Below are 144,179 nucleotides of genomic sequence, written 5' to 3'. Positions count from 1 at the left end.
AACACACTGTATCACAAGGTATAAACCCAAAGTGTGATCAGTTCTGTCAACTCATGTTGTATCACTGTTGCATCTGAGTCTGCAACATCCTTTTATCTCGTCACGACTTATAAAGCAGTGTGTGCATGACAAAAAAGCCAAGCCAAAACTGCCTGAATGTCAGTCATGATGGGCATTCAAATACCAGAGTAGCCTTTGAAGTCAAAAAAGAAAGAAGTGCTGAGGAGAAAGGATGGAAAAAACTGTCTGCCCTCACTTTCCCTCTCTCTCCCAGTCTCTTTGTGTCTTTGTGAACTTGCTCTCCTTGGATGAAACACAAAGGCCCCTAAAGGAGAAAGGCCCCAGAATCGCACCGACCGCCACACACAGATCTTTTCACTGGAGCCAGCCGTTGGAGCCACATATCCAATGCCTATTCTCCCGTAATGCGTTTGTGTGTATGTGAGTACACCCCCATCTCATGTAATCTATGGCTTCTTCCCACATTAAAACCAAAAAGGAATGTGACAACCAATCGAGGCAGAGTCCAATTAATCTGAGAGACGAAAAGTTTGATCATGATAAAGTCATTTCAAAATGTTTCAAAAGAAAATGTTCATCTCAGATGCAAATGTTGCATACAGACTTTGTTTTTACCTAAACATATTTAACATTTATGTCTCCAAAGATGTTACTAACCACTAAACCCAAAAATATGTAAATTATAAAATGTGACTGAGATGAGATAGAGCTTTTTAACATTACCAGCAATAGTAATAACACCTCAGTGTCTTAAGTTATAGGAAGGTGTGCCACGTCTCAGGTTCATGAATTGTGAACAAATGAGCACAAGCATTTCTTTGTACCTCTAACGATGTGCTAGAAAACTGCAATTTTAGATATTGTTTTCTGTATTTATTCAAAGCCTGGGGACAGGGAAGAGGAGGACTGCAATGAATGAGTTTCTACAGAGTCTGGGTTGCATGTAGAAGAAGTTGAACCCTTGTGAAAACTTCCTAGTTCACTTCCTTGGCTGTGACCCTCGCTCTTTCAATCCCACCCACTGTGACCCAGCATGGGAATGCCAGAGGAGGAGGTGGGATGAGGCTGCCAGCAGCATTCCACGGCTTGGGCTGTGATAGATCTGAGAAACAAAAGCATTGCAAAGACAAGAGGAGGTGTAGGCATGAAAGAGGAGAAGGGGAGATTATGGGTTAGACTGGGAGAAGGAGGTAGGACAAAGCTGGAGAAAGCAAGGAGCAAGGATTTAGTTAAAAAAAAATTGGGGGGAGATAGGGAAGAGGAGATATGCAATCCTGTATGTGTATGTGAGAAAGAGAGGGCTTGTAGGCTGGACCCCATTCCTCTTCCCATGATCTGTATAGACACAGGACCACGCCAGGTCCTGTTCTCACACAGCACTGCCCTCAAACATCCGTTACATCCCATTACTGCTGACGCAGGGCTCCCAAAGAAAGTTGGAAGGGCATGATGAAATTGGGGTCAAAGTGAATTTGAAGGCATGTGATGAGGACCATTAGGTTATGAGGTGTCTTATAGCGCACAGACTTTTGTCTCTCCATCAGAGTGGCATCTCAGATTTAAGGCTGCAAGGATGAGAGGCCATTACAATAATCTTTCCACCAGTGCGTTAATCTTCTTGAGATGATGTGAAGCTGCCTATATAGGAAATTGGAAATAACGTAAGAAGACTTGCTGAAATGTTAAGTAATGTTACTGAGTGTTTAGTTTTTGATGTGGCTTGAACACTGGGTCATAGCAGGAAGTGTCATAACAAAGATTGTCCATGTACCTTTGGAAATATGTTGATGTTGCAACTACTCACAGGGCTGGTTGGTAATCTGTTATACCTGGCAAGATAACTGCTGTTATGCTATCCAGCCAAACACATACTAGTACTAGTTAGTGGTTTCAAACTGTATTATCTTTGTGCTGGTGTGTTTACTTTGCCATAGCAAAGAACTGAAGAGGAAAAAAGCTCCACCGACGATGGCTGGTTTACTGACAGCTCTCTACTGTGCAGCAGTTTGTACTTCAATAGAAAAGGGAAGAAAATAAAAGGTGATGGTGCAACACAGCTATGACAGCTCCATTTCCTCTGGACGCTCTGGTTCTCCATTCTCTCAATGGCCAATATTACATGAGGTTTAATGTATTTGTCCTCATAGGAAAATTAGGTTTGGACTCCATACTGCAGTATCTCATAATCACACAAAGTATTTACACCAAACGATGTAAGAACTACTACACAAGAAGCTGCTGTCAATAGCATCTTTAAGTGAGGTGTGATACAGGCTTCAGTGAGTGTTTGTAACCAATGAAGTCTGTCCTTTCTACTCACTTGGTCATTGTGTGTTCATGCATGAACTGAATAGACAGACAATTTTTAACACCAGTGACTTTAATGATTTGGTTTAATCAACTGACAAATTTGAGATTTAAGTTAAAATGATACTGTAGGTTACTGTATGAAGCAGTAAACCCATGACATATGACACCAACACACACCACCAACCCATAACACCTACATCTCCTCAGAAAATACAACCTTTGTTGCATTTTAGAGCACAGTAATATGTACCTGTGTATTGTCAGCGTGAACTCCTAACTCCTATATGAGGTAACACGTGCAATACACTGACGTAAAGTAATAATTGTCTTGTACCCCACAGATCTGGGATCAAACACAATCTCCTCACATTTCACTTAAAGGTAGTTAGCATTATACTAGTACATACATTTCTTTAGCTCGCAATGATACGCTAAATCATAAGCATTATTTTTGTTGATGCTTTAGAAGACGCGTCAAATGCTTCAGGTACACATATAGCCTCTCACCACCTAGTACATATACACATAACCATACATTAAATTAGAGAACATACAAGTATTTGTTGCTAAGCTGAAGCCACTCTGAGACCTCAGTTCTCTGTGGAAGCCAACATATGTGTAAAGTGTGGGCCTCATTATGCATGTGTTTGACCTTCTGGCCCTCATTATCTCAAATTCTTCTCGTCCACTCCTTCTAATACAAACCCCCTCCACACAGAGAATGACCATGGGAGGTGAATTTCAAGAAGGTCAGAAAGACAAAGAATTTCCCTTAAAAAAATCAATTTTCCAAAAAGCCACCAAAACCTCGCAATATTTGTAGCCACACTGAGAACCAATTCATTTGGGAGACACAGGGAGACGTTTTTCAGTTGTCTTCATGTAGTTAGTGAGATGGCTGTTTTTATAAAATGGAGCAAATGGCTGCATGTTGCTATAGAATCACCTTGAGGCTGTTTTAAATGTTTTAGATCAGTTAGTGCAATGAGGGTCGCAGTTTTTTAAGACCAGGTATATTGTAGTACTTACACAAACAGATTCTTTCTTAAAGTTGTATATTTAGGGCAGCACGGTGGCTGAGTGGTTAGCACCGCTGCCTCACAGAAAGAAGGGCCTGGGTTCGCAACCCATCAGGGACCTTTCTTTATGGAGATTGCATGTTCCCCCCATGTTTGCTTGGGTTTACTCTGGTTTCCTCCCACAGTCCAAAAACATGTATGTCAGGTTGATTGGTGACTCTAAATTGCCCATAGGAGTGAGTGTGAGTGTGTGAGGTTGTTTGTTTCTATGTGGCCCTGTGATGGACTGGTGACCTGTACAGGGTGGACCCCTGCCTTTCACCCAAAGAGAGCTGGGATAGGCTCCAGCAAATCCCTGTGACCCTGGTTAAGGAATAAGCAGGTATAGATTATGGATGGATGAAAGTTGTATATTTACATATGAGTTAGTCAGCAAACTGTCCCAGTACTGTTATGTATTTAATTAGGGAACCTCTAGCAAATACAGTAGTTATATCAGTTAAAAACTCCCAGTTGGTGATGTGGTGTAAAGAGAATATCATCTGCATAGTAAGTTTTTTGTGCCTAAACAGTAGTTTTTGTGACAAAGGTGCAGCACATCATAGTGTCCTACTGAGACACTAGGAGGTGTATAACAGCCGTATTATTCAATGGTCCTGTGACAAGCTGAATATGGCCTTTATACGCCTCATAGTGTATAATGGCCATATTATTCTATGGTCCTGATGAAAGGCTGAATATAGCCATTTGATGGGATGATATCATTTCAAAGTGCCATGTAATATAGACATTGCATGTAATGTTCTCTCATCCATGTCCATGACTTCCATGTCCCCCTGACCCACATCAAACAGACGCCCCCTCCCTTTTTTTTAGCATCCAATACCAAGTCATATAATTTCTTCATCACAAAACTGTGAAAAATGATAACACAAATACCAAATCTTTTTGTGTCCTTTGTGGATGTATAGTAACTGCTCTATTAGTACACACGCTGAGAATATTCAGTTCTAGGTTACTTTCAGATTGTACCATATTGTACCAGATATTAATTAAAGGTTACATACAGAAAAGACAGAACTCTGTGACATATGCCTTTAATTTTCACTGTGAGGTTGGAGAAGACTTGGCATCATACTATGCATATATATTTTAGGCAGGCTTCCAGAGTAATGCTGGATGTATTATGATAAGAGTTCTGTGGAAATGGAGCCGCAGCAGATTAATCAGGACATTATGACGTCAAGCTTTATAACCCACACTGGCCTAGTGGCATACTAACTCCTGTTTTCACAGGCACCTCCAAACCGCTTACACTTTTACCTGTTTTGCAGATGCAATTGTCATTAGTAAAGCTGACACATGCACACAGACAGACCTGCATACACAGGAACCTACACACATTATTTCTCCCTCTCATGACACACAGTGCTGTTGCTCTACTACAGTGTATTCGCTCAATACTGATGAGATAAGTAGGCTAACGAAGCACCTCTCATAACATGAGTGTCACCACCCAGAGATGCTGTAGAGGTTAGCATCAGGGTATATATAGATATATGGATGGTAGAGAAATCAGCAGAGAAAAAAAGACAGGTTTCTTCCCAGGCATGTCTACATGTGCTTATATACTATATACGTGTGTGTGTGTGTGTGTGTTTTCTGTACCACATGTGCACCAGTTGTGACTAAATGACGATACGTCAGCATGCCTGTGAATTTCTGTAGAGTACAAGGGTCTCCGCAGTCCAGTGAGTCTGTGAGAGAAATAGAGAAATGGGTGTATATTTAGGCTGGCATCAATGTGGTGGGAGTCCACACTGCAGGGTCTGGCCGCCAGCCAAACTCCTCTGTTACCAAGGAAACGTGCTGCAGCCTGGCATCAGAGGGCAGCAGCCTAATTTAACCATTTTTGGCCTTTTTTCTATTACTGGGCCAAGCTTTTTGTGTAACCTTTAGCATTGTTAATGAATCTGTTCACCATTATCTCAGAGATGAATCCTGGCTGCTGTCATTGTAAATCTAGATTCATGCATATAATGGATTTCCCTTTTTAGGTGCTTTATCCAAGAAATCTGTCCTATAGAACTGGTTGTATTTTGAAAATATAGTCATCAGATACAATTAAAATTAAGGTTATAATCCACAAAATGTAACAGTTTTAATGAAACGTAGTCCAGTTTCTGCTCTGTGCAGTTATCAGCTGTTCCAACAATTAAATAAGAAATTGGGGGAAAAAACAGAACATTTGCAACTCTCTGCTAAGTCAAGTCAAATTTTCTTTCTTAAATCCTCATTATTAAATCCTTATGTTTTGACTAAAGAACATTTGACACAAGTGACTGAAAGACTGACAGGGTGAATAATGAGTCAAAGCTCTGCTGTTCTCTCATTTGTCTGAAGCACCAGCAGCTTTTCAGACAAAGTGAAAAACAAGCAATCTTCAAATGCATCAGAAGTGTGTGTCGGAAGCTACCATGTCGTGGCAAGATATTTCAGAATGAATTCTTAGAAACCAAACAGTTCAGCCAGTGAAAAGAGGAAGGTAGAAGCCACATGACAAGAATGAACTCTGAGACTCAGTGACCATGGAACAGTCTGGATTGAGGAGATAAGGACATCTGCTTTTTGCTCTTCACCAGTTTCCTTCTTTTCAGTTTATTTACATATTTTGAAACTGAAAGCTTTGGAGCTTCTTCATTGTATTGTCTTCGTTTGCATCTAGTGGGGCTATTGTTAATATATGCTTTTCATCATGTTCTAGTTTTTAGTGTGGGGGCATATGTAATAAGAATGCATATTAATGCCACCGAAGACCACAGTGCAGCATTTCACTACCTATTATCAGAGTGCCATCTGCTGGCCTAAGTATTAACAATGAATTACTGTTTGACCTTACACACACACTTTAGGACTTTGTCTTCAATTTTCACTATGTTAATTATAAATTCCATTTCAATACCTTTATTATACTGCAGACTCTTGTAGGTGATAAACAAAAAAGAGCCACCAGGCACTAAGATATGTGTTTGATGAAAGATATGTGTTTAGTGTATTACCATATTTGTAATCCTGGTGGTAAATACAATACAGACTATTTCACGTTTTAGAGAAGCATGGTGGGTGAGTGGTTAGCATTGTTGCCTCACAGCAATAAGGTCCTGGGTTTGCAACATGGCCTTTCTGTGTGGAGTTTGTATGTTCTTCCTGTGCTTGTGGGTTTTCTGAAGGTTCTCTGGTTTCCTCCCACAGTCCAAAAACATGTATGTCAGGTTGATTGGTGACTCTAAATTGCCCATAGGAGTGAGTGTGATTGTGTGAGGTTGTTTGTCTCTATGTGGCCCTGTGAAGGACTGGTGACCTGTACAGGGTGTACCCCTGCCTTTCACCCAAAGAGAGCTGGGATAGGCTCCAGCAGATCCCTGTGACCCTGGTTAAGGAATAAGCGGATATAGATAATGGATGGATGGATTGATGGATGGACTTCAATGGTAAGGTTTTATTGGGTGACTGATTTTTTTTTTTGTTGTTTTTAAGTTCTATCTTAAAGTTAAATTATGCCAATGCTGCCCTGCATCTGCAAACAGTCATTCCTCATGAGCTAAACCAAAATGTTTTGTGATAATGCATTTCTCATAACACGAAGCGTCCATGTATGAATTATCTGCACAGTCTAAAGTAAACAGACTATGTTATACTGTCTACACATTTACATACCCACCTGCATACATGCATATATATACTGTACATTCACATATACTAAATATGTACAGCATACACAAAACACTATTTTATATCATTGTATGTATTGTTCCATAGATTAACTGCTTTTACTGCAATGAATTAAGATCTTATTTGCCTTTGCAAAAAGTTATTGATTGTGCATAGTGGGATATGCGTAGTGTCCATACACAATATAGACACAGTGCCCTTCTGTCATTACACAGAAGCTGAAATTGGTAATGACATTAAAAAACAGGAAGATATATGTGGGAAAGAGGCTGTACCTTTCCAGTTACTCCACACAGTTCCTCTTTCTGAAGAAGTCTGCCATATTTCACTTTCAAAACATTACTCTTCCTGTTTTTTATGGTATCCATTGTGCCTGCAAATGAATGCAAACTACATGAACACATAGACATAAACCTGCCCTCCAGTGTCAGGATGGCCACTCACACTGACCTCCCTGTACATGCTACTGCAAGACATCAAGCCCTGGTAGTAGTGGAGACCTGACATGTGGTGAAGATGGCAGGGCTTGCTCTGTTTATTTCTGTAGAGCTGTCACTCACAGCTTCACCACCTCCTGTGCGTGTTAACAAAGCTGACATGTCTCTAGTAAACAGAGAACACTAGTACTACATATGTGCACAGTAGTTTATGTTAATAACACCCTTGTTGTGCAACAATAGGAAAATGTAGTTTTAAAATTCAATGTTGTTTATTGTTAATTTATATTTGGTTGTTTTTCCATTGCCTTTGCCTTAAAAATGTAAAATAAAATTAATAATAATAATAACGTTTTTCATATAGTATCACTGTTTCTAACAGTGTGAAACTGTCTGGTCTGAACCTTTTCATGTCTAAAGGTTCTGTTTCTTCTCTCTGGTTGAAATCATTCTAAGTTAACTGTTTGCATAAAGGTTTATCCATTTTACATGCGTTAGAATAAACCTTTTGACATGTGCAGACAGGTTTCACCCAGTGTGAAGTTTTTAATCTGCCCAAAATATAACAGAGGAAGCCATGTCGCAATTTGGTTGAGGATTTTGGCTTTGTTCAATTCATAATTTAGTTCATCAAGGCAATAAAGAATACTTATATCAGCCACAGAATTTTTTTTGAGGGAGAGAAATGATTGTATAAAATTTTTGGATAGCTAAAATTCTTTCTGATTGGGCCAGTCTGCTCTAGTGGAGGCAGTTACATGATGCATATTATTTTGATTGAGTTGTTATTCTGGTAATTAGTGGTCTATTAGGGTTCATGTAAATGCAGCTAGTGACAGAATCACAAGGATATTTAATTAACAATTCATTTGATGGGGCTGAGTGGAAACATAGCAAACAAATGAATGAGGTGGCTGTCAAAGAGCCAAACATCTAGAGGTGTGTGTGTGTGTGTGTGTGTGTGTGTGTGTGTGTGTGTGTGCGCGTGTGTGAGGGTGTGTGTGTGTGTGTGTGTGTGTGTGTGCGTGCGTGCGTGTGTGAGGGTGTGTGTGTGTGTGTGTGTGTGTGTGTGTGTGTGTGTGTGAGAGAGAGAGAGAGAGAGACAGAGAGAGCCTAAATGGGGGCAGGCCCCAGCTCCCCCTGCTGAGTTTTACCAAGCATGAGTCCAGACCCAGCAAACAGAGAATCTTTCATGGGTGGCTGCAGGTGAGCACAGCCCCCAAGTCTAAAATGATGATTACATATTCAATCACATGTAAGCCTTCTCATAGAATTTCAGATTGTGAGCTTGATATAACTGTATATTGTAACCATGTCTTTGCATTTACACTCTCTGGTTATAGCAATGAAAACTGAAAAAAGTTCTCAGAGTAATGTCAGTGCTCCAGTTACATTAAGACAGATTTCTGAGACTGAGATGTCCGGTTTGCTATCCAGCTTCTCCTCGCATAGCGTTCAGCACATTACACATTGAGCCAGAATATCATGGCTGCTTGCTCTATGAGGACGCTGTGTATTTGTAATAAAGAAATGAAGACATGTAGGAGCCATATTTTACAAACAGGCCTTGAGGTATTTGAAAGTTTCTTTTAGCAGAAGGCAGGAAATCTGTTTGCCATTAATGTCACTAGATGGCAGTATTTTACTTGCTTTTGCTTAACTGTAGGGATAAACAACATTATGAAGGGCAATTGATTTTTGAATATAGCATAAATCAGCAGGATATTTGACTGATGGAGACCTAGAATATAGGATCATGTAGCCACGGGTGTCTGATTTTATGAGTGTGTCCTTATCTTAAGATATCACCAGTGTCATGCAGCAACATTAAGCAAAGAGAAGATAAACAGAGGAATCTGTTGTAGATGAAACACAATAAATTCCAGTGTCGGCAATGTGTCATCATGTCATAGGTCAGTGCTTTTTACACTTCGTTACCAGAGCTCATAAATCACATGGGTCTTACTACAGTTTAAATATTCAGTGAAGCTACTCACACCTCATGTGAAGTTATAAAACAAACTCGCTTTACAGTGTTAAAAATATCCTGAGTATTTGAGCAGCTTGTGAATTTAAGAGAAATGTAAATGTTATTAATATTAAAAATGAATTCACCTAATTTTATCCTTTGGAATCTCAAAGCCAATCTCCAGGTTTATTTGTGTGTTTTGTGGCGCTTCATCAGTGGGTTGCCATGTAGGGATGGAGCTGTAGGTGTTTAAATTGTCCACTGAAAACTATGTGACATAGTCGAAAGCTGGACCTTGACAACCTGCTCTAATAACACACTATAACAAAGAATGGTCTACAATTCCTTTGGAAGGTATAATGGGTGTGTTTGTTAGTAGTTAAAGCACATTGTGTTTGAGAAAATCCAGCAATTTCATGTTTCACTTATTTTTTCCATGGGACACAGGAAGATGCCTTCACTGAGACTTTTGCTCATATTTCCACCTTCCGCTAAGCTACCATCAAACTATTCTTAGTGCTCCACCACAACAGACAAGACACAACTCTACCAACAGTAGCTGTTGACAAACACAACAGACTGTGTCCAGCAACTTGGAAGTCCTGTGGGGATTATGGCCTCAGTGCTGTGCAGGGATATGTTTCCTGTTTCGCTCCCTGAAAAAAATCTATGGAATTTGTGTGCCACCCTGTTACCCTACGAGAGGAATAACTGGACAGGCATAACGGTGGCTCAGCCTCATACCATACAATTATCTAAATTAACACCAGCCTCAAGGCCTGCTCTCGGCCTTAGAGGACAAGCATTGTATGGGTGCTGTTTTGGCTTGATCAGATGGAAAAAGTTGGAGGGAGGAAGGAGAGAGCGTCACATTGTAACATGACTCTGGTGACTCCCTTGGTCACTCATACCATTGTTTGATATTTGCCTTGGCAAGAACATGAAGCACCATAAAGCGTGCGTCCTGAACATAACTCCTGTACAGCCAGCAGGACTTATCCTACCAGTCATCATAGCTTTCTCTCCAGCCACCTGTGCTGCCCTCACAGCTCGATTTGTCATTTGGCGCAGTCAGGTTTTTGGAGCGGTTTTGCCCTAGAAGATTAGCAGAGGGACACACCACTGTAGAGCAGTAGCCATTAAAGCACTGAGACCACTCACTGACTCAGTGTAACAGGACTACATGTAGCTACACTGGTGTGAAAAAGTGTTGGCCCCCTTGCTGATTTCTTATTTTTTTGCATGTTTGTCACTGGTTGGGCCACCCTTAGCAGCAACAACTGCAATCAAGCGTTTGTGATAGCCTGCAATGAGTCTGTTACAGCGCTGTGGATGCATGTACCAAACTGCTGCGATACGTCATTCATGAACACAGTTCTCAACCGCAGGGTGATACTGGAGGAAGGTTGCACTTGCCATAGTCAAATTGATCTGCTGGGAACTGAGAGTGTCTGCACATTATGCTAGATGATAAGATATTTCACTGTATGCCATGGTTATTAGCATTAGGATTCATTCTTTGGGTACCATGAGTCCACGTACCCAATTCTATGGTAATCTATCCCATAGATGTTGACATGGTAACACTGGAGATGCTAAAATACTTAAGCTGATGAAAATTTGTACCTGCTGCTGGATGAAAACTCAGATTCAGATTCTTCTGAGGACCATGATTGTCTGTTTCAAATTTCAGTCCATTCCACCCAATAACGTGAGGTATTTCATGGAAATAGTGGTGCACTGACCATCTCACAGGCCACCACTGTCATTCCTACAGCCATTCTGCCACTCAGTTTCTATATAAATCAAAAGAATTTGAGTTGATTATCTGGTTTTGCATAATTATTTCATGCCAACTACCTCTTCCAGTACCACCTCTGAGTTTTGTAGCAGTGCTGTTAGAGAAACATACATGTACATTTTCTGCAGTTACCAATTCAGTTTTGCCTATTTCTGGATTTAGAGATATGTTCTACAGGTCAGACGTCAGAAGACAGGTCCCACTGGTCCCACAGGGAGTCAAGTACAATATAGCAAAGTGAGCTATAAGAAGCAAGAGCAGGATGGTCTGTGAGGCATTTATTCCATTATTACCTGTTGTTGTTCCCCAAGATGCCCAAATAAAGTCTTTAAACAGCTTCATCACTTTAAAAACATAAAGGCAATTTGTTTTGCTTCCTATTTAATGTCAGTAACTAGAATTCATTCATTTTTTGCCAATCAACAAAAAATCCAGTATCATTAAAGACTACATTTACAAATTAGAGGTTAGCCATAAAATACAGAGCTGATCTAAAACTGAATTCAAAGATAGAGCTTTATTAGGCAGAAGGCATAAAATGGTATGTCAACCTGAAACCATATCACACCTCTCTTCACACACTCTGTCACCACTAGCACTGCTGTAAGCTTCATTCCCTCCCTCCATCCACTTACTAACTTTTCTATATTAAGCCCCCTCACCCTCCCATCCCCTTGTTAGACCATCAGAGGACTGTACACACACGTTTCATAAACACTATTCTGTAGTGCATTACATATACAGTACTTGTACAGTCATTATGACATAGATTTTGTATGCACTTAGAATGAATCTATGGTTTATCTAAGTCAGACCAGATTTCATTATGTGTTATTGTTAGTTGGAAATGTTCCTTAATAGTCACTTCAACTGTCCTTATATAATGATAGAAACCACTGCTAATGTTGCTAATAAAGATTAACATTTTAAGAATAGTGGATACTAATTTACTGATCAGAGATTATCAGAACAAAATAACAATAATTTACCAGTAGTGACATGGATGGTCATAGTGCTGGTCCATCATAATCAAACTATCAGAGCCTAAAAGCAGTAAGGGAAGAATGTAGCTGGGAATGTTAAAGATGTGTGTATGATGCATGTCTGGGTGATGAGCATGCCTTGTGCACATTTCTGTGTGTGTGGGGAGGGAGTGAGACTATGCTGGTACAAAATGAACCATCTGTCACCAAGAGTTGGACTGTAAAGATGCAGTTTCTCACGCCCAAGAAATCTATACCCAGAATCATTAATGGCGATCAATAAATCTTTTCTTCCATGGCAGGTGCTTACAGCGAGTGTCTGAACATGTCTACATTTTAATGTGTGTTGAATGGATGAAACCACTCTCACATACACACATGGTAAGCCCCACAAAAAGGAAAGTGTCTGTACACAAGCCAAATGACTGAAACACCGTGTAGAGGCAATTTGTGCATGTAGAAAGAGTGAAGTCACAACCTCACATTAATGAGCTGGCCAGCGTTTGTGACAGCTGTCAGACATGGTCTGTGATAAGAGCAGCACTTTTGGATCTGATGACATGTTAATGTCATTTCACACAGGGCTAAATTTCTCAATCTTAATGTTCAAGTCTTGCAGAAAATATGTCATTCAGCTTCCTGAACTGAACAGCCGTGTGACCTGTGCACTTTGTGAGCAATTCTCCATTCAAAACAATCGCTCTCTGTTCTACAGAGTAACAATATCTTATGGTCATTTACAGAAAATACTTTTGCATTAAACATGTAAACATTTACATATAATCGATGCAGTATTGTCATCATACATGTGACATTGTGTGTACAGGTTGTCGCCCACTGTACCCATACTGTTTAAATAAAAGCCATAGTGCCTTAAGAAAATATCAACCAACTTACATCTAAAATTCCTCTGTTTCGGTCAGTCCATTTTAGAGCATAGGATATGAGAACGAGCACAGTGGTTGCACATGCTATGGTACAGCTGTGTTTTGACTATTCTATGACTTACATGTCCTCTCTGTCAAAGAAGAGAGTAGTGCTGTATAATGTCCTCCGAAGGTACAGCGTCAATTTTGGTTTAACTTCGGTTTCTTATTATGCCAGATCTATGACTGTGGTAAGAATCACGTATGTTGGTGTATTGTTCAGAAGCAATTCTGGTATAGAACTATCTCAGCCATGGTTGATATGGCTGCTATGTCACTAGCCTTGTGTTTGTGTATCTTCATGCTGAGAGTGAAAGCAGGATGTAAGCTGTGTAAGTTTCCTGCAAACCACCATGTCTTATCTGTTTAAGCTCCTGTTAAAAACATAAGATCAACCATGGAGCATATAGTTGCTGTGAGCTGTGTTTTTTCACTCTTCATGTAGCTTTGAGGTAAATAAAGTTTGTCAGCCATCCAGACCTGAAACTGATACTGATCTACTGGTCTGATTCTGTTTAATATGACAAACAAACACGGTTTCCCAAATGTCAAAATGTGTTTCACTGATTTCCTCAGAGAACTCTGACCACTATGAACTTGAGAACGGATTAATTAGGCACAAAGTCTCCTCAGATATGCCTGCATGAGATAATGTTTTGGCCTTGCTCCTGATGGACTTTCCATGCTGTGGAGATCGGAACAATCATCAGTCAGTATCAGTTAAATAATCCCCCCACTTTGAGTTTGTTTTGGAATGGATAGTCATGGCTTCACTTTCACTGCATGTCAAGAAAAGGGCATTTTTAAATGCCTCTGCAATATTAATCATGGAAAATACCCATACTCTTCTTACTGATATCAGCGACCTGACAGCTGAAACCACACTGCATGGTGCACTTCTTTAAATTGATTTCAAAATGTTTGCCAAAGGAACAGTGAGAACTCTGCTTACACTGAGCTGATTTGTCAGTATACACAACTCTGTAATTCCATCCACTCTACAGACAGCAGTGGATGGGACGGGAGGTTGGATTATGGACCCTGCCTGGCGCCTCAAAGACCAATCTACACCATCAGTAGATGTAAAAGATCCCAAATATGACATGACACCATGTCGGTGCTGACAGTGTAACGTGATGATCACAAAAACATTCTTCACAACTTTAATCACCGATTGCATCCTGACTGAGCACTCAACAGGATTAATAAAATGTCAGTGAGCTGATATTAATTTCAGAACAATAAGATGTTTTTAGAATCTATGTGGTAGAAAAATAGATGCATTATATGTTGTGTATAATACAGCTGCAACTGGACTTAAAAGCATATAAACTTTATAGCACTGATTTCCAAAAGAATGTTTGTGAGATCCCATTAAGTCCCATTAAACTATTGTATTAAAACAAGAACTTTAGTATGGTACAGCTGTGTAGTAGTCGCCTCACAGCAATAAGATTCCAGGTTTGAATCCTGTATGCTCGTGGAGTCTTTCTATCTGGGGTTTGCATGCTCTCTCTTGGTTTATGTGGTTTTTCTCTGGGTAGACCTGCAGTTTGGGGTTAGGTTAATTGGTCTCTCTAAATTGCCTGTAGGTGTGAATGTGACTGTTCTCTGTCTCTCTGTGTCAACCCTGTGATAGACTGGTGATCTGTGCAGGGTGAACCCCACCTCTCACACAATGTCAGTTGGGATTGGCTCCAGCCCCAGATGTTGCAGGATTAGCGGTACAGAAGATGGATGGATGGATGGAGGACAAACAGACTCAAACAGTCCTCTTGTTTTCCTTATGGCTGCGCCCTTAAGGGGTCGCCACAGCGAATCAGTAATATATGTAAATGTGCCATTGTTTGTTTAATGCATTGATTTATTTATCGCATTAGCGTTCCACACAGACTGGTTTTCACCTCTTCAGGTGCACTTTGTACATTATGATTAATTTGTTAAAGCTTTTGCTTTTGCTTTTTTGCCCATGTCCTTTTGTTTTGCTTGTTTCCAAAAATCAGCCTTTCAAAGTTTTTATGATATTTTGAGATAATTTTTACTCAGATATTATGCATGATTTGAAAATGCATATGAAAACAGAGGGTGGAAACCCAATATCTTTACTGGTGTTATTAGTCCTACTTGTGTGGACGTATGTTGCAACCACAAAAAACTACTAGGGGTCACAAGCGTTGAGTGAGTGCACAGAAAATGAACGACAGGTCAACCCAAACATACACAAACACACTCTCACACTCAATTACTTGCCCACAGGTGCAGACACCCCATTAGTCCTGCCCAAGTTGCAGGCAACTCTTGAGGGATTTGTTTGTATGAGTTACAGAGCTTGAGTGCATTCATGGCTTCTAGTTCAGGGTCATGACAGTAAGACTTCCCCTGGGCCTCCCATAGTGAAGTGGCATGTTCTTACCAGCATACATTTAGACCCGAGTCTTATCCTAACATTTATCAAATCCTGCAAAATGTTAGAGAATAAGTTACATTTGCCAAGTCGCCTTTTATGGAAACAGTGTGCATTATGAATGTGAGCAGAGATTGGGCTCAGCAGCATCTGAACATTATATCAGCAGACTTTGAAGAAACCTTGCTAACACACTGATGTTAGAATGTTTACCTGCTTAGCTTAGCATGCTACTATATGCTAATTAGCGCTTATGAGTAATACAGCAAAGGTTAAAGGGAATGAAGTCCTTATAGAAGTCTTTATAAAGTTTGCCTCTCATCTGCATGACTGACAAGGGATATTTAGAGTCTGTCACTTCATGACTGGTGTGACAATTTCATTCAAGACTGTTTACAACTGCATAAAAAGTAGTGAGATTCCTGGGGATAAATCTATTGTAGCTCTGCACATTATGTGTGTGTGTGTGTGTGTGTGTGTGTGTGTGTGTGTGTGTGTGTGTGTGTGTGTGTGTGTGTGTGTCTGTGCATATGAACATTACCAGGGACAGATTCAAGGACCTCTCAAATACCACTATATAAGTTAGGCTATATATAAATTGCCATATGAAAGAGTATGTGAGTCATAGGGCAACATCTGCCTTACATATACTTGTAGTTCAAATTCATGCATGTAGTTTATTATGCTGTACTGAATGTAGGTCTGTGTGTGTGTGTGTGTGTGTGTGTGTGGGTGTGTGTGTGTGTGTGTGTGTGTGTGCGTGTGTGCGTGCGTGCGTACGTGCGTGCGTGTGCATGTGTGTGTGTGCCCTCTACAGAGCCATTGGTAATCAGCTGTCAAACTGGGCTCTGTCCTCAAAGCAGCAGTTGGGCACACAGCTATGTGCTGGGCAGTGACGAGCTCTAAGGTCCACTCAGCACGTTGATCTATGTAACAGCAGCAGCAAAAGAGTCGGAGGACGCACAGAGCAGACACTGAGCCTGCACTTTTACAGCGTACTGATTTTATTAGCCCTAGTGTAGTGGTGCAAGTGTGTGAGTCACTTTTCTCTGTGTGTGGCTCTCTGTTTTCAGAGTTCAGTGGCTTTTTTGGGAACAGACAAGAAAAGAGGTGAGACCTGAAAGTGATCAGCATCTAATTATGTTTAATGTGAAGAAATGTCCAGTACTGCTGCTTCTGTTGTTAACACACTCTCAATATTCTCTCTTAATATTAGAATAACAAAATATTTTGGTGTAATTTTTATCAGTTATGTATAATACTTAATACTTTATACTTAAACATATTCAGTCATGTTTTTATCTTTCTGCAGTTTATACACATTATTTTTTCTTCAATATAATTTAATGATACATGGTTTTATTTGGCATGTAAAAACATGTCTAGTGCAACATGATGTGACTTGATAATTAATGCTCATTTGAAAAGAAGAATAAATGTTAAAAATTTATGCTGAATACAAAATTGAGAACTATGTAATGTCGTGTATATGCTGTAGAAAAACTAAAAGTAAATTAAAATAGTAGGGGACAATGTGTGGCTGAGGATCTCCCATAGGATCAGAGCACAGAGTTAATTATCCTGATGCCCTGTGGAAAGACTGTTGGACTCATAGCTGCAGCATTTGCAGTGAAGAAATAGACTCATTGTTTGTAGTTAACTGCCTGCAGGCATAGTAAAATGAAGACAATGAGAATTCGTCAGCATGTGCTTATATATTCTACAGTTGACTATACTTTTTTTCATATCTATTCATTTTTTATTAGATGGTAACAGTGATACAGACAGGAGACGGGATAATATGCAAGAAAGCAAACCAGGAAATATTAAATCAAGTTGCTTATCTTTCATATGCATTCTATAGTTTTTTACGTGGAATTAGATCTGTTAATAATGACCTGTTTATTTTTTAATATATAATGATTCTTTGGGTTATGCTCAAACAGAGCTAGTTTTGAGGGTGCATTATATAATCACATCCAAAATCAGGCGTGTTTACAGCTGTTGTGAATGGCGAGACTGTAAGGTGGAGTAAAAAGTGGACCCCGTCATAAAAAAAGAGACGTGTGTGTTTTTTAAAATGTGAAACACACATTTTCACACAGGCTCAGCTGGACGACATCCATAGGGCTGCACTTATAGTATAAATGAAAATGTGACCATCAGGTTTGGAAAGTTGGAGAGACAGTACTTTCTATAAAACACATCTGATACATAAATCATGTTTTTTCTGGTAACATATATTCCAGTGCACCAACTATGCGCCTTATGCTATAGGTAAATAACTCTTGTGTTTATGCCTTTAAAGTTTGTAAAAACATTTGTTGTGTCCTGCCTGTGTGTGGGTAGAAATGATCGAGCTGGGCCTTGCTGATGGCAGCCTGATCGACGAACTGATGGAGCTGACAGCTCAGAGCCTCAGTCACCTGGAGATCCAGGAACACTTCAACATCATCAAGGAGATCGGGCGAGGGAAATACGGCAAAGTGCTGCTGGTGACACATCGCTTCAGGGGTCTGTCTGCACTTTGAGTTCTACTCTTACAATAAAGAAAAATGAGATGGATTGATATTTTTTGATTAATTTTCTTTCATCAGTTAAAGTAATTTGCTGGTTAAATGTTTTACATTTGCTCATTTGAAGCATGTTTTTTTCCTTGTGAAAATGTATGGCTGTGATGTTTTATTGATATGGCATTAAAAGCAGGTTATCTTTGATAAAATGTAAAAAATAAATGCGAAAAAATGTTAGATAATCACATATTTTGGCCATTTTTTAAGTAGTTAGCAAAAATATTTGTTAATTTATCCCCTTTAAGACATTTTGCTATGTCGGATCTATTATTTTATATCAAAGCAGTTACTGGAAATTTAGCATAGAGGTGCTGAAATTAAGAAAATGAGGGGGTAACAGAATCCAGAAGAGAGATGGGGAAAGTACTACTTGAAAGATATAAAATAACACTGGTAACTCCATTCTTCCGACTGAATGGGTAACTAGCAGCCCATAGAGGCAGATAGTCGAGCCAAAGCAGTGGTGGAGTTGGTGCACACAGAAGAGAGAGCAGTATTCACAGCATGAACTGGCTGGCTCAAGGTGTGGAGGCTTTGAATTTGAAACCAGTAGAGTGATAATTACTATACTATAAGTAAAGTGTTACCTAAGTGGTCATAGACATTTTTAGTTCTTCTTTTCTTTAGGGCAAAGATGATGTGCATTAACAATTATAATAATATCCAAAGTAACATGTGGATGGCCTGCAGGGACTCCCATGGCCTTGAAAGTGATGCCCAAAGCCTCGACTAAGCTGCAGGGCTTTCTGCGAGAGTACTGCATCTCTTTACACCTGTCCTGTCACCCCTGCATCGTGGGCCTCTTTGGCATTGCCTTCCAGTCCACTGAGCACTACTGCTTTGCACAGGAGCTTGTCATTGGGAGGGACCTGTTTGCTGTCATCCAGCCAAAGGTGAGTGAAATGTTGGCAAAACAAAACTAAGAGACCAAGGTTACACCCACGCAGAGAGTCTGTGAGATTCTATTTAGGGACAGAATAACCTGTATGTGACCTTGGCACCATGTATAATCCATAATTCTGACACTCTGTCACACCAGCTGCTCAACATTAATTTATTTTACCTGTTATGGCTGGGGGTTTACATCATGTTTCTTAATCTTAGAATGAGCCTTTTAAACCAACATAATAAGCTGATCTTCTTTCATGGGGGCAGCCTTGTTTCACCACTATGTTTCCACGAGTGTGTTCAGAAGGTTGCATCCAGCAATCTCACCACTAGATTCTGCTAAATCTTTCACGTTTTACACATTGCATCTTTAAATCCATTATTTCCATAAATGATGTCCAGCTTCTCTGAAGCGAAACAACAAACATGGCGCTATTTGGACCTCATTAGCCGTACACAACAGTGGAAGGATACAGTAATAGTCCTGAACTGTTGCATATTAATGTGGTAAAAGTATACTGTACATAAAAATTTAAATATTCTAGTAAAGAAACATGCATCTCAGAACTGAAACCCAACATAATACTTCACTAAATGTATGTGATTACTCACTGATTGCCATGCTGCTTGGCACAGTCCTTGTAGTGGATGACAAGCTATTTCACTGAACAACTGCCATAGAAAATGTTACATCAGTCCATCTTATAGCCAACAACTGACCGATAAATCGACATGGCTGCCGCTAAAGCACTAACAAAGGCAGTCACAGAAATACAAAACTGTCTAAATTCCAACATACAGACCTCACAAACTGAGACTACTGCAGGTGGTCCCAGGTGTGCTTGTGTGCCTACATTTGTCCCACACGAAATTCATGAATCCAGAGGTCATGGACAGGATTCAGTGAGACCACATCCCAATAGAGTTGGAACAATTTCTGTAAACCACAGACTGAACTACCAAACTGCACAAACTACCAATGGTATAAAACATATAAATGTATAAAGTATCACATTTCACAGCCTCAAAACTCAAAATGATGATTGGGTTAAATCACAGAACAAAAGCCCAAAGACTCTGAGGATGCATTCGGAAAGTTCTGTGTACACATTCTGTGCTGTGAGATGAGTACTACATGTCCTCACGGTTTTTTCTGGCACAAAAAGCTCCACTCTCTATCTTTAATTGTTCCAGGTGGGTATCCCAGAATCTTCTGTAAAACGTTGTGCCCTACAGATCGCCAGTGCTTTGGAGTTCATCCATAGCCACGGCCTGGTCCACCGGGATGTCAAGCCTGAAAATATCCTCTTGCTGGACAGTCATTGCAGCCAGGTCAAACTAGCAGACTTTGGTCTGGCCCAGAAGAGAGGCACCCTGATTCGATTCATCACAGGTACCCTGCCCTATATGGCCCCAGAGCTTTGTACCATGGTCCTGCTGGATGGCCAGAAAGAAGCGACTGCTCCTCCGCTTAGCGTAGAGCCTAGTCTGGACACCTGGGCCTTCGGGGTGGTTATCTTCTGCATCCTCACAGGCTACTTCCCCTGGGAACGCTGCATGGACTCAGATGACTTCTACCAAGAGTTTGCTGACTGGTACAGAGCGAAGGTGAAACATAGCAGTGAGGAGGATATTCCTCCTCTGTGGAAGAGGTTCACTCCAGAAGTCATGGAGATGTTTGCTAAGCTCCTAGCTGTGGATGCAGAGAAGAGGTGTGGCGTGGGGGAGGTGAGAGCGTATGTAGAGAAGGACTGGCTTAAGAAGGCACATGTGAATGAGCAGCAGCAGACCACTGAAGACGAAAAATCCAAATCCTCCAGGAATAATCCAGGGGATAGAGAGGTGCAGGAACAGCCTAATACTTAATGTTTTGCAGACTGCATCTATACTTTGTATAATTTATAGCTTCTTTATGCATTAACAGCATCTAAAAGTAAATCTTATTGGCCTTAAACTGCCTCATTGTCATGCATGTGATTTGCAGTGATGAAACATATGATGTCATTTAATAGACAGCCTTGGAGCCAAGTTTTTAGGACTTCCACCACACAAACACGACATCCCTGACGTGAATTTAGCTGTCCGCATCTGATGCATGTCACACTTGTCTCTCCTTGTTTTCTGTCTTGTCTATATTCCGTTAGCTTCACAATAAATGGAAAATGCCTTAAAAAAGGACACAACAAACACAGAGACCCCACAGTGTATTCTGATGTGACTGAAGACATGACCCATAAAGTGGTACTAAACTTTATCTAATACATTTTTTAAAAATGTGGTTTTTAATTTGTGGCTGGTTTGTGCTTTATAGTTGTTCTTCAGTATAAAGTTGTGGTTCAGTCTCTGCAGCTGAACTTTATTTTCAGTTCCTGCTCAGCTCAGTACATTAGTGTGAAATGTCCATTCAAATGTCTGTCACATTTTGCATTGTGTAATTTTAAAGCTACGTATGTTGATATTTTCATAGTAAAACATGAAATTCTTCTACTGGTGATGTAGTTAATGTCAGTACTATTCAACAAAGCATTTGACTAAACACAGGAGTACTGAACAGTACAACAGCATGAGTACATCATTGTGCAGTGAAATAACTACAGGCTTTTATAAACAGCAGTTATAAAAATTATTTAGTTACTATTCAGCAGGTGTTTCTAAATATCAGTCCAGTCTGCTAACACCAGGCATCACAAGCTTGTTTATTGCCTGACACCTTCTGGACTGCAGCAGGCTGCTGTTGCACATTATGACCTTTCCGTGATCTCCTGACCCCCCCTACCAGCCAGAGTGCAACCTGAGATCCTCTGCAATGATGTTCATGGCCAATTCTAGAGCAAAACAACAAAGTAAAAGTGATATGGCCTTTTCTGTTCAGGATATTAGAATTTCTTTCTCATATTCTAACATAAAGCACTTTGTCACTTATTTTGAAAAGGGCTACATAAGTAAAGGTATTATAGTTCATGCTGTGGTGTTATCACATGGAGCTTTCTGCATTTCCCAGGATCCATGTATATTAGTTTTGATCAACATTATTTTAATCCAAGATTTCCCATTTAAGAGTTTCTGAGGAGTAAATCATTGCATTGTGATATTTGTGTTGTTTGTGTGTTTTGTTATTTGTATTCCCACCTTCAGTGTTTCAGCCAGTCCCTTGGACAGATACTGTGTTACCCTCTTTGAAGTCAGAGCCATAACATAAGTCAAATCTCTCCTGTCTTGATCCCTCTCACCTACTTCGCTGACCTTCTTCAGCCTTTGTACGTTGAGTAATCTCTTGGCAGTCTGCTGCAGCTGGTTCATTACTGATGGATGTGCTGTTTGTGCCGGGGTGTACATGATGCCATGGGTGCTTTCAGGATGCAGCGTTTCAGTCTCCAGCCTCCAAATTTGGCACAGGGCCTGAATCTCCTTACACCTGCTGTGATTTACAGCTTTTTTAGGACATTACACTCACCAGGGTCATCTTTCAGCTGGCCCCTGTGGCTGAATTCACTAATGCAACTGAGGTAAATCCAACTGCATTGTGCATGTTGTCATTTGACTCACCAACTATCCTTGCTGGCGTTCACATACTTAATAGACCCAGTAATAAAACAATTACAATCATGTTCTTCATGCCTGTTCTGTGTAACAAGGCATGAAAAGCAATAGGTTAATCTTGTAGACTAGATTCTTGGCTTACATAAACACAAAAGTAGTTAAAAGTATAAGCTGTATGAGACATGAAGCTTCTCTGTTAAATCTAGCTGTGCAAAGTCTTAATGGTAAACAGATAAGTGCAGTTTCCAGGAAAGGAAATACACAGTAGAATCATTAGTCTTATCATCACGAGATTTCCTTCCGCTGCCAAATAAAGATCATTTTGTGCTGTTATGAAAGACACTGTGGTCATGTACTTTCCCCTTTAGCTTATCTACATGCCTGTCATGTTTCTGATACTAGAGCACTTGAGTATTACATTTGTAAATGATCATGTACTATGATAGATAGATGCACATGTTCTTCTGTACAGGGCTGTTGATCCGATTATGGCCTTTTCGCTTCCTTCGGCTCCTTGCACTACTTTTGCAGTCACCAGGACAGGACTGTAGAGTAGCTGTATTTATTTTAAAACAGATTCAAGTCACTATTAGGTGTGACTGTTCTTTGCCTTGACAACAGCACCTAGGTACAGTTTTGAAAGTACTTGGCAGGTAGATTGTTTCAGCATCTTGCAGCACCTGCCACAGTGCTCTGTGGACTGAGGCTTCCTTGATGTCCTCTCACTTGTTGACATCAGAGCTCTTTGGATGCCACACCATGTGTTGCAGGACTCCTCATCCTTCTGGTCTGACTCCGTCTAGATTGCCTTTAGATGAACTGGGAGGTTTCCACATACAATGAGAACATGGTTTTTCATCACAGAGTTGTGTGTCTGGAGGTCGTGAGAAATCTTAGCATGATTTATCACTGTTATACATGGAGCACATGCTGAAACTAAAGATCAGCAACAAAGATCTTCATATTATAACTACTTAAATCATACTTGCTTTCCTAATACTTCATTGTATTTTAGCGGTTTTGTAGGAAGATATAAACGTGTACTAAAAATACACATGCAGTTTAATTTTTATTTGCATTTGCATTTAATTTTTAACTAAAAGTAAGCAGGAAAGGTGCAGTACTCTTTTTGGTCCTAGGTAGCGTCTTTAGCTCAGTCTTTCAGGCTGTATGACTTCGACAACACCTACATATCAGAGCAGTCTCTACAGTTTGCAGCCTGTGAGGCAAAACCCAGGGCTCTATTGTGGTGGTAGGACAGTAAGTGAACAACATCTGCAGAATTAGAAGTGTGCTAGGAAGCCTAGTGTGATAAAATCAGTAGTATCCCTTGAAAAATAATATATGTGCAATTAATTGGCTAAGAATGATCCTTTAATTCCAGGTGGAGGAGAGTCAGAGTCCGCTTTGACGAGGGCACCTCAGGGCACTTACAGATCACTAACTAGAGTTTGCTGCCAGCTGCCATGTTCTCAACAGAGCTCATTTCTGTTGTCAACTGAGAGTATTTCTTATTCCAATCATACAAATTCAAGTAAACAACATAACGCTTAAGCTGCTTGAGTCCCCTGTGGGGCCTGCTGTGGCACCTGAGAAAGAATGAAAACCTCTCAGCTGTATCTATTTCAGCTTCAGCCACACAGTAGACCTAATCCTAGCTCATGATCCCAGTCTGTAAGGCCTCTAACAGGGAAGCTGGGGGTTATGTTTACATATCATACAACGAGTGCTGCTCACAAATTAGTCCCTTTGGGTGTATCACCGCTTCTGTGATCTTGGTGGCTAACTCCTGACTAAATACGTGAGACACTAGAGAATCTGTCAGTGTCTTAAAAGCAGCACCAGCATGTCTGTCACTTCCTTACGGATGGACTTAATCATGTTAACATTTTCAGTGAACAGCTGCTGTCATATGTTGAGCATTGGTGAGCGTTGGATGTTTTGAGTGAGTATAGTGAATGATAAAGTTCATGGAGACAAGTCTGCATCTAACATGTTTTAGGTAGAATTGTTATATGTTATAATTTGGGATTTTTTTTGGCTTGGTTTTGTGTGCAGCTGCAGGGCAAAATGAAAAGGATTATTAATCAATGAATGAATTCAAAGAAATAATAGTGAAAATAAAAATGATGTAAAATGATATTGCATCGTTAAAGATAGTGAACTACATTCGGTTGTTCACTATATAAACGATGACATGAGGAAATGGCTTATTGTGCTGTGTATCAAACTATAAATGATATATATAACATACAGTTTGATACTCAACATCTGAGCCATGTCCAAAACCTGGCAGTCTCAGTGGCATCTGTAGAGATGAAGAAGTTAAACTCTAAACACAGAGGAAACTCTAAGTCTCAGTAAAGAATTTAATGTTTCTGCAGACAACATTCATTAACATACTGCACAGAAGCTAAACAGATGGCTACTTCAGGGCAGCAGAAGCTGATGAGTTTAAGAAGCGTAACATGAAGTAGCAGGAAACACATTTGCAATAATCAAAAATACCTGAATGCACATAATATAGCACAGAAATATCATATAAAGAGTGAGTTTGTTTCGTTTTTTTTTACCAGTTTTATAAATTTTAATACTTTACTTGCCAGTTTGATACGCCTGCATTATTTTCTGTTTGTGTGCTTAATGAAACAAATGTTAACCACGCTATATCTTGTATATACACAATACTATATGTCTTTTTACGGACTGTAAGTAGATAAAATAAAATACAATTTTACAGAAAAGAGATTATATGTGTGAAATAAAACGTCATAAAATTCAGAGCATATTTACCTAAAAACATAAAATTAACAAAATTTACATAAGAGAATAAAAAAGTTTTGAATTGTTCTTATCAGTTAGTCAGTTTACACTAATGCACACTTAAAACCAACGAAAACTGGAAGCATAAAATGAACAAAATTAGAGAGATAAGTGAAAGAAAAAGACTTTCAAGACTTATATTCTTATCAATAACAAAATTTTACATTAAGAAACACGAGATAAAGCTTATTGAAGGCACACAGATGAGTGGTAATACAGGACATCTGAAACCCTATTTATCATTTTCAAATTATCATTATTTTAGATCATAGATAATTCAGATATATGTTTCTACTGCAGTGCATTTGGATTTTGGGTTTTTTTTTTGCATTATTTGAAAATGTATTTTAATCACTGCAGCAAATGTTAAAGATAGCTGGGTATGAGGGTGATCTACTTCGCCAGAGTAGATGTAATTTTTTAAAACCCAGTTATGGCTCACCCATCTTGCCCTGGCACCAGGTAGTCCTCCTCCCTTCGCACCATGTCAGCAGGTGCGACTGCATCATTTTCACGTGTGGTTTTGGGACTGTTGTGGACTTCAGCTTTAATCTGTGTGATTTCAGGGTTGGCAATATCATCGTAGCTTTCTGGCTCTTCCACCTCGTAGGCCACCCCATCTGTTAAGATCAAAAACATTGACTTTGTCAGTTTAGGGGATGTCTAAGAATGTTGTAAGATTGTTGATATTTCAATGTGAAAAAGATGCAAAACTTTCCATTGCTGTGATCATCATCATCATCATGGATGTGTGTAGCAGTGGCAGCCAAAGAGGTCAGGGGTTGAGCCTCAGTCGCTTTATCAATGTCATCATAAGGAAAAGAGGTGTTGCTCTGTGAATCGTTCTCCGCCATCATTTCAGACTCTGATCTGAACCCTGCATGAATAAACACAAGAAAACACTTTCACAAATACTGCTACACTACACAGTGTCCTGTGTTATAAAATCACATAACATTAAAATAAACTCACTTATTCAACATTTTCATTTAATTCTAAGTCTTATTTTTGCTTTGAAATCACCTTTAAATACCAACATAAAGCTTTTCTATGAACTATTCCAGAGGGCAAACTGACAGGATACAGCAGCATAGCCACAGACTGAGGTAGGGAAACAAATAAAAAACAGTTTGAATTAAATAAATAAATTACAGATTACAAAATGTTAGAGATGACATTTAAAATATACATGCAATATCTACATTACGATTTATTTGATAACTGAGATGTGCAAATATTTTGTGGATGCTGTCATATAATATATGACATGATACTCAAATATTATTATATAGTGATACAATTAATATAATGCAATTAAAAATTGTGGTAAATATTGTTTTTTTTCTACTTTTTATATTACTACTCCCATAGTAGTAATAACACGTGATTAGGATAAATGTTTCTCTGGATGTAATACATATATACTGTTCCTTGGGAAATAAAAGTTAAAAGTAAAAATAATTATTTTAATAATACATTGTTTGAAATTACAAATTAAACAAACAACAAACAATTAACATGTTTTCTGACTCACTGCCATGACTGAAGTCTTCCATTTCATTTACTTTGATGTTGATATCATCATAGTTGCCACTTTCAAACTCCACATCTTTTTTCAACATCGATGATGCTACATTACAAAAAAATAGTGAGCAAGACATTTACTCAAGCATGACAAACAGCTGCTTTATACTAATATAGCAGAGGAGACAAAAATAAACACAACATAGGAATTCCTATGCTACAAATCTAATTAGGTCTGGTCTTTTTAAACATTTGTGATTGCAGTTAAATGTACTGTAATCCAATGTACTGGAATCAAATATAAATCTTAGTGTTGCCTGAAAAAAGCATCAGTAATAATGCTATTTTAAATAATTATGCACTGCAGTATACAGTAGTCAGAACTCAGTAAGCATGCAGAAAGACTGGCCTCTTGTGGCAAAATGACTTCAGTACATTTGATCACACTGATGATGATCAGGTCCATATTTAGATGCATTGATTTTGTTTTCAGTCTATTAGACGGGTGTGTTTCTTTGTTTTAACAACCAGCTGTCAATCATTGTAAAGAAAGGTCTGATAGAAGAATATACTCACACTGAAATTTGAAGGCATTCTTGGCTCTCCTAGAAATGTAGCTTCGTACAAATATAATTATCACCATCAGCACAACCAAAATGATGATCAAACCCAGGATGATAGGCACTATGGGGATCGGGGGTTTGTTTGGGTCTATAGGAATATCCCTCACGTACCCTGAGATTAAACAGCCACATGTCCATTGAGTCTGGATTTACTCACAAATTGAGGTGTGTTACACATGTTTAAATATACAGAATACAAAAAGCTGATTCCTGTGCAAAACAACATTAACAGTAATCATTTTAGGAACCAGCCTGCTGTGAACAGTTACCATTACAGTAGATCTCAGCTGGTTGGTCATTACATGTCTTTTGGCGGACACAGTGCCTTAGGTCCATGATATCATCGCTGCATTCCACTGATGTATCCAACTTGACCTTGAATGAAATTAAGACTTAAGAGTGATGTCTTTTCATGGATCCACACAAAACATGAGAGAGATCAGCTAAAACTGGGAGATGAATCAATCGTAAAGATATATTGAAACTTAAATTCCTCATTAATAACAAGACCTATGAGACTACTGAGTGATAACTCGCCAAAAACAAACAAAAAATTGATGTGAGATGAATATTTTTACCTTATCCTTGATGTTTGATATTGCTATGGTGTCATTGTAACTACCACAATTAAGCTGAAGACACAGCTTTTCCTTAAATGCTGAGGAAAGTTTCAGGGGACACACGGATTCCCATTTATTTCGATAATTGACTAAAAGTTGACCTCCACATTTCTTTGTGGTGTTGAACATGACATTGGCTGAAAAAAAATAAAAAAATCTGCTCAGGAATAGATTACCATTATGGAGAATAAATGACAGTATGTGTAATGCTCCCAAAGCAAATCCAGGACATAAAAATTAAAGTTTTTTTTAAAAGTTTTAAACTTAAACACAATATAAGACGTTCATTAGCAAATCATGACAAACTGGACCCCTGGGAACAGACATGTAAAAGGCCCCTATATCTCCTACACGTGTAGGAGCAACTTGTGTAATGTGTAGTCAGATGTGGTCTTACATTACAAACTGGATTTGACTCATTTTGACAGTTTTCATTTAAAATAAAAACATTTGTTCAGGCAGGAGGGTTGGACAGATACTCTACATCTGTGATGGTACAGAAAGCACATGTGTGCACACTTACCAACGCAGTAAGCAGACACCAGATTTCCTGAACACTTTCCCAGGACTGTCTTGCACTGTCCAAGATTATAATGGTAGTCCTCACAGCTGACATGGTAGTACTTTTTATCTTGATTGGGGGTAGTCAAGTGATTGACACCGATCGCGTTGCTACAGTTTTGTTCTTGGCAAATCAAGTCCGAGTATTTCCAGTTAGTGTTGCACACTTCAACGTTATTTATACTCACTTCTCCACCACAGTTCCCTGACAGTTTTACCTTGGGCTCATCTAGGAAGGCAAGATATGGAATACGATCAAAATTAAAGGAGTGGTAAACTTCAAATGAATCAGATTTTCTTTATCTCTGACCCCAGTGATTAAATATGAAACGTATATCAAGTACTGCAGAGTTGCATTAAAGCTTATATTGACTGTGAGTTTACAACAAACAGCAGGTAATAAAATGTCACTGACTTATTACGTGCATTACATTAAGTGGTGCTGTAATATGTTGTTTCAGGGAGAATTTATCAACCTTTAATTGAATCTATAAGTTAAGAGCTTATTTACTAGTTCTGTATTATTAGACATATAGCAGCTGGCTTTTTGTGAGAAAGCCTGAGAGCTGCAACAACCTGCCATTTAAAATTTATAGTTTTACCAGCAGTTTTCCCAACAGTCAGACTACACATGATAAATACCACAAACTAAATAGGATAACTGGCATTAACTTAGCACAAACACTGGAGGCAGATAGACAGAGGCTCTTTCCAAAAATAAAACAAAATGTAATGACACTATTTCTTGGCCAAGAAACAGTCCAGCTGGATTTTTTTTACACATTAATGAACAACTAAGTGTTAATTTCTGAGCTTTAGCGTTGCTTTTCACCTTTGACAGAGCCAAGCTAACTATTTTCCACTGCTGCCAGTGTCTCCTGTGTGTTCCTGCTAAGCAAGGCTGCTGGCTTCATATTCAGTATCTTCACATCTAACTTCCTTTAATGGTCAGTCAATCAGCCTAAACCTATCTGTAAAAATGAAATAGCTTATAGTTTTTTTTTGATCATCTTACCTTTACATTCAATATAGAGCTGCTCCGTCAGTGTGGGTGAGGTTTGGTTTTCACAGTCCCAGATGTTTCTTGGACTCTTATTTGCACAGTTGAACATTCTGTTCCAGAAAGAAGCTGTCACTGATGTTCTGTGAGGTTTTTTTGATTTGTACTCGCCACATTTCAGATCTTTGCAGAGCCTCGTCCCTTCAGTGTCTGTCCAGCCCTCAATGGAAACCGGACTCATTTTTCCCGCTGAGAGAACAAACACAGGTCCACTACAGATCCCGCTGACCTTTATCTTTTTCCACTCTAAAAAAACAACAGCAGAAACAGTACATGTGTTTCTGTTATAAGGATAGTTCAGAATTTTGGCAAATATGCTTAATTGTTTTCTTGCTAAGATGTAGATATGAAAAACAATCATACTTCAATTTATTTACATTAAATTTGAAGCTATAGTCAATCAGCTACAGTTCTCGTGTCTCATGATATGGTTGAACACAAAAAAACTGCCCATCTACTAATCTAACATTGAAATCCAACTTTTCCAACATCCGATTTCTCTGCCAAATTACAACCTGTCTTTCCAATTGCATTTGTGTAATTCTTTGATTTTTAAACACCATACTTGAATTAGATGTAGTAGTGACAAAATACAGTGACATATTTAAGATAACATTGTTACACCTACTGGAGCATTGAAGGCCACCAAGCTCACAACGGTTGGTTTCAGGTGTGATAGAACATGCTTTTATTGACTTTTTGTCCTTCGCAGTGCACTTTATTTGTGAAATGACATGGCTCTCTGTGGGCTGAGGTCCGAAGTAGTCAGTGGTGTCGGCAGCCCGGCCACATTTCAGCTCCTCACAGATGGTGTTTTGTGTTCCCACATCTCCGAGCGCGCTCTTGCACACTGGGAGCCACTTCCCTTGATAGGACACTTCCACATTTCCAGAACATTTGTCTCTGGACCTACTAAATCTGACCTTGACACTACCTGCAATGAAATGTCCAGAGTTGAAACCTCAAGTTATTTATGTCAGGATCAGTTTTGTGCAAAAATAAAATATGTTTTAGAAAGTCAGTTTCATGATCACTGACTTTAAATTCATTGTATAGCTGTGTGCGTTCAACAGAAAAAAAGGTATATGAAAGCTTTCATTTAGTTTTGTCAAAATCTAATTCATTTGTAAAATTATGTATCATTGTCTTGCCAATTTATCAGAAAGCTGATTAGTGATTTTTTTTTTTTTTTTATGGTTTATGTCTTAACTTCTCTCTCAGTTTCTCAGGAATCTGGACCAGCAAAAGCTGAAAGCATCATTTCTTTGCAGTGTAGTACAAAATCAAATAAAATATGGAAAAAGTCAGTTTAAGATGGTAAGAATTTATGAATATTTTAAAAACAATTCATTACCTGGGCAAACAACATAGGCTGCGTTTTGGTTACAGGTGTTGTCATTTTTGGCATATTTAACGATGTTGCTCTGTGTCAGGTTGGTGCTGTCCTTTGTAGTGTGCAAACTCTTGATGATCACCTTGTTTTCCTGTGTCTGGCTGATGGCAGCTAGGGTTGTGTTCCCGCAACCGAGGTTCTTACATATCATCAAACTCTGCATGTCTGTCCAGGTGTCTGCACACACACCTCCACACATCCCATCTACACAAATGTTGACATTCCCCCAGCACTCACTGGTCAGGTTTACTTGGATTTTTCCTGTTGTGACAACCAAAAAAGCAAATAGCAAAAGACATGGGGAAGTTGTTAGTAGACCTGCCTCAGCAGATTATTTCACAACTCAGCTTAGATTAGATTAGATTAGATTAGATTAGTCTAAAACAAATGTATGAATGTAGTGGAATAGAAGTTTGATTTTATTATCTCAATCGGGCACTTTCACCTCACATTACCTGAGCATTTCACCGTGGCAATACTGCTATTGTGGTAAGATGATGCTGTCGTAGTTTCACAATCAAAGAGAGATTTATCGTTGGATGAGCAGTTGTAAGATTGATCCCAAACAGCGTTTTGCCCTTTATCTGCAGATTCAAAGGTAAAGGAGACAAGCTTCCCACAGTGCAGCTGCTGACACACTACGTTTGCTGACTCTTTGTTCCATGTCTCATTAGACCCGGAGAGCCAGTAGGATTGAGTGCCATGCTCTATCCCCACCATGCCAGAACAGGAATCATTTCCAGTCAGAAATACCACCTTGTGCGCTGACATGGAAAAAACAGAAAAACAGATTTTCAGTAAGAATTAGGATTTTGATCTCATTTCTTCACAATGCATGTTGGCATTGGCTGAAGCCAACCACTTCCTGCTGAATAGGATTAGAAAGCAGAGGAAGTAATTCTTTTGTTTTAAAACTTTCCTGAAAATAGTGACATGTACATTTTATTGTATTTCAAACCCTGGGTCATAATTCTTTTCTAGGAGCCATGCCCAAAATCCAAAGATGTCTATATGTCTAATTTCTTTTAACTAATTTCTAATATGTTTTCTCCCTAACTCTTTAATGGTCTGCTCAAGCTTTCGTTTGAGAGCAGTGGTGTTTTGTTTGAAGTTTGTTGTTCTTGGTTTATGTGCCTGCATAAAACCCTACTGAGGTTTTCAAAAACCAGAGCCTTTTTTAGTCTTCTTTGTGGTGGAATTTTCAAAGGTGGAGATATTTTGTTGATACTGTGTAGTTTCACATGAACTACACAGTGTGTAACTACATATAAAAAATTAAATTTAATAACTAAATATAAAAGCGAATGATGACTCTGCTGAAATGACACTTAGTAAAGTAAAAATAAGTATAATATAAGGGTATTTGGTAGGCCCACTTTAAAGCAGCACTGCTAAGCATATTTTCGTAATAATCAGATAATCTGTAATTTAAAAGGTGTCGGAGGTAAAGCATCATCGCCTTACTCTGCAGCTTAGAGCATAGAACCTCCTACCTCACTGTTTTGGTTGTTTAACCTGTAACTGTATCCTGTTCAGCACGACAACTATTCACAGAGGTCCAAAGACAAAAATAAAAAACAAAAATACTCACCCTCACAGGTTATTCCCACTGTCTCCCTCACTGTGTTGGTGGGGATGGAGCTGTCTTTGAAACACTCAGATATGTCTACGACGTTTGGATCGCAGTTTAAGTGTTTTGAGAGAAATTCCTGCGGATGTGACCCCTGACTGAACCTTTCATTTGAGTTTTTTCTTTGCTTCCCACAGTTCAGTTGTTCGCAGACAATGTCTGCATTAGTGTCTGCCCATCCTTTTACATCGACTTGTTTCCATTTGCCCTCATGCTTGATCTCCACTCTCCCGGCACATTTTCCAGGACTGTCCATCAATCTTACCTGTATACTGTCTGTAGCAGGACAAGACAACTGTCAAACATGGGACACATGGAAAATATTGACTCTACAGCAACAGCATCAGCATCCATCTGTCCAGAAATTAAATTCAATTGTACAAACACTACAAATGATAACATGATGCCACACAGCTGCCACATGTTAACTTCCACCATAATGTCAAATTACTGTTATTCTTTTTAAACACCTGAAATTGTTATTGTTACTATAAGATCGCTGCCATAGCTCACCTGCACAGGTTACGTAAGCATTGGATGAACATGGGAAAAGTTTTTTGTCACGCTTGGCTCGACAGTGCCACAGTGAAGACTCGTTGCCTTCGCAGGTCACAAGGTCCATGATGCCCCGATGTTGTGATCTTATGTCCTTCTGTCCTTGAAAACTAATAACCTTGAAGAAAGCATTTAGAATATTTTGGAAATGATGTCAATCATTAGTGCCAGACAGAAATTTTGGATTAACACAATAAGTTGCAGACAAATTAGCAATAACAATAAATAATGATAGCTTTAGAAGTGATGGGGAGATGTTTTTATCCTTTAGACAGATCCAGGTTAGTGTATCCTCCCTGTTTCCACTCCTTATTCTAAGCCAAAGCTAAGCTGTCCCTCGCCTGGCTTCATATTAAAGTGGAGAATGTGAATACATTTATTTTTCAAAATGTCAAACTATTCCTTCATTTAAAGAGCTATGAGTCTTAAACTGTCACTTGTGGCCAGAAGTCACTTATTCTCATATAAAATCAAACATTTTTAATCAGACAGCCTGCACTGAAAACTCACATTCCCACAGTTTAGCTCCTTGCAAACTGTTTCAGCTTCTTTATGGTTCCACTGAGAGCCACACACGGGGTAATAGGAGTCATTCAGTTTAATATGAACTGCCCCATAGCACTGGCTGAGTTTGTCATTATCCATCAGAACCACATTAACATTGTCTGCAGAGAACAGAAATGTAGAAGTAGAAATGTCATGATTTAGATTGTTCAAGTGGCTCAAGATAGAAAAGTGACTATTGCTTTCAGTGTAGTTAAATGTAAACCAGCCAAAATACCTGTGCATGTGAGCTGTGTGCCGTTGCTGTCCTGCCTGTGACTGATACTGGTACCGCAGTCCATTTGCTGGCACCACTGGTCAGGTGTGGCTTCTGTATCATTAACTTCGGTCCATAAGCCATTTTTGTCTGTCTCCAACCGTCCAGAACACACATTTGATACGTTTCCTTTGAGTTGCAGTTTCTTATGACCTGTTTAAATTAACCATATTCATTATTCATTAATATGTTGCTTAAAAGCCAAAGTTACCGAATGTGTTTGAGTGTGTTACCTTCACATATGACAGTAGCAGGATATTGGCATGTAGATGACTCTTGAGTAACACACTGCCACAGGTTATTTACAGTGTTTATAATGTCTAAGCACTTTATGATTGTCTTATTTGAGGTCTGAAATTCTTCCAAGTTCTCCCATTGTTTCACACCGATCTTCTTGGCTTGACCGCACTGAAGGCTGTTACACACAAGATTTGCTTCTTCTAGTCCTTTACGTGAGAAGAATCATACACACTTTAGTCAACAACAGCATAACACTACTGAAGTCATATATATATAAATGAGTTTAAATTCATTACTATAAACCCTGGAAGTCTGGAATCTGATTGAAGGTTGTGGGCACCTGATGAAAAATGAGTATAAATACTCAGCAAAGAAAAAAGACATTTGGTGTTTTTCTGTCCTGTGAACCCGATGAGAAAAATCAGTAGATTTGTTTTTGTGATATCTCATTTTATATTTGTTTATACTTATGTTTCTGTCTGAATATAACTAAAAAATACAAAAAAAAATGTCCACTTTATAATCTCCCATTCCATTTCTGTACTTGTACTGTACTACTTTTTTCAAATTGAAAAATTGAAATTTGAAACAAGTGGATTTCAGATGTAGAATTTACATTAAACCATTTTATCAAAGACTACAAATTATTGATTAATTTAATTAGATTAGACCAGTGGTTCCAAACAGTTTTGAACTACCTTGTTGGGGCCTGGTGACACACCAAGGAGTGATTTCACCTCTAAATTTCTCAGGTCTAACATTTTATTATTAAAGACAAAACTAATTTTTAAAGCAGAACTTCATTTCTTCTTCTTTTCTCTCCAAGTAATTGTCTCTCAACACCAAGATTAATCTTGCGAGCCCTTGGAGGGACCCTGGGTTGGGAACTACTTAATTGAACATTATGCAACGTAAACTACTGGTCCTCGACTTCGACCTGCTGCAATGTGTTAAAGCATCAGTATTAATACAATAAATGATGCGAGAGCATTTACAGGAAGACCTTTTCCCTTCTGATTCATGCACTGCTGAAACCTGTTGAAGCGTCCTGCAGACATGATGTTGAATCTTACCCCAGTTTTTGTCACAAAAGTAACCTGAATGTGTTCCCCCATCTTTGGAGTACTGGACAACTCCTGCACATTGAGATCTATCCAAACTTATTTTCACATTATCTGAAGAGCAAAAGCATATCATCATCATAATTATTACCATTATTGTCATGCAATTGTGTATATGTGTGTGTATATATAATAATAATATTGTGAAGAACTAAAAGTCAATCCTCACCCGAACATTTGATCTTTTTCACAGTGTCCTTCCGGTAAACGCTGATGTTCCACCCAGGGAAGAGACACTTTTCCAGGTGAGGCTCGTTTCCACTGCAGTTCACTTCATTGAGCCAGATCGGGCTGTTAACGGGGATGTATACATCTTCTGTTGAGTCCTTTAATGGATCCCCACAGTGAGTGGTCCTGCACACCACTTCTTCAGTGCTTCTTTTCCAGCCTTTATCACCAACATAGCCCCATTTGTTTTCACGGTAAAGTTTAATGTGGCCTTCACATGGGTTGTTTTCACCTGCTAGAATCAGTCTCGTCTTACCTGGTTACATGGCAAAAAAGTGTGTAAATAGAGGAGGTTATTTGCAGCCTACATTCAGTTATTTTATTTTGTGCATTTTGAAATCGATGCCACATTTACTTTTACCCATGAGTCAAATTTGAAAAAAAAAAAAAAAAGCTCTGCTGTTCTGAAGGCTTTTCATGAAATATGTCTTTTCGAAAGGATTCGTCTTGTATGTGTTTCTGTTATTGACGTAAGTTCAAAATCTTTATGTAAGTTCTCTTCCAATGTAAAGAAATGATTCATTCCACGTTTCTTTTCGAAACACTTGCATTTTTGCTATTCTGCATTTTAATATATGTCATTTGGTGCAAATGGAAAAAGTAGGAATTTCCTAGAGACTATTATCCAACTACTGCAAATATTAATTTAGTATTATTATTCCCATATACCAAACTATTTACAAACTTATTTCCAGAAAGTAAAAAAAAAAAAAAAGTGTTGTAAAACAAGTCAAACATGTAACCAATATCAATATTAATACCCAGTTTCACCAAAATATTTCAATATTTTTTGTATTTCTTTGTTCTGATATTACATGTCATGATGTTTTGTGTAGCAGTCGGATCCTTCATAGACCATGATGACTTTTTTTTGTTGTGACTCTTTATTTGGTTCATTAAACATGTCTGTAAGTGTTACAGATTATTACAGATTATGTTGTCCAAAACTATGAAATTATATAACAATACTTGCTCTTCAGATATAATGCAAATTACTATATATGAAGAATAGTGTGTGTGTATATATATATATATATATATATATATATATATGTGTATAGTGTATAGATAGATAGATAGATAGATAGATAGATAGATATACATTTTTAACAGTAATATTTCCATGCTGCACATTATGATTCTTTATAAATTATTACTCATTTTGTATCAGTTATATTATTATTAATATTATTATTGTTGTTGTTATTAATACTTTCTACCCTGACATGTACATGTCTTGCGCAGGATTTTTTTATATTTTAAAATGTTCTGAGCAAATTGCTAAAATGTTTTTCTTTATGACTAACCTGCTAGAATCTAATCACATTTTTGTTTACAAGTACAAATAAAAATAACATTTCACTACTGCACTGTTCAGAGAACACTTTATCTATTCGTCTGAGCTTTTAACTTCAGGAAATATTTTTTTTAGATTCTGCCTGACATTTCCTGCAGTGCCTGCATGTGTTTGCCCTCTAAAAATAGCTATCCTTACTAAATATAATTTCATAAACGTTATATAAATATATATCCTTTTTAATTTAAGGATCTTTTATCTCAAAATCTGTTAAATCAGTCAAACCACTGTTCAGTTGTAATATGTCACAAATAGAGGTAAATGTGAAGATAATAGTTGTAACTTGCCTTGTGCGTGTACCACCAGCTCAGTGTGAGCGATGCAGATGAAAAGAAGGAGCCACATCATCACCACAGCTCATGACTAGAGAGTGAGGCAGAAGAATGAGCTGCTCAGCTTTATATTGCTGAGGTTGGGCCCGCCAAAACTGGATATGAGCCGTTACACGCATGTGGCAAGTCGTTAGACTCAAATATTGACTTAGAATGGAAAAAGAAAAACAACACAAGCTTATTTATATGGAAAAATCAATGCAAAACAGTATTTAAAATATGTGATATACAATATATACTGTAAACATATTCATGAATAGATCATTGGCCAAAGGCTATAAATGGCTATAATGAAAAGGCTATACCTGTATAAATACTGAAATTCACTATGAAAACTAATGTGACATTTTTCGACACAGAACCAATGCTGCAAAAATGATATCCCAGACCTCACACTTGAGATTTCATGAGATTGTTAAACTGACAGTTTAAATTGTGAAGATAAATCTGATGCACAATTTGGGTTTGCAAAACTGTTTCTTCTGTTTCAACAATCAGGCTGCAATGGATCTGTGGCCAAACCTTTTTTTTTTTTTTTTTTTTTTTTGTCATAATCATGTTTAATCAAAACATGTTTTACTCACGGTAATATGTGATAAATAAATAAATATATGTGATATAATTGTTTTAAACTATTCTATTCATAAAACGTTTTTAAATCATTAATAATTAATTTAAAATATATTTTTTAATATATATATTTTTTATTTTTAATGGCAAAAGCAGTTTCCTACAATTCCCAACAATGTAATTTTAACCTCTTGTTTAAATATCCTATATAATTGTTTTTTAGAATATTTACACCAAAATCCAATATTATACAAATTGGATTTAATTGAACTTTTTAAAAAAAACTTTAAAAAAAAATTAAATTAAGATCTAATGATTAATATTGCACATAGCACACAACATATATAGTTGTTTAAATACATGCCAGTATTGTTGGTAGGAAACTTTTCAGAGCATCTGCCATAATTATTTTAAGTATCAACTCTTTTCCAACAATCCTGACATCTGACAACTTAACAGAGAATTATGCCCTAAAACACAAAAGTCTTCACATCATAAAAGCAGCTAAATGTCAATGCACACTAGAGAAATGTCAAGCTATTAATATTCTCAGAAAGGAAATATTATACCTCCTGCTTATTATCAAAAAACCATCTAGAAACTATAAAACATTCTGATAGTGATACAAAATGTCTGCCTTCCTCACCACAGAGCTGATAAAGTCTAAAATGTTAAATGCATTTTAATTACTATATAAATATAAGCCTTGTAGTATAAGGTGTAACTCACCACTGATATTCAGCTTAGACACAATTGTAAAAAAAGGTGCATATTTACACAACATTTTCTAAATGTTATTTTGAATTTTGAAAGAGACAATTTAATTATCCATCCATACGTGTACCAAGATTTACCCTGTATCTGCTGGCTTTCCATATCATAATGGAAACTATCATCCTGACTCAAACCTCAGATCCACTTCGTAAAACAAGGAGGCAGGCTGCATGGTTTTCATCCTCTCCAAATAAATCTGTCTATAGAAATCATTAATCCTGATTCTATAATTCAACAAAATAGACTATTAGAAACCAAAATAATGTTCCCCGGCTATGAGAAGCCAATTACTCGAGAAGTAGTATTTTTAAGATTGTCAATTATCCAAGGAGCCAGCAATTTCAACAAAAAAAAAACAAAAAAACAAAAAACAAAAGCTGTTTGTTGTTTTTGGTTGCAAGGTTTGGAGTTTTTGCAGCAGAAGTTTCTTTTATTTTGACACTGTAAATATATCTCCCTGATAATATTTACTTAGTGCTTAAACTGCATACTTTTCTTGGAGTGATTTTACATTGTTGTATTGGTACTGTACTTATAGTCTAATTTAAATAAGTGTTCCAGCCATGAAACAAACTTTTGCAAACATTGGCAGCTTCATGTGCCCGGCGACAGATTTCACATGTGAATTCTGCCTGGATGTGGACTGTGGTTACAGGTGCAAACTGACAATATGACAGAGCTGCACGGGGCTGTGGCTTTGTGGCTTCAGCATTTCCAGAGCTGTAACATACCAGTAACTAAAAAGTAACCATGCTTTGCTCCAACATGCAAAACACAAATTAGACAAAATGGTCTTAAGTTACTTCTTATATAGTTGGTAGTAAAAGGGATTTATGCTAAATACCAGCCATCCCCCAATCAGCTGCTACTGGGTGCACTGAACACCAGTAAAATCCCATTTTTTTGCTGGAAAGCATATGTCTAAAACATTTGAAAGAGTGTGGGAAGATGGAGTATATCCTCTCATCCCAGGGGAACCCAGGGGGTAGTCAGCAGAAACTGTGAGCAACATTTATACTTATTGAATTATTATTGTTTTATTTATTTATTTATTTATTTTTTATTCTCAGGCACACAATTCTCACTGGTGGAGTATATATATCAGATAATTCGCTTCAAAAATAGTAGCGATCCACTTTAAATTTTCCCCAATAAAAGTCATGCTTTGAAATATTGCCTAGTAAGTAAACATACTTAGGTATTATTAGCATAGTGTACGCGAAGTGTCAAATGTAAAATAATTCAAACTGGGTGTGAAGGAGAGTTGTTGTTGCCGTTAGTTCTAAAACAATTTATCACATCTTATCACATCACATCATACAGTTTCAACGTAAATAAATGTGGTGGATTAAAAAGTGTTGCCGACTTTAGACTATCCCCATTTAGTATTTATAAGCAATATTTAAACAGTAAAGAAATGGTTTATCATGCACTACAACCCTGTGCCCCTATAGCCTCAATATAATGTCTAGCTCTACATTAATCACATAGGTACTATATTTTACAGCTATCTATAATGTGGTTATTCGTGGATTAATGCGTGTGTCAACAACTAAAACTTCCCCTGTGGACATCCATAAGTGGATAACAAATGACACAATTGTAATAACACAAAATATGTCTTTATAGGAGAGGGTGTTGACAAATGCCCTTATATTGGAATATAGTTACATTAACATGTATTATGAACTGTTAAAATATTTGATTTGATTATTAAATTTTATTTGATCCTAATTCAGTTTTCAATTTTGAACTGCAGTAAGTATCCACTAAATTATTTAAAGGTTAGAAAATGTACCAAACAAATATAAAATAATGTGTAGACATCCAATAACGTGTAGAAGAAAAAAAACTTTTTTTAAATGTATGCTTCATGTGTCAATACCAGCGGTGATATTAAATATATGCTTATGCATATATGCTTGACTACTATTATTACGTGAGTTTTTTAATTTTTAATTTTATTTCATTAAACTTTGAAAGCGTGACGTTAGGATTAAGTACAGTATAGCTCAATGTTAGCAAATTTAACTCTATGTAAACATGTATGGATCATATAGAAAATAAGCACTGTGTATTAAAAATGGAAAATGTATTTGTGGAAAATATATAGTTGCATGACTTACATGTCAGTTGTGCCCCCTTTTTATACCTGTCAGGTTCCATCAGATACAAAACACAGATCAAATGTATAAATAAAACTTCAAGGTTTTTGACATTAGTTGCTGTCTTGTTAAAATGCCCATAACTCAAAGGAGAATAATTATTTTAATTCTAATAGTTATGAAATATGTGCAACTCACTGAACAGTTGAATATTACGGCAGAACATTCTCAGTGTTTGATCTCATGCAACATGTTTGACTCATGCAGAGGAGTTTTGACCATGTATTTTGCATTTATCAGCGGAGCGATCAGAGATTAATTATAACTGGCTTAACCACCGGCTTGTGAGAGGAGCTAGTTTAGCAGAAACGAAGCCACAAACCTCTAGGTTGTGTTTTTGAAACCAAGTCTTCTATCTTAGCAGGAAACAGTGATCTCACACTAGCTTCTGCCTCAGACATTCTCAGAAAACATGACAGTATCAATTCCCATCGATTCATTATTTATGTTTATTTGAAGAAAAAAATAGCTGTGCATGTAAACTTCAGCTTTTATTTATTTGTAATGTTCCAACATCACAGGAAACCCATGAATTTCATTTATATCTAATTTAATCAAACTGCATGAAAAAAGTAAAAGGGCACACTCCCCAGCAGCTATGCCTTTGCTCGGGGTCTGTGACTAAATACATAACCTTCACTGGTCCCACACACAAGGCAGTGTGATATTTATACTGGCTGCATACTATAACAGGACACAATGTCTTCATGCACAAACCACAGCAGCACATTCAGAATTTATTACTGGTAGGTTATCTATGCTCCCACAGAATGATTATAAGAGCTTCGATTGTAACTGATGTTGTTCATGTGTATAAAAATTCTCACACCAAAACAAATCAAGTTGTGCTTATTTTGTTGCCAACAGAGATGATTTATGAGTTGGATGATTGTAGCAGAAATTTGACTGAAACACTACATTTACATTTGGAAAGCAGGCCATATTAAACATAAATCTTATACAATCATATTGCTGCATATAATACACTGTCTAAACTGCCAGTAATATGGCTTGATAATTTGCAATGTAAACACATCAGTGTGCATCTACTCAACTCAGCTCTCATCCAAGTACTGACAGAGTTCGTTTAGGTCTTTTTGGTGTTCTCTTGGGGTTTATTCATAAATTAAAGAAATTAATAAAAGGAGAAAAAAATGGCATTTGCCACAGATTTAAACTTGAACATTTTCTGGAAGTAAAATGGAAACAATGCTCTCCACTGAATCATCACTAATGGAAATTATGTAGGTTTGTGAGCACAACACACCAATCGCCACTGCAGGACTTACACACCCTAAATTAAAGTGTAAATTAAAATAATTTAGCACAACATTGGAATATTTAAGCATGTTAATAATCTACATATATAAATAGCAAATGGCGTTAATAATGGATACAAAGATTACATATTTTAATTAGATTTATTATTTTATTACTATTTAGCCTATTTGGAGAAAAACATATTTCTATTTGTACAAAGAAACTGGTACAGTTATGCGCAACACTTGCAAAGGTGTATTTTTACTTTTTTTAAAACTATTTTCTGCAAGACTGTGTGTATTATCTACAGGATCTTATGATTTTAGAGGAAGTGCTGTTTTTAAGCACTTTAAAGTTGTGGTTCAGAAATAGAAGATGGCTGTTGTGTTTTTTTTTTAGTCATTTACTGTGCTCTTTTAGATTTGTATAAACTAGGTGGAGGGTTGTGAATGTGAAGGATTGTGGGTTTTGGGTGGAGGAAAGAGGAAGAAGGTTTTGCTTTTGTAGAGTCAAACTTGTTCAGGAACAGAATAACATATACAGTCGCTTCATAAAATACTCAGCCCCCTTCCTTTTGGACATGGTTTGGGCTGTAATGTTAAATGTATAAATAAATCAATATAAAACCAATGAATCAGTCTATACTATAACAAACAATGACAAACATTTTTACAGATTCTATTTCTGGTGAGCACTACCATCCTTACAGACAGGTCCTTGAAGAGAGTGTGCAAGACCTGAGACTGGAGTAAAGGTTCACCTTTCAGCCTGACAGTATTCTGAATCATGCATCCAAACAACCCTTAACTGGCCCAGCCAGAGCCCAGAGTTAAACCCACAGAACTTCTATGGAGGCCACTGAAGACTGTAGAGACAGATACTGAAAGCTGTACCATTGCTGGCAAAGGGTGTTTTAGAAAATACTGGATTAAGGGTCTGAGTACAGCTGAAAATACGAAATTTGTAATACATTTGCAAATATTTCTAAAAACGTGTTTCCACTTTGTCATTGCGGGTAATTTAGTTTGGAAGAATGGGTAAATATACAAAGAGATGCATTAAAATTTAAATATACACTCATGTGTACTGATTGGTGAGTTTGTTGCCAACGTTTGTTGTTTGAGTTTGTTGACTCTGATTGGTCTGTTCGGTGTCAGGTGTTGTTACGTCACTATTACGAGTTGCTCTCCACCTGAAACAAGACATCATGGCGGGGTGTAGCATACAGGCGAGGAGTGCTTGCAATGCTGGACAGAAGAGAAAAGTTCGAGTGGAGTAACTTTGAAAGTGACCAAAATGAACACAGATTTTCAAAATGAGTCAAAGTGGCGCAGTCAGTCAGGCGACAGGGCTGTAAAAAGAATCTGCGGCGGGCGGCTAATGCTAACGTTAGCATGTTGGCGTCGCCCTTAAGAAGTCAAGCGTGAAGGCGGTAAAATCCTGGACTTAATAGAACCGCACTATTACTCGGGAACAATTGAACCACGTAGACTTACAGTACACCAGGCTTATCTAGAGTTCAGCACTGGAAAGGCAGCTTCTGCTCCCGCACCAGACTAGGAAGTCCACCGAGGGCATGCACATTGACCCGGATAAACGGGGATTTTGGCCTCGAGGACGCGGTTCGTTATTCACCTGCTGGGCAGGTGTGGATAAAGTGGAGACCGGAAGACGCATCTAAGGGTAAGTCAACGTTTATTTAATCTGTTATTCTGGGTTCAGCGTGCTATGGGGTGTGCTGGTGAAAGTGTTTGCAGTTTGTGTAATGAAGAACAAATTAAGTGAAGTTTAAGAGACAGACTGGACCAAGTAATATCTGAGGGCGGTGTTTGATAGGTTCTTTGTAGTGGTTGTTTAAATTGGTCGGCAGGCAGAACAGGCCCAAGGCTAGATCACATTGCGTTTGACTGCTCTGGACGGTTTTTGGACAGGATTTTAATGTTTGTGGAAATGAGATGTTGCTTTGCATGACCGATGTTTTTATTATCCCTGACACAAGTTTGTGTTCATGTTGTGTGTGTGTGTGTGAGTGTGTGTGAGTGAGTGTGAGTGTAAGTGTAAGTGTGACAGTAAATAATTACTGTCTGAAAACTAGAACGGTGGTTGGTGGTTAGCACTGTTGCTTCACAGCAAGAAGGTTCTTGGTTCGAAACCCAGCTGGGGTTTGCATGTTCTCCCCGTGCTTGCGTTTCTTTCTGGGTACTCTGGTTTCCTTCCACAGACCAAAAACATGCATGTCAGGTTGATTGGTGACTCTGACTTGCCCATAGGAGTGTTTGTGGTTGTCTCTGTGGCCGTGCGGTGGACTGGCGACCTGTCCAGGAGGTACCCCTGCCGATCACCCTGGGAGCTGGGATAGGCTCCAGCAGATCCCAGTGAGCCTAAACAGGAATACGTGGGTGTAGATGATGGATGGATGTATGAAAACTGAAAAGCTTACAGTTTGGTTTTGAATGTGGGCAGATTTTACATCATCAGGCACGTTACCAGAGACAAAATGAATGAGAGTATTTGACAGACTGTGCAGATGAAGGTTTTACATAGAAAACACGTGACTAGATTGTAAAATGCACGGTTAATTGTTTAACTGAAATTATTGCCAGACCTACCAACTGCATGATTAAAATATTGCTGCGAATGAATGCATTTATTGTAGTTATAGTTAATATTTTCAATGCTTTGAAAGCTGTAGCCTTTTGCAAAAGCATATGTGGACCACTAGGTGGCAGAAACAGTCAGTGTTTGGATTGTATAAACCTTTGTGTCCTTTGACATCTGTGAAAAACTCAGAAATTAATAGATGGTACCACTTAATTTGCTTTCACCTCATGCCTTTAACTACTTTTTAAAATTTTGTTTTCCAACCCTTCTCTTTGGTCTTGAATGAGCTGTTATCAACCTTTTTAGACTCAGAGAGATAAATTATTAAAGCTAGAGATAATGGAAGTTAGTGAAATTTAAAGCGACCTCCTGAATGACTGGCATCCATAATGGGGTCAGAGTGGAGCCAGTGGAGGAGTGGAGGCCAGCCTGTGCTCACTGAGTCTATAAATGAACAGCCGTGCTACACAGTGCTCCTGTATTAGTCATATCCATGTTTCTAGATTCACATCCATACCTCAATGCTATTATTGTTAAATGTGGTTAAGCACATTCATTCTGAAAAAAAAGTTAACTTATTTGTGGGGAATTTTGTAGTAAAAGAAATAAACAGCTTTATTTCCTATTAACAGTTACACTTGATAATGTCAGTTTACAGTAAACAATTGGCATTTGTCTATTTAAGTGATTTTTTTTTTTTTTGGGTTATAAGAGCAATGCCTTAAATGCTTCATAAAGGATTTTGCATGAAATGTTTTTTAAGAGGGCAGCACGGTTTGTTAGCACTGTCGTCTTACAGGAAAAAGGTTCCTGGTTTGAAACCCTGCAGGAGACTTTCTGAGTGGAGTTTGCATGTTCTTCCTGTGCTTGCATGGCTTTTCTTTAGGTACTCCGATTTCCTCCCACAGTCGAAAAACATGTATGTCAGGTTGATTGGTGACTCTAAATTGCCCATAGGAGTGAGTGTGAGTGAGTGTGTGTAGTTATCGATTTGTGGCCCTGTGGTGGACTGACAACCTGTCCAGGGTGTACCCCTGCCTTTCACATGAAGAGAACTGGGGTTGGCATATTATGTTGTATAAAACTGAGGAATTCTGATGAATTACTATTGAATTAATGACAATTATGTAGATTTATGCACCTGCATTTTTCTGGGGCCTTGTACAGTCTGTAATCCGTGTGTACCAGTTTCCTGCTTTTATGATTTGACCAGGCTAGCTATTCGTACCACAGAGAAGATACAAATAGCTTTACAATATCGTGGGTTGCAGGGAAAGAATAACACTGTGTCTTGGATAAAAGAATTTCACGCTCTGCCAACATGTTCATGATTTCCTGCTGTTTATCTGGTTTTCTTCCAGTGCCTTGGTGAAAATAATAAGGGTGCAGAAGCCAGCCAACCAACATGTGTGCATGTGTCCCATAGAAAGAGCTCTTGTTGATGAGCCTTTAGGAATTGGAACCTAGACAAATGATATTAGATGGATGTTTAATGTGACACTATTATTTACATCCTACCCTCATATCTGGCTTGATCTTTCTGTATAATTCAGTTTTTGCGTGTTCTGATCTAAGTAAGCAGCTTCATCAATGTGTTTATCATTACCATTACAGGACATAATTGCAATAATGTGAATTGAATCAGTGTTAGACAACACACCAGGGGCTGCCTGGATGAAAGAGGTGATAGGATGATCATTAATCTTTGCATGCAAATTATCATTAATCATTTGTGTACCTCTCACTGCTACGTCTGAATTAAGTTAATGTGAGACCACGAAGAGCTCTCAGGAAATTTTTCCTCTAATTTGAAGTGCGTCACATGCCAGCTAAATGTAACGGAGAGTAGTTTTCATCTGTTTAATTGCCTTGCCCTTCAAGTCAGTTTAGTCCTACAATGGTTCAGCTGCTTCAGCGGGGGTGTTTCTCTTTCAATTTACCCTCTCTGCTATCACTGTCACCTACCCTCTCTGCTCAGGAGTCAAGATGACTGAAGGAAATTAGATTTTACTGGGTGGCTTTTAGAGTGCAAATGGTTTTTGACGTTGAATTGAGGTGTCCTCCTCAAGTGGCTATGTGCTAAACCCTCTTTTTTGACACGTCCAGCTAACTAGCTTACTACGGTAGCTACAGAGCATTACCTACAAAGCCCATTGAGCGTTTAACTAGTTAACTATATTAGTTTGCAGGGTTAGGGTTATGTCAAAACAATATATAACAACCAAACAGCAGCACATCCTTTGTAAAGTGTTCCTCACTCTGTGGGTGCCATTTCTCAGTGTTGTCTGAGTTTATGCTAAATTTTATATTGGTCAGTGCAAAAACTGAAGATTTATAGAATACTTATAATTCTTATAACAATGTTTCACAATGCATTTTTTGATGGGGCCTCTAACAGTTTAGACTAATATAGTAGGAGAAACTAGCTTGTATTGTTATGTAATACACAAATAATGACTATATATAAGACCCAGTTCAGAATGTCCTAATTTTAAAACAATAAAAAAAACTCAGCTGGACACAGTGTTTTATGTCAGCCCATTGAGCTAATGTTAGCTCAGTTAGTATGTTAGCTTGATGTGATTTGTGTATCTGACACTGGTCTTGTGTTCACTGTTAGAAACAACAAATACTTAATACTGAAATTCTTTTGGAGTATCTGAATACGTAGAAACACTGTGAGGACATCCTCTCCTTCACAGCATTGTGGTGAGAATGCTGCAGCTTGTATTTCATGACATATTGTGAGTGACAGACTGTTCCCTTGGAGTGTGTGAAAAAGAAAGGGGAATCATTTGGATAAGCAGCTGACCGTGGAGTTACACATCCAGTTATTACCACACTGAGAAAAGAATTATGAATTTTTTGCTCTTCATAAAAACGCTCCATCCATGCCCAGCGTTTGAAGTGGGTTTTGATGTCAGCCTCATCTATTATGGATCTGGTGACATTTTTCTGATAGCAGCCCCTGATACACCTCTTTAGTGACAGAAACAGGCACATGGAAATCGACTCTCGGTATGCTTTTTCCCCATCATCACTGCTCTTTTCCTTTTTTTCACCTCTTTTCCGGGAGAAGATGTAGGAGTCAGACAGGAAAAAAGGTACACAGGACATATAGAATCAGACAACAAGTCAAAATAGTTTATTATAGAACAGGATTTATAGTTGAGGCACTACCTCACATTTAGTTTAGGCACTGAACTACTGCACTGGAGTCACAGCCATGACTCTGATAACCAAAGCCTGCCAGCCATGCTATCTCTGGTTCTGTTGTCTGTTGGCCTGACTGACCTCCAGCCAAAGCAAGACCCGAAATATTGCATAAATGTACCAAATTAAGTGATCTCATGTTGGCAATATGGTTTTAGGCTCTTTTTATATGCCCTTTAATATTTTTATGAATAAGCTATAAAATGAATCAATGTAAGCGCTCATTATCAAGTTACTAACCGAAGTTATGTATCTGTTAATGGGAATGACTGTCTTTCTCTAAATGAAACAACATTTACGTCATCATTTTTTAAATTTTGTCCTTTGGATTAACAGTGTGACTGGCAGGCTTTGGTGAAGGCAGGCAGCCTTTTCATGTGGGCATTACACCACACCACTGCTAAACTGATTCAGTTGTGTCTTGTCCTGGACTCATCCTGATAACAAATGCTTTTTGTACTCATTTGTATTTCTCCTTCTATCAGATTATTTAAGAAAACACTGCCATGTCATATGAATCAATTACAGTGACAACAACCACAACAGTTGTGATTTATGAAACCATGATTACTGTTGTTATTATAAGGATTATAATAACAAAAGTAATGCCGGCATATCCCCCCTCCCCCTCCCCGTTTCACTCTGTGTGTGCAGGTAATGAAAAGGAAACATTCCTTCTGTAAACAGGTAGTAGCCTAAAAATGTTTGTTTTCTGAGGGATTATCAAGTATCATAAGTGATATGGTAATAATTTTGTATATCTGTGGCTCAGAATAAGCACCTCACATGAACAGCACAATGTTTGTTTTTTTTCTTCATTTTTCTACTGCTGAGCTTAACCCTTAAGAGACCAGCTGAATCAGATCTCACCACAGATAAAGAGAATAAATATTTCTGAAATGCATGCCATAGTTTCTAGGTTGCCTTAATGTTTGTCTGTAGGATTTAGGATATACAGTTTAATATGATGATTTTTTTTTTGTCTATAAAATGGGGTTAAAACAATTCCCAAAATTCAACTCGTTTTTTTTTTTTTTTTTTTTTTTATATATTAGCCCCAGCCTGTGGTACATATCCATATCATTAGGGTTTTTTTCAGTGCCCATGTAAGTATTTCAAATTAGTATTCTAACAATCTGATAATAAAGCAGGTAATTTATATTTGACTGAAACAGATGTTTGTCTCGATGAATTTGACCTAATAAAGAAAACATTGTATAAAAAATTAATTTATATTAATGTTGTATTTAATATCTTTTTTGTAGCTATGTTACATATGTCTTCTAAGTGATGTTAAACTGGGGTTGTATCTGGCTCTAGTCTTTTTAGTGTCATTTGAAAGTGAAGTCAGCTCCGTAAAAACCTTTACTGTAAGTGCATAGTTTGAAGTGGCAGACATTTGTGTTTGTGGCTGAGTCTGTTTGACTGAATGCGGTTTTACATGTGCTTCAACATCTAAATGTTTACACAGCACATTGTAGGGATAAAAATATAAAGTGTAAAACATTATAATATAAATAGGGATATATATATATATGTTTAGTGTTTTACACACATTGACTCACACCTCCCCACACACCATCTGAGTGAGTCGAGTCTTCTCTTTCTTAAGTTGAGTTTTCTAACTTTTCTATCATCTTCACAACATTTCATTAAGTTCACCAAACCTCCCAAATCACGTTTGCACACACATAGCACATTGCAATACCGATCCACTAACACCACAAAGCAGTTTACCAGGTTTCTACCATGTCAATCACTGTAGGGAAACATCACAGTAAAGCAAGAGAGATCTTAAGAGGAGAGGGATTATGGGTTTGTGTTTCCCAAAATGTCTGTACAAACTAGTTTAACATTCAGCAGTGAAAATGACAAACAGCAATGGTTTTGTCAGAATTGAAAATAGCTATTCTGAGTTGAAAGTGTTTATTTTTATGATGACCATTTGGCTCTGAAAAAGCTTTTGACAGACTGAAATGCTAATCCTATGTGCAAGTGTGTTCAAATATATCTGGTTCCTTACTTCTGTTTATAATTATAGCGCTTTGTAGGCATTTCTTCTTATGAGCTTAGATAGCACATCCTCATTCTTAGTGTTACACAAACTTTTCCTGTGCACTTAATCTGACCAACATAATAAAACAGATTCATGTACATACTTCTGTTAAAAGTATTTGCTGCAACATCAGCCCAAACAAGCATTACAAGAACACACAACTAGTGACAAACACTTTGGGGAACCCAGCTCAGGTCTGGACAACACCACAACACATCTGTCACCTCACAACCCGAATCCACAACACAAACAACTAGAGGGCAAAATTAATTAATAAACATGAACAATTAACAGCAAAAAGAAATACTGTTATATCTAATCATGATTACTTAATCGAGAATATAATCAAGATGAAGTTTTTTTTTTTGTTTTTTTTTTCCTCTAACTACAGACCCAAGTACAAAACAAAAAACAAGAACACATGTATAAGCAATGTAAGAGGAACACATTTATGCTACTTGCAGTTGCTGACACTATTCCCTGTTGCCCAGGAAACTGTTAAAGTTTGCCCTACAATAAAAAAAATAAATTAAAAAAAGGTAGAGAAGCAGAGAGACCTGTCATTGTCAAAAGTAAGAAACAGCTCTATTCTGAATTCATGAAATTGACAACTGTGTAAATTCAGCATATTTTGCCCCCATCTTTGCACTGTGCTCAATGCACGCCCATTTTTTTGTTAAAACCTGAGTCTGTGGGCCCTATTTTGTGATTCAAGGCACAAAGTGTGCCTGCACCAAAACAAGGCCACATGTGTCTTGGACAAGAGGGTACATGCCGAATTTACAAGTGTTTGAGAGGTAATGGTACACAAGGCAACGTTTAGGGGAAAGGCAAGTTACATCTCTTTGCTTGCTCCAGATAATAAACACATGCCTGAAGATGAGTGTCGTACTTGCATGCATTTGTTTGTAGTCAACATTTCTCTATACTGCAGGGTAATAAAAACCTGTGAAATAATTTTAGGTTCTGGCTCTGTCTCTTCTCCATTCTTCACCCAAAAGCTCATGATAATTAAAACCATCTTAATGCTGTTATGGGAAGCTGGGCCACAATACGTTTTGGCTTTCAACTAGTCCTATAAGAACAGATTTACATATGCTTGTGCATCATCTGCTCATGGCCTGCTAAATGTACAGCATGCACTTAGCTGCTACTAATATTGAAACATCTTTTATCCTGTTATGTTGTGTTTCTCAACCTGCTATCAGAAGCAGCAGAGGAATTTCAGTCCAATGAGCAAACAGCCTGATGTTTGTCTTTTTGACTTGTGATGCATGTCACATCATGAGTCAAAAAACAGATTCATGAGGCATCTTTTCTGTCGAAGACATGGTCTAAATTTATGAGGCACCTTCTATGAGAGGAGTGAGAGAGAAATGTAAAAAACATGCCAAAACGTTGCCAGAATTCTTCAGGGATTGCATATCATAATAATATAAACACAGTTGTGCAACTGCACATTTAATCATGTATATACCCATACAAGCACAGGCATGCACAGGAAAATAATGGATGTGTTGAAACTGTACTAATAATTTTTTTTAAATTTTTTTGTCACAGACAAAATTAAAACTTAAGTCTTCACGTCCTTTATGATATTTGTACATTATCAGTTTTTTTTCTTTTAGATCAGTGAATGCATGAATGGAGAAAAAAAAGAAATACTGCAGAGTTAAATTCACACAAATTGATATATTAGCAATTGGATCCCTGTTTAAGAGGTGTCACCCACTACTTTAAGTATCTTTGCAGCAGCAGCTGCAGCAGAGTCATATAGTTTCCTCAGGAGTTTGTGGCACTCAGTACAGAGCTATAAGGAGACTGAATGTTGGCCTAAACTGCCAGTTAACCTAGTTATTACTAGGTGCATATACTGTGCACACAAAATGAGGATTAACATTTTGGTTTATGTTGGCAAGTTACATTCCTTATCCCCTCGAAACACATCCATGACAAAAACCTGTAAGCCTGAATGTATATTTGCAAGCATGCTCACTCACTCGCTCACTCACTCACTCACTCACTAACACACACACACACACACACACACACACACACACAAACTGCAGTTAATTCAAGTTGGCTAATGTGTTGGATAGAGTAGAGGACCACAGTCCCCTAACAGCAAAGCTCTTTACTGATAAAATTGTCTCTGTATTGTGTCCAAGCCTTTGTCGCAAGTGAGCATGCTCACAAGCGTACCTTCTGGCTTACAGGTTGGTGCTTGGCTCTGAGAACAAGTGGCAGTCTGTGTGTGCATGCATACTAATGTGACGAGCATGTGGCTTGCACCTAACAGCAACAATTAAGTGCATACAATGCAGCACCAGAAATAACCAACTGTCAACTGGCATCTCATCTGAGGTCCTACAGCTTTAATGCTTTCTCACAGCAATAGTTGACTCTGTTAACAAGGGTGCCAACCACAAAAATCTATGAAGTCAGACAAAATGCTGAAACGGACATGTGGGTGTGTGTATGTGTATATTTTGAAGACCAGATATGTTGCTCTCTTCCTTATCTGTATTTATAACATATCTAGAGTGGCCTTCTCCCTCTCTCCTCTCTGTTTATATTAAAACATGTCTCTTTTAAAATAGTTTCCTGTGTTGGGTGAAATTGTGGCTCAATTCCGTTAGCTGGCTTTTTGTCATGTACCTTCGGCCATCATTACCATAATTCTTGAGCTCTTGAGAACACACCACCGGTAACACACCACAGGTGCTTTTTTTTTTTTTTTTTAAACGGTACATGAATTCTGAATGGAGCCAATCACTAGATCTTTAAGTGCATATTCTGAAATGCTACCAATATGGCAGGATAAGAAAGACCAACCGAGGCTATGTGCCACACAGTGACACAGTAGTCCACAGGTCACTAAATCTGTCAGACATTCAGCTCTGCAGCCCTTTCCATTATCTTTCACCCCCAATTCTTCTACACAAAGCCTCAAGTCTGTTCAAACAAAATAAATCTACAGAAGTCTGTCTTTTGAGTTTAAAATTGTCAAACACAGTAGGATTGAAAGGTAGTTGTGAATAGCAGCTGTAGTTAACAGATTCACAGCAGATTCCAAGCAGAGGCCAGGCTCTTGGGGAAAAAAAACCCACATCAAATCATATCTACACAAATGGATTGAGACATCTAAAACCACTCAGTAAATTTTTTTTTGTCACTTTTTTATGTATAAGTTTTGCAAGTTACTAATCCTTTTTATACTGTTTTTTTTTGGTGGCGGCATAGTGGCTGATTGACTGGAACCTGTTGGAGGGTTTACATTCGTTTAGTTACATGAGTCAACAGACCAAAGCTGGATGTGTTGGAAGACAACTAGCTTCCACCACAAAAGGAGAGATGTAAGTTTTGACATCTTTGCCAGCTACTACTGCCAACATCTTTGTGTTAGATACAGTAAGATGTGGGTGTTTTGAATTTTGTAAAGGCACCTTTAGTGGAGCTGAGCCAAGTAACAAAAGTTATGCAATGTGTAATTCAGTGAGTGTCTTTTGCAGTACAGTAATTAGTAAAGTAGCATAATGATAATTTTCAAGGAGTAATGTGTAATTTGTAATTGATGATTTAACTGAACATTGTGTTAAATATGTATTCATAAGCCCTGTCACAAGTAACATATTTAGTGGTTTAAGGGTAAAGCAGTTACTAAACCCACTGAGCATGAAGACAATGGGGAGGTAGATTATGCTGCATGATAAAATGCAGACATTTTGATCTCTTACACAGGTACATACCGGTACTGTTCTCTGCCATGTACAGAGGCAAGCTTCAGTCTCTGTGTAAGCTTACAAGTTTTGACTGTTTTATGCTCAAAAGACAGATTTTGTTGATTAATTAGATATTATAGCTCTCCTGTGGTCCTTCTTCAACTGCAGTTCCCATGATTCTTGTAGTGGTGTAGACCAGCAGTATAATGCTCCCATGGGGTTGGGGAGTTAGTTGGATGTGTTATGATAGCTGGATACTGGATTACAAGATGGTAGCCATTCTTTCCACTTAAAATTGTTTGCCATGTATATACAGCAAAAAGTTAGGGTTTGCTTTTGCGTACATATCATCAGATTCTCCTCCCACATAAAAATATTTGCACTGTGATCATATTTGATGAGTTGTGACTAAGAGTAGTCTCATGCACCTGTCCCTTTTATCTCAGGTATTATTTATGCCTTATGATTCTCCTTCTGTACCTCCCCTTCATCTCTCTAATGCCCCCCTGAGGAGGTACACCTCACTGTTTGAAAACACTGGGTTAGAGCAAAACAGGTTACTTTGACTTAGTACTCTGCTAAACGTTGTATTCCTGTAAAAACACTGTAATTTAACCATAAAAATATTATTGTCATTCCATTATGTATATATTCCTCCATTACTCCGAAACGTTGCCCAGGTATCATCACCTTTAAATTTTCTTCCCATTTTATCATTATCTGGCTGGAGTCACAGGGAGGTAAGGAGTACAATGTCCTTTTATCATTCAACTCGAGAATGTAACAGGTAGCCGATGTTCAAATAATTATTCATCTTTGTTGATGCTTCAGTGCAGTATGCGTAACTCTTGAACTACATCCCTGTTTTGTGTGTGAATGACTATTTCAGCAGTGATTGATTACTATAGCTCTGTATCAGCAGCAGTGGGTAGATGTGTAGAAAAGCTAGATGCTGTTTGACCACAGTCAACTTTCCAACTGCAGATAAACACAGTGACTGTGGTCAACATCAAATGATGCTTCACTGGCCATAGAAAATATATGCACTAGCAGCTACTTGGGTTGCTTGCGATGTGAACACATTAAGGGCTGCTGCTGTTGACACTGTGGTAGTGCTTGCTAGGAATAATAGCTTTCATACATGTACAACACTGCAACAAAACTAGAAGAACCAAAAAAAATCACATTCCCAGAATGCTACTGCCTAAAACTCAAGTGTTGTTTCTAAGGTCATAGAAAAGTGTCCAAGCTTGCTGTCGAAGTAGTAGGGGAGGTCGATGCTGCCGCAAGGAGAGACAGAGATATGGCCCTATGTTCCATTTAAATCCAGAAAAGTACCCTGCTTTATCTGAAAAATGCTCAACAGTTCAAAGGCGTGTTGTTTCTTCAGACACTCTGTGTGTGTGCCTGTTTTTATTTTTTTTGCTCTTTTTTTTTTTTTTGTCTTTCTCTGATTTCCCCAGAGTAGAAAAGCTGTCAGTTTTCCGTCCTTGCCAGTCACAACAGCCATTTTCAATGTCCTTAATCTTGTATTCATCCAATTCTGTCACAGACTCCGTCCCATTTGAAAATGCTTGTTGAATGTGAAAAAGACTTTCCTAGATTCCTGTGTACAGGAGGAATCTTTCAGTTGGACATAGATAGAAAAGTACCTGTGATCTGTGGATCCATTTCATGTATTTGTTTATGCACATACATGAATAAAATATCAATGCTGATTTGCATTTATTCCTGTTTAAGTTAGTGTATATTCATGTGTCACACTGTTTCCTGTATGCAGAGGGCTTCCACGGCATTACTGGGTCCCTGGGCGACTCCGCCAATGACAAAGAGCATGTTGTTTGCCTGCAGGAGGGCAGAGGAGCAGCGTGCAGTGGGCATGGGCACCACATACTCCCATCGTCGCTTCACTGAGTTGTAGCTCTCTACCGTGCCCAAAGGCGTTGGCTCATTACCTGCAAAATGAAAAGTATGTTAAGATGTCAGCAAATAGGCTTCAAATGCAGTATTAGTCTTAAATTCTGTCTTTTTTTTTTTTGTTTTGTTTTTTTAAAAAGAACTTTTATCTACATCTGCATACACAGTAAAGGAACCAGTTTAGCTAAGATTATATGCTTATGCTTATGATTATATAAGGAAACCGGTAAGTGTTATAATAAATAAACTGTAGGCAACATCAGATTTGCAAAAAAACTTCATTTAGTACACTTGGGATAATCATTTTCACTTTCCATTACTTGTCATTCATACTGTTTCCTCCTGGTGAACATAGTTGAGCATTTAGCAGCCAGATATTTTCCTCATGTGGTCATGACGAAAGACTAAAAACAGAGCTAAAAGAGAGTGAATGTTGTACTTTCTCGTGGTCAGAACCGTTAATGTTGTTCTTTATCTCTAAAATATAAGAATAGGTAATTGTTGGCTACCAATCAGCAGAAAACAAATGAATTAATAAACTGAATTGCAATTGCCAGGCCATGTGTGAGAACTAAATGTTTGTGTAGCATCAACAAAAAATGTTGAGGAAAAAAATCTTGAAAACCTGGACGTTTGAAAGGGTTCAGCATTGGCTACATATTAAATGATGGTTCTTTCACATGATTTAAAAGTGCAGAATAGCAATTTGAATTTATATGCAAATGCAGGATAGTATGTGCTTTAAGAAAGGCTCACGCCAAGAGGTTTGTTACAAAATAGTCTAAATTACAAAGTCAGAGGGCTTATTAAAGAATTTAGCTTCAATTTTATCATGGTAAGTCCCACCCAGGATTCTTCTTTCCCTAAGCGCTGCTGTGATCTCTTCCTCCATGTTTTTCTCCGTTTCTTTTTTCCACCTTATTTCACCTTAGGTGCAATGCTCACTGTCATTATACATCAGCAAGCACTAAGTTGTTGCCGTTTCCATGGAGACCCACATCTCAGCGTGTCCCTAAATGATATGGACTGTGTGTGTGTGTGTGTGTGTGTGTGTAAGGAAGATTATTATCATTTTGTTGGAAGAACAAAGTGGCAGTGCAGAGCCGGCCTTTTCAAAGCAGTCTGGTACCTTTTTTTACATACACACACAGAGCTATGGCTGCGCACACACATGCAGCACAGAAATGTACGCCTTGCTGGTCTTGGTGCTCAAAGGCTTCCTGTCACTGCTTTGATTTTCAGCCCACAGACGTCATGTCATTTCACCAGCCGCTATTCTCCTCCTCTGTTCTGCTCCCTAACTCTTTGACCCTCATTCCTCCCCTCTTTAGTTCCATCCTTCATTGCTGTTATCTCCTTTCCTAGCATTGTCTATCTTCATTTTTCATTCTTCCATACTTCATTTTTTTTATTCTTATCTATTTCTAAGTTCTTATCTAATACTTTCTAAGAAACAAATTTCCCTCTATTCCATTGCTCTTAACCCTGACTCAATTCTTCTTTCACCTGTCCTCTCCACTAACCCGTCTTTCCTTAACTCTCCTGTTCTCATTTTGGTTTCATGCTCTCCTCTCTGTTGCTTCTATTCTGATTGTCTTCCTGCTCTGTCACTCCTTCAACTCTCTGCTGTTGCATTGTTGTTTATTTCTCCTGTTCTCTTGTTCTTTGCCTCCTCTGGAGACTACTTTTCTCTTCCTTCTCTTCTCACCTCATTGTTTACTGAAACATAGAAGACATTTTGCATAAACTAGAAAAACAAAAATTGTAATGGGTGTCATAGGGAAGCACTAGTTAGCACTGGCACCTTACAGTATGGTTCTTGGTTTGACCCTAGGTCAAGTAGGGCCTTTCTGTGTGGAGTTTGCATGTTCTCCTTGTGTCTGTGTAGATTTTTTTGTTTGTTTGTTTCTTCTAGATGCGCCGACTCAAAGCTGCTGTCCAAAGACATGCGGGTTAGCTTTATTGGTTCCTCAAAAATGCATGTTGGTGTGGATGTGATAAACTGGTGATCTGTCCAGGGTGTGAGCATCCTCAATTTTGCGTCTCCTTGAGTTAGTTTTTTATTTTCTTTGTAGTAATCTTGGACTCCATTGTAGTCTGTGATTGGTTTGTATTTTTTTGTGACCATTTTGTGTCCATTTCTTTGACAATACAATGTCTCTTGATGGTAATTTTTTGTATTTTTTATGGCATATAGTTGAGGCTCTGCCAAGAGGTAAGGTGGGCCTGTGCCTGGCAGACCCATTCAGTAAACCATCTATGCTCCAACACTACAAGGTGGATGCTGGGGTGGATGGAAATGGGGTTTTTGAAATGCTGTGTGAACAGATACAAATTACTGCCATGATTCAAAGGGTTAACATAACAAGTTAACATAATTAATAATTTCAGTCATCTTAATGAAATCAACAAGGAGCAATTTGATCAAAGTTGACAAATAATTAAGGTCTTTAAACGCTACAGGTAATTGGTCCAACTTGGTCAGATGTATTGTGCTGCTTTGTCATAATTATAATTAGCCCTACAATCATAATTTGTGTCCCTCTCCTTAGATGACCAACAGAATATCCCCAAAAACCTGCTGGAGGATTTCTCAGTATAGTCACAACTGCTTCAACATACAAAATGTGCCAGACAATATTTTTTGCTCAATTCATAGGGCTTGGCTCGTATTACATTTTTTGCATTTGCATTTGCAGTTCCACTCAGATTCATCTGTAACTGTTTCCATCTCCGATCTCTGTGAAACCGTTTCTGAAGCTGTGAAGTGTTTACTGTGTTCACTGTTCACCTCTCTCTGACCTCCTGTTGCTTCTGTTTTCAGACAGCGAGACAATAGCACAGTGCTTCAGGTCAAACAAAAATCCCAACCAACCTGCAGAGGAGCTTGTTGTAATGTTTGATCTGTGCTGTAAATAGTGTCTTATATGACCTCCTTTCAGCTTGAATCATATTTTAACAGGCAGCACACAGCAGCCTGATTGTGCAGCACTTATCCCTGACCTCCCCACTTTCACTTCATACCTAAATGCTTGTGTGGAATAAAATATAGATGTTGTCCTTGATGTTGCTCAATATTACCACAATTCACTACAGCATTACAAGAGGTTGCTGTACACCTGCTACCAGCACTCTGGTTAAGGGTAAAATGACTGATGACTACCGCTCATTAACCCTGGTTCTCCTCCACACAACCATGCTGTCTGTTAGTAGGCTTCAGAACTGGTCAGCCACTGCTCAGTCCCAGCTGACTGCTGGTTGTTGACCTTTAGTCAGAGGTTGACCTCTAGATGGTCACAGATGAGCTGCAGCTGAAGCTGTACTGCTACAGGACCCTTTGGTGCTGAATGACTGCTGCAACAAGGAGGTTGATTTCTTAACACAGGCTTGAGCAGAGCTCTGCTCAACTCATGCCTATTGCTTATTGAGTTTGACCACTGAGTGATTGAGACAATCATCTGTTTGACTAAATATTCCAGTGTGGCTGAGAGGAGTTGTAAACATGTTGAATATATCTGGATACTCATGGTGTTGTCCACAGAAAATTTTGCGTCTCTGTTAAAAATAGGCCTTGGCATAATAAACATGGTAATATCACTTTCATTAACACAGAATGGCAGAATGAGTCACATATTAGCACGAGACCTATGAAAATGTAAAAATATAGGTATTTACCTGCTTGTTGGTGTATTTAATGTCTGTTGTGTTTTTCTGGCTTGCAGTGTAAAGTTCCTTTAACATGATCCAGTGTGATAAGCTTAAAATGGTACATCAGGGTGTTAGAGAAGTTGATATCACAGTGAAGTTAAAAAGGTTGAAAGTAACAGATGCGGAGGTATAAATGGGTGAATGTTACGTAAAATGGGCATTCGGAGAGTGTGTGCAACAGAGCATTCAGAAGTGGTCCAAGCTATGCTTGTTTTTTCTTTGCATGCATTTGTATGTGTGTGCATCTACATTTCTGGCAAATAATCTGATAATGGATTGATATGACTGAGCAAATAATTGCATCTGATGTCAGTCTTTACTGAAGAGTTGCATCTAATTACAATTTACATGCAGATATCAAGTTGTAAGCATTCGTCATGAAGTAAAGAGGGTGGGGACGCAGAAACAAAAGCAAGGAGGAAAAGATGGACAGATACAGGGTGTGTGGGCGGACATAGTGAAGAGGCTAACATTAGTGTCACTAACAGACAAATGCACTCACACAATTACTTATTTGCTTACTGTGTACATTTATATATGTGCACACAGTATAACTACATTACATATGCTCTGTGGTCTTTGTGGGTGTTTTCCTCTTTTATTTTTCAAGTCAAATGGCAGAGGGGTGGAAATGTGCCATAAACCAGCTATGACTCACAAGCCCAAAATATCCCCATGGATTAGATGGCGAGCCAGACTCACAGCTGACACTTATACAGAGAAAAATATAACACTTCTGTCTTTTTCTCTCAGCCTGCCTCATGCTGTCCTTGTCATATAAGCAACACACACACACACACACATGGGTTTCATTCTTGTATCTCATTCAATCCTGCCTTTACTTTCTCTCTGTTGCCTTCTGAATGTCTGTCTCTCACAGCAGGACACGATTGGTGTTTTTCACTGTCTTAACAGATGCCAGGTTGTATTTTTATAACTTTGAGCTGTGGACAGAGGAAAAAAAAACTGCTTCAGTGTATTAGACATACATGGAAGTGTCTTACAAAATCTGAAGAATTAAGTTTCAAATAACTAATAGTGTGTAACAACACTGGCAATGCAACTTCATGTACTTTGTTTAGAAGAAGACAATTTCTGAGATAATTGATAGGGACTGAATCAGGCCTGACCTAGAGGCTGCTTCTTTGCTCAGATGTTTTCTTTTTGACACTGAATGTGTATATTGGTGGATATAAACTGTAATAAATGGCGTTAGCATCATGAGTATGACTTAAAAGTAAATCAAGAGTGTAGGTGCTTGTAAAAGCTGCAGTTATTCTCAGACAGACATGGTCTTGTATTTTTCTAGAATATCTTGAAATGGATACTGTGATGATTTACAAATTTTAAAATACTACATGCATCAACTTTGAGTCAGATGTAATAGTAAAATCATTATCACTCAGCATTTTCTGTGTGTGCACATGTATACAGATATTCCTGCAGAATAAACAGCTTTAGAGTATGTCAATAGATTTTAGTAGGACTTCAGTGTTATTGTCAGATTGTATGTGTTTATAGATTATGCATGTGTATAATCTTGGTGGTGCATGCAGGTACACAGTGAAGAGAGTCAATATCTGCTTATTAAGCATGTCATCTAGGATTAAAAAAGGCTGACCCCTGATTAATTTGTAGCATTGCTGAGTCGCTTTTCACACTGTATGAGCTAACAAATGCAGCTCAGTCAAGGAGAAAATAGAAAGTTAATGGAAAATTAATTTGGTCGTGTGTGTGTGTAAGCATGTGTGTGTGTGTGTAAGTGATGAATCTGAGTTATAGTATGGGATTTGCTGTTAGCATTGGATTCTGCATTTCTGGTCAGCATAGATGAAGAATACTTGTTTAAAAATGGGTCTAGCTATCCATCAGCAAGTGTTGGGTAATATTTTCAATTTACAATAATTAGATGTATTTATTCATTCGCTGAATACCATGTTGCGCTACAAGCAAACAAGCTAGTAAGGCTACTAACAGTGTTTTTGTTGTTTCAACAATACTTGGGATTAAAATGTGTTTGTAAAACTTCTGCTATTTAGATATTGACCAGTCCTACGGTGGCCGACAAGGGCAAACGCGCTGCAAAAGAGAAACGCTGCAAAAGAGAAACGTGCTGCAAAAGAGAAATGCTGCAAAAGAGAGAACACAACGGAAGTGCGCCAGGCCGATAGAGGGACCCCGAACTGAGGGGTGCAATGAACAAAGAACTTTTACAGAGGCGAGAGAGACACATGTAGTGACATAACTCACGTCTCATTTTGGAGGCTGCGTAATGACGCAGGTTATAGTGTTAAATTGCAAAAGAGTTGAATGAGCGACCTCTGATGATTGTTCTCATGTGCTAATATGTGCTAACAATGTTCTGTTACATTTGTTTACTTGATCAAAATGTCATACAACGTGGGGGGGTGTGGGGGGGTGGCGGTGGGAGATCTGAAGGTGCGTTTTCGATTTGTTACTTAACACTTGGCCGTCATCTTTTACAACACTGTACTTTTATAATACTGTAAAACATGACGGCCAAGTGTTTAAAAAATAATAAATGTAAAACGTACTGTAATGCCCGCTAAATTCACAGCCAGCAGACGTTCTTTTGTCACTTTGCTTTATTAAGTTTTTAGTCAGAACAGGTAACAGGTAACAGGCAACAGGCTACTGTTTCAGCCGTAGCCACGCTAACTAGGGATGGGAATATCGACTCTCTGGAATCGATACTTCCATACTTTGGAGTCGATACTTTAAGTATCGCTCGATACCACTCCTAATAAAAAACGTGCAATTAGTTTTCACTTCTGAGAGTTTTGGATGTGTGAAAACCAGCCCAAGCGTATTTTAAATGGTCTTCCGTATCACATGATTATGGCAGCCAATCAGATGTCAGAGCTTTCCAGAGCCAGTCATGCACTGCAGAAGGAAGTATTACTCTCTCCACTCTGCAGCGTGGAGGGACCTCCTCCGTCTCAGTGCTGAGAGGCACGGCAGCATGGAGAGAGATAGAAAAAGAAGCATTGTGTGGTGCTATTTTTCACCCACTACGAAGGGAAATGCTATTTATTTATCATTTTATTATTAGCATTTAAACAAGTATTTATGTTCATGAGCATTATTCATGTTGCCATTGCAATAAAGATATTAATCAACACTGTGCAATAATGATTTTCCTTTAAGGTGCAAAAGGTATCGGTATCGTCGATACTGACCCTGTAGTTACTTGGTATCGGATCAATACCAAATTTTGTGGTATCGCCCATCAGTAACGCTAATTCCCCTCACCGAACAGCTCTCTCTCACCCTCCCTCTCAAATGGAAAACACCCCCCACGTTGTATGACATTTTGATCAAGTAAACAAATGTAACAGAACATTGTTAGCACATATTAGCACATGAGAACAATCATCAGAGGTCGCTCATTCTGTTGCAATTCAACACTATAAACTGTGTCATTACGCAGCCTCCAAAATGAGACGTGACTTATGTCACTACATGTGTCTCTCTCGCCTCTGTAAAAGTTCTTTGTTCATAGCACCCCTCAGTTCGGGGTCCCCCTATCGGCCTGGCGCACTTCCGTTGTGTTCTCTCTTTTGCAGCGTTTCTCTTTTGCAGCGTGTTTGCCCTTGTCGGCCACCGTACAGTCCTTTTGTCAGACTGCCATAGTAGAGGAGGGAGCCTTGAAATTATGGAGCTTTAATTTCTTCAAAACACACCATAGTCAGAAAGTATCAGGCACATTGTTGTATTGTACTTTAGCTAAATTCAAAACTGAGAACAGAACAGATTACACAGATGCACCATGGACTTGACAGTAAAACATCCATCCATCCATCTTCTTCCGCTTATCCAGGACTGGGTCGCGGGGGCAGTAGCCTAAGCAGGGATACCCAGACTTCCTTTTCCCTGGACACTTCCTCCCCAGGAGGCATCTGAAACAGATGCCTGAGCCACCTCCTGACTCCTCTCGATGTGGAGGAGCAGCAGCTCTACTCTGAGCTCCTCACCCTATCTCTAAGGGAGCTCAGTTCAGCCGCTTGTATCTGAGATCTTGTCCTTTCGGTCATGACCCAAAGCTCATGACCATAGGTGAGAGTAGGAACGTAGATTTACCAGTAAATCGAGAGCTTCGTCTTTCGGCTAAGCTCCTTCTTCACCACAACGGACTGGTACACCGACCGCATTACTACTGCCGATGCCCCGATCCGTCTGTCAATGTCACGCTCCGTCCTTCCCTCACTTGTGAACAACACCCCAAGGTACTTGAACTCCTCCACCTGAGGCAGGATCTCTCCCCTGGCCTGGAGATGGAAAGCCACCTTTTTCTGGTTGAATACCATGGCCTCGGACTTGGAGGTGCTGATTCTCATCCCAGCCGCTTCACACTCGGTTGCAAACCGACCCAGCACACGCTGGAGATCCTGGCTCAATGGAGCCAACAGGACAACATCATCTGCAAAAAGCAGAGATGAGATCCTGTGGTCCCTGAACTGGACTCCCTCCGGCCGCTGGCTGCACCTAGAATTTCTGTCCATAAAAATAATGAACAGAACCGGTGAGAAAGGGCAGCCCTGCCGGAGTCCAACGTGCACCGGTAACAGGTCTGACTTACTGCTGGCAATGCGAACCAAGCTCCTGCTCCATTTGTACAGAGACCGGATAGCCCTCAACAAAGGGCCCCGGACTCCATACTCCTGGAGCACCTCCCACAGGATGTCGTGCAGGACTTGGTCGAATGCCTTCTCCAAGTCCACAAAGCACGTGTGAACTGGTCGGGCAAACTCCCATGAGCCCTCGAGCGGGTATAGAGCTGGCCCAGTGTTCCACGACCGGGACGGAAACCACATTGTTCCTCCTGGATCTGAGGTTCAACCACCGGCCGGATCCTCCTCTCCAGCACCCTGGCATAGACCTTCCCGTGGAGGCTGAGGAGTGTAATCCCTCTGTAGTTGGAACATACCCTCCAGTCCCCTTTCTTAAAAAGAGGAACCACCATGTCTGCCAATCCAGGGGTACTGTCCCCGAATGCCACGCGATGATGCACAGGTATGTCAGCCATGACAGCCCAACAACATCCAGAGACTTGAGGTACTCGGGGCGGATCTCATCCACCCCTGGTGCTTTGCTACCGAGGAGCTACCGAAATACCTCAATGACTTCGGCTTGGGTGATGGATAGATGAGCCTCTGAATCCCCAGCCCCTGCTTCCCTTATGGGAAGACGTGTTGGCGGGGTTAAGGAGATCCTCGAAGTATTCCTTCCACCGTCCGACAATATCCCCAGTCGAGGTCAGCAGCTCCCCACTCCCCACTTCCACAAGCCAACCAGGCTCGGTAGGACTCCTTCTTCAGCTTGACGGCATCCCTTACCTCTGGTGTCCACCACCGGCTTCGGGGATTGCCGCCATGACAGGCAACCGAGACCTTACGGCCGCAGCTCCAAGCTGCCGCATTGGACAATGGAGGTGGAAAACATGGTCCATTCGGAATGTCCCCAGCCTCCCCCAGGATGTGGTTGAAGCACTCTCGGAGGTGGGAGTTAAAGACCCCACTGACAGAGGGTTCAGCCAAACATTCCCAACAGACCTTCACAGTACGTTTGGGCCAGCCAAGTCTGTCCCGCCAGCAGATCCAACTCACCACCACCAGGTGGTGATCAGTTGACAGCTCTGCCCCTCTCTTCACCCGAGTGTCCAAGACTACAAAGTCGATCATCGACCTCCGGCCTAGGGTGTCCTGGTGCCATGTGCACTGATGGACACCCTTATGCTTGAACATGGTGTTTGTTATGGACAAACTGTGACTAGCACAGAACTCCAGCAACAGAACACCACTCAGGTTCATATCGGGGAGGCCGTTCCTCCCAATCACGCCCCTCCACATTTCACTGTCGCTGCCCACATGAGCATTGAAGTCCGGCAACAGAATTATGGAGTCCCCAGTAGGAGCACCTTTCAGCACCCCCCAAGAAACTCCAAAAAGACCGGGTATTCTGCACTGTTGTTTGGCCCATAGGCGTCCCAAACCCGAAGGCACAGGGAAACGACCCTTTCATTCCGGGGGGAAAACGCCAATACGTGCGGCTGAGCTGGGGAGCAAACCCACAACAGCTCGCCGCCTCTCACCACGAGCAATTCCAGAGTAGAAGAGAGTCCAGCCCCTCTCAAGTAGCTGGGTTCCAGAGCCCAGGCTGTGCATGGAGGCGAGCCCGAGTATCTCTAGTCGGTACCACTCGACCTCGCGCACAAGCTCAGGCTCCTTCCCCCCCAGTGAGGTGACATTCCATGTCCCTAGAGCCAGTTTCAGCATCCAGGGATCGGGTCTGCGAGGTCCCCGCCCTCAACCATTGCCCAATCCACTGAGCACCGGCCCCTTATGGGTCCTCCTGCGGGTGGTGGGTCCACAGAAGGCAGTAAAACATTAATATAAAAGTGTTATGCTTTTACAGAACATTGCATTATATAATTGACTTTTTTACTGCCATTGTTAGATATGTGGAGCTGATTAACAGTTGAAAGGAGCTGTGTCAGTGGAAGTCATTCAGTAAGACGAGATGTTGTCCTGTTCCAACCTCTCTTCTTGGGTCAAACCACAGTGCCATATTTACCAGACCAAAATGGACACACACAGAAAGAGGGGAAAGAGAGAAGGTACAGACCTAGACCACCAGCTGCGATGACTCTTCCTCCCAGGCATCCTGCCACAAAGTCAGCCCTCTTCTCCCTCATCCTGGATGTCCGGCTGGGCTTGAGCCAGATACCTGCCAGAAGTGAAAAGACAGTCAACCACTGCAGAAAACGGAAGTTTCTCATTGCTAAGGTATTTTAAAGAAAAAACAACACTAGATAATCAATAGAATATGAACCCTGAAACATTTCATCCATATGTTATTATTTGCATTGCATTAATCCAGTGCTATAGTAGTTTCTGCTTTTCTACTTTTAGGCTTTCCAGCAGATTTTGGAACCTGACTGCTGGGATTTGCTCTCATTCAGCCACAAGAATATTATTGCAGTCCATCACTGATGCTGGATGAAAGGCCTGGCTCAGCCATCACTCCAATTTACCCCAGAGGTGTTGGATACTGTTGAGGCCAAAGCTCTGTGCTGAATAGTTGTTTGGTCACACCAAGACACAGAAAACCACATCTTTATAAAGCTGGCTTTGCAATCAGGGCCAATGTCGTGTTAAAACAGGGAAGGTCTTTCCCCAAACTACAAAATTGGAAGAACAAAATTGTCTAAAATACTGTTTGCAGCAGCACCAAGATTTCTATTTAATGGAGCTAAAGAGCGTCCAAACACTATTTAACACAAAATGTCTTATCTGTTTCTTTTTGCTGAACTACACAAATGGACATGTAGTTCTAGTTTCAGAAAGTGATAAGGTCAATACTTGAACACTATAGGAAAACAATGACTTAAAGCTTTATTTTTCTTGTTTTCCCAGGCCTTCTCACCTAGCTGCTGGTAAGAATACATGTCAAACTGATGAGATTATTCAGCATTTTATCATCACTTAATCTGGAACATTCAAGTACCACTTGTTTTGTCTTGTCTGTTCTGCTGCTTTTCCAGATAAAATGGCTAGATGGACAACAAATTAAGGAATAACAGAAAGATGTCTGTATGTGAGGTATGAAGTAGTGTTGCTGGATTTGAAATGCACATTGATGTGTTTGTTCAAGATCTGCTTACGTTTTCTGAGATATTCCAGCCATGTATGTATGTATACTGACAATATTGCCTTTTCTTTTCTTCTCTGTTTTATAGGGGCTTTTACTGGCTCTACTTGTGGTTTTGACAAAGGACTGGTTGGGTTAGTCGCAGGTTCCTTGATCTGATTGTGCTCCTTCCCTCTCATTGTAGGCATGTTCTCAGCCCGGCAGCGCAGGTTTCTGATAACTTCCGGTGTGAAATACAGTTTTACAGACACCAGCCACTGGTTCAGAGATGTGGTCAACACCTGGGTCAAAATTAAAATAGAAGAGGAGGAAGCCACAGACCCTTATTTACTCTGAGCTTCACCACCCATTGCAGACTAACTGGGAATTATGAGGACCCTACACCACCAGGGTGAAAATGTGCCTGAGAGGTTAAGAAGGAGCACCAACACATCAAAGAAGCACTTGGAGCCTCCTAATCCAACCAGACCTCTATCAAATCCACAAGAAGCTCCAAAAGGAACCCTTCTGAAACAGAGAAGAAAAGAACAAATGACAATTATCAGTCCATACTGCTAGAGAAAAAACACAGCCAAAGGAAGGACCAGGTCTGAACCCAGAGCCTACTTGCTGTTGGGTGATAGTACTAACCCCTGCACACCACTGTGACATCTTCAGATTAAAAAAGAAGAAACATTTTGAACTCTCCTCTTTTCATTAGGCCCCATTTCCCAATCATCACTACAGATCTTCCCATACCCCCTTCACATGGTTTCCTCACAGCTCTTATGCCCTTTCCCTACACAGCCCACAGGACCTGGTAGTCTCCCATCCAACCACTAAACAGGCCCAGCTTTGCTTAGCTTCATATCCAGCCACCACCAGAGCAGTCTGAGCTGTGGGAGCCACACAAACACACTCCATGCAAAAACAGTTCTAATTTAACAGAGTACTGTCAGTGTTTCAAAAAAAACCAAAAATGTAAGTCTAGCAGCAGATGTAGAAACATTTACTTTCTTTAGTCTACACATTCTTCTTTTGTAAAAATGTAAGTTGGCTATTGCCAGGTCAGTCAAAGAAAAAAAAAAAAAACATCTTAGTTTAGTTTAGGAGTTAACTCATTTTTCTCAAAGTACTACTGTAAAATGTATAAAGCTTTTTGTGGCTCAAGAGGGAGCATGTGTGCACCTTTGGGAACTTAGGCAGATGTGACAAAACTGAATCATCAGGGTGTTTGCGGCTGCAGAAAGTGTGAATTGGCCTTTAGCCACTATCATCATAACACATCTGAACGTCCAACTGACCCGTCAGTGCCTGAGTTGCATTTTTACACAAAATAAAAACTGCATGGAACAAAGAGTAAAGAACTTAGCTGTTTCTCTAATAATGTGGATACATACTTGCCTGTTGTGGGACTGACAGTACTCTTAGAGCTTATTTTGCAGCTGTTTTATCTGTGTGGATCCCACAGGCCATACTACCCTGGTTATACTTACCTTCAAAAGCTAGGCAGAGCTGAGCCTGGTTAGTAGTGGGATGGGAGACTGTTGGGTTGCTGTGGGTTGTGTCAGGTAGGGCAAAGAGCTGATACTGGCTCATGGGAAGTGCTGTTGTGGTGACCCTGTAATAGGAACAGCTGAAAGTATAAGATTGTAGAGAACAGGGATGGGAATCCAAAACTGGTTCCCAGCAGTTCAATTATTAGGAATTGTCACTGTCCTTGCTTCACAGTTACGCTGATGCCAATTTGCACGATGCTCAATATTTTAGTTCAGAACATTTGGTTGTATTTTACTAGATAAGACAACACTAGGGCCATTTGCAACACGTGTAGAATTTTCATTACGACAAACCGGGGAAATACCTCCAATATGCAAAACATTTAGCCACACAGCATGCAATTAATTTGCATGCACGTGTTTGATACTCTGCTTACATGCATACAAATTCCTGACACGTGAAGCAGAACTTATAAGCCGTCTTCTATTGCAAATCATTTCTATAGAGGAATTCTGAATTTTGTTCGAATCTAATGCAAAGTGTTAGTCCAATTTTAGTCCAAGAATTAATGCAAACAAACCCATTTGTACTATAAATTTATTCCCTAGCCCAGTACGAATCGATAAGGAATCGGATTTGCTAAATTCTTATCAATTCCCATCCCTAGTAGAGAAAACACTACCATATAAGACACAAAATTTTGATCAGAATATGGGCACCAGCAGAAAAGTCAAGGACCAGTTCAGGCCTTACATGCATCAGCTGCAGGAATAGCAACAGGGCTACATCACAGGGTGGAGAGTTCTTGGCTTACCCTGTTATCCTCACAAACAATAGCTCCAGAAAGTAGCTGCCAGTTAAATACAAGTGGATAGAAACCAAGTTCCTCAGGGTAGCTGCACTATAGTCTCAGGGTGAAAAGTTCTTCAACTCCATAAAACCTTAAATATGTCACTTCACCACCACAGTGACACAAGCAGGCAACCTGACTTCCTGTGGAAGTGTTACTGGAACAAATGACATCGTGAACCAAACCAAAAAAAACACTAACGGAGTGATGGACAACATTGCTGGAGGCTCACCCTGCCATCACAGCTGCTCTGGCTGCAATAAGCAGCATAATAGTGGATGGAGCTTTCAACTAGCAGGGAAATGGATGGGCAAAGAAATTAACTGTCAATTCAAAATAACATAAATTTACTTTTACATTGTCTCACAGGTGCAGGTCACTAAGCAGTATCTCACCTAGGGCTAGGTGTTTGCAAGGTTACATCTGCTGCAGCACTGGGGGAAAAGACTGCCAGTTAAAGAAACAAGACTGTGCACATAAGACTAGAGAGAGGGCTGAGTGTCTAATTAGTTTAACAAAACAATTGGTAGAGTCATTATGAGGCAGCTGCTGCTTTTCTTCCCCAAAACTTTCATGCATACAAATTCCTGATATGTTTCTCTTTGCGGCCATTTCTGAACTGCTGTTAAAATTCGCTGTTTCTCACTACACGAGAATTAAAGGAAAGCTTTGTTTTCTCATTTCTGTTTGAGGAACAGAAAGTTAGTAAACAACAGAGGGATAAGAGAGAAAAGATGTCTTTGCTGAAAGATGTGTTTAGAAACTGGATACATTTAGAAAACCTGGTTTTCTATAAACAATGAAATGCTTGGGGAAAGGAGAGAAGCGGCACATCAAGCTGTAGATCTGCTGACTGTAGGGAAGTAATGCAGACTTGCAGAGTCAGAAGAGGTGAAGGCAGAGCGACCAGCAGCTGACTAACAGATATGCTGGATGCAACATATCAGCTTTTCAGCCATGGAAAATGGGACAGCCAGATAACATGCAAATGTAGTATGCATACAGGATGAGAGGGATGAGTAGTGGAGCTTTCAAACAAGCATGCACGCTGTAAGTTTTACTGTTATTTTTCTTCCTTGTCTGTAGTTAAATTATCAGGAATAGCCATGACTGTGTTGTTGTCTCAGCATGTCTGCTAGAGGGATTGGAATCGAGAACAAGTTCTCTACAAGAACCGCTTCCCAGTAGTTTGATAGGGAGGAGAGCCTGACCGATATATCGCTTTGCCGATTTTATCAGCCGATATGAGCCTATTGCAGATATATTGGCGAATATGCTGCCAATATTAACATTCTTTTAATGTGTTTAAAATGCGTTTTATATATATATATATATATATATATTCTGTATTGTACTGGTACTGTATTCTATATACATGTATATTCTATATACAGTGCCAGTCAGTTTGGACACATGAACTGAAATGCCATTGCCTGTGCAAGTGTATCCAAACTTTTGACTGGTACTGTACTATAATATACACATAAATAATATTGGCCGATATATCGATATCAGATTTTTTTTTTTTTACTTCATAATATCGGTATCGGCCCCAAAAAACCCATATCGGTCGGGCTCTATTCGATTCCTAGGAACTGTTACTTTGCTTGCTTAACGACCCTGCTTATTGGTTACGCTTTTGTGAATCTCGAAGTGGAACTTACAACAAGCAACAAGCTTCTTTTGCAAATGTTCATTTCTACAGAGGAATTCTGAATTTCATTTGAATCAAATGCAAAATGTTTTCCATTTTTTACATTAAAGAATTAATGCCAACAAACCCATTTGTACTATAATTTATTCCCTAACCCAATGAGAATTGATAAGGAATCTAATTGATACATGATAATTGTTCATTTGAATCGCTAAATTCTTATCAATTCTCATCCCTATCTCTGGATTCAGTTCAATCTTTGTCATTTTTCCTGATGAACTGATAAATTTATTTATTTCACATCTGTCTCCCTCCCCACTACAGTTGGTTCTGCCCTGCGGTTCATGTGTCAAGTATATTTATGTTTAAATACTGGGGCATCAGCAGAGGACTGTTGCTGACTCACTGTACAAAAATAATTAGTAAGTGTCAGGCATAGTACAGATAACTAGTAAAAGCTCAGAGAAAAGTTAGAAAAAAAAATCCAAATGCTTCAAAAAATTCATCTAAAAGCAATTACTGTACAGATACCAGAGGATTCGGGACATAGCTCCCAGTCCAGTAAAAACACCAGTCATGTTTTACAGCATCAGAGGCAGTCAAAAGAAAGCTAGTCAGATTTTATTTGCTAGAATAACATTGTATAACTATATTTTTTTACTCTAGTTTTAGTTAACCTCATTGAAGCACACAAAGTCTGTGATGAGCTCAGATCTGCAGAATTTAACAAAATAACGAAGAAATGTATTCCTGTATTTACTGCTGTTATGTTTTTCCAATTCAAATATCTCCCACTCTTAGAAATGCAGAGCTAAATGAAGCGGCTACTTGAGAACGTTCAATTAATGTTGATACCTGGTACTGTAATTCACTTATTTACGTGGTCATATTGAGAGTGAAGCAACTTGTGTGTCATTTACTATTTACAGTTGTGTGTAAAAAGGCAGTGGTGTGTTCTCACTGCCTCTCACAAAGCTTGTCAAGCAGAGCGTTATCAAGAGACAGAGTGAACCGTTCTACCATACAAACAGGAAAAGCAACATGCAGCATTTTCACTGTTGCCATTTGTCAGCACAAATGATTCATTCTGTTGCCTTTGCCAGCTACAAACTTTGGGGAAACGTGGGCATTAATTTACTTTGGCCGACAATCTTCTTGTTCCAGTTGGACCGATCTAACACACACACACACAGTGGTGGTGATTTGATTGACATATGAGGCAGATATGTGTCCGGTGGACTCAGCTGGAGAAGAGAGAGAGTTTATTTAAAGCTCACAATCAATCCTCCTCCTCCTGTTTCACCCTCCCAGACAGCAGCACTCTGTACCATCACCGAGCTCAATAAGACAGACACACACCTAGAAACGCATATGAGATCCATAAAACACAAGCTTTCAAATACACACACCCAAGTCAAAGATGGGCAGCTTCAATATACATGTAGACAGATATATTTGAACACCTACTGCATAGGTACAGTTTCACCTTAGCATTTTCTCTCTCTTTAAGACATACACAACATCTCCCCAATACAAGGACATGGTTACAAACACCTCTCTTCATTTCCAAAACTCATCTTGATGCAGAAATGGGAAGATATTAAAGAGGAAACAAGGTGGTAATGACAGCAGGCTCTCACTCTGATTGATTGCCAAGAATTTCAGGCAGAAAGCAAACATTTTACACTGCATATGATCACAAGCAACCCTAGACACCAGTCAACAGATAAGTATTTCAAACATAAAACCAAAGAAATGTTACTATCAGCATAAACCTAGTTTGCAGCATTTCAGAGCTGCCCACAGTGGGAACACAATTTGTCCTCTTTTTAAAATACTAATACTACCACAAGGCCTACAAAAAGCAGCAAGCACACACATTTGATAGAAATGTTAAGGCACAAATCTGACTTTTTGTTCTATAGAAATAAGATGCTATAGAAATGTTTTCTTTCTGCATGTTTGCCAGTAACTGCAAAACAGCCCAAAATCAAGCTAATTTGCAGATTCTGGAGTCCATCGTAGTCATTTCTGAGCTCTAAAGCCCAGCATTGCATTTTCTGTAATCTGCCACAGACACCAGTGGTGGAAGAAAGAATCGCAACATTTCAGTAAAAGCAGCAACAATCCAGTAAAAGCCAACGTCCTACATAAGTAAAAGTTAGTACTGTAGTAACATAAATGTACTGCACACAAAATGTACTTAAAGTTACAAGAAATTTAAATACATCCAGTAAAGTACATGTTTCTCAAACAGTGTACCCTTGCGAAGTCACGGTTCAGAGTTTGCGGCCTCAGTTAGCACAGATTTTTCCTTAGAACCTAACAAAAAATTGTTTGCGCAACGCCTGCAATTTCCCAGGAAAAGGCAAATATCCTCCGCAATTTTAACACTAAATTATTAAGAACATGCTATGTAGTGGTTGGGGTGAGGTGAAGGATCAAGCAGGACCCAAATGCAGGACACAGTCTTTTTTATTAATTCCTGGACACACCAGGCTCAGGCACCATGGAGAACACTCTCTGACACAAGCACTATAGCAGCCATCAAGGCAACTCGGCGTCGAAACAAAATAAACTAATTGTCCAGAAGACACTCTGCCACTTGGTGTACAAATAAAACTCTCTCCTTCTCTAACTCAGGCACGACATGAACGAACATAAATCCTCCAGCGAGGAACAAAGGAAATCGGGACGTATTTATACACTAAAACAAAAAAGACTAATAGAACACAGGTGACACAAATTCAAATAATGGAACATAAAGCTATCTATGACTAACATAGGTGACCTGGAAACTTGGAAACCAAAATGAAAGTCCAAAACCGGAAACATAATTCCCCCATCATAACAAGAACAATATAATTTACTTTATTAAGATGAGTTTGAAATGAAATTAAAGTGTTTTGGCAGCATATTTGGGGCTATATTTAGGTTTTAAACTATAAAAATAGGCATTTATAGGCATTTTTTTTGACCACATCCACAATTCGCGGGTGCTCTAGGAACCCCCACAGATTTCGAGGGTTTACTGTATACAGCACACAGTATTGACATACTTTCCACCACTGCCAACTAGACTGCTGCAACATGAAGTGAAAGCCAAAAAACATCTTTGTAAATTCATTTGTTTTTCCCCATGATTAAATGAGGCTGTGGTTTGATCTAAGCTAACAGGTAATTGGTTGAACCAGCAGAATAGCAACCTCAGCTTATTCCTTCAGTGGAATTCCGTGATTGGCTGTGGTTAAACAATCTTTAAATTATCCTGTACAGTGAAATGTATAAAACTATAGATGTAGTTTCTGACAATTTAACATTAGACAATATATCATCATGTTTATATCTAAGACATACACTTGGTTAACCTTAGTGTTTCGACCTAGTTAAAATGGAAATGCTGTAAATACCCTTTTTGTAAATACTGTTTTACTTTTTGCAGTTTGCTAAAATTGGCTTATCTTATGTATAATGGTCATTTGTACTGCCTGGATATATTTCTTAAAAACAGATTGTTTGCAAAAAGCTGCTATAGCAATAAGCAAATAGACATTATGTGTTTGAATCAACTCTTGGATGTCGCGCAACCCATCTCTGAAAAAGTACTACCTAAGCCAAACTGAAAAAATGACTCAAATTATGAGGATACACTGTATCCCAAATAATATGAAGTATTATTGTTGAGATATTCCCATATCAACACTCAGTGTGTGAATCATTACTCATTCTGGTGGTGGTAGAACAAAGAGAAAGAGTTGAAAGGAGCTTGGTCACAAGCGTCTCCACATGCTCAGCTGAGTTACATTAAGGTTTACAATGGTGGTACAGTGATCACACATCGTCCCTATATGGGTGAGTGCATCCTGTGACACTGATGATGAATCCTCAGCGACATGAACAGGCAGGGTGACATTTATCAGTGCGAGACGCTTCGGCTGCTTCAGTCAGCCAGAAACAAGTGAACTCAAACCAACCCAGGACTATAATTAAAAAAAAAAAAAAAAAAGAAAACATGTTTAGCTAATGAACTGAAATGCCAATTAACAACAATGGTAGTCTTGCTTTCTTGAGAGCAATTATAAACTGTTATGTAATAAATCAGATATTTAATTGACCCAGCCTAAGGGTTAAGGTAAATACTACATAACGACTCCTGCCTGGGGGCATATCTGCCTCACTTTACCTGTCTTTATCTCTGATGTCAAATAAATGCAAAATGCTAAAATAACAAAAAAGCAGTCAGTTAATAAAAGGCTTTGATATTACCAAAGGAACTAAGAGCAAAAAAATTATTTCTCCATTACTTTTCACAGGGAAACCCACCAGTTCCTATTCTTTCTGTGCCGCCTCATATGTCAGCAGGTCTTTTTAATACTCTGTTGAATCACAAGTTTCACAGTGCTATGAAAAGGCTTCAAAACATTCCTCGTCTTGCCTATTCTTTCCTTGCTTAGCCAGATTTTCTGCTTGATCCACTGGTGCAAAATAAAGTCTTTAAAAGTCTCTCTCCCTGTGCGTTTCTTTATCGGACTCTGATAGTGACCATTTATTCCCCTCGTCTCTGCAACTGGATTTACATCCTAGACAGACTGATAATCGCATCCGCTCACATATACACACACTCATGAATGCTTTGTACAGCTCGAGGCAGTGGCTGCAATGCAGGGTTTGATGAATAGAACTCTACTATCGATTACAAGGATCAATGCACCAATCCACACGTCTTATGAGGATTGAACGGATGTACACAGCACTAAGGACATTATGCACAGACTAAAGAAGGATGGTGAGGACCAGAACACAAACTGCAGGTTTCACCAGACCTCCTTGGCCACTCAGTAATCCTAAAATAAAAATATTCATGCTCCTAACATTCCTATGAATGAGTGGACTTCTATCCAAACGCGGTGCAAATTTGATCTGAAGTTCATCTCCCATCGTTTGCCACCTCTTGACTATCATTCCTTAATGCAGAATTGCATGGTGAGCAAAATCAGAGCTGATAGCGAAATATGTTGTGCAAAAATGCACAGCTTCCAAAAAGGGGAAAAAAGCAAAGGAAAAAAAAAATCCAATACTTGAACATCAGATTTTGAAATCGGAGTAGCAAAGAGGAGATATACAAGCCAGTGTGTAAACATGATAGAAACGATTCAGAAGGTTTGGAGGGTCTGACAGCAGCTGACAGATTTTGAGTCACCACTCAACACCTATGCAGCCTCCTCTCCCCCCAGGCAAGGAACCGCATCACTGATTTGCACACCGTTCATTATTCAGCAGGCTGATTTAATAGAAAGAGATGTAATCAGCAGGATGATAACAAATCTGTTTGATTGTCTCTGCAATCACAGGGAAATATCAGATGTAGCACTGTGAATAACAATAGCAGCTATGACAGCTGGTGTTTTAGGGCCACCATGGACCGTAATGAAAATGCAGGGATGATATTCTGTCAGCATTTCTCTCTTTCAAGCTTAAGCCCTCCCACTCATTTCACTGATTCTAAAGTTACATGAACTCCTTTTCTCTCTCTAACCTTTCTCTCATGAACTCTGTACTTCTGCCCAACAGCGACAAGGTGGAGAAAGTTTGAAGGTAAGTCAATTACTGTGAAAAACAGCCCACAGTGTGTTCATGCTGTAGCAGTGAGGATGTGTTTTTTTTTTTTTTGTCAGTTAACCTGCATACATCGTGACCACTCCTACAGTTTGGACAGGATTTAAGGATCAGTTCACATTTCTCGTGCTTTTCTGGGGCTGTCTGCACTGACATTCAGTCGACCAATCAGCTGCCAAACAGAAACGGGAACAAGCTGTAAATGTGCAAATTCGATGATCAATCCAGGATCTGCAGCCACTTTTATGATAAAGGCTATTCCTGTGTACTGACACACCATTTCCAGTCTATACGACAGCTTGACTTCATGTACTTTTGGAAATCTCCCCCTTCCCCTCCCTGAGACAAACATCAAAGATATGCAAACCAGCACAACATATTCTAGCAGCTTTTTAATCAGACTTGTCATAGGAATCATTACAGGTTTGTGCATCCCCGCTGCATGTGATCAGGAATTAAGGGATTGGGTCTGTTATTATCAAAGACACTGCAATTTACTTAAAAATGTGTAGGCTCACTTATCAGGACCGATTAATCTTATACTTAATTGGCTGTGTCACTGAAACTATTTCCCATTAAAGAAACACTAAACCTGGTGCCCATGCTATAGATTCTTCTGGAGGTACATGTTTGATCTCTGGATGGACATATCTAAACCCAGGAAAACACAGCACACTTATCTGTATGGCTAGATGCTGCTGCATGCAAGTCATTTGGGTGAACTGGGGCATTAAAGGGATAAATATGTAGCCAGTGTTTGTATGTTGTGAAGAAAGACTGGGTCTCAGAGAAAACTATGCAGAATAGATTCACAGGGTGAAAGAGCAAGAAGCTTAGAGGAAACACATTCCCTCAGACACTGAAAGGAGCCCTGAGGAAGACTGATGGTCTGGTGTAAACGCTGCCACAGAGGACACACTGACAAGGTCATGTTCAAGAGATGATGAAGTTCTGCCTATGGAGAGATTGAGAAGCTTTGTTCAACTACATATTGTGTGCTTTCAGCATGAGCCTTTGAGCGAGTGTTTATGGAAGTCGGGCGTATCAAGTGTTTCTACAAGCGTCTTAATAAAACCTTGACTTGCCTGACAGGTGATTTAATCATTCTGGATCGCCTCCTTGTGAGGAGAAGAAAACTGACTCTATTGACTTAGTGGTCAATAACTCAAGGTCATTACTGTAATTACATTCAGCAGACTATATCGGCTCTGATATTAGTGATGTATTATACGTTTATTAGTAGAAAGCCTGCTGCAAACTGCCGTGTAGTCATTGTCAGTATTTCTCTTTGCGGGTGCTTAATTGAACAGGCTGCTCTCAGAGGCACACAGACGCTGTTTTATTCCTCTGACAGCCACTTGCTACAAAATGGGGCTGATGTCACTAAGGTCACGAACGCTTTTCAGTGCATAGGTAGCAATGTTAGCTGAAAATGTTAATAGTAAAAGTACATCACACTAGTCTGAGCAATTAGCTTTTTCATGCACCTAATAACTCTTGTAGTACTTCTGGCTCTAGTGCTGTAATGTGTTTAAACTGCCTTAAACTACTGTCATGCACTTTGAATAACAGTTAAGGAGCAATTATACTGTTGCTCAGTGACGGGTCAGGCTTTAGAAATGCAGTGCTAGGTATTGGTTTTAGTGAATGCATATGCATAGAAAAGAGGTTATTTACTGAAACTATTATACTTTTCTGAGGATTAGAGTATGTGCAATATAAACATACAGTGATTAAATTATCATGTGATTATGTATTTATCTTTTTACCTATATTTATGTGTATGTGATTGACAGGCTATATCATTTCTTTGGGATTAATAAAGTACATGTCTATCAGTCTCTCTAAACATGGTGCTTATAATGTTAATGTTTATATAACAGCTACAAGAAGCTCTTTTATTTCATCTTCAAGCTTTATTTCAATGTTATTGTTTATGTGTGTTGGTGACGTCCTGATTCACTGCCCCCACTAATCATGTGCCTAATTGCATCTTGCTGATACAGTATTAATTTCCAAGAACACACACAACCAGTGCTCCCCAAGGAACAGAAGATACATGGGATAGTTATTACGCACATGCAAGTACTTAATTAAAATCAGGTATATCATGAGCCTTGTGTGTTGCTAACCTACATATAAACACATTTTTACCATTAGCTGGAGTCAGTGGTAAGAGATCCAGTTAGGGGTCAGTCTCAACCACCAGTACAGATGTCATGTTCTGAAAATGGCTTGTGGAGAGACGGGCCTTGTTAAAGCATGTGGCACTTCATAATTAATCTGTTTTCATCAACCCTCCCCCTTCCTTTCTTCATCCTCTCCTCACTCAGACCACAGCTGGGAATCTCCACTGCAATGACAGGTCCAGGAAGCTTTTTTCATACAAACACAGCAGCACTCCCTAGGCTCTATTTATAGGCTTCCTGGCACAGCACGCCTTAGCCAGTAACAGTCTGAATAGTAAACTGGTCCTTTAATCACAATCTGCAATGACAGATATGTAACGCCTATACTGCAGTGACACAGCTTCATATTTATTACAATTACAGTTATTTCCAGCACCTGTCATTTAACAGATCAGTAAAGATGCATGAATATAATAACCATGAATCTAGTGTGTTACAATGCTGAATACTGATAAAGCATCATTTAGAACTGACATCCCTACTAGCTTTGAAAATGCATGGCTAAACGTACTTATAAATCCACACTTTCTTATAATCATCAATAAGGCTAACCATTGTTTTTCAAACAGCAGAGAGTTGTGTCTCAGCAGGTTTCAGGCCACATCAGTCAGTCAGTCATTTTCCTGCTATGAATTTGGATTCCATCTCTTGGAAAATAAATTTGCTTCTCTGGCATGACATAAGAGTCATGCCAGAGATGTTATGTCTTACTTAACTGAAAAAAACAGTTTTGTTTCTTACAATAGTGAAATATGGAGTCACCCAGGGCTCTGTTTTTGGCCCTTATCGCTCTTAATATTTTACCTCCTGGCGAAACTACACTCATTCATTGAATTAATTTCCACTGCTATGCTTATTATATTCAGCCAAAGCAATTGACCCTTCTCGAATGATTAATTTAAAGACACTTGGGTCACACAATGTCACATTATTTCCTAAATTCTAATTTGCCAACCCATCAGGGACACCAGACTTATGATCAGTGCCAACGCTCAAAAACTTTCTCAAAACTAAAGTTAAAAGTTTTGGTGTAACATTTGACCAGCACAGCTTGTTCTTTCACCTACATTTGTAACAGATTAAATTCTGTCTTTTCTGTCTATGGCAGATGCAGTCACACCTTTGTGTCGTCCACACATTTTGCTTTCAGGCCTGGAATGTGCTATTACTCAAAGTCTACAAATGGTTGAGAACACTGCAGGTACAATTTTAAATCAAGCCAGAAAATTTAACTGCATCAGTATCTCATTGGCTCCTTGTCAGATCAGACGTTAAGAAGCTCCTAATGATTTATTATAGGGTGTTTTTTTTTATATCTGATTCAAGGGCCTAAGGAGAGAGGAGGCTGTATCCTGGAAAGACTGTAAAGCCACTTCAGGCAAATTTCTGATATTGTGACACATAAAGTTTGGCTTCATTTGTTTATGGATACATCTGCAGCATTGCATCTTTTCTGCTGTGCAGCATGGTGAGTAAAACATTTTGGAAGAAAACAAATCACAGTGATAACCTGTTGCATTTCACCACAGCTACAACCCCCTGAACGAGCACTGGAAAGCCCCTTTTGGTAATGAAAGCCATTATCAGGATGAGTTGAGAGAAGAAACGGGATTGAAAGAGAGTTAGAAATAGAACAGGTGAGGTAAACAATAAAAGAGTTATGTGAGTTTCACAAGCTAAACGTCTCCTAATCAAGTGCCAATTAAAAAAAACATGCATGTAAGCTGAGCTTATTACTGTGCAATGATCTGTTGGATAAGTTAAGGATACAATTTGAAAATATACATTAGTCCTAGGTTTGATGTAGATTTTTTATGCTGTACTGTAAACAAGATATAGAACCTTCAGATATCTATCATCTTACTTCACTTATTTCTACAATTGTTGAACAATTACATTTAAAATAAATAAATCAGTATGAATACAAAAGCAAAAGGAATGGATTAGTGTCTTTCTATGTTGCAACATAAGCTACAACCATCAGCATATTATACTAACCAGCTTACTACCTATAAAACAGTGCAGAAACAGCCTCTGCCCTTGTCCAATATGTAACATTTGCAGTAAAACTGTTATGTTTGAATTAAGTACTGATTATATATCCTTGTTATACCAATAATACAGGGTCTATCTAGCTTTGCAGTGTTGCTTCTTTATTTACATCTAATGCATTAGCAAATCATTAGGATGCTTACTCTGCCTGGGGCCTTGCTGTTAGCTTTAGCCTCAGTGTTTTAGCATAATATTATGTACGCAGCTATGCATGAAATCTGCACACAGCAGGACACTGCTGCCATTTCAGCTGGCAAACACAACCCTTCCCTGCTAAAAATAACATGCCTGCTGATGTCTGACATTAAGGATGCATTGTTTCAAAACTAATAATACTGTGCAGGAAGTGCACCACTGTAAACTCCATAAATGCCTTATAAGAAATGAAATCTTGACTGGCACAGCAGCAGCAACTGAGGGTGTAGCTAAATTGTTATTCTGACACGTTTACATTACATTTATATATTTTATATATATATATATCCATCTTAATAAATCCAGATGCCACTGTAAAAATCAATAATCTTTGACATACCCAGTAAACTAGTTTGGATGACCTTTTGGGCTTTCAGAATTGAATCTGGAAATGCTTCACTTCACCAAGTAATCTGCACCATCAGTTCTAACAGCTGAGATCGAAAGGGAAAAAGAAGGAGAGAGCGAGGAGAGTGAGGAAACATTCCTACTAGAAAACCCTATATTTCTAACAGTCTAAGGAGGGGAGTGTTTGATTGGCACACCAGGGAAAACAGGTGCAGTTTAATCACTCGCGTGAACTTGAAAATCCATTTTAACTTTCACACAAGTTTCAGCCAAACAACTGCACACAACTTTTTAGCTGAGGAGAGAAAATATCAAATCAACCCGGTGACCTGGTTCAGATGCCAGAGATGAGGACGAGACCCAGGGCACAAAGCATTGACTTAACTACAAGCCAATCACCACTTCACATAAAGGGCATTAGGAGAACACAGAGTTTAGGGCTTCACTTGTCAGTCAGCATTTTCACAAAAACAGGCTTGTAACCTTAAAATGAAAATTCTGCAGGTGTCTGCGATTTCAGTATCCAGCTACAGTGGCTGCATTATCCCTGTAAAATGTCATAATTTCACACTACAGATTACATATTAATTATAGTATTGATCAGAATGTCCTTTTCCAAGTGGTGCACAGTGTTTAACAGAGAAAGTTCCTAATTAGGCACAGAGCCTATACTAATCAGAGACACTGCTAAACATATTTAAGGAAGCCTGAGAAAGAAGAGCAGTGTTCACAGTTTTTAGCCACATTGACAATGTGGTAAAGATTGATAAAGCTGACTCATCTGTGTGTTGCTCCCACCTATTACTTTTCATCTAGAGCCATAATAGTTTGGTTTATGTCCAAAAATTATGAATAGGAAAACTAATGGTATTCCCAAGAGCTTCAATTCTACTACTACTTCAAAGACAGTTAGAAAATGTCAGTATTCTAAAATGTTAATATATGATTTGCAACATTGTAAAATCCTACCAGACCTGTGTAGATGAGTAAATTTACAATCTAAATGGAGACAAAGTCATGAATAAGCCTTATGCTTTGTTTATACTAGTGGGTGCAACATGAGGGTAATTTCCCAGAAAATTACACAAGCGACTACAATAATTACAGCCACATTGTGCAAATTAATAAGAAAAACAAAATATTTTTCTCCAGTACCTCATTCCTCTTTTAATTATCAGGCCCAGTTAAACACATGCTCACACAGTTGGACTAGAGACTAGAGACTCATGCTGAGCAGAGGGTCAATTAGATTGGCCACCTTTCTCAGCAGTCTAACCGTGACTGTTCTTTCTTAAATCCCTTAACAATAAAAGAAAACAATCTACTTCAGCTATAAGCAATGGTATGTACTGTATACAGTGAAGAACAAAGGATTCTCGAGGATGAATATGACCCTGTGAGACCAACAAAACAGCAGTAGATGTTCATGTTATGTCCTTATTCTTAAAATTGAACATTACACAGACTTGGGGGCATGAAATCAGTAGTGGTGTGAATCTAAGAATGAAAATGTCTCACATTTTCTCAACTACTGCCTCACATAAGTATGCAAACATTCATACGAACCACATTCGGGCATTTACAACATCCGGCATAAGTGGAAAGTCAATCAAACAAAGAGAAGCAACTGCGAAGAGACCCAAAAGCCTACAAAGAGGCACAAAGTGAACACAGTAACTACAGAAATATACAAAACAACTAAAGCTTCAAGTTTTTAAAAATGTTAGAATAATACATTTCATTTCACAGACAGAAAAATGACTGAAAGCCTCCTTGTGTACAGGTACAGTGTTGACAGAATCTAAAGCAATGTGAAAGGGCTCAATTGGCAGCAATCATCTCAAACACTATGTTATATCTACAGTATTTTTAAAAAAAGGACAAGATATTTGGTGATAACAGCAGTAATAATGTGTTTGATGGAGTCATTATATACCCATAATGCTGTGCAGCCATAAGAATAATAAAAAGAGTAAATGGAGTGAGCTGTTTATTGCTGGTTTAAGTTCACACTATGCTCTCACACTGAACTTTATGCAGTTATGTTAACAGTGCTGTGACGTTCACAGGCCTGTTGACCCAAAACAAGGCAGTGTGCACATGAAAAGCAGATCACTTCATGATCTACTGCAGGTGCTGCAGCTTTCTTGGTTTCTTTCAGTAGCAGATACTGTATCTTCCACCCAGCAGTGAACAGCAGAACATCCATTAACCCTGCACGCCGCTCTGCTTTTCAGCCTGAATGCTGATGTGGGGAACATTTAAATGCAAATCACCGTGATTAAAACATTTCACAGACTGTACAAAAATGAACAGGTAATAAACCTGCTCAGTATTAGTAAAGGCCAAGAGGGTTATAACCTCTATTAAAGAGCATAATCACATAACAGCTCTCTTTTACACTCACATGTCCACTGGATAAACTTCACAAAACATTCCACTAAGCTACAAAATCAATATGTATAAATCTAAACCTACTTGTCCGATTTGTCCTCTGTTGCCTTTACTCCTCATTACTATTCTCTTGTTCTATATGCACTATGTTTCTTTTTATGGTCTCGTGTGGGTGGAGGCTGCAAGCCAAAAGCCTCAGTAGGACACTGTATATGAATATGTTGCTGTTATTGTTGCTTTGATAGCTACATCTAGGGTATTGTCACGTTTGTCTCTGCTGCGGTGATCTATAATCTCCACGTGTCAATCACAGCACTGCCGCCGAGCCAGTTTCCATAAGCACAACAGCAGCACACGCTCAAAGAGGAATGAAGAAACTGACATAAAACAAAACAAAAAACAAACAAACAGGAAAAAAAGCAGGAGGAATTTAGAAATAAATACCAAAACACATATATGACAAAACTGCAGACCCCCTGACACACACAAACACACACACACACATACACACGCAAATCACAGGTACAGCTTTCCTGCTCATACTCTCATACTGTGCATTGAATTTATGTGGAACGACAATGGAGTTTTACACAAACCAGGTGTGTTTGTGTTTTAGCTTTTTAATCACAGATCTGTGTGCTTCCCTCTCCATTGTTGAAACTCTTTTTGTTGTATCAACAAGACTGGACTACCATCATGGTCTGTGCTTTTCCACTATGAAAACATTTACAGCAAACTGTCACAGCTGGAATATTAATATAAACCAGTAGGACAGACATTGAATGAACGCAGCTTGTATCTGAAATCATTTTAACACTCCTTTTATAGTTTTTACAATCTTCTCCACTCCTGTCTATATTTAGCGAAATAATATTCAGATATATCCCAACAGCATTATTCAGATGTTTTAATAGCAACATGATCATCATCCTCACAATGTGATTCTGGCTTTTTTAAAACAATGTATCACATTCACAGATGCATACATGAATATAATACCTCTGCTGCTCAAAGCTTCAAAAACATCAAATAATTTCTGGGCAAAGACAGATTTTTAAAAATTAATCGTCAAAATTAAGGCAGCAGAGGCCGATTCATGACTTTTAGACCCAAGTGAGGCTTCAAAACAGCTGTGTCTTATACAAATACAGAATATTATTATCATAATTACACATACACTCAGTGCTGCGAACCTACATCCACACCTAAACCACACACCAGCCCATATGCCATTCACTATGACAGCTTTTCAGCCTGGCTCCTCTCAAAGTCGGGGTGAGAATAAGGCCATTATCCTTCAAAGCCAAAGACATTAACCTGACTGAGAGCATTCACAAAAGAAAAACCAAATCTTATATCACATGCTGACAGACACGGGGAGGAGTGAAAGGAAGCATTGTTAATATGGGTGGATGGAGGTTAGCCTGACTTATAAGAATACCTATAAATGATACACACACACAAACACACAGAAAGATCCTTCTCCATTGACAATCCATATACTCTCCAAGACACACACCAAGATGAAACGCCTCTTTCTTTAGCATATGTCATTTCTCCAAAGTGTGTGTGCACTTTGTCTCAGAGACACACAACTGGGATATATGCACAAGGTAGCCACCCTGCCCAATAATAGATTTTTATGGTTCAATCCTTTCACCCAAAATGAGCAAGTAAATCATCCAGAGTTCATTTGCAGTACATCTAATCATCCTCCTTCAGATGGCTGCACCACAGCCAGAGGACATACCACAGTCCCAGTCATTTGGCACTTTCTGTTCTGTGCAGACTCTGTTCCCACTGTTGTCTGGGCTCCAAATGTCAAACGTCCAAATTAGATTTCTTACTGATCAATATACAAATAGAAGCCTTAATACATTTAGAAAAAGTCTTTACATACAGTATTTTCCCAAAGAGCAACACTTCAGCATCAGAGCTTAATTATTTAACTTTCACTATTACAAATAAGAACCTCCAGACTCTGAGGGTGTATTAAATGGCGAATGCTAATACTAGTGTGGAAACATGCAGGGATGATGTTAATGTGTTGATGTTTAACAGATAATAATTAACATACAACATAAACCTTTTTAAAGCCTTCCTGAGAAATTACAAGGAACATAAAAGGGCTCTGCTTTGAAAAATATACTGTCTGGAGGAAAAAAAAAAAAATTAAGTTCAGTAAACCTATGAGGAGTGCCTGAAAACACACCTGGTCTTTGTCCTTTATTGTGAATAAACAGATTCATGAATATTCACATGTGTGCAAATGAGCCCCAGCATCACGCAATGTCCACTGCTCTCTGGTCTGGTAGTCCAGAGAAATCACTGTGTTTCAGGACCAATATGCACCAATATCTCCTCTTTGCCCTATAGCAGTCACAGAAACGACCAACCTACTACTTCAACAAAGTGATCACAAACAAATCCACAGAAATGTATCTGAACCTGAACAAGATGAAGCCTCTTACACCTGCACCACCTTTTCTTCATGAGGAAGGAGGAGGTCATTATGAAACTTCCAAGGAAATCTTGCACTAAGTTGTATAAAATAGTAATTTCCAACCTTCCCAAAAGTCTTTGGGGAGACGATTCACTTGTTCACACATGGCATTCTACTGAAGGACAGGTACAGGACAGTAAGTGTCATTTCCAGTCCAGTGGTGCACTGCAATCTCTGTGCCAAGAGTTACTTTGTCATGCAACATCTGCCATCTGCCTGCTTGGACCAGGTCAAGGTTACACGAGCGGTTGGTGATGCTTTTGCTTAGTTGAATTTGTGAATGCACACCCAGATGAAGTGCTCTTAATTCACACAAATTGATTTATGTGTTGAATGTCTCTCTCACTTTTACTTTCTTCAGACTGACAACTTTATTTTAACTATGCCAGTTAGACAGAAGATTAATGAGCGAGTCCTACAAGTTATATGAGGTGATAAATATCCTCTTAGGAAAAGGTGACCACAGCATCCTCAAACTGTCAAGGGGAAAGTCCTTTTTAAAGGCGATAAAAGCAGGGGATGTGACTGGACTGTCAGAGACACACTGGCTGTAATGTATGATAATCTATTCCTTCAGATGGGTGCACCAATGGGTACACTGGGTGCCCCTGGCCACAAAATTAAAAAAAGAGTGCTGACATGTCCAGGCCACGTTGGGTATGACACACTTCACTGCCCTTCATGCTGTGTTTTTTAATTCATGAAAGCAAAGCCTGGAAAGTTAAGTTGGTTATTAAATGAAGAGTTGACAGATAAGTCAGTGTTGAAGACTAACACTTCATGTCTTCATGGTTTTTTTTTTTATGCCTTTTTTCAAGTCCAAATTTAGTTTTCTTTTTTTCCTTCTTTCTTTTCTTCCTGAAACTCTTAAATGCCAGTCAAGCTGGATCAAATCACGACTCAGCTCAAAGAGCTTTGACCAACGCCAATCTATGTATGAAACTATGAATCATCACAGTTTCACTGAAGCTATTCTGAGGCATTACTTTAGTGAATCTAACATTAACATTATTTAGACTCTGGGGGTTTGATTCAGATCCAGTCCATGAAGCTATATTAGTTATAAATTACATTTAGACAATGTATCAGCTATCTGCAGTATGTTGACTGACAGCAAAATGTTTTAAATCTTATCCATCATACAGTCAACATTGAGTCCTATTATGTTGTATGCCCATGTATTTAATATGAATATCTATTATCGGTTGTAAGTACTTATACTGTACTCTCAATGTCTTGATAAAAAAAAGGCATAAAATGTGTCCCCATGCCTAATTATAACTGTAGGATGAGTCATATTTTTATATCATGGTGTTTCTGGTGCACTCATTGAGGTTGGTTAGCAGACTGTATACAGCAGTAGAACAGATGTGAGTTGGAGAGCAACAAACATAATTCATGTCTCTGATAATCCAGGCAGCATACCTGCAGAGTCAACAAGCTCTAGATTTTGCACCTGCAGCTGCACAGACACTGAGTCAGCGAGTTACTGACAGTGATTCAATGAGTTAGACAGCGAGCGAGTTATTGACTGAGTCAGTGAGTTAATGACTGTCTGTGAGTTACTTATTGACAATGAGACAATGAGTTATTAACGGTGAGTTATTGACAGTGAGTCTCAGAAATTTACAGTGAGTTATTTATTGACAGTGAGTCAGTGAGAATAAAAAATGTTGCCTTGCATGGATGTGCAGCTCACCAACGTATTATTTGGATGACCCAGGGGTCTACAACACAGATAAATAGGCTAAAACAGAATACACAAAATAATCATTGATTTTAGTCTCTGTACAAGATTTGGAAAAATAAAACACTGGCCTTGTACCTTAAATAAGAGTTACACTATTATATCCCAAGAAAGTGTAGTAGCAAGGGGGATGTAATTATTTTTATTTTCACACAGTCACCTATCAGCTGTCTCATTCTGATTAAAAACAGCCGTAATTACAGGCTAATATATGAGGAGGCTGGCTGTTCTGTTTTCATGCTGCTAAAAATGAGATTTGGAACAGATGCTGTGATGCTAGTACAAAATAACAATGTGGGCAAATTAAACCTTATCATAGCTCAAATCATCCTGTTCTCAAGGCAATGATTTTGTTTTGTTATGGGTGCTAATCCTTCTCTGTGCAGCAAAATGCAGCCTTAAAGAAAAGAGATGAGTATTAGATATATGCTTAATATCAGTCACAGATTGGCAGCAACTGATGGAAAATTTTGAACCACTGAGGTTTTTGCTTCATTGAAATCGGGAGGTAAGTTACAATATTACATCCATTACATTTATGCACGTGTTCAGTTATATTTTATGCAGCCACAATTGTATGTGAGCCACATCTCGTCAGCAAAAATCCATGTGGGGGCATTTATTAGTTTTTTCCACTGGTCAGAAATGTAGTGCAAAAGGACTTCATCTGCATCATGATCAGCACTGATAAGTTCTGACTCAACTAATGCATAATCTTCCTATATTTAGGTTGGATTATGAGCACAGAACAGATCGTGTTCTCCCTGCATTCAAAGTGCTCCAGGGTGCACACACTGCAGAAACCAAACCCACAGTTATTTTGAGCTGCATACACAGCTGTGCCTTCTCTCTTTCCCTCTGTTGTATCCAGATAAATGAAAGTGACAAGGGATGACCAGTCACAAATTCTTAGATCAAATGTGAAATCTACACTACTTTATCCATTGTCAAAGCACTGGTTAGATAAAGTGTTGAGTAAATAAAATGCTATATCCTAGACAAAGCCTCACATGGTTCTATAAAAGACATCAAATTAGAAGTATGTGATCTGCTTAGTTTTTAACTATGGCCTTAAGTCAACACCCCACAAGCTTTTGTAGGGCACTCTTTTTGCATTGTTTCAAAGTTGTTGACCAGCCACCCACACATACACTGTGCAAGAATTAAGCAGTAAAAGAAAAATTATTCATTATTTAACTACAACAATTTCTTAAATATCAGCTTCAACTGATGACCCTCCACAGGATCTGTGCCATGCAGAGGTTAATGCATAACTGGAGGGACAGAAATTGTAGAATGACGTGAAACAGAAACACTAAATCTTTTCATATACTACAGCCCCATTACAAGGCAATGGTAAACAGACTTGTGGTGGTACAACACTTTTCTACACACTCAAAAATGCTTTACAATATTTGCCCATTCACACACTCACACTAATGGTGGCAAAGCTGCCGTACAACCGTTCACACCCATAACCATTAGTTCAGTGTCTCGCAGGGGATCAAACCTCCAACTCTATAGTTATTGGACAACCTGCTCTACCTCCTGAGCCACAGCCACACTCAGAAAATATAAACAATCAAAAACACAATTACATAGAAACCTGAATACTCCACTGTAAACATTACTTTCAATACTCAGTCATTATTGTAATAGCTTAAAAGGTAATCTGTTGCTGGCCCACACTGAAAACTAAAACAAAACACACTGTCAACACAGAAAATAGTGCATTTGTAGTATAAACAAAACTGCAATGACACTGCATTACACTGTACAGGGATTCTCCACGGTACTCAGTGTATACTACTATTATTAGTGTAGGATTACAATTAAACCCGGACAACACAGCAGCACCACAATTAATTCTGATAGCTGTTCTTTCCTCTGTGAATTACAACACTATACCCCCACAAACTTCTGTATTTAATATTTAGCTTATAAGAAGATCTGATGAAACCAGAGCAGAAACCAGAAAACACCAATGTTAACTAATGTTATCCTGCTAACCAAAGCCATACTAACCTGTCAGTCAGCAACCAACATCATTAGCTTGGGCTGGGAAGGAGAAAGATAAAAAAAAAAAACAAAAAAAAAAAAAAGCGAAGTAGCCCCTGAAGAAAAGTCCTGATGAGTCCTGCCTTAAAAGTTCTAATGTTCGCATTTACTGTATAGTTAGGTCACTGCTTACCTTGATCCAGATCATACTCCTCCATGGTGCTAACGAAGTGAGGTCTGGAGTAGAAGTTATGTGGCCCCGGTTGCTGGAGGCCCCCCAGGCTGAAGAGGCTTCGGTCATTTGTGGTGCAGCAGGAGAAGGCCCTCCGGCTTGGGATGCAGGGGTAACGTGTCCAGCTCTTCGTCTCCAGGTCAAAAGCCTCCAGCGCCGTCACCGGTGTCTTCCCCTGACGGCCCCCTGGAGGAGGGCAGGAGAAATTTAGTGTCAAGACACATTTATGACGATAAAATGTCAATGAAGCATATATCTGTTAAAATCTATTGGGTTGATGATTCTGGACCAGCACCAGCTTACAGATGTATCGATTTCAATATGATAGTAGCAGGTACATGCATAAAAATCTGTCTAGGGTGCACCCCGGCTCTCAACCAACGTCAGCTGGGATTGCCTCCAACCCTCTGAGACCCTGGATTGTACCATGACAAGCAGAAGTTAGTGGATGGAAGGATGGAAGTTTTTGAATAAAGTCAAAGACTCACATACAGATTTTTTTTTTTTTTTGTGACTGTCCTTGTTTTGTTTTTCCTGTTTCCTTTCATTATTTTTAATCCCTGTTCTGTCACAAAGTCTAGCAAGCATGCAGACCAGCGCTGGGAGCACATTTCATTTTGGACAGGAAGCGAGGCACATCAGCAGGGTGCTCCTCTAGAACACATAAAAGCTGTTTACTTCCACAAATCAACATCACCTCACAAAATACAGCTACAAGGGGAAGGTAAAGTGGTGAGAGAGCGTACAGCAGGAAGCGAGAATGTGAATAATGGAAAAATGGGAGGAGAGGTTGAAGTTGGACAATGTGCGGAGATTTTTGAGAAAAAGGACAAAGAAAGGGAAGAAAGATACGTAGGAAGGGGTGATAAAAGCCGAGCGATGCAACCAAGCATAAAATACAGAAATGAAGAAAAGGAAATAGACAAGAAAATGAATCAATGAGAAATTGTGTAAAGCTAATACAGAGAAGAAGAGAATGTGGAGGAGTGTGAGAACAAAGCGGCAAAGGGTCAAATGGAGTGGGCAGAGTGGCATGGAGATCGATAGCAACAATGAGACAAATAGTTGAACTGAGTGGAAAGCATTATAGTGAAAAGGGTATGAGAGAAAAGACGAAACACTTCAGCTACATGGACTGTTGATTACAGAACAACAGTGATTTTCTTTAACACTGGATATTTTGAATTTTGCAGTCACTTTGAGTTACGGTGCCATATCATATAACCAGGGACATATTTTTGGATGTGACTATAAAATAAACTGAGGATTCATCACAGAGAGCTAAAACGAAACTGAAACCTCCAGGAAAACCTTGTTCAAAAGCCTGAGATTTGTAATAATGCTAATAAAATAAAAGTGTGGAATAAAGCTCACTCAACAGTCTATTCTGTGGTTTGCGCTGTTTATTTAGATCGATCTTTATTTTAATTAATTTATTTTATATTTAAGCAATATTTCCCATGAACCCTAGACATTCACTGGCTAAACCGAATGGCTTGATAGAAGAGGTGAGATGAGGGAGTCAAATGGTTGCCCTTAATTCAGACATGTCTGACAACAGCAGGACAGAACAAACTGTTCCTAAATCAATCTTCTCCTGCTGCCTCCGGAAAGTAATATATTAGTAGTTAGGCAGTTAGTATGTATGTGTTACTTCATACATTTAGTCATTTTAAACAGCCAGCCATGAAGGAGCTCTGAGCACGCACGCACGCACGCACGCACTATCTTTTTTTTTTGTGAACCATGTTACCATCAACTTATTTCTGCTTCCGGGGTTTGGTGCAGCACCTTTAAGTACAAATATAAATATGTTAAAAAATGACAAGTTGTGGTTCTGCATGGAGCTAAATCCAGCACAAAATGATTCTTCCAGCCTGAAAGGGAAGTGTTTACATGCAGCGGCGGATCGAGGTGGAGTACTGGGATTAAGCAACAGGAACCACTACTCCACAAGTGGCCAAGAAAAACAACAAGAAAATGCTGAGGAATAACTTGTGTTCTAGAGGCCTGTTGCTGTTACAATAATGTACCTACTGTTCCTACTGCAATTGAGGTTGTCCTTGCAGATACTGGCTGGTATAAACACTAATGACCATTTCTGATACGGACACATAACTTCAGTAGGAGGTGCAGCTGCAGAGTCAGCAAATCTGTTTTTTAATAACCCTTATTCAGTATTCCCTTAATTAAGAAGGCGCAATAAGAGTGTCATGTAATAAAGGAAATACTGTGTGATTAGATGGTTTTGATCATCCTTTCCTCGTTGATAGCTTGCTTTCAGTTGCATTTGTGAGCTGATTAGCACCCCTGATTATGTGGAGAGACGCACACACACACACACACACACACACACACACACACACACACACACACACACACACACACACTCACACTCACACTCACACTCACACACACACACACACACACACACACAAGCAGCAGGAAGCCTGATGGGTTATGTAATATGCCAGTAAGTCTGCTGTTGACTAGGAGCACAGGTTTAAAATCAAAGAGGGTTCATGCATACACTGCTTCAAACACACCCAGATGATCAGCAGCTGAAGATGCACCATGGATTCACAAGGCACAGTAAACTTTTTAAGTTCAGCCACTGAACAGACTTTACTTTCTTATCACATGTCTGAGAGAAAGACATAAATACATAAAACAGAGGTCTGTTTTATGTATTTATGTCTTTCTAAAACAAAAAGCATGAATCTACTATTACACTGCTCATAACTCTGTGTATAATGTGAATTAGTGTGATTAAACCCAAAAATGTGTGTGTGTGTCTGTGTGTGTGTGTGTGTGTGTATCCATGTGGGCTCACTCCAGACTGGCCATCCCTCTCTCCTTTGCACTTGCCAGGCATCATTAGCCATCCCAAGATGAATTAATGTGCTGAAGTCCTGGTCCACAGAGAAATTATGGATTTTTTTTGGGGGGGGGGGGGGGGGGGGCAAACTCCTCGTTTACAGCATCACATTTATCTTTTCTTGAAATGATTGTGATTTTAGAGATTAAGTCTCTCTGCTCTTTCATGCATATTGAGGCCAGCACACCCGTCTAAACTGTGATAGACAGCGCCTCAAAGGTCATATCAGTCCTGAATCACAGAAAGTACTACAGGGCGGGAACCAGTGGCAGCCATGTAGTGTACACAACTACAATCACTGCAGACAGTTTTATTATTTTCTTTCTAGTGTCACAGTCTATGAGATTTTCATTTCATGGTTCAGAGTAGCATGAAAAAAAAAAACTCCCACAGGTAAGACACAAGACTTGACTGGTACAATTATAAATCAGTGCAAGAGTTTAGTGAATGTGCACTAGAATAGCAAAATGACAGAAAACAGAGGGAAACTGTTAGACTGACTCCAAATGTGACAAAAACTCACAAACTAACATTATATCTCGACAGTTCAGCCCAGTAGAGCCTGCGTGCTCTACAGCAGCGAGAAAGGTGACGCCTTTCTAGACCACGTCCTCTGAAGGATGCAGCCCCTGACGTTCGACCCACCTTTTATGTGCCATATATTAGCAAGCTAATGTTAGTGTTATCAGTTGATTCTTCCTTGAGGTGAACGTTAGAAGTTGATTCACTGACAAACAACCACTATTTTTCTAGTTGCTGCCAATTAACAACTGAAGAAGAAGAGGTTGCATCAATATGATGTAACCACAAATTGCATTTACAAGTTGAATATGTTTACTCCATCAGTTTGTGTCGCATGTGTGCTCAGCTCTCTGCCACTGCACATAAGCAAACAGTCATTCACACAGTGGAGTGTGCATTTATATGGAAATGACCAAAGATCCTGCTATCAGGAGGTTCTAGCTACTTTGTGGTGCATACAGTATAGATGCTGTTGTTGCTTGTATCGTGCAGCAAAATGGAGCCATCTCTTTGAGAAATGCTTCTTCAAGTGAGGCAAAATGATTGTACCCGGCCTTGTGCGATTCTAATGTCTCTCTCAGCAGTAGTGTGAAATTTTGACCAAATGTCAATAAACAGTAACATGCCCCCCAAAAGAGACGCAGTGAGAACAAATGTAACCTCTGATCACAGATGGAAAATAACTGAATGACAATCGTGCTTTGAAGGAAAAATAAAACAGGACCTGCACTGAATACACATTTCCTTTTTTCTCTCTGGCAGAGCAGCTTTTAACTCCAGCTCTGTCCTTCTCATCAATATTGTAACAACACTGAGACTCCTCTGACCTGAGAGACACAATTTTGTCTTTCCATCAGTTCCTTAAAGTCACAAAGCTAAAAGGTTGATGGCGAAAATGCTCACACATCCCTGGGCACATGGTTCAGTGGGTGTCGCTGGAAAGGCAGAGGACAAACTATCAGCCTGGACTAACAACAATCACAAATAACAAATTGATTTACTCTGTTTATCTACTCTATATGAGCACTGAGTCTGCATCAGAGTAGCCTCGAGGTTCAAGGTGGTCCCATAACAGCAAAGCCTGAGGACTGAGACTATTTAAATAGATCGTTGCCAGTTGTTGATATCCTGAAGGAGGATACTCAACATGTCTCTGCTCGCTTTACAGCTTCCCCTAAACTCAACCCTCAGCTGACTTCAGAGAGAATGTGACTCTGCGTCTAAGAAATCAGAGACAAGCATACACTCAGTTGGCAGGTATCCCTGGCTAACACTAATGCAGTCTAATATGAATGATCGACCTTCATGAAGGTGATAATACTTTTGGTTTTGAGGTGTTGCAGTATGGTCATTGTGAAGCTGCTGCTCAAGACATAATGTTGATGATGCATTTCAGCAGCTTCTAAAAAGTAATTTGTGCACGCAAATGTTTACTTTGTATAAGAAAGATATCATTTCCTACCCATCATGTAGATTCTGTTTCCTCTCATGAAGGCTGTAGCTCCGTACCGCGGCGTAGGCATTGAGGTCATCGGCTGCCACTGGTCCTTCTCTGCTTCATAAACCCTCACCAGGGCCTGTGGGGTGGTGTCTGCTCCCATACCACCCAGTGCATACACCTTCCCATCTGCAGGGAGACACGAAGATACAAATATTAAAAGTTTTTAAAGAGTTTATTATCTTCTCTCCTGGTGCGACAGTGTGATCAATAGATATTCTCTCTCAATTTTTGATCCAGGTTAATATGAGATTAATGGAGAAAAAATGCTGCAAACAGTTTTCCAAACAGCCAGGGAAAGTGATGCATCACAGTGTCCTTTAGTCCCACCGTTTCTAACTTTGCTGTAATGTCCACTATTTGTCTCATCCATCTACAGCATCCAAACAATCTGCAATATTTACACCCGGGTCTTAGAATCTTCCAGATGACCCGCAAATGACTCACAAGGACAGACGTAAACAACTGCAAATACTGCAGTGTCATTAGAATACACAGAGAAGTGAGGGAGAGGCAAAGTGCAGTGCAAGCAAACATGGAGCTCCTGCTGAAATACTGCAGAGGGAGAGAAAAGAGGGAGAGGAGGAAATAAGTTAGTGCTATAGATTATCAGGCCATTAGCTCTCAGAAAGTTGTGACAACTTAAACCTCTAGGGGCAAGACAGAGAAAGACATGGAGGGAGCGAGGGAGAGCAGGAGAGGATGAGTCTCAGTCAGCGAGACAGATGTTAGATCCACAGAGCTGTGACTTAAACTGTGAAGAATAAAGCAGTAATAAATCTGTCACTCAGAATGCAGCTCAACACAAGTGTGATAGCCACGCAGGTCAGCGGTTAGAACTGAGCAATCTAATTTTACTGGTGTACCTAAAATAAATGATACAGCAAAAACACATCACATAAAGCATATGGCAATGCACTGGAATAGATATAGAGTTCTATATAAACATGTATGTCTGCTCCTCAGCTTGTTGAAGGACTAGGTTCAGATTGCTGGAGAGCTTGTCGGTTATGACTGCAATGAGGTTTAGCAAAACACTAATATTGTAATTGCAAAGACACTGGCCACAGCGTAAGCTTCAATGCTTTAATGAGCTGTCTATAAATAATAGCTGTATATTATCATCATTCATTTTATTTACTCTGATTTGTCCTTTCACTATCGTCTCTACAATGACTTTTAAAATTTTTTTTTTAAATTTTACTTTTTGGTACTGTGAGATTATCTTTATAATGCATAAGAATGGTCTGTCCTAGCTCTGTGAGGCTCTAATGGTAATGTTGAGAAAAGCCGAGTGCTAGTTAGATACCTCAACATTTAGACATATTTTGGCTGTTCACTATTTCACTCTGAACCACAGAAATTAAAGTGGTGCTAGAGGAAAGATCAGATCAGAAAAAGTCAGTACAGCCACACCACTCGCAGGGCTAAAAATAACCACAAGGAATACTAGAGCTATAAAATATTGAAATTAATTAACACCATATCTAAAAGACTAGAACAAGAGGTTTGGACTACTCTTACATTTTGTCTAAACATAGAGGAAATTTCTACATGAGAAAATTAGTAAATCTGACAGACGCTCTTAAACTACATTATTCATCGGTTTTGCATTAGGATCAATGTCTGTATCCCCACTGCAAAGAGAAAAACCTTACACAGCAATATACCAGAAAGATTAGTGACTTCTTGCTGATTTGCATCACGGTAAGCAATAAAGACAACTTGCTGAAAAAAAAAAACCAAGCATCATAATTTTACTCCAATGGGACAAAGTGCAATGCTGCCAACTCAGCTGGATCCTGAAGGGCCTGAGTACTTTTCAAGCCTAATGGCTTTCTAATAGTTTTTGACTAACTTTCCAAGTAGTTTTCCTGATGCAAATCATTAAATTTTACTGTGACAACCTGATTTAAATTTTGAGTTTTAGAGCAATGGTGAGGGTTAAGCCAACAGTGGTTATGGTTTGGGTTATAGTCCCCATAAGGGATCAAACAAACACCTACAGTGAAAAATAAGTATAAGTGCAAATAAGCATGCATACTTCAGGGACTGTCTATAATAGGACAAATTATTTCCCATGTGAGGTGTGTGTATGTGTGTGTGTGCGAATACATTCCAAATGACACGAATTACTGTCAAAACGTCCATCAGACTAAATTGCTTTCACATTTCCAAAGCCTCCTTTGTCGCAGAAGTATGATAATCATTTCCATGCACCAGACAATGAGATGAGAACCTGAAATGTGGAAAACAAGCCTTCACATGACTAAATGTCTAAAGTATCTAAAAGTCTGCTTTTGAATATGTTCTCCGGGGGAAGTGTAGCTTTTATCTGGGATTAAAACGCAATATGAGGCATGTGTGCGACTTTCATCCTGTATTAGTCATTGGGCCAAATATATTCTGGAAAAAGAGGATTAATGTATTTGGTAATATTTTATGTTACTTAATAGCAGCATGTTATTTTCATTTACATTATTCAACATTCAACATCAAAAAAAAAAAAAAAAAAAAAATCACTACAGAATAAAACTACAATTAAAAAGCTAACATAAAAAAAGTAGTTGCTAAGTTGTAGTTTCCTTCTGCAGAAGGAAGCTCAATGCACTGCAGCTTGGGAAAGCACCATGAACAAATGCAGAAAACACCTTCACCTCACACATACTTCATATCACTGCAGATAAAACCCATGCAAATACAGAAAATGCTACAAAACACTGGAAGTTGTACAGATTCCTCCACCACCTCCTCCAGGGAAGGAACAGCGGTTCTACTTCAGACATCAGAGCATGAACCCAGACATGCTGAGAAGGAAACTCATTTTGTCAATGGATCTCATTCTTCCCTTCATGACCCAAAGTCACAACTATAATGACAGCTGGAACGTACACGGGTAAATCTAGAGCTGCCTCACCTCCTTGCTACTTTACTATGGCAGTCTGTCACTGTGTTCTCATTAAAGTTGATATGGTACTGATCCATGTGCCAGTATCCAGACCTCAAAATGCTGTCAGCATCACTTCCTACACTAAGTTCTGGACACTAAATTCTGGTTCCCTCCCTGCCAGACAAGTGAGTTTCCACCTCCCCAGAGAAGGTTTTCACAGTCAGTTGTCCAGCATGCCAAAGCCCACACTGCATCTTGTCCAGGAAAAGCTGCACTAAATCATCCTGATAAATCTTTCTCCTTACCTGGAACTAACTTACCCTGGGAGACCCTACCAGGAGCTTTTACCACTTATAACACAGCTCAGTCACACATGCTATTTACTTGAGTTTCATTAAAGTCGCCCTGTATTGTTTTCCAGTAAACAATTATGTTTACATACTGTCATATCCTACAGACCCGATAAACACTTGTTTATCAGCTGATTTTAGTGCTGTTCAAACCTTTAAGGTCCTAATTGCACCAACACAGAGTTCCATAAAATGACTCATATTTTTTACATTTCATTCATATACAAACAGTACGAGTCTCTTCCTTCTGATAGGAGGAAGGAGGTTTCTTCCAATAAAAGGAGTATCCACCCCAGCTGCTAAATGCTGCTAAAGAGGAATGTGTTGGGTTTATCTGTGTATAAAGTGTCCTTTATTGCGATTTGGTGTTACATAAATGAATTTAATTGAAACTGAATATTTATGCAATCCTATATTTATGGTTTAAGACCATGATTACTTGCTGGCACACTTTTCATCTTCCTTTGCTGGTGCTTCATTTTTTACTTTTCCACCAACCAGTGGAATGGTGCAAAAACCCAGAGCCAGGAATATCTGAATACAGTGAAAATAGGGGCAGGAAAACCTCCTTGTGGTACTTCATCCAGTCTACATTAATGATCTAATACCAGTAATGTTGGCCTTGGCTCCAAATGGCCACAAAGACAATGAGTCAGACACAGCAGAGCTCTACTTGAACCCATGTGCTTTTATTTTTTGGCCCAGTCTCAGTCTAATCATACACAATCTCCTCTTATTAAGGAAGTTGTACTCTATTCGCTGCCTGTCACCCCTGGAGACACCATGGAAACTACAGTGTAACCTACAGAGTGTTGTTACGGGGTTGGCAGACCCCTGAGTCACTACCTGAAGCTAAGTGACAAACTAAATGTGCTCATGACGCGCTGTACTGAACATACAAAAACAGTGACGCACGAAACTGCAAATGCATCAGCAGAGCTGAAGGACAACAGTGAACGTTTGTGACTTATTACAGATTAGTTATGTATCCGTGTCCTTCTCTTTCATAACTACTGTATAAACAGAGTCACCTGCTTTGATTCCAGCACGACATCTTTCATCACTTGGCTCTTTCTTCTTAACATCCCACTGTCTGTCCCTCGTTTTTTTTTTTTTTTTTTTTAAATCAGCCATGCATCCTCCTCTCGCTGCTTACTTTCGCTTCACTTTCATCATTTCCCATCTCCATTTATTCCCATTTGGTCTATCACTGCTTCACCCATCCCTTCACAGCCTCTTTTTTTCTCTTGCCTATCATTTTATCCTTTTATCCTTCACTCTCATCTCTTTTTTCATTACTGCTTATCCATTTGCATCCATCCCTAATGCAGCACTGAGCTATTGGATGCTCTGCTACTGTAACTGCACAGAAAGATGTGGAAATGTTATGTTATTAAATGTTATTCTAAATGCCCATTCAGCCTTAATATTAAATATATTTTTTAATAATTGAGAAAAACATGACAAAGTTTAAAAAAGAAAGTAAGCAAAGAGAGGAGAAAGCAAAGGCAGATATTTCTAACCTACAAAATATCTGATGTACTTATAATCTGCTTTTCCTGAAACATTTTGGCAGATATGTAATTGCCGCCTGAGTTCAAATGGCCAGTGGATATTCCCATTGCAGTAAGTGTGACACTGCTAAAGCTGAAGGGTCATATATGTGGTAGGGATGGATTAATGGGCAGTTAGACACAGTGACTTTAACGCTACAGAGTTTGAGTCCTGGTTAAAGGGGGACTGATTTTATATATAAAGTTCAGTTTTATATATAAAGTTTCTCATGAGAACAACCTGTGAAAAATATCTTCTCTGGCTTTCGAAGTAAAATCAACCCATTCTCCTGTAATGCCCTTATACTGCTGCTGATAAATGGAAGATGATCTCCCACAGTGACATTTAAAGGGCACTGCACTCTTTCTAATGAACACTCGTCAATAGCAGATGAATAAAACCCTTTAACCTGCTGCTGGCTATAGACTCACATACACTACCTATAGATGGAGAGAGAAGAGGAGGGCCAGGGGTCCTGCATTTTAAGAGGATCAATCATCTTGGACCACTGTTACTCTACTTCTGAAATAAGTTATAATAATCAAAATGAAAAGAAACAAACACTTGAAATATATCAGTCTAAGTATAATTAATCTAATGAGTTTCACATTTTGAATTGAATTACTGAAATAAATCAACTTTATGATGATATTCTAATTTATTGAGATGCACCTGTACATCCTGACTTCATGAAGATGCTAATGTTCAGTTTTGCTTGAAATTACATACAGAGGCGATGATCCTACTGCCATTTAGGAAGTTGTGGTTTGTTGTGCTCCTCAGATGTATTGTGCTATATACTGAAATGTTCTCTACCTAATTTAAGTGAGGTTAGGCTAATAAAAAAATGTGTGTGTGTGTGTGTGTGTGTGTGTGTGTGTGTGTGGGTCTATATGTTTGTACATTTAGACTTGGCTCAGTAGATTTCCCAGGGTGAGCAGTAGCACGAAATAAAATGAGAGCAGACAGTGTTCGGCGCAGAACTGACATAAACCCAGGAGAATATTCTGAAATAATTATGCTGAGGTTTGTTTGAGCAGTCAGACAGTCCACTGAAACACTGAATTCAACACGTCATTGCCTTGAAGAAAGTATTACAGAAACTTTGTATCACTAGTGGGATTTCTCTGGATGCTGCAAAGCTACTAAGGTGTTATTGCTAATGGAGATATAAAATCCAGGTACTGTTGATATTCACAGAGTCAGCACTATTTAAAGCAATTACTCATTAACACACACTTCAAATCTGTCTCATACAAACATGCACTAAGGGCATGCAGAGCAGTCAGTACTATCAACATCTGGTCACATGCACAATCCACTTCTGTGTGACAGCAGTCTGCATCACTTTGTTAGTTAGGGCAGTTCTAATAGTGTTTAATGATGAATAACTCCATTGTCAAAACACATGAGAAAATAATTAACACAGAGGAGTGAAACAGGTTGTTAAATGTTTAACTTTAGGAGAAGCATTTATAGAGTAGTGTAAATACGACAAGTGATAAATTATTATTTCTGGCAACAGAGGTCTGTCGAGGACTTTTTAAAATCCCACATCTGTAGGATTGTAGTTCCCTCTGCTGTTAATGCACCATTCCACTCCGCCTACCAGTGAGAGTCTAAGCATTAACACACAGAATGAAGTTTGCTATTAAAAATCTCTTTCCCATCCACCAAAATTTAGACCTTATTATTACAAGTCAACATAATTCACAATTACAAGTGCCATAATAAACTGTTTAACAAACCGCCTTTAGAGAGCAGTAACTGAAAATCTGCCTCAATAAATATGATTTAATGGAAGTCAATTAATTTGCAGCAAGTGGCAACTTCTTACAAAAACCTATAATATATGACCATTACAGATATCACATTTCAGCTATTAGCGGTTGTCAGAAACAGTTTTAAATCACTCTTGTTAGTAAAGATTGCCATCAACAGGGTCTGAAAGACTCTAGAATCAAAACACATTTAATGTAATCATGTTTTTCTCCAGCTACAGCCTGGTCTGTACTTCCACAACAGCAAACCTGCAGCAAATGTCAATATCACCCTGGCAGTGACAGCTTTTGTTATAAACATCCAACCTCACACAGATTCTTTGGCTCGCTAACATTTTACTACCCGTTGTCAGTTTTGGAGCGGTATTATTTACAGTATATGCAAAGAATTGGAATTGGTTGAATAAGCAACAGTCTAGACTGTTCTGTATAACATTTGAGAGAAAAAATAAAACTCTTCCTCTTACAGGCAAAAAGTTGAATTCATATCTAACAAAATGCAACTATTCTCAGAGGTTTGCTGCTGTCTTACCTGCTCTATTATAACCAGTGGTTTAGAATAAATTTAGCTGTGCAGGGCACATTACTGAACTCACTGACTTTATGACTGTAAATGTACTGTTAGCACTTAGAGACAAAAGTTCTATTGAATTAAACACCAACAGCATAGTTTAATACACATTTTTCTTATCTTAAGATGATGGAGCACTTTTAGTCAGCTCATTACTTTTAATTACCTCCACCTTACCAGGCCTAGCACCAGCATGCAACACTACAAAAGTAAAATCGACTTTTCAACCTGAGGGCGAGGAAGTGACCTGTATAAAACATCTAAAACTGGTGGCTGCTGCAAACAAGAGCAGCTAGACGCCACGTGCCTTTCTCAAGGGCACCAAAAGGACGAAGAGGGGAGTGTTTGGAGCAGCAAGAGTTTTAAAACATCTACTCTAAAGTTACGTGTTTACTGCCATCAGCAGATTCCTCTGGACAAACAGGAAACAGGTCCTTCCTTACTTTTCCATTTCCTTCTCTGCTGTCATGCTCTCTCCTTTGCTTAACTTGCAGCCCAAACCCCTTTATTACCTTACCCGTTACTTTTGCATCTACTGAGAGTGACTTCTTGAAAGAAATGATTTATCTGACACTAGTGCACCTGCTGCTCTCCAGTAAGGCACCAATGCCAAACAATAATTACAGTATCTGTGTCTGTGGCACCTGGACTCATTAAGCTTTTTACTACTCTTGGTATGTAGGGACCTGGCAGCACTGAGCCCATGTCCTCTTTACACTTCAGACTGTGGTTTGGGAAATCAGACCCTCAGGAAATGAGCTTCTGATTTGATGCCCAGAGAAAAAAAAAAAAAGTCGATTAGTAGTTTACAGTGTAAGTCGAAATCATGTTTGACTGGAATCAAAGACTGCTAGCAGGATGTGTTAATTACTGCTGCTATGGCAAAGATAGAGACTGCTACTAATGAATCAAATGTGCAAGTTTTCCAATTACTATATTTAAAGCATAAAAGCAGAGTTTTCTGTCTGACTGAAGCTCGTTTCCAAGGCAGTGTTTTGGTATGTTGAGGGTTACTAGGCACAGAATAGAATTAGTGCAATGATATACACTCACAGCACTTCAGGTCTTAGCATTGCAGCAGGGAGACATACAGTGTACTGTTGTAGTGTGCTTAAGGATGAGTGAACATCACCGTTCCCTTTAAGGGGCCAATACCTCCTGAAAAACACAGCAAACCACAGATTTCTACTGGAAAACATAACCCATAACTAACCCATATAGAATGTTTCAGTTAATACTGAAATCACAGAGAAACAGCATATATTCTCTGTTTGTTCAATGTTTCTGCAGACTTAGGCAGAATGGCTCTGAATAAAAGAGAGGCTGCCATGTGAACTGTCACTCCCTGTATGTTTCTAAAGCAAAACTGCAGTGCTATGCAAAACCTTTGTCTTGAACCTTGTAAGTAAACAAGAATATTCTGATTGATTTTAGACCTACTTTAAATTCACAATGAAGCATCAGCTGTGGCCATTGATCTCAGCTGACACAAGATAAAGTGCATGGTGTCAAGGAAAAATAGGTGGATATTGATATCTGGCAGCTTCTCCTCTATGCAGACTAACTCATCCAGAACATTTCATTTCCTGCATGCACTGAGCTGCACATACTCTATGTGCATCTATATACGTTTACAGTGAGCTGAATTGGTTGTAAATCTCTTATGCTCCACATGTGATGAGTCCTTAACGGAAGGTTAAACAGAAAATGTTTTTTTTTCCTACATGCTGCTATTACACATCCTCATTTCAAGTCAACTAAAATACATTTTCCTGCTGTCTTACAAATACAATGTCTGCAGCTTTTTGCCTGTACACTGTACACACATTCTCACACATTGATTCTGATGGACATCCATCAGAGCAGCTGATTACTCTCCGCAGTCGCCTGTTGCTTCTTCCCTCTTCATCCTGCACTAATCAGATTTCTTGTAAAGCTCCTGGTGAAATGATGGAAGCAAGTTAATGAGAGCCTCTGTTAAGTGCTGCTTTAATTTGTGAGCCTTGAACAAAGCAGAGAATTATACTGTAGATTCTGCCTGCAGATCCAACAACAGAATGTGTTTTGTTTTTGTTTGTTTTTTTCCACCACACCAAAGACTAAGAATATGTGTCAACACTACAGGGTATTACTGGGTGGGTATCACTTTGTAGCGTTACGATTTGAATGGGTTGTAAACAATAATTTTAACATGAACGATTTGTTTTCTATAATATGAAACAAATATTTCATGATAAAACATCATTGAGAAAAGTTAAATTGCCTAGTTGTTAGCTGATGGAGTCGATGTACTTAAATATAATGTTAGATTTGTCATTAATGGCGGTTACATAATCAATTCAAAAAGGTCTTGGGTTAAAAACTGTACTTCACAGTTAACGGAACCGGGAAAGGATATGGAGCAGAAACACTAGTGCCAAGTGTGAATGAATGTAACCTCGTGTGTGGACATGAGGTAGATCCTGGGGAATTGTGTGAGTGTGTGTGTGCACAAACACTGTGTTTTTATGTGAGATGAAGATGATGAGATACAGAGACAAGCCAGCTGTAATTCTGTGCTGCGTGTCCTTGTTTGTCAAACACAAGGTAGTGGACATAAACCTAAAGTGACAGCTTGGTGATGCAGGCTGCTGCTCGACACACACTCTGCACTCCCCCCCCCCCCACCACACACACACACGCAGGCACGCACACACGCACACACACACACACGCACACACGCACACACACACTCCATCAGTCTTTGGGTGTATAAATCTTCCTGTTACACGTATGGTCAGACAAGCTTGCTTCCCCCACCTCTGTCTCTCTCACTGATGCAGACACATTCTGATTTCTCTGATCTGTCCTGTTCTGCAGATGTGACAGGGGTGATTGTGTTGTTTTGCCTGAGCTGTGGTGGCTGATGACAAGGCAGCGACACAGCAAGCCATGGCATCAGGCTTTGACTCGCACAGTTCATACACAAGACCAAAAACAACATCATTACCCATCATTCTGTGGGTGTCAACACTGGCACAAGAAAGCAGCGGCTGCCTGTCATGTCAGACTACAAAACACAAAAAACGTCAGTGTGTATAAACATCTTTTTGAGATGGTTCTTCCTGGGCAACACAATGAGCTGGATGGAAAACATGATCAGATACTGTACACTGACACAACTACACACTCACTAACACAAGCATGCAGGCTTCACGGTGTTAATCTTAAAGGGTCAGTGCACCCCAATAAACAATTGTGCTGTAGTATCTGGCCATAGCCAGTTTTGGTTTAATTTGCCCAGATTCAAGATGTGAAGATAGTTTTTTTCACCAATAAAACTGTTTCATTTGTGGTGGAAAAATCACATTTAACAAAATATCCTCATTCCTAAAATAATGTTGTGGTTCAAAGTTATTTTTTTCTGAAAACCTGAAAAATTCATAAACCAGTGCATATAAATCCTGTCATACAAATCCTGTATGACAAATCATACAAATCACCATATAATATTAGACTGATCAGAGTCATAGTCAAAACAACCACTTACGAACCAATAACCAAAACATCACTGCACAAGTAAAATAAATAATATATTTTCTGCAAAAGCATGTTAGTGAGTTATATGGCAGCTACAGTAGCTCAGCTGGCCCTGTGACTCTTCATTAAGCTTTTATATATTCTGCAAGGACATGAAGATGATCATCATTTTTGCACCTTTTCTTAGAAATGTGCTGTTTTGTGTTCAGCTATCCAGCAGTTTTTATCCACTCAAATTTTACAATCTAGTGTAACTACTCAAGTTCTGCTTCCTCTAAACCCACAAGTATACAAAAAAAAAAACAGAATTTAAATGTTTAATTCTCTTGAGACATGATCACTGCCTTAATAAATATGTTTTACTCTAAAATAAATAGATGGGGGCAGTTACCACAGTGAGAACAACTTCTCTGGAGGAGACACATTAATCCTGATCTGAACCTCAAAATGGCTGACAAATATGAACGATCAACCAATAATACTCACAAAGCATACATCGACAAGTATCCTTATCTTTTGGGAAATAAAGATCCACATTCAAAGATTACATCAACTATACACCTGGGTGTCTTTGTACTGTATCAGCAGTGTTACTCCACTGTGTCTGACAGTGTTGCGTGTTCCTCTGGCGTGCTCCGTGGTGTGTAATATTTGGTATACTCAGTGGTATTACGTGATTTGATGGGATCGTTAGCTGATGTTGTGCTGAGAATTTCGCTGAAGTAACACACAGATTCACCAGTACAGCAGAGCATAACCAGACAGATGGCTGGGATTCTCTCAGACCACAAGAGCTTTAACAGGCCGCAGACGCACTGAGACACACAACAGGAACACATCCCATCACACTGTAGCAGTTAGACAGAAAGGCAAGAGTCTTAGGGGCAAGACGGAATTAAAAGGAATGGAATTAAAAACCAATTGAGATCAATTTGAAATGTAATCATTTTTAATGTATGTGTTGATCCTGATTTAGCAAATTCCTTTAAATCATCAAATCACTTTTGAACTGAAAATTTGACAATGACTTCACAGAGTTTGAGGTCACAAGTCACTTTCTTTCCTTTCAGTTTGCATTTACTAGACTGGCTTTTTACATAAATGTGGAACAGTGAAATGTGATGTCCTTCCCGCTTATACTGTAACTCCCTGCACTGCTCTCACAATGCACATTACAGGGGAAACTAATCTTGCAAATGACATCCCTCTTTGGAACTGGTCAAAAGGCCCCATTAGACTCCTGCAGCTGAGAAGCAGGGACAGTTAGAAGGGCTTTGTCAGATGCCCTGAGAGGCCACAAGTGTACATTAAAGTTTTAACACTCAGCAATTTAGTATTTTTCAGTTTCATACCAGGAGCTAAAACTAGAAATGATTTACATCTTAACTTGGGTTTTGTTTTTGTTGTTTTCCACAACAGCTTTAAAAGTCAAAAACATTAACTAAATCAACAGTGAAATGAATGATTGATTATAGCACTGTTATTTTTCCTGTAGGTTTTGCCTAGAATAAAAACAACTTTCCAAAAATTACATGAATATTTCTTTATCTTCCCATTTACACTTAGATACTACTCTATCTGTCTGTATCCCACTACAGACAACAGTGCTCTACATTCATCAGCTTTTCACTGCAGCACAGTGTGATGAATGTTGTACATTTACCAGTCATCCAGTAAACACTGACTCAATCTGCACTGTGTCACCAGACTCACCACCCAAGTGTCTTAGCTACCTGAGAGTGACTGTGCTGCTTTCCTTCTAAGGTAAACTTTGTGTCACCCTCACAGGAAGCCATTTTTAGCTGCACTCGACACAACACGTCTAGCAGGCATTCATAGAAATGTAAAGCTGAAGAACAGCCCTGTTTTCTTAATATCTTATTTAATAACAGTGATTCTCATAAAAACGGGTCATATAAGATTAAAGAGCTAAAAGAAGACACAATGTATTTTTAACAACATGAGTCAGTTTTCAAAAAAGTACGATGCTGAAATGTTCTGCAATTACCTGCTCAAACTAGAGCCCCAGGACAGGACAGTGAGGTAAGGAGGAGTCACTCAAGGCCTCAGAACAACCTTCCCCTTATGAAAATAATGACTAATTTGACAGCCACCTATGTGCACACCTCATTTCCCTGCATAGAGTAGAGCTAAAGGAAAATGTAGTCCTCCCCCAAAGCAGAGTGTGTTAACATAACACGACTGTCCCAGTGTAATAATGTTGGTGCCACACCTTTAGCTTTCTCCTGACAGACATCCCATTACACCACATACAATGTTCAGATCAGATAATTAAATTGCAGTACACTTACTCAGGACACACAGGCACAAACTTAAACGCATCACACTGTCTCCCTCTCACACACATACAATATCACACACTACAGCATGGCACAACTTCCAGGTAGTAAGTCGGTAGATAAATTATTCTCCATTACGGTGATGTGTTTCTTGACAATGGGCCATTAGCGGCGGATGGCATGCTGTTAAGAATTTGATAACTGGTAGTTTATTTGCTCAGGGCAGGTCTGAGTCATTTGTCAGAAACAGAAAATTTAGATGGGAAAAGTTTTCTGTTTTTGCATTTTCATTACTGAAATAAACCCAATGTCACAACTCTGTTTTCCCAGTTTCTATATCTCAGTTATCATCAATCAAATATTAACATTAAAGGTGCTGATGCACCAAGTGAACAGTCCACTGCCTGTCACCTTCATGCTAGTGTTGAGTATTTTTGGCAAATCAACCATAATTTTCCCGTGTTCACCACTTCTTCAGTGGCTGTTCAACCAAGTGAGCATATTGAGTTGGTGGACAGTTATCAAATTTAGACTGAGCTGAGATTTAGTCTAAAGGGACCTGATGTTTAAGAATCCACATTTAACTGTCTTAATTTTATGAATAAATCCTCGTGTTAACTTCTGATTTATATGGTCCAGGAAGAGAGAGAGTCTTTATGGAGCTTGGGGTTGACAGCTCTAAGGAAACTACAGAGGCATTTTTATACTGAGTCTCTGTGTCCTGATCCCCACTCTGGATTGTCAAACAAACAAAACGCTCCACACCTGCTAACGTGGCTAGGCTAACTGGCTGTGTGAGGGTGCGGAAATTTCCAATTCAATGATCCTCGCCAATCAAAGCTACCACAAGCTCACACTTATTACACGTGTCGTTATGACTAAAGGAGGCAGAGAAATAACTAGACATGTGGCACACTGAGCAGGAGAGACAGGGAGAGGCCATGCTAGCAGCTAGCTGAGCTAACTGCTAGGCTAACGAGCCGGAAGTAACAAGTGGAAGTTTACTTTATTGTTAAATCTGCCACATGTAGAGCACATACTCTCAGACCCTTGGTGCATACAGATAAACTCTAAAACTAAATAGTGCAACGTAAAAATTACAAATAAGGGTATGAAAAATAAACTTGGATGAGATAAAAGTAAAATCAAGTTAAATCTAAAAATACAGTGCTGGACAAAAAAGACGGTCATTGACTAGTACAGGAATGTATAACAGTTTATGACTTGTACAGAGAATCCAGTTAGTTTTTAGGTGTGTTTCATAGAGCTAATCTGTAAACGAGCTGTACAAACACACACCACAACGCGCTAACAACCGAAAGAGAATTCGCTTACCGGAAGTGGCGTCACCAACGTAAGTCCCCGAACAGGAAGCCGACTTGTGACCGAGGTCAAACTGAAACATCTGCTGGACGGATTAGCAGAAAATGTGTGTTTTCTGCATATTTCCATAGTTGCTCCTGTATATATGTATGTATATATAAAACCTGGATTAATTCATTATAGAAAACAAAACTGGCGACACGCCGCCATAGGAAAGTGCGAGTAAATGCGTTATTGTTTTCTGTAATGAATTAACACGTTAAAGTCCCAGCCCTACATTAAATGTTGGCATGAAAATACTGCTACATGCTAAACTAAGATGATGAATATAGTGAAACTATACATATAACATTTTATTTAATGATTCTGCAGGTTATTCATCAATTGATCATTCGTGTATTAAGTGTTACAAAATCGAAAAATGGTGCAACTTCACAGAATTCAAGACAAAACAATATAGAATTTATAAAACAAAGTAAGAAATCCTCTTTTTGACTGATGTGAACTTAAATAGGAATATTTTTTCATTATCATTTTAATTTAATAATTGTAGTAATATTTTTTATCTTGATTAACTGACAACTCATCTCAACCCTAAAAAATAATGCTAGTGAATAGTGAGAGATGTACTCGGAAGAAAAGCAGGGAGGTAAAATTATTGCTGACAAACCAGCATGAATACCCATATCACATAAGCCTCCAACAGCAACCAGCCAGAGTCCACTATGCTCAGAGGGTCAGTGTAAATTAGTGAGGACACAGAAATATACACCATGAGAGTACTGGATACTTGTTGCTCTGCAGGCTGAACTGTTCTATTATTTATAGCCCAGGTCCAGCACAAGGCATGTTCTCAGAAAGGGTCAGTTAGCACACGGTTATGCTAACCATGTATGTGAGGGAAAAATAAAAGCCTCTTTTGGGCCTCCTTGCATATCCTGTAAACCTGACCTATTTCAGGAAGCACAGCCAACCTGCCCCTCAGACATGAGATGGGATGAAGAAATTGAGCATAAAACTGATTTTAAAGTGGAGGATGACAATATAGCACATAAATCCAATAATGTCATATGAAAGAAGGCTGGTTCAGAGCTATTACATTATTGAGGTTATCCACTGGGCAGTTCCTGTCACTTACACTTCATTCACTTTGGCCTATGATGACCATACCTGTACAGCAGTGTCTGATACTGACAAAGTAAAGAAAACAAAAACACCCAATTCTCTATGAGACACTAAATAAAGAGGTAAGAGCAGATTTAGGGATGTGACTTAAAATATGGCGACAGACAATACTGATACAGTACTGTATCTGAGGCTGAATGCGACACAGAAAATACTAAACAAAGGCATCTCATGTGGCAGAGCTGAAAAGCATGAGGTAGGTGTTCATTTTATGCCTGTTCACTGACACCACATCGTAGGCTTCACTTACATTTATGCTAAAGCTGACACTGCTGGCTACTGTTGGAATAAAACTAAAAGACTTGCAATTACTTTAGACCAGGAAGGCAACAGCAAACTCACCAAGAGACTCTGACTTCCCAAAACCTTATAACAATCAGATTAGTGATCATTTGTAATTTTCTTTTCAGCCCTACCTATCATCAGACCTACAAAATCAGTTATTCCTTAAACATCACCATCTATCTCACTACACACATAGAAAGCTGATCAGTTCCTTTGTTCAGTCAACCAGGCTGTCAAAGCACCTTCCAACAACTCCAAATTCCTACCGCCTGTGCTGTAGGTCAGCTGGTGTTTGAGTGAGAAACGTCTGGATCATCAAAGAGATGGGTGAAAGTAAAAGACAGGAGCCATTGTGTGGGAGATAAAACTGCTCAGGCGTCACACTGACTCAGAGATATTATCCTGATGGATAACTCAATACCCCAACCTGACAAAGAGCTATGAAGACAAGCCTGCACATATCCCCTTTTTTTCTTTTCACACTTTTCTCCCTGTGATCAGATCCTCTGGAGGTCTATGTGGAAATAATCCAAAATGACACAAACGCAGCATGTTCTTCTTTAAATCAAGAAAGGAACCAATTTATTTATTATTTTATGGTGAGTTTCTCTATTGGATTTTAGATGTCGATTTTGGCCTTGAGTTCTGTATGAAGCCTGAACAGTTCTGTGTATGTGAAAAGCCCTGACTTCAGTGTGTGATGCACTTGAGGAGCTCTATGGAAGAGTAATAACAGCAGCTGTGAGTGGCAGCACTTATTTAAACAGCTTAATTGGCTCCAGGACGAAGCCATATTGCGTATTTGTTAACCTTTAATTTACCCAATGGGGATTACCTCCACAGACTCTGTTGCTACAACAAGCCACATCAAATTCACAAGGGACCAACAAACCCTCTTATGTTTGGTTATGGAACAACTCAGCTGGACCTGTCTTATATTCAGTGCCTTGCTAAAGGGCACATCAGCCGCCTGGAAAGATAACCTTTATCACTTGTTATTTATGCTGAATTCAAAATGTCACTCTTCTAAAATCAGATCTTTAACTCCCACAGCGTGAAGTGATATATTTATTATCAACACTGCAAATGGTTTAGTGTATGGCGCATCAGTTCCAAATCATACTAACAGCTATGAAACCAGATAAATGAGGAAACAGGTGAGGTGGGGTGTGAGCAGGTGCTCTGAAGGTTGCATTCTGCAATCTCACCACTAGATGCTGCTGAATCTTTCACATTTTACACATTGCACCTTTAATATAGCTTGTGTCTTATTTTTATAGTTCTGGCCAGTTTGATAACAATGAAAGCTAAATGATATCACCTGCAAAGCGCACACATGTGAAATGTCAGTAACAATCTGTCTATAATGCTGTCTATAATAATGCTAGGGCTGAACCTACTCTGAACTCAGGTTTTTATCAGCATTAAAAAAAAAAAAAAAATTCAGTCCATCTTATCATCAGTCAAAGCACCTTCCTGCAACTCACCAACATTCCAGACTCACACATGTAGAAATAGGAAATGAGTGGTGTGGTTAAACAAGCAGACAACCTGTTTGGATCTATGTATTGACCAACAGCTAATGTGACGACTGCCTGCAACTTCCAGAAGGCCTGAGTGTGTTTTTAGATTGTGCAAGAGAAATAATTCAAGGATGCAGGTGAAGCTGGTTGGTTTAGTAAATTTATATCTATTTAACCAACCTACGTCCAATTAGGTGCTAAAATAAGTGTTAATAAACCAGAATGATCCTTCACCAGCAACCAGTCATGTTTCTCCCTGCCCTTTTGTACTCTGTTAGCACATACTGCAGAAAGGAAGAGAGTCAAAATCCACAGTGAGTCCTATAGGACGTCTTACATCACAATCCTCATTAGAGCTGAGATCCCCTTGTGTGTCTCTCTGTCTCTCTCTCACACTCACACACACACACGCGCGCTCACACACACACACACACACACACACACACACACACACACACACACACACACACACACACACACACACACACACACACACACACACACACACACACACACACACACACACACACACACACACACACACACACACACACACACACACGTCCAAGGAGGGGCTGCCATCAATAATGAATCCAGGTGACACACACAGCTCAGCTGCAATCAAGCACAACTGTATGCCCATGGACTGGTCAGCTACATATACTGGGTGTCTTTTTCAGATTAAGGGGAAACCCAGCCAGGACAGGAGCACACGGGGATATCATGACTGTGAGATATAATACTGTGTTTCTTATTAAACCTGTGCAACATGGCCAAACTATGAAAGACAGAACTGTTTGCTTTCTCCTGTAACCAGCTTGTTGCTACATGCACGAATGAACCAGCTAATGAATAAACATTCTTTCACCCAGTTTGAGTTTTCCCCTCAACATAAAGTCTCACCTCAAAAGAATGTCAAATATTTGTCATGATAATAAGGTGTATCTGATGTCATTTTCCTTTACCAGCAGTCGTAGCACCACTTTCCTCTGTCAGCGGCTGCATGCAGCTTGATGTGGCACCCTGAGAGGCTGTTGAGAAAACATGAGGAAGTAGAGACAGCTCAAAGTGTTTGTCCCATCTGTATGCTGGGCCACATGTAATTACAGGCACTCCTGCATTTGCCTTTCACTGCAGAGGCCAGCTTTATATTTTATGCAAATCTGTGATAATTTAAGGACGTGAAATTTCATGCTGAGTTTCATGATGCATTGTTTATGCAGTAGAAAGAGTGAGCCTCAACTCTGTCATAATGACAGTGTTGTGTAATTTGGTATATATAGAAAATATAAATTGGCTACATGCAAACAAATCAAACAATGAAATAAAGTGGGATAGATTATAAATCATGATATGCTTTGTATTTTTATATACGCATATACTGTATCATAATTGAACAAAAATACACATCAGTTGGCTCGTCATCAGGTATGCCTAGCACATCTTATCTAAGAGTCCTATAATAAATCCTTCCCACATTCAGGTTAAAAAAATGTTTCAGAGACTGTCAATTTGGAGGCTGCAGTGCAATGTGGTGAATTATACCGTCTTATTCCAACAGGGTTTCTATTATTCTGTCCACCCCATTAATATTAATGAGGACAGACAAAATAACAAATACATCATAGGCATCATAATGATACGCTGCTCTGGTTCTGTTCCCTGGCTGCGACTGGACAATTGATTGCTTCTCATTTTTAAAATGTTGCCATCCTGAATACTGAAGCTTTCACCAAGTTGAACATAAAACTTTCTAAGACCTTTAGAATACCAACAAAAACTGCAGTATAATAGTAGTTTAAATTTATAAATGTACCTTATATAGGGGCCTATATTGTGGAACTACTGTATTTATTATAATATCACATTTTTCAGCATGTTCCAGGAGCATATAAACAATAATTCCAAATGAAATTTAGATTAAGAACATTTATGTTCATGCTAAACTCTAAGTCCTAGTGTAACACAAGTAAAGACTCTTTTTATCAGCATTAAAAAAAATGCTGATAGACTACAGGCTATAATTAGTTTAATTAGAAATGCGACTTATACTCCAAAAAACACTTATATATGTTTTTTTCTGCTCAACATGGCTATTTTTGCTTAAAGCGACTCAAAATTCGGTTCAACTTAAAGTCTGGAAAATAAGGTAATTAAATAAATGCTACCTGGACTCAGAGAAGTGCCACAAAATAGATCGATAGATTAACAAAATGAAAAATCCTGAAGTCAGAAAAAGACATGTCCATTTTGAGCTTCCTCAAACAAATTATCTATCTGGATCCCATAAAAATGACCAGGATGTTGAGCATTTTCTGTATTGAGATTTCAATGCAATAAATAAAATGGAAATACTTCACTTTCACTATGTCTTAATTCATTTTATGTAGGCATTTTTAATCTGTAACCCTGGACCTCTCTGAGTTAAGTTTTAATGCGCACTGCTCAGACTCTTCACAGATGGGCACTGGTCCTCAGTGCACTGCAGAGGCAGACCATTAATGTGTGCAGGTATGAACACAAGAGAGTCTCTAGGGATCAGAGTTTTTTGCTTTCATATTCCTCCATTTCCCTGCTTCTCTCTCTCTCTCTCTCTCTTTCTCTTTCTCTGTTCTGACAAACAAGTTGGCTCATTAATGCACAAATGACAGCACCTTGAGGAACAGGACTTCTTTATATAACCCAGATCTCTCTAGTCTGTATGGATGCAACAGAAGAGACAGTGAGGGATTCAGACAGACAGAGGCGTCTACTGAAATGGGAGCCAAAGAGAGAGAATTCAGGGGTACACCCCTCCTGCAGCTCACCCACACACTCACAGATTACCTGAAAACTGACACACAGACCAAGCCATGCAGCTTTTTGCCTCTTGATCTCTTTTCTTTCTTCTCTGATCAACCTCTGATGCACTTCTCTTCTCACCATATGCAGAGGCAGCATCTCATGTGTTCAGCCCTAATGCTCTTACACCATAAACTCTACGGTTACGATATTTCCCACAACACCTGCAGATACCCTAAGCCACGTCTCCATTTAAAAGCATCTTCTAAAATCAGCACAATAAACATGGAAGATTCATGAAACTCATTTCCTAATCTTGCAGCATCAGACTCGCACCTTATTTTTACTGTCTTTCCTGTGTTTCAGGGTGATTTTTATTACTAATATCTGGTTAATAAATGTATTTGTGTGGTGGTTTATTTGCATTCATTTCTTTTTTTTGCATCCTCTTGCAAGTAAAATGTGAAACACATTTGCTGTGCTTGACAATTTCACCTGTTCTATTTAACCAGTAAACATTTTAGGAGGATCACTAAGTCCATTTCAAAGTGTGTGTATTTTTTCTTAATGGCCAAGCAAAACATTGCAGCTCCAACATACCCAAGACCGAACCTCTGCTCCACATTTCTCCTGTAAGTTTGAAAGTTTTCATTTTTTACCTCCAGCTTTAAATGCCTCTGAATACTTGAGTTCAACATGTCAATCCTCATAAACCCCTAACGATACACACACAACCAGCCAATGCTTGTCAACAGACAGACATGCCGGCTTGTATAAATCATTTAAAGGGCAACAGGTTAGGGATTCATGAATGAATATGAACAATCTCCACAGCACTGACTAACTTTCCGTCATGTCTACCACTGACAAAATATTTTTCTCTGTTTTGTGTTTATTAAATTCCATGATCTGTCATCTATAAATCCATTTTCCTGATGGTTTTGTTTTTTGTCATATATTTTCAGTACCTAGGCAGGTCTTGCTATCAAAGTCATAATTTTGTCACTAGTTCTGAGGTATTTCCACCTTCACAATGATCATATAGAAGTAAATGTAATTTGCTTCATGATTCTTACATTAGAAAATTTTATTACAAGTCACCTGTCCTTTTCCAGAAACAACATCCCTGTTATTCTGGGTGATTTTCACAGCTTTCACTGAACAGTTTTCAGGCAGACTATTTTTATAGCCGAAAATATTTTCAGTCCCTGACTCATCTCGGGAAAGAATTACTTGGAAATGTGGAGGTGTCACTATTGAAGATTACTACTGCATTTTAGGTATGTTCATGTAAATTCGAACTAATCATATTGCAGACTCTTAGGAGCCCACCTTCCATACCAGGCACAGCGTTTGGACAGGAGACGTGAGTGTTCCTACAGAGGAAACTTCATGTCAGTGCAGAAAGTGACAGCTCAGGAGTCACAGCAGCTGTCAAAAGCTGTTATGGACAAAAAAAAAAGGTAACTATGTTTTTGGTGTCTGACACAAAACAGAAAGGTGATGTGCATATTGTTAACTGCCAAAGGCCTATGTCAGTGCAGATGATAAATACCACAGTGTATCACCTGGAAAATCACCATATAATCAAAAACATAAATAGCCTCAAACACCAGCAATTAGATCAGTTCTCTGGAATAAGGCACAATGATCTTAGAGAAACGTGCAAAAACTGAAAACTGCATCAATAGACACATCATACCTGATGTTTTAATGATGAAAAACATGCTCCTAATATGCAGGTTTGAAAAGTATGAAATAATATTTATTTATTTTTAAGACACCAAATTGATTCTACTAACAAGTACTGTGGTTATAATTCCTCTGTGCCAAATCATTTTATCCTTTATTGAAAGTGAAAACATATAATCTTGATCCATTAATCAAAATGCACACTGGACTCCAACAGTATGCACAGTTCATGTGCATTGATTAAAAAGAAAATATAATTTACTATCATGTCACACAAAGGCAGCATTCACATTTGGCAGCACAGTCATGCTGGAAGCACATGGTATCTCTCCAAAACAAAACAAAACAAAAAAATCATGTGTGTTCTGGCATGCACATGTGTGTGTAGGTGTGTGTGTGTCACAGTTATATTTATTCAATATGCTCTCCTTTCATGTCCATGCACACCAGAATTAGAAATTTCCCAGCCTGCATCAGCATTTGTGTGTGTGTGTATGTGATTTTCCTCTGTTGCTGTGTCTGTGTGCAGCCTACTTAACCAGACATCCCTTAGCCAGGCAGGCAGAACATCACTGTTGTTTATCTTCATATACTAAGCTGTAATGATCCTAAGTACTTAAATGATGTAACCTTGTATGGAGTTAAATAACAAGACCAAGCTCTGTGGGGAATTCGTTGTCATGGGACTAAAAGAGCTGTAGGAACTATGCTTTTATGAAGAGGTATACACACACTTGTGTAGTATGTTGTGTGTGTAAACGTGTGAGTGATATGTAACAAAAAGTCAAAAAACTGAGAGGACTTGGAGGAGAGACTGTGTCAAGCCAGGCTGGCAGATTCAGTCAATCCCACACACAGGCATGCTTCCCCCTTTTTTCCAGTGCCTTGGGCAGATTTAAGGTTCACTAGAAGAACATCATGGGCACACTGGAACCATGAAAAGCTGAGCAGCCAGAGGCAATGCACTGGGCTGTATAATCAATGATGGCATGCCGCTCTGAGACCTAGGCAGAGAGCAAGAGAGGAGGTGGAGAAAAGGCTGATGAGGAAGCAGCTGAGCAGAGACAGGTGAGAACCAGGGAGTGCGGTGAAGGGAAATGAAAGACATGTAGAGATGAGGTGCAGATGATGGGACCAGCCATAAAAAAAAAAAATAAAAAAAAAATGCTGCTAACAGGGCACCAAGACCTGAGTGTAAATCTGTTACACTGCCCCAGGCTAGACTCTGTGCTGATACAGGCAGAAGAATTTAATTTAATGCAGAAAACAATTCAAAACAGGGCTGATTCTACTATCTCCCACAAACACTGGTGCTCATGAAAGGGAAAAAGATAAACACGTGTCTTCATTGATGGAAGGGTGTGGCTTAAATAATCCAATTGAAGGAACTCAGTTGAATGGTTAAAAATGTTATGCATTTAATAAATACACCAACCTACCACTGTGCTAAATACTCTGAATCTTAACAATCCTGATTGATGTTATTTTAGTAGAAGTTAATTTGTCTATTCAACAAACTGAACATATTCTGAAGATTTTCTATGTAAAGAAATGCTAATAGATTAATTTTGTGTGCTACAGTCCGACTGCGTCCACAAGTCAGTGGAGTAAATGCATGTCTTCAAGCAAATTTAGCAGTGGGGGTGGGGAGAGGGGGCTGCTGGCTGGAGGGTTGGTTGTGATTAATGGGAAATCCAAGAAAGAAACAGCCCAGAGAAAACATTGGAACGGAGAATGATAAATTTGGAGAAAATAATCTGAAACACTGAGCTCTCATTCCCCTGTAATAATGACAATTTAACTGTCAGAGCATCAAATGCAGACTCGCAACTGTTCAACTGATAATTTCAGCCTGGGGAGAAATGAAATACTTCAAATGATTAAACTGGGATTGATCTGACATCATTCAAACTGCTGTTTCTGTGTTGATGAAACTAAAACAATCTAATAGAGAAACAGATAAGTATGACACTAGCATAGAGGTGCTGTGATGTTCTCATTTAGAAATTGCAGAAAACTGTGTACCTGTCATGGACATAGTACATGTCTTGAAGGCATTACACAAATTTACATACTCAGAATTTACATACTCAGCTAACAGTGACAGTAACATATATAGTAGAGCAATTTCAGGCAGCTGACAATTAAGAGACCAAATAGTCACTGATACAAGTCTAACTGAACATATGTTTTGAATCCAGGTTGAAAGCAGAAAGGTTTAGAAGGCAGCAGTGCAGGCTGTGCTGAGCATTATGAGAGGAAAATACATTTAGAGATTATGATATCATCAGAAAGTGTAAATCACACTGCATCTAAAAATATATGTATCATATATGTTTGGCCATTTTTGACTCAGTTATGACACAAACTGCAGCAATCAGGTGCTAACAGAGTTGAAGTGCATCCATCCACCACTGCTGCTGCTCCAACTGCTGCCAATGTACAACAACTAAATTTTATCTGGTATTAAAACACTGAAATGACCCAGTTCCTTTCACCTCAGCCATGGTCTTTCCCTCAGTCTCTCCTTCCTTTATTTTGTTTTACTGAGTTGCTCTGGTTCTCACCACCTCTCCCATGTCAAAGTGGCTGAGAAAGCCCCAAATTCTCTCCCAAAGGACGGTGGCAATGCAGGCATGTGCCCCTCCCATCCCACACACACATAAACTGGGGTGAGCTCCAGATGTTCTGCAGCCAGACTGCAAAGGCAGAACAAAATGAAAAAAAAACAAAAAACTCCCTCATATACTATGACTTACTTGTAAATTCAAGAGTTGCCTGCAGTAACTGAAGCCCTGCACCATTTCGTACAATAAATGTTCAGAGATAATAATTTTCAGATGGTTTACACTGGAGTCGTGATAAAGAGACTGTTTGAACAAGGCATCATGGGACGTCTGTCACAGTTAGTGGGAATCGATAGGAATCATCTTAACATAATCTGTTTTTCTTCTCGCAGCCACACACCAACAGCACCAACAGGTGACTGGTGAGGAAGCAGAGTGTACTTGAAGTCCACTGTTGTTTATCTTTTAAATCATGATAAAAACCATGTTTATAACCATCGAGTGAAGTTTTTATAATTTAAAACAGGACCCGCAAGTGAGTAGTAAAATTTATAGTCAGCAGTGATTCTGCAGGCTGGAGCAGGGATTTCTACCACTCATCCACACATGCTGTTTTTCCACACTCCTGCACAGTGTGAATATTTAACAGACTAGACTCTTCAAAAATGTTTTTATTTTCTTTTGGTAACATAAACGTTCAATTTTACTGACTGTCTTATTGGGTTCAAGCTTCACCCTGTATTGAACTGAAGGTCAGGAAGCAGGATAACTAAAACTACTAAAGCTGAAAGCAGAACACACTAACTTTTTAAACTTAGCAGTTAGTACATCATTTCAGCCAATTTCAAAATGTATGTCTGTTCTCAGTCTACTCATACAAGAATCTGTTTGAAAAAAGGTCCACAGATTCACTAGAATATTATGACACAAGTTTCCTGCAGCATGAATAAATAAAAAAAGAACTAACCAAAATAAATCCACTCTGAGTGAGCCTTTGTGTTTTCTGTGTGGGTGGTTTGAGCCCCTGATTCTCCCTCTGTCCCACTCTTTCTTTGTGTGTGTGTCAGTATTTCATATTTTCACAGGCCAGCTGTCTGTTCTGTCCTGCCTCTCTCTTCTTCCCTAACTCACATGGAGTCTGGGCTGGTGGGGCCCTCTGCCTCTTTTTAGTTTCTACCTTTCAGGAAAGGTAGTACAGACGAGTGTAAAGATATAAAACACACCTGATTCCTCAGAAGCTGATGATGAATGTGTGGTAGTTGTGAAACACACATTTGACACTTGGTGCACGGGTGAAATTCTAATGCATCAGTCTTGGAAAACGCAGCTGAGGAAATGTGGTGACAAGTGGGTTCAGGAGGTCAATTGGTTCTATCTCCAAAATAAGTAGTCTCCATGTCTAACAGATGACACGGTGACTGGAGACATTCTATCACAGACTTCTAACAAAGCAGTTTCATCATGAAAACAAGGATAGGGTCAAACTCCATTCCTGGCCCTTGTACACATCCTCCCTCAGAAGTGTGGAGGTTTTCTTTGTGATAAAAGGCGCAGTAATGATCACACTACAAACAGCTCAGGGCAAGGACGACTGAAGCTGTTCCAAGTTTAAGTCGACTCTTTTATTTGCCCCCTGAAATTTATAGAAGACCATCATTCTCTGTTAAATGTACAAGTCAGTGCCAAGGACACTTGGTGGGTAAAATTATGTTAGTAAAGCTATTATACGGTATAATGTACTAATCCATGACAGCAGCACAAACTAAGTCTGCTGTTTGAAAAGCTCCAAAAACAGCTGCAAATGGACTTTGTGGTGACATTGTTTTGTTAATGGATGTTTCCAGAGTCACAAGAGAACCTTTAATCTGAAATACATGACAGGGTGTTTTATGTCACACTAACAACTAGTGGGAACATATAGTGTGACCAAAGACGGGAATGGAAGCTCAGCAGTTTTGAAAAAGTCACTGTATCGTTTACTTTAAAATTCAAGTAACTTGATGTGCACTTTATCTGCTCTTTGAATTTTTTATTTACTCAGTGAACACGATCAGAAACAATTTTTAACGTAAAAAGACAACTGCATTTCTCACAGTCAAAAACTAATCTGTTTTTTTAATTGAGGACAGTGCTTACAATTTTCACCCCTGCCCTTCCCTGTCAGAGAATAAATTGTTCCACAAAAGGCAACACAGTTTGCAGACAGTTACCAGGTAGGAGTTAATGGAACAACAGTGTCTCTTAGAGAAACTGTTTAGTTATTGTCCTGTTAGGGACTGAGCTAATGAGCCTGCCAACTAACAGCGAAGCTGAGCAAGTTTCGCTCATTGTGCCAGCTACACAATTTAACCAACAAGCCTGCGAGTAGTGACTGCATCACAACCAGAACCAGCTTAAAAACAAGTTAATTGTAATACAAGAAGCCTCTGAGGGCTCATCACGGGCGTCCAAAACCCTTTTAGAGCTTTGTGGAAAAAGTCATTCGCATTTATCACTTCAAGCAACTTAAATTGTGTGTTTCAGCTCTACTAACAACATACATAAAAAACAGCTGCAACACAGTGTTTTAAACACACAGAATCACTCCAGCTGTGTTTCTTCACTGGTTTTCAAAAAAAAAAAAAAAAATTGGCTGTATTTTTAAAGCAAGACTGGGTTTGACTCTACATTTACATATGATTTGTCTTAATGTCTTATATGCTTCAAATAAAGCATTTTCTTCAGAAACCACAATGCAGTGCATCACTTTTTATATCTACCACATTTAACTTGATCTGTAAGAGTTGCCTCATAAATATAGAAAATTCATCTGACTTCATTTCTACAGGATGCACTGCAGGTCATGCAGAAAAAACAAGGGGACACCTGCTGGCCTAGTGTCTCAGGTTTCTAGCTAGACTCATTTGTCAGAGCAACAAGCACTCCATCCTCCTGACTTCCCTCTGCTGCCTCTAGTTCAGCCCCAAATGTATCACAACACTCCAGGGGGCCTTGCAGGCAAGACAGATTTATTTCCACTTTTGTTAAACAGCATAAAAACCAAACACCAAAATCACATTATGAGGCAAATTAAATGTAAAATGCCAGACAGCAGCTCAGTCACTGGTTGCCATTAAACTTGCTTTCTGTGGTTTCCATGTGCACAGTAGTCTCGGCACAGATAACACAAAAACTGTCAGTGAGGAGGTGAGGCTGACCCTGTTGCTAGGTGTGACGCAGATTGTGAAAACACCTCCACATCTTGCACAAAAAGTGTACGGTGCATTATAAGCCTTCACTTTGAAAAAAATCAAGTCGATTTTTGTATATTTCACCCTGACCACGTGCACATGCTTAATCTATTTAAAAATAACTGGGGGAAAAAATGGCTCTGCTGTTTATGGTCTACAATGAACACAACTCAAATGATCACACTGTGGTACCTGTTTCGATTTATACACAAACCTCTTCATTTTCTGACAGTGCAGTAACTTGGATGTGTCAATTAAATCAACTACTCTAACACCACCAATGAAGCCCACATATGCCTGTTTGTGAGTCTCTGAACCTGCAAAGATATTTAAAAATTCAAGTGTGTAAGAAAAGTAAATGAAGGACCATATGTGTGTGTGTGTGTGTGTGTGTGTGTATGTGTGCGCAAAAATAAAATTCAAATTACAATATCCATATTTTTCATTGTTTTTTTCAAATTCAACATTAAATGTAGATTAAACTGCTGACTTCTTATCTGCTAAGGTTTTGGCGATGGTTGGGAGAGATCCCACGTTTATGATCGCAGGCCTTTAAAAAGCCAGATGTGGAAGTTGCCTTTTAAGCCTTTTACACCATAATCCTGGTCAACTTTTTTAATTAAGCAAATTCAGCACTTCTGGAAACAGCCAGACTGTGTGCAGCCTTTATGCTACACTAAACAAACCAGCTACTGGGTATGGCTTTGCATCTAGTATGGAGGTATAAAAGGGGTAACAGTCTTTTAACTTAACTTCCATAAAGAAAATTAATAAGCATAATTCCCAGAACAATGAACGACAGAGTGTGTCATTGATCAGCAAAAACAGGGGAGGTCACAGATGGCTTCCATTAGTTGCACTTTAGTGGCTCTAGATCATCTACTATTTCCCAGTGACTGATCACCTGAGTCCAAACACCACTGAGCAATTCTCAACTGCACAATGGATTGTGGGACACTGAGGGCTGAGAATTTGGGCCAAACAGGGCCACATGTCTCAGCCTGGTATGGGACAGACCATGTCCACGCAGTATTGTTGCCCTTAAACTTAGACATTACATCTGTGCAGCATATACTGACTCTCCTGTTATCTGCCCACCCAGCTACTCCCTGTCCACAATCACCCACGTTATATGTCAGAGGGTGTCTATTAGTCACACTCTGACCGTTTATCCGCGCTTACTGGGTAATCTAGCCTACATTCTTCTCTGTCTGCTTGAACCTATTCTGAAGATGCTATTCTTGCTTTAAACCGGTGCATTATTTTGTCAGATCTTATTTTACCACACTTGGTCCACCTTACAAGTCTGAACCCAGAGCTGTGATGCTGTGTTACATCAGTTATATTTCACATATAAGCTCCAGTATCAGGGCTGAAACCACTCATTCATACAGCGATTTATAAAAGCTGCAGAAAGTGTAAGGCTGTAGGCTGTTTGCATTTATTTGGCTGGTTAGACCTGTGCTCAGGCGTTATGAAGCATCACGTAAACAGATGTTACGATAAACAGCTGGCGGTGCTAATTTATCATTTAGGTACCTTTAAACCACTTTAGAACAAAAATGGTGCAACAGGATGACATAGGCGTCAATGACACCTCAAACAACAAGAAGAACAAAGTCTAGGAAACATGATTATGGCATTGTTTGTGTTTTAATTTAAGAGATTTTTAATTTCCTCATCAATCCACACAGATCTAATTTAATCTGCCACTATGTTCTGGCTCTATTCAGCTGCTAACTTAGCAAGGAAAACCAAAGCCAAACAAGCCAAGCAAATATCATATTAGCAGTTATTAAAAGCACATAGCTATTTCTGCAATATAAGCAGCTAACAAGTCCTCCTGTGCATCTACTGTTGACTTCATGTGTTTTCAGGGCACTTCATTTATATTTATGGACTCTTTCTGTGACTGAGACGTCTGATATGCTCTTCGATTCCATCCTGAGTTGCTTTCCATGCCTCAAAATATGAAGTGATACTAAAATATGTATTGCTATAGAGACGGGGGGGGCTTTCTCTGTCGACTCATCCATAAAAAATAATCAAAATGACTTTCTGCTATGGTTTTATCTGAATTAGGAAATCTGAAGTGAACGTATGTCGTAAACTGTGAACCTACATGAGGAACATGTGGCAGCTGATGACAGATGACTAGAAAACATGTGACATCAAAACCAAAGCTAGTAGAAAATAAGACATCAAACTGACATGCTGCTATAGTATATGTGGGTCCATGTTAGTATGTGTGTGTGTGTGTGTGTGTGTGTGTGTGCTGCTGTGGATTCAGGCTGATCCAGTGTTTCTGTCTCCTCATGTGATCCCAGACTGACTCCACACTGCCTAAAACGTCTGCACAGCACAGTGCAAGCATCAACAAGCATGTGCACTTCACCCACCATGACCATACTGCAGCAGGGAAGATTCACTTCACATGTACATGTAAAAAGTGGTAGCAAAATGATTTGAAATGCTGCTCTGTGTTTTTTATATAAAAGACAACAGAAGACATGTTGAGTGATATTGTGATCACATACAAATTCAGATCCTCATCAAAGTGAGCATGCACCGCACTTTTTAAGTGAATAGCGACTTCATTAATTACGGTTTTGTTTAAACTTTGATCTTTGAGCTTTTTTTATGGTTAAAACCTTCTCAGGCAGAAACAAAACACCCAGACCATGTCACTCCTCAAAGGCAGGCTTGTTACACAACTGGGAGGCATCTTGCAATTAATTTTGCTCCTGCTATAAAGTTCAATGGATGTATCCACAACCCAAAACCCAAAATGAGCTGTTGTTGAGAGGGTCTAAAACTTAGTATCACCAACTGATTCAGTGTCACCACTGAGCAGAGCCAGAAATCAGGTTTAGAAAGTTGCTCCCAAAGTGAGGGAAGAACTCATGACAGTGACTATTCATTAAGCTCCTGTAGTGAAAATGACTCATTTATCAACAAAAAAGGGTACTACTCCCACTAGCTCTGGAAGAATTCTATAATGTGCTGTGTTTACTATAGGATCACACACCAGACTCCTTAATTAATTAGCAGAAGACACAAGCCAAAAAAAAAAAAAAGACAACAATCACATCATTAGAGGAAATAATTAGTCAAATGAAACAAAATTATTTGTAGAGAAGTCCAAGATATTAAGTACACATAAAAAGCTGGTCCATAACGAGTGTAACCCAAGACCTAGTATAGTCACCTGAAATCTTTCACTCTCCGAATTGCTGTTAACCTTTGAGGGATGAATTCATATGGCCCATATATAAATGACATGGGAACAGATTATCTGGAGTAATGGTGGTGGTAGATGGAGAAGCCATGTGTGTGTTAAACACATTAGATGAATCACTAATAAAACCTTGACCCTCAGGACAGAGGTCCCATCACACCATAGACACAAAAAGCAGATAGGCTGGAAAAGTGAATGGTGGTTGAAGAAGTGCAGAGTAAAGAGTGGGGTTGTAAGTTAGCATGTTGAAACACATTTAAAGTGGAACTGAAGTTTGAATTCTCCTCAGCTTTTCTGTAAGGAAATGCTCACTATAATGACAGCGCTGCATCTTTTTTATTTGTAGAAGCAACAGCTAAGCTTCCTGTGTTTAGGCGAGAGTTTCACGTGGCAGCGGTCGACTGGACCATGTCACAGCCCTTTCACCTATAAATACTGAAAAAGGATACATTTTCCTCTTTTTCAGCAAGCCCACAAAGCATTGGTTCTCAAATGTTCAACTCAAATTAGATCCAACTTTAGCATGTAGCCAATAACTGCTTGATCTCCCCTATTCACCACATACTTGCTGTTATTCTTCATATCTCTGCCCCCTCCTGCAGCCTGGCTCCCCTGCTCGTCTCTCAAGCTACTACGCCTGCTCTGCAGTAACTGGCACCGAACTCCACTTACTTTCTGCATGAAACGCCTCATTCAGTGTTTTTTTTTTTTCCCCCATGCTTATTGTCTCCATGGTGCAAACTGCAACATGTTCCTGACTCCTCTACATGTCATGCACCCACAAATGAGACCAAAACGATTTTCTAAAATGGGGACTGGCAAGAAAACGCATCATTATGCTAAAAATGTCAAATCTAAAAACAAACAGAAACTGAACTTTAAAAAAAAAAAAAAGACTCTCAATAGAAGACATTTTTTATTTTGATACAAAGCAGCCACAGAAACATGAGTTTGTATGTTAACAAACTGGATGTGTGCGCACATCCTTAAATCCTCTCCACTGAGGAAAAGTACATACACAGTATAAATAAAACTGCTATAAAACTAGACCAAAAACAAAAAATTTAAAGTGCTCTTTATCCAAGAGGCACCTGAGTATCACAACAGCAAAGTGAGGACATCATTACCTTATTTACATGATTGTGTGTGTGTCTGTGTCTGTGTGTATTTTAGATGAAAAGCATAAAAGCTGTAACTGTAACTGCATATGACAAATGCTGTCCAGAGACTTGGATAAGAAAGACTTGTTAGTTGTCGGGATATCAGGAACACTGCTGAGAAAATTGTTTGAGTGCTGAGTGTAAGACAGAGGGAGAGAGAACAAAAGATGAAGTAGAGCAATTACTGTTAATAAAAACGTGTTTGACTAATGGGAAGGAGTCTGTGGAAGAGGCGAAGGTCATAGTGTTAAAAAGAGACACAATGAGGACAGAGTGCATAAGGCAGGAAATGGAGGTATGGGAGGTGCGATTAAGGAAAGAGACAAAAACAAGAGAGTGCTCAGGGGAATTAGAGACAGTAGAACGGAGACATGAGGTAAAAGGAGGAACAATAAGGAAAAGGACAAGGTATTTGTGACTGTATGGCCAAATATGTGTGGACGCCCACATTCACATAGGTTTGTGTACTGTTGATCTGGGGCCCCTTTCTTCACAGAAAGGGAAATCATGAGCTCTGACATTTTAAACAACTGGATTTAAACTGGATTACAACTTGGGTAAAGCAGGCAAAATAAGTAAGCACCAGCATTTTAGCATTCCCACTGTGTGATATTAACTTTTAGCTCAATCACTGCTGTGCCCTAGGAACAGTTTTTACACTCTGTTGTTCAGTCATGGCTGTTTTTACTTCATCTGAACTCACTTAAATGCAGAGTGAAAAGCTGTCTGTCACAGAGAAATGGGAGAAACAATATCATTTAAAGCTATCTAATCATGTAACATGCAGTTCTACCTGAGGAGTATATTGAACCATTAAGTACAGCTTCACTGGGGCACTAGCACGGCTGTAAACTGTTGTTCAAGTAGAAATGCAAAACACTGTTTTATACTGTATTTATACTGTTTTTTTTGTCTTATTTCATGGGAAAATGAAATAACTTTTGGACTGTTTGTCAAGTCAAGTACTTGGACAGCTCACAATGAGCCAGACTTTATCCCCAAACATCAGTGGCCAACCTCACTAACTGCAGAATGGGAACTAATCCCTGGAGCTAGGCTTCAAAACCTAGCTAGGCAGAAAAGCATCCCACAAGAGTGGAGGCTGAAACAGCCCATATGGGTGTAGTTCACACACTTTGCTCATACTGCTGACCATGTTGTGTACTGCATGTATTTTATACATTCCTGTCCATGCATTGTTTTTAAGAAGCATATCTGCATATTTATACAACCCTTTTCACTCCAAGTCATTTTTACAGTTCATGTCCTGTTTTCCACTTGTGCTTGTAAAATGCTTTAATTTCACCAGACAGATCAATAAAATCTCATCTTATTTTAACTGGATAGACCGTGGTTTGTTTTACGTCGTCCATTACAGGGATGAGTCAGTGCTTTGACAAAGCAAACAACCTCTACAGGGACTAACATCCATTCTCTACAAAAACATCCAATTTTTCCTTTTTCACCCACATCAGAGATGTCCTGAATAAAAGCAGCTTTTCCTTTTCAGTTCCCAGCTGTATTCCTTTTTAACTTATAAACAGAAGATCTATTGTCCTGTTGCTGTTATTCTGGCCTCAGGTGAAGCACAGAACTTAAATCAGGTTATATTAGATTATATTAGCATTTATTCTATGGTTCATTTTCATCATTCTCATTGTAATCATCACTATTTGTCCCCAAATCTGCTCAGAGAAATAATGAATGTCTCATCCATATTCAGACAGTGTCATCAAGACAATAGTAATACTAGATTACCCTCCTCACTATTTATATGCATGCAGACAGAGCCATGGCCAGTGGCAGAAATGGGGGGGGAAAGTGGCATGAACAATAATAGAAATAAGAAATGTGCAAGAAGGAAAAGAAGAGGAAAAGAGAAAGAGGAGGATGGGACTGCAGCAGTAAAAAGGCAATCAGGAGTGAAGACACAATTTGATCTAATTACCAAAAAACACCAACAAAAGAATGTATGGCTGCAGCCTGTAATTACTGCAATAGTAAAATTAAAAGTATAAACCTATCAATATGACATTAACAGAAACAGAGCATTGATTTAAAAAGTGAGTGGAACAGTCTCAACTTCCTGCACCAGCCAATTTACTCCTGACCAAAACTACTAAATAAAACATTACATTCATGTGACAGCACTGGCCAAGCAGCAATCAGGCGAAATGTGAAATATGTGTGTGAGGAGCTGCTCTGCATGTGTTTAACCCACAGCCTCGCTGCTCCTCATCATAACGTGTAACGTGCACAAACAAGGGAGCGAATCAGTCTCCATTTACATTTGTAAACTGTGAGGTCAAGTATTGGGCGTGTGGGTCAGTCACTCTCTAGATGCAACTGCAGGCTGTTATCAAGTCTTTTAGGTTTTGGTGTCAGCTTTCAGTTCCCTCTGCCCCTCATGTATTTTTAATGCTCTGAATGCTAGAATGTCTTTATTCTTGTGTTGTTCAATCTACAGACTTTTCTCCAGCTGTTTTCCCACACAGCGTTTTCCTCTCTTCTTCTACATTCCTAAGTCACAAATTGTTGCTTGTTTTCCTTCAACATCATTTTTACTTTCCCACAGATTAGAGTATGAAATCTCAAATGGCTTTGCTGATTTGATTTGGTTTATTCAGTACAGAAAAAGGTTCATAGTCCCCCCCCCCACCCCCAAACACCATAAATGAATAGATTTCTTAGTGACAATAGATCACATATATAGTCCAAAGCCCATTATATTCACACAGCAGAAATGTGCTATTAGCACAACAAACCAAAGTTTTCAGGCTCCTAATTTTTGCCAACTGACTGATCAGCTTTTTATCTGGGAGTGAGACGACACTGATACCATGAGCAGCAAAGTCCAAATAACTTTTCATGTCATTAAAATTACTTTCCACTGTTTGTTAGTGCTGGGCTTCACTTGTTAACAAAGCACTAGAGATATAAACCCTAGCAAAAGTAGTAAAGGATGTGAGAACACTCACAAGACAAATGTAGGCCTTTCTGTGTTTTCCATTTCTACAAAATGCATAAATGCAACATAAATACAGAGCTGAGCATAGGGCTGGTCTAGCTCAGTACAAGAACTCTGTTCTCCCTTTGTTGCTCTGCTCTAGTCAAGTTGTTCAGTGACCACCGGAAGAAATCAATCTCAGGTGTGAATGAGCAGATGGATGAAAAAGAGCGTACACAGACGAATTATGTAATTACAGCTTTTAAATAAATAAATGCAGCCTTATGTCTGGTACAGAATCTGCTTCTGTACCCAATTCAATGTATTATCAGTATCTTTCATTTATGCCCTGATCATATTTTAAAAAGCTAATGTTTATTTTAATTCAAGTTTTGACTATGAAATTTATTCATTATAAAACTGAACTTGCAAACTTTAGAAATGTTTTACGGCATTAGGGAACAAACATTACCAACTGGCCACCTCCCTATATCTTTTGTTCAGTGTACTCTCGTCAGGCTCCGCATTACTGTAAAGAAAAAACAACGGCTACTTTTTAAAGATACGATTCACATTTCACTGCTCATGTCTCTAATACAGCTGTCACTGCTGACCACTGTTTTTGTATGTTTTGAGCTTCACCAGTCACCTGCTGGCAGTGCTGTGCAGCCAGGGCTGTAATAGAAAACAGTGGGTGACTTTGACAGCTGTCATGGGGAAAACATCCTGCTTTACAGTCAATATCCGTAAATAAAAAGTGTCTGTACTGGCGCTGATCATCATCATCATCGATACCAACTACGTTCATTCTAATATTAAGGTGCAGACCATCACCTGTTTTGTTAAACTTACAGACTACGAGACGACTCTATTTAGTAGACACATGCATATCCCTGTTGTTATTTTCTGTGGGGGTTATATTAAGATCTCTGCATGGCAAATAATGATTCATACACAGCAGTATAAACAAGTAAGGGGTCTCAAATACCTGGCAGCCAGCAGTTCCATTTAATTAATGACAGCAAATGTCTACCCCCAGTATACAGTGTCCCCCTACAGAGAATGACTGCACACTCCTTTCACTCCATCAGCGTGGGAATCTGTGTGTATTACTGCTGTAACCATGGATGGATTACTGCCAGGGGCCCAGTGACTCTAGACCCCAGAACCATAGGACTGTTAACCTTTGTAATGGTTATCAAACAAATAACTGCAAAATGCCACAAAATGAGAAAAAGTAGATTCAAAATTATAAAAGATGACATGAAAAAAACTGAAAACCAACTGCAGAAATTTGCCAAATGAATAAATGAACCACAAAACAAGTAAAAGAAGTGAATATGACAACAAAAAGACATAAAATAAGGAACATAAGGACATAAAACAGAATCGAACAACTAAAAGTCATGTGGCTGCTCAATATGTGAGTTTTGCTCCAAGGAATGTTGGAAAGGTGGGGCTTTTTACACATCCATGTCCAAATATATTACACAAAACTGAATTGAATAAAAGATAAGAGAATGAGGGAGTGTGGGCAAGAGTGAGAAGGTCAGACAAAAAGTGAGAGGTAACAATGTAGTGTGTTTCTGTCAGCTCAGTGTCTGCCAAGAAGAGGTCATGGGAAAAAAAAAAAAAAAAAAAATCTTTGCTTGCAGCGAAATCGGTCAGTCAGGTCAGACTGTCTGCAAGTTTTTTTCTCCAGTCAGGACCAATGTGTCCATTTCAACATCCAGGTTTGTATGGATAAAGTGTTCATCCTTTTCAGGAGAGAAGAAAAAAAGTGGTGAAAATGTATGTAGGAATGTAATATATGTAGCAGAGAGAACAGGAATGAAGCTCATCAGAGAAAAACTAATCCAAAAACTGTAACTATGTTTTATATCGAAGTGAGCAGATAACACATCATGTCAGGGAGCTCAGCTTCATATAGCAACACGGCCAAACTGGGTTTGTGCAACAAGGTGCAAAAATATTTTTCTCTACCATAGCATCAAAACACCTGTCTTCATTCACTGAATGGCATCAGATGCTTCACAATTAGTGACTCATTCATCAGCTGCTTGGCTGTCCAGTTATATTTATACAAGCAAACACAATATATATAGATATATATATATATAACCTGACTAGCTCCCTCACCACCTCCATTACATGATAAGGGTTTGGTATTGACTTTACTGCATTGATGTTCACATTGCTGCTGGCTAAGAGGAAAAATATTATCATGATCATTTATTTCTCACATGAGGTGATCCCAGTATACTATATGGCCACAAGCCTCATTTGGATTGAAAGTCTATTTCTGTAACTAAACTGCTGTCACTATGATTGTGTTGCACTTTGCTGGTAACAAGTAGGCAAACAGTACAAATGATTCAAACTGCACTGTATAGGAAACATTTGTATCACGATCAGTTCTTAAATTGTGACTAAGCTGCATTGTTAGACATAATGTATGTGCCACAAGTTTTGACTAAGAAAGTGTGGAATGCTAAATTCTTATCCACTGTGAGTCCAATGATGCTATAGGAGTAAGACGTTTAATTATTAGTTTCCATGGAAGAATCTTCATTGCTGCTAAAGCTCTCACCATTCAATTGAAGAACCGACCATTTTCTGTCAAATATAAGTAATTCCTATAAATGTTCAATTGTTTGATGTGTCTGCAGTCTGTGCTTGGTACTGCGGTATTGTTACTGGCTTATAAAAACACTTTAAATGGACTTAAATTGATGGTGTAGACTTGGCCAAATGTGCATTGTGTGATGTGCTGTTCCAGAAAATCAGGAACTGCAAAAGTCTTTCTCTAACCTCAGTCTTAATGTAGAAACTGAGAGAGTTCTACTTACTAATACTAATACTACATCTGAAGCTGAAGTATTATAAAAAAATACAGTACAAAGCACAGTGTGTGCTCAAAATTGATATCCCCCAGCAGCCAGCTGATGTCTGGACTTTCAGGCTGGTAATCTTTGTCAAGATGGAGACTGCAGTACCCAGGGAACTAGAAAGCAAAGAAACGTAATTTCCACATAATAACATACTTTAAAAAGGATTTTATACATGTATGAATCAATTTAGCATCCATTAAATAGAATCAAAAGTTTTACATTGGTATAATCAGTAAAGTTTCTCCTCCCTGTGCATCACACTCCTCTCATTCACTCTTCTCCAATGTTTCCTGTTTCTCTCCCTTTCTCTTCAACATTCAAAAGATGAAACACAAGTGAGTGTCATTGTTTCTTATCTCCAGATTTCCGACTGTCAGGCAGCCGACTCGTTTGTCTAGGTTTTCCCCTCTAATCATCCTCTCTATGAGCTTCTAATGAAAGCCTCAGTGGGGCTCCAGGCTTCAACTGGTAAAGCACTTCGCTGAGAGGATGAGGCTCTGCAACTGGAGTCTACAGTAAATGTAGTGTCAACAGATACCAGGCTTTCAGAATAAATAATCTTAGCTGCAACTTTGAAGAGTCAGCACCATGGTCTTTGGCCAAAGCATCAAAAGTCTAGACTTATAGCTCTGCTGGGTCAGAGTGGCACAGTGAGTATGATCAGAGTGCTTTCACTTTGAAGGCACTCAGCCTCATTTCCTCTTTAAGGACATCAGCACTCTTGGATACTCTCAAGCTGTTATGTATCATCAACCTGTGATGTGCACTTCCAGGAGTTATTCCTGTTCAACGGGATGTCATATATATATCTATATATATATTTTTTTTGCTGTATCCATTTTTTCTCTGCTGCTTGAATCTACCTCCATTTTGAGATTCTTACATTTCCTGAACATCTTTTGACAGGTGAAGCATCTCATTGAATGGTTTGCTGTCTTGTGTGTGGGTGGAAAGAGCAGTCGCAGTACTGATAGGAGCTCAACATATTTTGTCGGTATTCTGATCTGGTCTATGAAGCACCATTAATGGATCCATCTCTGCTTCTTCTGCAATGGATTTCTCTAGACTAGAAATTAGAAAGAAACCTTTACAGCAGACATGCTTCTATCTCGGTGAACTTCTGTTCTGCATAAATGTCTTAGCAATCATTGAAATTGCTGAAAATGTCGTATTTGAAGGTAATAACATCAGGCAGATTTTTTAGCTACAACTAACGACAATCACAAAAAAAGGCAAAGAAGAAAAACATTGAATGAGTCAGATTTCAGAAGATTTTCTAACATTAGCCACCATTAGATACAGCTCATACAAGACCAACTTCTTCTTCTTTTCCTTTCGGCTGCTCCCTTCAGGCGTCTCCACAGCGAATCATCTGCCTCCATTTAACCCTATCCTCTGTATCCTCCTCACCCACACCAACTATCCTCATGTCCTCCTTCACTACATCCAAGAACCTCCTCTTTGGTCTTCCTCTAGGCCTCCTTCCTGGCAGCTCTAACCTCAGCTTCCTTTTACCAATGTATTCACTGTCCCTCCTCTGAACATGTCCAAACCATCTCAATCTGGCTTCCCTGGCTTTTTCTCCAAAACATCTAACATGAGCTGTCCCTCTGATGTCCTCATTCCTGATCCTATCCATCCTCGTCACTCCCAGAGAGAACCTCAACATCTTCAGCTCTGCTACCTCCAGCTCTGCCTCCTGTCTTTTTCTCAGTGCCACTGTCTCTAAACCAGACAACATTGCTGGTCTCACCACTGCCTTGTCCACCTTTCCTTTCATTCTTGCTGACACTCTTTTGTCACACTTCACACCTGACACTTTCCTCCACCCGTTCCAACCTGCTTGCACACGTCTCTTCACTTCTTCTCCACACTCTCTGTTGCTCTGGACTGTTGACCCTAGGTACTTAAAATCCTCCACCTTCTTCACCTCTACTCCCTGTAACCTCACTGTTCTACTTGAGTCCCTCTCATTTACACACATGTACTCTGGTTTACTGCGACTAACCTTCATTCCTCTCCTTTCCAGAGCAAACCTCCACCTCTCTAGATTTTCCTCCACCTGCTCTCACTACAGATGACAATGTCATCTGCAAACATCATGGTCCACGGAGATTCCTGCTCATACAAGACCAACTAAAACTGGCCATTTGTTTGAAAAAGAAAAAGATCGCAACATGTTAATTATCAATTTAACTTTTAATTTGTATGGTAAAACGTGTTATTTTGGGTATCAACATTATATACAGCTCTCTCATTTTAAACCTACAATTATCCATTTTGGACACTGATATATGATCCATCTATCTCTCTATTATCTACCAGTTATTCCTGCTGTCCAGGGTCACAGAGGGACGGAGCCAATTGCAGCTGACATGGGTAAGAGACAAAGTCCACCCTGGACAGATCATCAGTCTATCACAGGACTGACACATAGAGACAGACAATCTCACAGAAACTTGTTAAACAGCTGCTTATTAACAGATCCTGCATTTAATAAGCAAAGTTATCTTTCATTTGGATAGATGTTTATCTTGTGGATGTAAGTTCAGTTTTCACTCTCGTTTAGCTCAGTCAATGATCTCTACTGTCTCTTAAAGGAAAAATATTAAGACACTTTAGCTGCTAAAGGTTCCACTAGTCTCTAACTATGTCTGTGTGCTGGATGGTCCTGAGCAGTGAACAGTGGATTGTTTAGAGCTTTTTGACTGAAACATGCAACTGCCTGCTGTAGTCAAAAAAAAAAAAAAAAACAGAATGAAAGGAGTGAGAACCAACACGGTAAAGCTGCAGGCCAGACAGCTCAACAATGAGCCAAAAGGCTCAGTAAAGCTGAGGGGAGCTGCAGATTCAGGTGATTTTTCTCCACAGGTTCACTATGTGAAACCTCTTTCACATTTTTTTGCACTGCAATTTGAAACAATATTAGTAATATTTCTTATAATTGCTCAGTCAGGTCACTATATCAGAGGCTTCTGTCAGCAGACTAAGACACCTCTGTGCTCAAAAAGTCTCAAACTTTGTTCCAAGCAGAAGCCATGTTCAGAACACCAAAAGGAAAAGCCTTGTCACACAGAACAAAGTAAGTGTGAGTGTCAGGTCTACTCAGACAAATGCCACTTTCATGTCAGGATCTCAGGCTTTTCTGCTTTCATTAATACACTGTAAGCCTCTCAGGGAAAAAATCCTTTAAAATGACAACTTTCAAAGGTTTCATAACAACTTTGCACAAATGATCTGGACTTAAAAAATGACAACATGCTGTATTGTTTGTTTGTAATGTTGACATACATGACATGAACAAGCCACAAGATAGTCTGGATGGTTGTGTGTATGTGTTCCTTTTACTTTAAGGAAGAAAAAGAATATATAGCCACAACACTGACAAAATAACAACACACACACACACACACACACACACACACACACACACACACACACACCTCTGCTGTGAACCTAAAGGCAGCACATTTAAAGCTAAGATCATCATCTCTCTGTGATTTGTCAGTCAGCTATGAGCGAAAATGCAGGAAGAGGATCAGAAAGTCAGATCAAACAGCCCTAACCTCCTCAATGGGGACTAATGGTCTCATCACGTAACATTCATACAGAGCGGGTGCTTTTGTGCGATTATATGCATTATTTCAAAAAGGGCATATGTCTGTGTAAACACACGTAGTGGTCCAACTTCAGTATGTGAATATGAACCTACAGTCATAATAGTCTGATTAATTGTCCTTGACATTTTCTGTTGTGCTAATTAAAACCCATTATAGTGAATGTAACTCCAGGCGGGAAGATGTGAGGCATACAGATTACAATGTATGTGAGAAAAGCTGAGAAATAGTTTTCCAGGTGGAATCATGGGTAAAGAAGGCCTGCAGTGTATTCTGTCTGCATGCTTAGTGAGATAATGATGCCTTTTTCTGCTCTATTTTAAACAGGCCATTTATGAAACAAGTCACTAGGCAGCTGAAGAAACTTGAATCTCGTGTTTCAGTGGTGGATTATGGCTCAGTACAGCACATATGTAACTTGAGGTGGCTTCCTTTTCCTACTGCTGGAATAAACATCCATTTTAAATGAACAAAGGCAAAGGAAGTGATCATCGGAACAGGAGTGCAAGCAAAGGCTTTTAGAGGAAACGAATTTCCAACAGTTTAAAACATAGGATTTCTGTGCACTATAGCTACCTGAATTTCCCTTGAAAAACCTAATGTTTGATTCACAGACAGTGCAGATAAAAAATCCACAAAAAACTCTTCTGATCTTTCTGTTACCTGCAGATTCAGACTCAGACACAGCATCAGTGCTGACATAAGAAAACTGTAAACTCTCAAAACCCTGGAAACACATCATAGCCTTCCTCTGCAATTTTGTTATTTCAATCGGTTCGACCATACCCATGTGTACTTACTGCTCTAATGTTTACTAACAACTAGATTATAATAATGTGATATCACTAACCGAGAATAATCTGAATCATGTGTGGCAGAGCCCCAGGTGCATTACCTTATAAATTTCTAAGTTTGTTCTTTCCCATCACATGATCTAACTGGCCCAAATCTCACATCACAGAGAACTCTTCAGCACCTCTGTCTATAGCAGAACGCAGAAGACTCTTACATAATGCATTCTGAAGCTTCGGAAGCTCAAAAACCAGGTTATCATGGGTTGTTCAAGAAAAGCAAGCCCGACTTCAAATGTACAGTAAATGACGTTCTTGAGCTCACAGAAAAAAAAAACAATCATGTTTATTTAAATTCTAAGAATCGCAGGGCAGGACGGTGCTCTATTAGTGAGGAAAAGTAAAAACAAAAAGCATGTAGCAGTAACGCTCCTTTCAAACCTTTTTCTCTCACCAGAGGAGAGAGTCTTTCTCCTTGTGGATTTGTTTGTAACTGACTTTACACTGGTTTTCCTGAAAAAACAAAACAAAACAAAACAAAACAAAAAAAAAAAAAAACACTCCTGCACCACTTTGAAGCCATGACAGCATTACTTTATCTTCTTCCTTGTAGAAACACACAATATATCTATCATGATGTTGACAGCCCTGCAGTGCAGGTATTTTTCAGTCAGGTTTTGAGCAGGCCAGTTGATAGACAGACCATGGCTGTTGACTGAGGACAGGGCAGCAGTCGGTAATCACAGACCAAGGGAAAAGGAAAATTAAACTCATCAGCTCAGTAGAAAAATGATACTCGCTACAGAAGCTATTAAAAAGTGGCCTCTAAGTTATCTCTAGTTATACTAATGGCAGAGTGGCTTGTTGCATTTATTATATGCAATGCTTCATGTCTAAGCAAACTGATTTAAGCCAGGAAAGAGATGCATTTCATAGTTAGTCATAGAGTGAGCTGTGCAATGAGTGCTGCAGAGGAGCTGAGAGGAAAAAGATAACATAAAAAGGCAAAACTCAAAAGAAAAAACTAAAAGTGAGCCGACGTTTGAGCCGAGAGAAGGGGCTGTGTCTGTGTTATACAGCAGTATTTGGGATTAATGATGAAGGGTGAAAAGACTGAAAAAGAGAAGTGGAGAATAAAGGAGAGAGAAAGCCACTCACACACAGAGCTTACTTCATGGTAGGCAGCAAGAGGCACCAGAGTTCTGCACAGGCACTGGCTCTTTGAAATGCATGTTCTGTGCTAACTTAGGAGCACACGGAGAACATGCTTACTGTCTGTGGCTCTGCCTGACACACACACACACACACACACACACACACACACACACACACACACACACACACACACACACACACACACACACACACACACACACACACACACACACACACACACACACACACACACACACACACACACACACACACACACACACAGATATTTACAATGAATCTGCTTCCTCCAACTTATTAGTCTAAAAACAAACACGGTACTCACACGCTTGTTGCCAAGCAACAGCAATGCTCGCTTGATCAGTTGACTCTGAAACGCAGAGTAAGTCAGAAGACAGACAGGGAAACAGCTAGGAGGCGACTGGTGAAAGGAGACGAGAGCAGAGAAGGCAGAGAAATGTCAGTCATCAGACCGCCATCTGACAGAGAACACACACCCTGGGTCACCACAGACATCACGAGGCATCAGAGGAGAGAACATGAATGTTGGCTGAAAGCCTGTCCCAACACACACTGCATTCAATGGATTGTCTCTCAGAGTCTTACACAGAAAAGCAAAACAATAAGATGTTTTGCTGTTTTCATGAAATGAACACAGGTTTATGGAACAAACACTAGCACTCATTACAACACCATGTATGAACTGGCTGGGGAAAGATTGGGGTTTTAACAAAGAATTTCAGCATGATTACAGGTAAGTAAGACAAAGTCACAGCTTACCTTCACCACCATGCTGTTACTTCCAGCTGCACTAAATAAAGGCACACTACTTTCTTCTATGGCCACAGGTCATTGGCAAATAAATTCAGCCTTTGATCAAGCTTTCCATTCTTGCATGGCGCATCAGTGCACAATTACAATGTAGGCAGATTTACCATTAAACTATTTAAAGCCTTTAGTGAACTGAATGGTTTACTGAGCAGTCGATAAGAGATACTGGACTATTGAAAACAATGCAGTGTGTGTCTCAGGAGAGAAGATGACCAGGTAAAAACCTATTCTAAATTCTGCGTTCAGAAACACAATGCACACTGTGTCACCCTGTTCTGTTTCAGGGCCAGAGCTGAATGTCACACCACACATCTAGCATCCTCTAATCACAAACAAAGGAAAACAAGCTAAATCCCTCTGGAGATGCACAGCAACTAAAATGAATTAATCAACACCTGCTGTCTGCTGTGACCAAGCTGAAGGCTTGATTTACATGAAGCTGGCCCTCTGTGCCAACAGGCATACTGACTGACATACTGTAGGAATACATTTGCACACATACAGTATTTATTCACACCACAGACACATAGATGCTAATGTGTCACTAATTTTTTTTTTCTCCAGATACTGAGCAGACGATACACATGTGGATGTTTACATATGAGATGATGGTAAGAGGTTTCAATACTGAAAAACATATGTGCATATCAAAAATAACTGAATCTAACTTATCCAGCCTTCATATTACTAGTGAATGCAGCAATACTGCACATGTCTTTTCCACATGTACTATCCCAGCTAGTAAACCAGTCCATCTGGGCTGACTTTGTTAACACAAAATGAAACCCTAATCATGACAGCAAATCATCTGAGAAGTAAAATGTAAACAAGTCAAAGGTGGACAGTAACACTACACATTACTAGAAACACTGCAGTATGTGTAATGTATAAGGTATGTATTGTCATGTGTAATAGTTTATGTGTTGGTATCCAATAACCAATTAAAACACCTTTTTCACCTAGACCAGCAGCCTTTACTGGACAGTAACTATCAATCAGTATAAAGTGATCACTGCTAATGGCTAAAACACAACATGTACATATAGTTGGCTATTTATCAAAGATAGGGCTCAGAAGGCGTTAGAGAATATATATGATCCTGTTTTATTATAGTTTCTCAAAGGAAAAATACACTCCGGTGTATCTCTGCTGCCGCTGCATTCACCAACACAAAAACTAAATGTTTGAGCTGTTACTGTTAAGTTTTCTCTAATGGGGATTTTTCTTTAATGAATGTGGCAGCATCCACTCACAGAAGTGTTTCTGGAGAGTCTCTGGTCTATAAGCCTGTCCCATCTTCATGCTCATTAAAAAGCACCACAGACTGCACAATGAGAGTTTCATTAAAAACACTGTTCTCTTTAGTGAAGATAAATAATCTTTTTTTTTTCAGACCTAAGATACCAAACATAAAACATTACTAAGGTGTTGCTATTACACAGCTCTTCAATCATGACTGAAGAACCAGGCTATGTTTTTTGATTGAAACAAAAAAAAATCAAAATACAACATTTCCAATGTGCAGGATTATTAACTATTAAAATCCGAGGACTTATTAGCTTGAAAGGTTGTATTGATTTCTTGGTTTATCATGTTGCCAGTCAACAGCATGCACCCTGACATGCAACCACAGGAGGCAGCATAGAAGAAGCACTTTATTGAGCTCACATGTATCTCACTGTTCTCATTCTGTTCTCCTTGTTCCCTCAGTCCTGTATCAGTTTTATCATTTTATTCTCTCTTGGACATTTTGGCTGTGTCCATTTTTTGTCTTTAATGGTATGTGATCATTTCATTCTCTTGTCTTTCCCTCCAACTCTTGCTGCTGTCCTCTGTGCCAGCATACACCACCTCATGCCGGAGAGATGAGCATGAAGTCCAGTATGTTTATTCAGCAGAGGTAGACTGTGTGACTCCTGGCTCCTCCACACAAACTACATTTGACATTCTGCACATGAGGAATCACACACGCACCTGAAGCAGATTTACGCGCACACGCACACACACATACAACCTAGTGATGATTCACATAATCAGAATCCTGGGATTTCTCCAGTCTAATATATCCTGAGCCTAAGTCCTAGTTAAGCCCCAGCTTCATGACTCGTGTGAGCAGCCATTGATGTACGCACCACCCACCTTTAATCACGAATCGACAGTTTCACTCAGTGGAAAAACCTGGAAGGGCTTTCCCAAAAAATAACAGCTAATTAGTAACTTCACCACTTCAAAAGGAACAGGTTTGTAGCTGCTGTTGTTTCAAAAACTTATAAAGCTGCATGCTCCATTTTATCAGTTTTTAATGAGCCTACAAAAAGGCTTCTGTTTTTACTGTAATTGAGAAGGATGAACACACAAGCCCTCACTGATAAATTTAAAATATGAGCAGAAATCAAATAAATAAATAAATCTTCAAATGTCGCAATCATATAAACCTGTGCAAAAAAAAAAAAAAAAATCATCCAATGAAAGCCAGTAATTTAGTCTGGTTATCAAAACACACGTGCATATGAAGAAAGGTGCAAGAGAAAATAATCCCACAAAGTAGAGGTTTGAGATTTTTTTTTATCCCAGAGTCCCTACAGAATTAGAGAGTAGAACAAGTAACTACTGAAATTCTAAAATGCATGGGAATTTACAGGACCTTAGCTTTTCTCAACAATGTGTCTCTGCCAGTAGACAAATATCATCGTCTCCCGGGCAATAATTTAGACTCTTGCTGTAATTGTCGGTATCTAACAAGCCAGGCAGAGAAGTGGAAAAACACAAATAAAAGGCAAACTCTTAACATACCAACTTTCACTGTCACTTCAACTACATGCACACTGCTTCAGAGCCCTGAGCACTGGGTTTGTTTTCACCAGCAGCCTTTAAAGTCTTTGGCAATGATTAAAGTGCATAAATCTGAAGACTAAATTAAAACACTAGTCAACACACTGAACAACTGGCCAGTAGAGACTGGAGTTCTGGCAGTACTTGACCACACAAATTCACCAGCTGGTGCATGTTTTTGGACCACAACAACATGGGCTGTTTAAGATGTGGCATAATGAAAGAGTTGATTGAGATTTTCTGACACCAACAACTACTTATCCAAACTGGACCAAACCTGGACCACCTTTATCTTATTACACACAAATCATATTCATAATGGCTCAAATGTCACAGTGTGTCCCCACCTTTAACACAGCTGCACTCTCTATTGACATCAATGCACTTTTGCACTTTTGCAGTTACACACACATTCCACTTTCTTACCTTTCTCCACGGTGGTGACACCCATCGATGGCTGACCCAGGCCAGTCTTCGTCTCCCACTTGCCCTCATCAGGGTGGTACATCTCCACAGAGGCCAGTGGAGTCTGCTGTTGATTCATGCCCCCGAGCACCATCACCTGGCCCCCCAGTGCCACAGCAGAGGCTCCTGCCCGTGCCGTGGGCAATGGTGGCAGCTGGCTCCAGGTCTGGCTCTCTACATCCAGGACCTCAACGCTGTCCAGAGGCATGCCGGTCTCACTGCAGCCTCCTAGCACGTAAATCATGCCTTCGTGGTAGATGGGAGTGCAGTAGACACGGCGCTGTGACATGGGGGGGAACTGCTCCCAGTACAGGGACTTGACAGGACTCACCGCCATCTCCTGCACAGGCATGTCTCCACAACCGAGAGGAGGGGACGCACCATCACACACCGTGCTGGGGAGGATGAAGAGGAGGGGCAGGAGATGGGGGAGGTATAGAGGGTGGAACTCAATTGAGTCAGAGCAGAAGAAACAAGTGGAGGCAGAAGCTTGTTTCTGTCTGTTTGAGTGAGCGCCTCAATCTCTGTGTCCACAGAGAGAGAGAGACAAGAAAAGGTGAAAGATGAACAGAACGAACAGGGTGTATGTAGGGATGGAGAGGAGAAGAATGCTAAGGAGTGAAGTGGACAGAATAAGGAAAAAGAGGAGTGTGTCCAGCTCACTGCTCAGCCAGATGTCACGACCTCAAATGTTTTATTCATCTGGCTGTTGGTGTTGAGCAGTGTATCCATCTGGCCTTCCTTTCTCTCCAAACTCCTTCTCCACTTCACTGCATCCCGCCAACTGGTTATCACAGTTAAAGTTTTGGTTTGAGTAAATTCCCAGGAGGAAAAAAGATGCTCAAAGAGGGTGTAGCGAAGGCTTAATGCTTAATCCCAGAAAAACCTCAAAGTCAAGAGCAGAGGAACCACAAGCAGAGTGATGGCACACGATCAAAGGCCAGAAGAGAGTGTTTAGGAGCGCTGACCTTCACCAGTGTCCCGATAATCCAAGAAAAAGGCTTTATGGCAGGCAACTGTATGCCTTCAAACAAAAGGCAATTATTCAGCTACCAGTCCCACTCAGCTGTAACTGCAGTTCTGTTTGCACCCTGCTGTTAGAGTCTTCAGTGGAAAAAAAAAAAAAAATCTTTAATAAATGAACCAAAGTCTTTAAATGAAAGCTCTACAGGAGTGCAATGTCTGCAAGATTTACTTGCATTTTAAGATAGATTTTCTTCCCTTAATTAAGCAAGAACCCCTTGTTGTGTGCTTCACAGCCTGGTGGTAGCTCAGGGGAGGATGAGGGTCCTTTGACAAGGCCCAACCTGGAAGAAAAGACAACACGGGATCAGATGTGGGGAAAAAAAAAAAGAGTTTAAATTAAGAACTACAATGATGG

General features: G+C 39.2%; 3 protein-coding genes across 3 annotated transcripts; 1 reads left to right on the top strand and 2 right to left on the bottom strand.

Annotated features, from left to right (window-relative positions):
• The first annotated feature begins 16,456 nt into the window (after positions 1–16,456).
• On the top strand, positions 16,457–22,564 carry LOC113145049 (serine/threonine-protein kinase SBK1). The gene is made up of 4 exons (XM_026331377.2): positions 16,457–16,712; positions 17,952–18,116; positions 18,866–19,068; positions 20,258–22,564. The coding sequence occupies exons 2-4, from the start codon at positions 17,954–17,956 to the stop codon at positions 20,927–20,929; spliced, it is 1,038 nt and encodes a 345-aa protein (XP_026187162.1). The 5' UTR covers positions 16,457–16,712; positions 17,952–17,953; the 3' UTR covers positions 20,930–22,564.
• Positions 22,565–24,964: 2,400 nt separating this feature from the next.
• Positions 24,965–41,198, bottom strand: LOC113146109 (scavenger receptor cysteine-rich type 1 protein M130). The gene is made up of 21 exons (XM_026333395.1): positions 41,138–41,198; positions 40,961–40,986; positions 37,446–37,637; positions 35,743–36,057; positions 35,526–35,627; positions 34,446–34,658; positions 34,174–34,365; positions 33,903–34,057; positions 33,351–33,510; positions 32,799–33,113; positions 31,663–31,971; positions 31,169–31,468; positions 30,443–30,748; positions 29,770–30,060; positions 28,717–28,983; positions 28,152–28,330; positions 27,843–27,948; positions 27,527–27,685; positions 26,961–27,056; positions 26,145–26,303; positions 24,965–26,046 (listed from the first exon to the last, which is right to left on the bottom strand). Exons 3-21 carry the CDS (start codon positions 37,504–37,506, stop codon positions 25,865–25,867), a joined length of 3,867 nt encoding a protein of 1,288 aa, XP_026189180.1. The 5' UTR covers positions 37,507–37,637; positions 40,961–40,986; positions 41,138–41,198; the 3' UTR covers positions 24,965–25,864.
• A 13,125-nt stretch (positions 41,199–54,323) lies between these two features.
• Positions 54,324–143,853, bottom strand: klhdc8b (kelch domain containing 8B). Its single transcript, XM_026333621.1, has 5 exons — positions 142,760–143,853; positions 95,267–95,431; positions 90,366–90,590; positions 66,122–66,223; positions 54,324–55,806 (listed from the first exon to the last, which is right to left on the bottom strand). The coding sequence occupies exons 1-5, from the start codon at positions 143,148–143,150 to the stop codon at positions 55,610–55,612; spliced, it is 1,080 nt and encodes a 359-aa protein (XP_026189406.1). The 5' UTR covers positions 143,151–143,853; the 3' UTR covers positions 54,324–55,609.
• Positions 143,854–144,179: the final 326 nt, after the last annotated feature.

The sequence above is a fragment of the Mastacembelus armatus genome, chromosome 7, assembly GCF_900324485.2.
Source record: "Mastacembelus armatus chromosome 7, fMasArm1.2, whole genome shotgun sequence".
In the NCBI taxonomy this organism is placed as follows: Eukaryota; Metazoa; Chordata; class Actinopteri; order Synbranchiformes; family Mastacembelidae; genus Mastacembelus; species Mastacembelus armatus.
The sequence above is the reverse complement of the archived record's forward strand: the minus strand, read 5'-3'. Positions and strand labels throughout refer to the sequence as shown.

Bases quoted from the DNA above. Each gene is read 5' to 3' on its own strand.
- LOC113145049 (XM_026331377.2), top strand. From the start codon at position 17,954: ATGATCGAGCTGGGCCTTGCTGATGGCAGCCTGATCGACGAACTGATG. The intron at 18,117-18,865 runs GTCTGTCTGCAC...GATGGCCTGCAG, and splicing joins GGTGACACATCGCTTCAGGG to GGACTCCCATGGCCTTGAAA. The intron at 19,069-20,257 runs GTGAGTGAAATG...TAATTGTTCCAG, and splicing joins TTGCTGTCATCCAGCCAAAG to GTGGGTATCCCAGAATCTTC.
- LOC113146109 (XM_026333395.1), bottom strand. From the start codon at position 37,506: ATGATGTGGCTCCTTCTTTTCATCTGCATCGCTCACACTGAGCTGGTG. The intron at 34,058-34,173 runs GTATTTTGGCTG...TGTTCTCTGCAG, and splicing joins CACACAGCTCACATGCACAG to ACAATGTTAATGTGGTTCTG. The intron at 27,686-27,842 runs GTAACTGTTCAC...GTTTAATCTCAG, and splicing joins AGCTGAGATCTACTGTAATG to GGTACGTGAGGGATATTCCT.
- klhdc8b (XM_026333621.1), bottom strand. From the start codon at position 143,150: ATGCCTGTGCAGGAGATGGCGGTGAGTCCTGTCAAGTCCCTGTACTGG. The intron at 90,591-95,266 runs GTAGGAAATGAT...GCCCTCCTCCAG, and splicing joins AAACAGAATCTACATGATGG to GGGGCCGTCAGGGGAAGACA. The intron at 66,224-90,365 runs GTAAGCAGTGAC...CACTTCTGGCAG, and splicing joins GGAGTATGATCTGGATCAAG to GTATCTGGCTCAAGCCCAGC.